At 54.1% G+C, this 108,918-nt stretch overlaps 26 protein-coding genes across 26 annotated transcripts; 10 read left to right on the top strand and 16 right to left on the bottom strand.

The window, feature by feature from the left end:
* Positions 1 to 4,617: 4,617 nt before the first annotated feature.
* CGCA056_v014821 (uncharacterized protein) lies at positions 4,618 to 5,347 on the bottom strand (the record flags this gene model as incomplete). Its single annotated transcript, XM_037330063.1, has 4 exons — positions 4,618 to 4,691; positions 5,030 to 5,046; positions 5,160 to 5,266; positions 5,330 to 5,347. 4 exons carry the CDS (start codon positions 5,345 to 5,347, stop codon positions 4,618 to 4,620), a joined length of 216 nt encoding a protein of 71 aa, XP_037171514.1.
* An 8,434-nt stretch (positions 5,348 to 13,781) lies between these two features.
* CGCA056_v014820 (AB hydrolase superfamily protein) lies at positions 13,782 to 14,946 on the bottom strand (the record flags this gene model as incomplete). The annotated part of the gene is made up of 3 exons (XM_037330062.1): positions 13,782 to 14,756; positions 14,819 to 14,834; positions 14,900 to 14,946. 3 exons carry the CDS (start codon positions 14,944 to 14,946, stop codon positions 13,782 to 13,784), a joined length of 1,038 nt encoding a protein of 345 aa, XP_037171706.1.
* Positions 14,947 to 15,664: 718 nt separating this feature from the next.
* On the bottom strand, positions 15,665 to 16,282 carry CGCA056_v014819 (uncharacterized protein; the record flags this gene model as incomplete). The annotated part of the gene is made up of 3 exons (XM_037330061.1): positions 15,665 to 15,738; positions 15,808 to 15,932; positions 16,002 to 16,282. 3 exons carry the CDS (start codon positions 16,280 to 16,282, stop codon positions 15,665 to 15,667), a joined length of 480 nt encoding a protein of 159 aa, XP_037172267.1.
* Positions 16,283 to 17,316: 1,034 nt separating this feature from the next.
* On the bottom strand, positions 17,317 to 18,219 carry CGCA056_v014818 (uncharacterized protein; the record flags this gene model as incomplete). The annotated part of the gene is made up of 2 exons (XM_037330060.1): positions 17,317 to 18,029; positions 18,123 to 18,219. 2 exons carry the CDS (start codon positions 18,217 to 18,219, stop codon positions 17,317 to 17,319), a joined length of 810 nt encoding a protein of 269 aa, XP_037172268.1.
* Positions 18,220 to 18,727: 508 nt separating this feature from the next.
* On the bottom strand, positions 18,728 to 23,611 carry PKS12 (Non-reducing polyketide synthase PKS12; the record flags this gene model as incomplete). The annotated part of the gene is made up of 1 exon (XM_037330059.1): positions 18,728 to 23,611. One exon carries the CDS (start codon positions 23,609 to 23,611, stop codon positions 18,728 to 18,730), a length of 4,884 nt encoding a protein of 1,627 aa, XP_037172274.1.
* Positions 23,612 to 26,074: 2,463 nt separating this feature from the next.
* ustYa-2 (Oxidase ustYa) lies at positions 26,075 to 27,173 on the top strand (the record flags this gene model as incomplete). Its single annotated transcript, XM_037330058.1, has 5 exons — positions 26,075 to 26,375; positions 26,430 to 26,519; positions 26,613 to 26,743; positions 26,808 to 26,912; positions 26,970 to 27,173. 5 exons carry the CDS (start codon positions 26,075 to 26,077, stop codon positions 27,171 to 27,173), a joined length of 831 nt encoding a protein of 276 aa, XP_037172275.1.
* A 942-nt stretch (positions 27,174 to 28,115) lies between these two features.
* ABCC1 (Multidrug resistance-associated protein 1) lies at positions 28,116 to 30,749 on the top strand (the record flags this gene model as incomplete). Its single annotated transcript, XM_037330057.1, has 1 exon — positions 28,116 to 30,749. The coding sequence occupies one exon, from the start codon at positions 28,116 to 28,118 to the stop codon at positions 30,747 to 30,749; it is 2,634 nt and encodes an 877-aa protein (XP_037172272.1).
* A 4,450-nt stretch (positions 30,750 to 35,199) lies between these two features.
* gnl-1 (Gluconolactonase) lies at positions 35,200 to 36,807 on the top strand (the record flags this gene model as incomplete). The annotated part of the gene is made up of 8 exons (XM_037330056.1): positions 35,200 to 35,358; positions 35,409 to 35,563; positions 35,613 to 35,806; positions 35,860 to 35,967; positions 36,033 to 36,242; positions 36,302 to 36,398; positions 36,460 to 36,539; positions 36,599 to 36,807. The coding sequence occupies 8 exons, from the start codon at positions 35,200 to 35,202 to the stop codon at positions 36,805 to 36,807; spliced, it is 1,212 nt and encodes a 403-aa protein (XP_037172273.1).
* A 1,914-nt stretch (positions 36,808 to 38,721) lies between these two features.
* On the bottom strand, positions 38,722 to 40,480 carry CGCA056_v014813 (uncharacterized protein; the record flags this gene model as incomplete). The annotated part of the gene is made up of 2 exons (XM_037330055.1): positions 38,722 to 38,859; positions 38,942 to 40,480. The coding sequence occupies 2 exons, from the start codon at positions 40,478 to 40,480 to the stop codon at positions 38,722 to 38,724; spliced, it is 1,677 nt and encodes a 558-aa protein (XP_037172270.1).
* Positions 40,481 to 40,900: 420 nt separating this feature from the next.
* On the bottom strand, positions 40,901 to 44,739 carry CHIT1-1 (Chitotriosidase-1; the record flags this gene model as incomplete). Its single annotated transcript, XM_037330054.1, has 6 exons — positions 40,901 to 42,348; positions 42,401 to 43,282; positions 43,344 to 43,670; positions 43,735 to 43,872; positions 43,929 to 44,197; positions 44,582 to 44,739. 6 exons carry the CDS (start codon positions 44,737 to 44,739, stop codon positions 40,901 to 40,903), a joined length of 3,222 nt encoding a protein of 1,073 aa, XP_037172271.1.
* A 957-nt stretch (positions 44,740 to 45,696) lies between these two features.
* Positions 45,697 to 47,866, top strand: CGCA056_v014811 (LysM domain-containing protein; the record flags this gene model as incomplete). The annotated part of the gene is made up of 3 exons (XM_037330053.1): positions 45,697 to 45,830; positions 45,892 to 46,818; positions 46,873 to 47,866. The coding sequence occupies 3 exons, from the start codon at positions 45,697 to 45,699 to the stop codon at positions 47,864 to 47,866; spliced, it is 2,055 nt and encodes a 684-aa protein (XP_037172269.1).
* A 4,288-nt stretch (positions 47,867 to 52,154) lies between these two features.
* CGCA056_v014810 (uncharacterized protein) lies at positions 52,155 to 56,358 on the bottom strand (the record flags this gene model as incomplete). The annotated part of the gene is made up of 3 exons (XM_037330052.1): positions 52,155 to 54,829; positions 54,881 to 55,257; positions 55,310 to 56,358. 3 exons carry the CDS (start codon positions 56,356 to 56,358, stop codon positions 52,155 to 52,157), a joined length of 4,101 nt encoding a protein of 1,366 aa, XP_037172111.1.
* A 1,032-nt stretch (positions 56,359 to 57,390) lies between these two features.
* On the top strand, positions 57,391 to 57,842 carry CGCA056_v014809 (37S ribosomal protein MRP10; the record flags this gene model as incomplete). The annotated part of the gene is made up of 2 exons (XM_037330051.1): positions 57,391 to 57,496; positions 57,655 to 57,842. The coding sequence occupies 2 exons, from the start codon at positions 57,391 to 57,393 to the stop codon at positions 57,840 to 57,842; spliced, it is 294 nt and encodes a 97-aa protein (XP_037172220.1).
* A 1,185-nt stretch (positions 57,843 to 59,027) lies between these two features.
* scd1 (Rho guanine nucleotide exchange factor scd1) lies at positions 59,028 to 62,182 on the bottom strand (the record flags this gene model as incomplete). The annotated part of the gene is made up of 3 exons (XM_037330050.1): positions 59,028 to 60,677; positions 60,736 to 61,521; positions 61,604 to 62,182. 3 exons carry the CDS (start codon positions 62,180 to 62,182, stop codon positions 59,028 to 59,030), a joined length of 3,015 nt encoding a protein of 1,004 aa, XP_037171734.1.
* An 8,186-nt stretch (positions 62,183 to 70,368) lies between these two features.
* On the top strand, positions 70,369 to 73,515 carry BTRC (F-box/WD repeat-containing protein 1A; the record flags this gene model as incomplete). Its single annotated transcript, XM_037330049.1, has 2 exons — positions 70,369 to 70,546; positions 70,604 to 73,515. 2 exons carry the CDS (start codon positions 70,369 to 70,371, stop codon positions 73,513 to 73,515), a joined length of 3,090 nt encoding a protein of 1,029 aa, XP_037171728.1.
* A 181-nt stretch (positions 73,516 to 73,696) lies between these two features.
* Positions 73,697 to 74,332, bottom strand: CHMP5 (Charged multivesicular body protein 5; the record flags this gene model as incomplete). Its single annotated transcript, XM_037330048.1, has 1 exon — positions 73,697 to 74,332. The coding sequence occupies one exon, from the start codon at positions 74,330 to 74,332 to the stop codon at positions 73,697 to 73,699; it is 636 nt and encodes a 211-aa protein (XP_037171727.1).
* Positions 74,333 to 75,209: 877 nt separating this feature from the next.
* CGCA056_v014805 (Calcium channel YVC1) lies at positions 75,210 to 77,298 on the top strand (the record flags this gene model as incomplete). Its single annotated transcript, XM_037330047.1, has 3 exons — positions 75,210 to 75,424; positions 75,479 to 75,609; positions 75,662 to 77,298. The coding sequence occupies 3 exons, from the start codon at positions 75,210 to 75,212 to the stop codon at positions 77,296 to 77,298; spliced, it is 1,983 nt and encodes a 660-aa protein (XP_037171645.1).
* A 1,036-nt stretch (positions 77,299 to 78,334) lies between these two features.
* On the top strand, positions 78,335 to 79,810 carry CGCA056_v014804 (uncharacterized protein; the record flags this gene model as incomplete). Its single annotated transcript, XM_037330046.1, has 3 exons — positions 78,335 to 78,428; positions 78,478 to 79,488; positions 79,536 to 79,810. The coding sequence occupies 3 exons, from the start codon at positions 78,335 to 78,337 to the stop codon at positions 79,808 to 79,810; spliced, it is 1,380 nt and encodes a 459-aa protein (XP_037171729.1).
* Positions 79,811 to 81,264: 1,454 nt separating this feature from the next.
* Positions 81,265 to 81,969, bottom strand: yesU (Uncharacterized protein; the record flags this gene model as incomplete). Its single annotated transcript, XM_037330045.1, has 1 exon — positions 81,265 to 81,969. One exon carries the CDS (start codon positions 81,967 to 81,969, stop codon positions 81,265 to 81,267), a length of 705 nt encoding a protein of 234 aa, XP_037171731.1.
* A 1,028-nt stretch (positions 81,970 to 82,997) lies between these two features.
* CGCA056_v014802 (putative peroxisomal-coenzyme A synthetase) lies at positions 82,998 to 88,145 on the bottom strand (the record flags this gene model as incomplete). Its single annotated transcript, XM_037330044.1, has 3 exons — positions 82,998 to 86,781; positions 86,833 to 87,132; positions 87,184 to 88,145. 3 exons carry the CDS (start codon positions 88,143 to 88,145, stop codon positions 82,998 to 83,000), a joined length of 5,046 nt encoding a protein of 1,681 aa, XP_037171730.1.
* Positions 88,146 to 90,147: 2,002 nt separating this feature from the next.
* On the top strand, positions 90,148 to 91,137 carry CGCA056_v014801 (uncharacterized protein; the record flags this gene model as incomplete). Its single annotated transcript, XM_037330043.1, has 3 exons — positions 90,148 to 90,369; positions 90,427 to 90,848; positions 90,900 to 91,137. The coding sequence occupies 3 exons, from the start codon at positions 90,148 to 90,150 to the stop codon at positions 91,135 to 91,137; spliced, it is 882 nt and encodes a 293-aa protein (XP_037171733.1).
* A 222-nt stretch (positions 91,138 to 91,359) lies between these two features.
* Positions 91,360 to 92,745, bottom strand: aofH (putative flavin-containing monoamine oxidase AofH; the record flags this gene model as incomplete). The annotated part of the gene is made up of 1 exon (XM_037330042.1): positions 91,360 to 92,745. The coding sequence occupies one exon, from the start codon at positions 92,743 to 92,745 to the stop codon at positions 91,360 to 91,362; it is 1,386 nt and encodes a 461-aa protein (XP_037171732.1).
* A 3,628-nt stretch (positions 92,746 to 96,373) lies between these two features.
* On the bottom strand, positions 96,374 to 97,567 carry ustQ-4 (Tyrosinase ustQ; the record flags this gene model as incomplete). Its single annotated transcript, XM_037330041.1, has 4 exons — positions 96,374 to 96,633; positions 96,692 to 97,211; positions 97,256 to 97,418; positions 97,476 to 97,567. 4 exons carry the CDS (start codon positions 97,565 to 97,567, stop codon positions 96,374 to 96,376), a joined length of 1,035 nt encoding a protein of 344 aa, XP_037171992.1.
* Positions 97,568 to 99,446: 1,879 nt separating this feature from the next.
* RTT106 (Histone chaperone RTT106) lies at positions 99,447 to 100,907 on the bottom strand (the record flags this gene model as incomplete). The annotated part of the gene is made up of 3 exons (XM_037330040.1): positions 99,447 to 100,348; positions 100,410 to 100,754; positions 100,826 to 100,907. The coding sequence occupies 3 exons, from the start codon at positions 100,905 to 100,907 to the stop codon at positions 99,447 to 99,449; spliced, it is 1,329 nt and encodes a 442-aa protein (XP_037171991.1).
* A 579-nt stretch (positions 100,908 to 101,486) lies between these two features.
* Positions 101,487 to 102,720, bottom strand: ARG4 (Argininosuccinate lyase; the record flags this gene model as incomplete). The annotated part of the gene is made up of 4 exons (XM_037330039.1): positions 101,487 to 101,969; positions 102,040 to 102,447; positions 102,486 to 102,580; positions 102,636 to 102,720. The coding sequence occupies 4 exons, from the start codon at positions 102,718 to 102,720 to the stop codon at positions 101,487 to 101,489; spliced, it is 1,071 nt and encodes a 356-aa protein (XP_037171837.1).
* A 952-nt stretch (positions 102,721 to 103,672) lies between these two features.
* Positions 103,673 to 104,447, top strand: CGCA056_v014796 (UPF0589 protein; the record flags this gene model as incomplete). Its single annotated transcript, XM_037330038.1, has 4 exons — positions 103,673 to 103,783; positions 103,840 to 104,121; positions 104,209 to 104,270; positions 104,327 to 104,447. 4 exons carry the CDS (start codon positions 103,673 to 103,675, stop codon positions 104,445 to 104,447), a joined length of 576 nt encoding a protein of 191 aa, XP_037171835.1.
* Positions 104,448 to 108,918: the final 4,471 nt, after the last annotated feature.

Here is a 108,918-nt window from a genome sequence, read left to right as displayed (position 1 = left end):
CATTATCTTCAGCAATCGCGCGCCTCCAGAGAAGCTCAATTCCCCCCTGGGGTTCACCCTTCGAGAAGGTGACAGGAATAATGGGAACGGCAGATAAGCAGGCAGTAGATCTGTTAGGGGATGTGAGATGTGACAAATAACGGGGAGATGGGGGGCCGATGCGACGCTTCAATTTCTGAGAAACTGAGGCCCTTCCCTCACGCCCATCTGAGCAGCGAGCGCAGCATTCGCGCCGGCCGAGGCTCATGGGCAACCGGACCAAAAGCTAGAAGCTCGTCTTCGATGTGAGGAGCAGACTTTCTGACCGCAGCTTGCGACATTGAAGCTTTGCGAGTTCTGACGAGGAGATGACAGGTTGACCACTGGCAGTGGTGGACAGGACCCCTGGTGTCTTCGTCTTACTTTACGCTGACTGTCGTTAATATGTGGGAGGCGGCATGCAACTGTCAGGCTCCGATGAATGGGCCATAGCTTCACGCAGCCGGAACAGGGACATGCTTTGGCAACTCGGGAGTTAACATTGGGCACTCAGTCTCACCCGGTGCAAGCCGAGCTTCAATCGACTTCAGACGTAACCTCGAAGCCTAGGCCATCTCGCGATGCTACCTGGAAGCGTATGCCTCGAAGCCAAATTTGCCAATGTTTCTGTGCAGCCTGGTCTAAGTTTACCTGCCGATGCACTGCAAATCCGGAGCAATACTCTGTACCGCCACGATGCAGCGTCAATTGCACCCCCAAAGCTGCCTAGCCCGCAGCCCTACAATGACGGTCGACTCTGCCCAGAGGGGGTGTGTCTTTTCCCTCCGAAGGGAAACGTTGGACACCCAAGACGGTTTCTTCAAAATCACTCAGTTCAACAGACGATAGCATATTGTTGCGCTCATTTCTGACGAACAGATTTATCCAGCAATGGCCGGCTTGGCGACGAATCCTCTTGAACAAAGAGCGTATCCACATCTTCACCGGTCACCCAAGTTAAGCATCTGGAATGTGATCTGCCCCCGACCCATGCCAGACCATGGTGCAGACCGCGCTGCGGGCCACGCCGCACCTGCACCGCCGTTGAACCATTCGGCTGAGCGAGATGCTGCTGCTGTCAGTTGTCATGGCCAGCAACCGCCTCGGCTCCGGCAAGAAAGCCACACCGGTCACCTCTCATCGAAGGTGTTGATGCCCATTCCACTGTAAAATCAAGTTCAGCGGTCGCTCAAATGCATCGACATGGCATCATACACGCATATGCCCACATGCTGACCGAGGCCACCTTGCATCTGATGTGGTCGTCCTCACACCCAGAGTCTTCCCCGACAGCCCCAGACTTTGGTCTCGTTGCGATGTCGCACAGCGCCCAAGACAACGCTTGCCAATGAGCGTTTCACCGTGCCTGACGCAGACACTCAGTTACCTGCGTATGTACGAATGACTACCGCAGCATCGCATCGCAACCTGGAACTATCCCTCACGTACAAATGACGTTGGAAAGATGCCCGACATTCTCGACTGCAATGTCAGCTGAGACGCACAACATCCCAATCGCCAGCAAGACATTGGATTCCCCATCCCTCTGATGCCCTTACCCGAAACCAAAGAGCCTGAAAGGCAATTACCCGCCCGAAGACACATCAAAGACACGGTCTCGGGCTATCGGAATCGGCGATTGCGACTTCTGGACACCCCACGGAAAAGCCAAGTGACACAGCATCCCATCTTGCTGTTCATCCTTCTTCACGTCCCTAGAAGACCTAACCCCGGGAGAGCAGCAGCAAGCATTTTTCAGATGACCATCCCATCGTGCGCACTACACTAGCCCCCCACACCCCTTCTGGCTCTCATCATTCCCACGTTGGGCAGGTCGTCGCACCAGAAGAGATACCGCGCGCCGTCGCGCTATTGTGCCTCCAACTCGTGGCGTGCGCGGGACGGTCCAGCTCTGTCACCAACGTGGCTCACTAACGGGCACCAAGAATCCTTACCGGCCTCTTCGCTCCTCGGCCTCAACCGCGAGAAACAAGAGCCAGAGAGGTTGTCACTGTCACCCACGGCTCATACCCCACGCCCAATTACCGTGGGTTTCAACGACCACACCCCCCGGAGGCCCATCCCAGTCACCTTCCCCTCTACACCAGATTGCTCACCGAGAACTTTCACCGTCCCCCTTCCTTTCTGTGGCAGATGCCCTCTCTCTGCCTCGAGACTCGAGATAATCCAGCGCTCGAAGAACGTGGGCGGCCCCGGCCCGCGTGGGATGTCCATCCACCTCGTCCCAAATCCCACGCCGTGCCTTCCACGCGAACTCTTACTCGACAACATTATCCATTGGCGAAACATCTCAGTAACAAACCAGGCCTGACGGCCGTATCCGTAGAACGCGCCCAAGTGAGACTCTTGACTAACACGCCAGCCAGCCCGGTGCCCAATCGGTACCAGAACGTCAGACGTCCAGATTCGCCCCCAAAGTCTGCCAACGCCTGCACTCACTCTCAGTCTCATGCACCGCCCCGTTTCCGTCCGGGAGCACGGAGCCCAACTCGCTGCACGTCAAAGAACGATTGCACAGCATCCCAAAGCACAGCATCTCCTCTCTTGACCGGTCAAGAACCACGACCAAAAAAACCTCCCCACATCCCTCCTCCTGCTTGCTCTGAAGGCCTCCACACCAAAAGACCAAGGCACTGACAGCTTGCCGTCTGGCAGCACTAAACAACCCTGTGACGTGTGGTAGCGCAGGAGCTAATTAGTCCTTCCTCCTCCTCCTCCTCCTCCTCCTGGCCCCCTCCCCTCTCCTCCTTCCCTGCAACCCTCAGCAATTTAGCCCAGTTAGTGAGCGGTATATGGGAGCAAGGGGAGAGAGAAAGGCACATGGGATGCAAGCTGGCACGCACACGCACACACCACACATTCATCCTGCCCCCTCTCATAGAATAGCAAAGACGTGGACGTTGCGCCTGTCATCTCAACTGGTGAGCGGAGGGTGTTGGAGTGAGAGGTGGTGGTGTGTGCGGTGCCCGATGCTTGAACCTTGGCTCGCTCCCCCTTCGCATACAAGTGCGAAAAGCAAAATGCAACATTGGCTCACTCAGCAGAAAAGGTTGATGTACTAGTAAACGAGTATCGGTAATCTTGAAGTTTTTTGGTTTAATCTCTGTCTTCTCTCTCGGTGGATGACGGACGCCCTGTTCTGTATCTGCCAAGCACATCTTGGTTTTGTGGTGTATGTACAATGTCGCTCCCCGAACCAAACCTCCCAATTGCCTGGTTGCCGTATCTGGGGCGGTGGCAGCGGACGAAGCTCTCCCTCCCCACGGCTACATAAAATATGCAAACACCCGAAACACATGCGCTGCGAAACACCCGCCGCCGGGGTGCATACACAGGAAATTCCCAAACTCCTGCCATCACCTTAAATTCCTCCAAAACAAGACCGTCATTCAACAAAAGCCCTGCCATAGCACTGGATAAAGACCGTCCCATGCGTGTGAGACTAGTAGCCTTCGTCCAAGATACACCACGCGGAAAAGACCGCAGCCCCAGTATCCAGAGCCGACAAGGCAAGAGGGCGGGCCAATGCAAAGCCACGGGAGGTGTGGTGGCTTTCGCTTCGCTTTCTCACATCCCCTCCCCATCACCCACCACGGTAGTGGAGGGTGCAGCAGAGTGTGGACAGAACCGGTCCCGTCGCGCGTGTCCGTTGACCGGGGGGGACCAGGACGGCCTTAGCCCCGGGACCAAAGTCGGCTAGGCGTAGGCGCCCGAATAAAGTTGGATAGTCTGCAACGCCGTCGTTCTTTCCCTGCGGTCCTTCCCGCCGTCTGGTATCGTAGTGCTGACTGACTGATGTTGCTTGCTGTGTGTTGTGTGTGTCTCTTCGTGTACCCAAAAAGCCATCTGTAACTTTCTGTTGTCCCATCTCTTGCGTGTAATCCAAAAACTCAAAGCCCGCTTGTCCCATTTGCAACGCCATTTGCAATGCTGTATCCATGAACACTCCTTCGAAACAAAACGCCGTAGACCGATAATGCAGGTTCGCACCTGCGGAGGTAATGTTTTCTTGTTCTTTTTTTCTTCTTTCTTTTGCCGAGCCGAAAGGGATCCTCCTCTAGTGGACTGGGCGAGACCACCGACGATCATCGCCCTCTCCACCTCACATCACCGATTGTGACTGCAGACGGGCAACCATGAAGTCGTCTCTGCCCAGGGCCATTTGCGTGTCGCGGAAATGCTGCTCTAGCGCGATGCAGCTCGTTGGCAGACTGGTGGGGATTCGTTGTTCTGCAGCAGTCGCGCAGTAGTCGGAGGTAATGTCGGCAAAAGCACCCCGACTAGCTGTCGAGCATGGTGTCCTGTGTGACCACCATGTCTTGGGTGCGTTTCCCGCCAAAATAAAAACAAAGGGATAAAAAAACCAATGGGTTTCTCAAGACAAACCCCGCATCTTCCTCATCCCATCATCGAGGAGAGCTTGACCCGGGAGGTCGGAGGAGGGAGCTGTCGGGAAATGCGAAATGTGATGAGCCGGAGGCGCTGCGTGCCGGATCTGCGCTCGCGCCTTTGCCCAGATGGACATAATTTGACGCGGTTGACCGTGATCGACAATAGAGCAAAAGATTCTGGACTCGATTACAAGCCGATGGGCGTGTTGTTACGCCTGATCATGTTTTCCCAGGGAATGGGCGCCGAAGGTTTGCATTCGCCTGCGAGTCGAGCTGTCAGTTTCACATCCTGCATGAGAAAAGAGAGAGCACATCTGAATGCAAGCACGCAAGGCATGCACTGTGCTGTGCTGGTGCCTCGTTCGACCCAAATTGTGCTGCCGGTGCTGCCCACTCTGTCACCCATGCCAGTCCCATTTCCGGCTGCTTGGTTGGACTTGGGTGGGGGCAGCCCAGAGGGCCCTTTTTGCAGCAGATGGAATGAACCCCTGCAAATCAAACGTGGGTGGGAGAGGCGCTGCCACGGCGGAGCGAGGCCCGCACGAGAGACACAGAGAGGGGGGAGGAGGGAGAGAGGCGGGAAAAGCGTCATGACATACTGCAAAGTTCATCGCCCCTGCCGATACACATTAGTTACCTGCCATTCGGAGGTCGGAAGGGGGAAAAGAGTTGGCTTGGGCCTGGAGGATCTACGGAGGCATAGGGGAAAAAGAAATGGTCGTGACGTACCTGTACTCAAAGTGCGTGACGCACGGTTGACAGCGCTGCTGCGTGCGGATGTAAACTATGCACCAGCGGGAAACGATATAGCGCTTGTGACTGCAGCGGAATTCTCTCTGCGGAGAAGGAAAGCGTGTTAGTCTCTTGACGAGCCTCTTTCCTCGGAGTCAGATGCGTACTTGAGTGTAGTCGCACATGTTTCGTTGGTGAAGTATTCGGTGAAACCGTGGACGAGGTGACGGTAAATCGGGCCCGGTGGTGGTAGTGGTGGTGGTGGTGGTGGTGGTGTAAGTCGATGTGAACGCGGGTGTTGACGAGAAGCCGGATTGCGGAGGAGAGGAGTGAGGCCGTAGGGGTATTAACAGTTTAAAAGAAGGAAACAACAAGGTTCAGTCGTATTCTCGCAACTAGGGCGTCGTGAAGGCTTCGCACAGAGGGAGGGTGGTGGGCACGATGTGATTTTAAACTCCAAGGACGATGGGATGTGAACAAAAGCGAGGTGGGAGGAGTGGTTCGTATGTATATAGCGCGGGTTGAGTGCTTCGGGGACAGAGAGGCGGAGGACGGACGAGAAGGATATGAGTTAGAGTGGGCAACGCTAAAAAGGAACCCACGCAAAAGAATGTTGCCGGGATCAGTCTTGCAAGGCTTGCCGGTCCATATATACGCAAGTGCCGCTACGTCGGAGGTATGTGAGTGAGGGAAGACATAAGACGGAGGAGCCAGCGCGAAGATGCCTGTGCAAAGACATCTCTGTCTGAGAGCCCGAAGGGAAGCCCAGTCAGCCCCCCCCCCCCCCTCCCCCCCCAGCGAGACTGGCGGGTGCACCAAGCATCTCGTTGGACCCAGTCCCAGGTCGTGATTGCCCATGCCGCTCTGCTGGACCCTCAGGCCTGCGAAGCCAACCTTGACAACCGACTGAGCGAGCGGATCGGGCAGGAAGAGGAGTGGACGAGTACGAACACTGGTCGTGGTAGGGGGCCGGGAGGGTGCGGTGCAACACGCCCTGGAGCCACTGGTTTTGACCTCTCAGAGCGCCGAAGCTCACCATCGCTCACTCGTTCGTTCCTCCAACCTTGGTATTCAGTTTCCTTCAGGCTCAGGCCGGGCCGAGGAGAGGGGGTGTGCGTAAGGTGAGTTTGTTTGGGCTTGGGAGCAAGCAGGTAAGGTCTGGTCTTGTCTTGGGGGAATGTGCCGTGTTCTCGCTCAGCACCCAGGTCACCAACGTCCATGTACCGTTCACCGTGCTTGCTGCGCAGCACCGGATTGCCCACGTACTTTACGGGGTAATAAGGCCAACCGAAGGCATGACATGCCCTGCTGCGAGACCCTTCTTCTGCTCTGGGTTCGCCCCCTGGTCCTCTCCGTCCAGATACGTGATTTGCCCAGCAGGTACTCCGTCGTCCGTCTCTAGTTGGTGGTCCGTTTCCTCACCGGTCGCGACCTTTATATCGGTCTGAGACTTCATCTGGTCTGGTCTGGTCTGCACCGGTGTGCTAGCAGAGTCGCCGCCAGCTAAATGAAGCAGCCAACGGGAGCATGTTTTTGCCCAACGGGCCCGTGTCTACCAGACGGCGGCACAGCCAAACAAAACAAAACAGCAGCAGTGGCATCAGCAGCAGGCGCAAATCGGTTTGGCCACCACAGCCACGCCAGCAAGTTCTGCTCGACCGTCTAGGCCTTGTCGTAGGGCAGTCTGCCCAATTTTGGCCGCTGGCACTAGTCGACGCCAGGGGAAATCCTCCCTCCGGACCGTCGCAGAGGAGCAACGAAACAGGCACCCGCCGGCTCATCCCCTAGAAGCTTGCGTCTTTACCAACTTTTATTCGACGGACGGCTGTGACGCGCAAAATTGAGGGAGGGGACGCAAAACGGGAGAGAGCGCGGGTTGCACTTGGGATGGCGGTGATCCTAGGCCTAAGGACTGACGCCTTGCCTGGAAAGGAACACTTGAGGAAACAGAGTTTCCTCACTGTGCGAAGCTAGCCCCCTTGGGAGATATTGTCGGGGAGCTCCTCGTTAGTGTGATCCCAGCTTTCATGGTCGTCTTGATGCTCTGTTGCCTCCCTCCCTCCTGCGACAGCTCCATCAACTCCTGTCCAATCGACAATGGGTCCCCAGACACATGACTTTCGACTTCTAGGCAGGGATTATGGAAGCAGTGAACGCACGTTCTCTGCGTGCCATCATGACCCAGACATTGCGCTGGGAGCTGCCGGGGTCCCTCGCTCAAGGGGTCTGGGCGATATTGCTGGCTGGAGCGTCCCGTTGAATGCTGGCAAACGAGACGGTGACGGCCCCAAGGAGAGAGGAAACAGTCCCGTCGAGAAGAAGACGACGGAACTGACACTGAGCTGCAGGGTGCATCAACCCTGTCGGTATCTTGACTCCCTCGACGGGTGGACGGGTGGGAGGGACACTGGATGCGCCTGAAGCCGGACAGGGATGACGACAAGAGCCGAAAGTTAAGGTACCTGCGTGTGGCTTCTGAGCGGACGGACGCGGTCCTCTGTGCTGTGCTGTGTACACAAATAGTAGCTCTTCGCAATCGCGTCAGAGAGACGTGAACGTAAAGGGAGAGAGCATCACACAGCTCAGCAAGGGTAGGTGCTGGCGCAGACGACTGGTGCCGATGTGGGCTTGGCTTAATGATTGAGCGGTACTCTGTACTAGCTGATGGACGACCAGTGGCCACGGGCAGTCCAAACAGTTCCCCTTGCTAGTCCCTAGCGCGCCCTTTTTTGGTGGTGATTCTGGCCCCGATTATGCGCCACCTGAGTCAAGCAGTATTTCCCATGTCTAATGAGACTCTGGAACCTCAAGAACGAGCATCATGGTTGTAGCGATGGTTCATGACGGTCCAAAAAAGCCTAGCAACTGATAGAAGCTAGTTGCCTCACTTCTGATGCGAGTTAGGAATGCGCATCACCCAAGACGACCATTGCAGGGCCTTGGCTGGTGATAAATCCTCCGTACAATGTAACAGGAGGAGAACGGGAGGTCGAACATGTCTGCGCCGTCTTGGACCTGCCTCGTCGTCGTCGCATGCAATTGGCCGCGCGGGCCGGGGTTGTCTTATGCATGTCTTGTGCATCGGTTTCTTGTAGAGCCCGGTATGGCGATAGTCATGCTTCGGCAGTCCAATTACTTGTCGCGTGTCAATCTCCTCCGTACCCAAGTCGGCGGACTGCAATCTGCATCGATGAGGAAACTGGAGAGAAGGTTTGCGGACAGCTAGCCACCGCACGTGGCGATGACCCTGCGCAACGAAGATCATCAACGAGTTTGTCAAAACCGAAACGACAGCCAGGCCACTTCACTGCCAGTTCGTGCCACTTTCTGGGCGGTTCATTGCAGATGAGCCAGCACGAGACCCTCTTCCTTTTTCCAATAGCCCTCAAGGTGCCGACGCTAACACAGCTTTTGCAGCCTTGAAACCTGGGCGTGGAAGCCCCCAACGCTGATACCATCATCTCCGAAGAAGAGATAAGGTCACCGCTTCTTCTGGCTGACGACATCTTCCATGAAGGACTTTGGGCATTAATCTTGCATCGTATTTGCCGGGATCGCCATCTCGAGTCCCACGAATGAGTAATTTGTCCACTTGCTGGCACCCTCAATCTTGCAGTCGTCTTCAAGCGATGATTGACAATCTCCACCATTAGCACATAGAAACCACCACTAGTCGCAGAACTTGTCCCGTTTTCGGGGGCGTTTCAAATTCGCCCTGTCTTCGCTCACCAGCTGCTCTGTGTTCTGTTTCTCCGACTGGGTCATCCCTTCACCACGTGGAACGTCATTTCGACCGGCGGCGGGATGTCATCAACCGTCAGCGGCGGTCCCATTGCTTTTCAACAGTCGTCCAGCCTTCCCGTCAGCCCCGGGTTCGTGCCGCCCGGCCCCGTAGCTGCTGTGTCGCTGATGGGTGTTCGTGCCTCGTGTTCAACAGGGAGATTGCCCGTCTTTGGAGATGGGGTAGTCCTCGTTAACAGACAAGAGCCGTCTGACCCACCGCGGCTAAGACCTCAAGCCCACCAGCACTCCAACGTTCTGGAGTGCTTCAACGGCAGAAGGCGTGACTTGGTTTGCAAAGTTGCATCTGCGATGTCGAGATGAAGTCTGGACTCTTGACTCAACAGGCCTGTGTCGGCATGTACCGGTCCTTTTGCAGATAGAATTCGACCATCTGTCTTGGCCCTTGTCCCATCCTGGGTCAGAGTCACCGTGCGCTGCCTGCCGCTGGCGGCTGCAATGGAAATCCTAACCATCACCCCGTCGCAAAGCTTCAGCCCCAACGGTTAACCTCATTATACTTTCTGTGTTATCCGGCGACGTTGCATAGAAAGTCAAGTCAAAATTTGACGTCCGTGGAGATGCTGCCAGAGTCGAAAAGGCGTCGCGAAATTCGGCACCCGCGGCTGTGCGGTTGTCCTCAAAACCGCTGAAGCGTTGCTATTCGTCGTTCATCCCGAAGATCTTCTGGTGACTCCGCCAGCGGTACCGCGACTCCTCCAAATGGAGCAACATGTTCCTCCAAGGCGCAGTGCGCTGGGTCCTGTCAGGATCAACAATTTGTTCTTCACGTGGTGCGCAGGTGCCAGTGTGACTTCGATGCATGTTACTCGGACCAGGGTGTGAACTTTGAACCTTGATGATGATGCCCCATGAAGGTCATTTCTGCATGTCAGTGCTTTGATGAGAAGTCAACTCTCGAAGCTCTGCACTTGTCCGGCGGGGTTTGAACTTGATGAAGACCCGAGCGTATTGCTGGAAATTGCCAGAATTGGCCAATGTGGTTATCGCATCAGTCAGGTGACGCGAATCTTCCCCCGGTGGTCGAGCAGGATGTGAGACCACTACACCGACATGTTCAACCGATGTGTCGCAATTAGAGAGAAGCGATGGCTCTTCAACGGGACAATATGCCAGTATTCAACACTGGTTGGTCAAGTGCCATGTGTGAGGAAACCAGCATTTTCCTTATGTCCGACCCAACCGGCGAAAGGCAAACCACTAAGCAATGCCTTCCAGCGGTTGAGCAGTACCTGGAGCCCTGCCCTGGCCATTTTAAACTTTCGAGGGGACCAATATGCGGGCGTCTTGAAAATCCTCTTGACCACAAAAAGCACTCGATGAGCATCCTGACCCACACCGGTCAAGCTGCCTCCAGGGGTGTAGTCCCGCTGCTTGTTGTCACGAGTGGCTGTCGGGGACGCAAGTGGTGAGATTGAACGCTGACGAGTCAGGTGAACCCCTGCGCTGAAGAACTTGTCATCCCGGCTGGAGATTCTAGCTCTGTTCTAGCGTCCGTGGAGATGGTGTTGAAGAACCAGAATTCGACACCACCACCATTTCCATCATGGAAGCGCGTGTGTGTATCAAAGATCCGTCCTGTGATGAGTCTTTTTCTTTCCTCCCTTTGCCGACGGCACTAGACAGGGCTCTGGTGATAGCAAACTGTCCATGAGACATTTACCAAACTTCTGATGAGTGTGAAACAGGCTACCTCGCGATCACCGTTGTGAAATGGCTTCATTGAAGGCCATTTCCGTCGATAGCGCGAAGACCCAGCGGCCATGTCGGGGTGGGACTTGTGACAGTTAGCTACCCATACCTCAACTTCTCAAGGCAGACGTAGTGGATGGAAAAAGGAGCTCTGGAGGCTGTTAGTGGCTCTTTACCCAATCCGTGTTGGGCCCTGCTCTTGCGTGGATGTTTCTTCAAGTAGCGCCGTGGATCATGACCGGCCGTTCCGTTCCTACGGTGCAAGATTTTATCGACGACCGATTGTAATGAGCAGCAATGCTTGACCTGCTTTCTTGCCCGTGGCAATCCTCTCGTCTAGAAGCCTCGAGGCCAGGGCTATGTGGTGATGCTGGCAACCCGGCTAACCAAGGGCAGTAAAACGTCCCAGCAGCCCGGCTCGTGAGCAACGGTGGCTGGCGCCAGTGCCGTTGAATCCTAGCCAAAATGGCAGCTAGGCCAATCAACAGCTGTCCCAGCTGGCTGTCTCAGCGTCCCAACGGCATGGATCCGGAATCAGATTCGTAAAAGGACTGCCGGCTGCATTTCCGATATGGGTATTTTCTCTGGGGCTTCATTTAACAAACAGAAGAATACCCCCTTCTTGCCCGTTCGCTGTAACGCGGATTGAATGAGCAGCGACATGCCCTCCGTTTGCGTCGTTCTGTGGGAGCTTTGGGGGGAGCCCTCGACACGAGACAGAGACAGCCTGGGACAATAATGCGGTCGATCGCGATGTGGATTTGCGTCCGACGCCTACTCAGACCCGCTAACGCCAGCTGGCTTCGGGGCATCAGATATTGCCCAGTTGTGAGGGCATGTGGCGCTGCGGCATGCGAAGACGCCGTCCTTCCAGGTGTCCTTACAGGTGTCCTGGACGATCACCTGAAGTCGTCATCGTTCTGTCGGCCTACTTGGTAGTCAAGACGTGGCCACTGATGTCGCTTCCAAAGTTCCAAAGATGGCTCGGTTCCGTTGACCGTCAACGCTCCGGACAACCCGACCACTTCCAAGAGCTGGCAACGCGCATCGGTCGGATTCCACCCGACGCCAGCTCAAAGTATTGTCAAATCGATTGCAACCTATCGCAAAGGCTGTGCGGCCCTTCGCAAATGTTCAATTACCGTGTGAAAGCCACTGAGTCAGGAACCCAGCAAGGAAAGCAACGCCAGCTGTGTGATTGCTGCGTTCGTCGTTTCTTCGCGCCGACGAGCTGGTAAGCCGGGCGGTTCGTCCCACCCGCTCCCGTTTGTGTTCTGCCCGCGTGTATGTATACATACGGCCAACATAGCTGTGGGGAAGATGGATAACACCGCCTAGCGGGAGGATTGCCCCAGCAGTGCCATTCCGCCGGGTGCATACGTTCCTCGACAGGCCGCTGAAACCTCGTCTCCCTACCGACCTTGAAGGGGGCGGAGCTGTCCGACTTCTCCCATGGTCGACTGCGATGGTTGGGCATCAACTATTGCGAATATCTGGATCGGATCTTTTTATGCCGAACCCTGGTCGCTGATTGGCTCAACGGACGATATACCCCGAGATCCAGCCAGCCCTCTTCGGCGAGCGACATGGCCTCGTCGGCGAAGGGTAAGCCACTGTCGGATTGCGCTCGGTTATCAGATTTGGTTGTGACTCAGGTGGATAAATAAAGAATCGTGAAGTTGTTGGAATCGTCGGCATATGTTTCACGAACTTGTCCGTCGGTTGGAGGCGGCCCAGGGGGTGCTGTACCCTGCGTGCGTTCGAAGCGGGCGGCGATGAGCTCGGCATGCAGACATGAAGCGCAGTTATTGGCGACGGTTCCACGTCTCCTGAAGAAAACACACTCACCGATCGGCTGACCGGTCAATCGATCATCGTTCCTAGTGGCCATCTCCACTGCGTAGTATCCCCCGTCCGCAGGATCGCCCCATGTTGCCGTTCATTTGGGTGCCGACCCCATCTCCAGCAGCGGCATCAAGCTGCAGGTCGAAGTGGTCCAGCCAGGTGCGGAGACGCCGAGTAATGAGTGCCTGTTGGCAAGGCTTCGGCCTCGGTGGCAGGGTATCGAGCCAAACTGCCGAGGCAGTGCCTTCCCGACTCGCGGTAGCCTTACGGCGTCGCGCCGGACGGCGAGATACTGCTGGGCATTAATACCAGCGACTCCATCGTGAAGGCGAAAGAACGAAAGCGAGTGGCAATACTGACCTCAGGCAAACGATGGCTGGTGCACAGCTTGGGTCGTGGCGGCAAGTGTCCGAAGTGTCGTTGAAATTTCGTCAAAAAGGGGCAGTCGGTTGGGACTGGAGCTCGTGGCGAGGAAGACGTTGGTTCGAATTGTGTGGATGCCCTTGTATAATTGACTGGAGGCAAGGACATTGATCAGCCGACTCGGTGTGTGTCAGTCTTGATGTCTTTATCCAGGATCGATCCTTCTGGGGAACATGACATGTATCGAGTGTAGTCTGTGACCGCCAACGCTGAGGACCGTCCAGGCCGAATCCGGCTCCTGAGTTCGTTCAAATTGACTTCTCGCGTACCATCTTTTCGTGATGTCGACGGTCTTGGCAGGTTGGCATTTTTTGTACAGGAGCGTCAGGGGTCGACTGACAGTCTCGCCTTGGTCGGAACGTGGCTGGAGGATGACATCCCGGAGTAGGTTCGCGCGCTGATATCAACCGTGAGATGTTTTGGAGTCAAATTGATTTTTACGACGTCTCTCGATCAGATCTTGTCGCTAGGCGGTAGTGATAAACCTGAATGTTGGAAGGAAGCTGCAGCCTTGCATCTTCCATTCCTACTGAATGTATAATCCAAGAACCTTTTGTAGAGGGAAGTCGTCCAACGGTCGATTTCCTTCCGTTTTGTCTTGTTCGCAAATCTGGCAGAAGCTTCTCAACTGACATACACAGACAGCCAAACCTAACGCGCCTACCTACAAGATAGGTTGGTTCTATTATCCGAGTAAACAGGTCATGCGGAGAGGAGTATTGTTTTGATGTCACTTATGCTATTATTCACAGTGAGTCGAATATATTGCACAACGTTCGATTACAGTCTCGAATCCCCCAGGCTATAAACATACGTCAATACGCAACGGTGAACTCGGCATCAGTTCCCGCCTACAAGCTAACTACTGGAAGCAAACGGGCTGTTGGCCAGCGCGTGCCTGATGTCCTCTGCTGCAACGCTCTTCTTGAATAGACTGACCCAGCTACTCAAAATATCGAAATGAAAGTCTTGAAATGCCTTGAGCTGGAAGAAGTCAGGAAACAAATGAGGAATGTTTGGGTACACCATCAACTTGGTCTCCACCCCCGCCTCCCTCAACGCCCTCTCATAGATGAGGCCATCATCTCTGAGGGGATCTGCACCGCTGACCTGTATGTATGTTGGCGGCATTCCATGATGCGGATTTTGGGCGTTGAACGGAGAAAAGTCCCGGGACTTGAGATCAGGCTCATAGGCGATGTTGAAAATGTCCATAGCCTGCTGATTCAATCCAGGAGCCTCGGCGCATTGTTCTCTGGAGAAGAAGACGTCTTTGTACTTCTCGGGGACCACCTCGGGTTCGAGAATCCATGGAACGCCAAGCCAGAGCCCGGTGACGGGAGGACTCAGTCCCTCGTCGAGTGCCTTCTGCGTCATGACCGTGGCCAAGTTTCCTCCTGCCGAGACGCCTCCTACCACGAATCCTGCCGCCAGGTCAACCTGAAGCGTCTCCGTGTTCTTCGTAATCCACTGAATCCCATCCCACACATCGTTCGGTGCAGTGGGAAACTTGTGTTCCGGGGCTCGGCGGTAAGACAAGTTGATCACAGTGACACCCAAAAGCTTCGTGGCCAGCCGGGCATGTGGGCTCAACTGGTCGCAGTCACCGAACATGAAGCCGCCGCCAAACAGCAGTACTAGAAGCGGATGTTTCCCTTCCGCAGATGGCTTGTGGACGCGAGCTTCAGAGGAGAAGCCATCTCGCATGGTGATCTTGACGGAGTACTCGGTACTCGTGTCTGGTTGCTGTGTCGCGATTCGCTGGGCTTCCATCGCGGATCGAAGTTCGGCACTTGGGGGCGCAAGAGGAGGAAAGGGGTGCGCCTTCATGTGCTGATCAAACGGTCAGAATGCTGTTACTGGCGATTAGGGTACTGAAGGGCCTGTATACGAACCTCTTCAAACTCGGTTCTATCCAATGGTTCAATTAGTTTCATGACTCAGAGGAGTAAGCCATTACAGGCACATGAACGTACGACAGGACGCCCAATGGCGCTATCTTTTGTCTAGTATCATACTCCATCTTGAATGTGGAGGATCGTCAAGCAATGAACGAAGTGAAGTGTAAATAATGCTCGCGCGATTACTTACGAAGCCAACAAATCCAACAGGCTGGAACGACATGACACATTGGGCGATTTCAGTAAATATAGCTCTTGATGCGGGGTAGCGATTCTTAGATCCGTTCATCACCCCAACGATTGTCCGTCTACACCGACTCGTGAACGAGTCTTATCGGCTCCCACATGCTCCGCCATACGGGCAAACACCGAAGTCCCGACAGCTGAACTTCACGGCCTACGATGCGATAATCCCTGGAATATCAACTCCACTATCCACGAATAGCGGCCTTTCGGAAACATCAAAGTCCGCGAAAGCCACACTCCGACATTATGCATAATTGGCACCCATGGATTGGGGCTTTTAGGAGCTGGATGTCCATGTCAGCCACATTTGAGGCTGCCAAGCGAATATTGGGTCACATATGACATAGTGATAACAGAAATGACGCCGTGAGATCAAATGAGGTTGATTACTACCCATCATCACGCCCAAAGGGTTTTACGTGCGCCTTGTGAAGCTGACATCAAAGCCGTAAACTATTGCATAGAAGACCAATTTCACGTCTGATGTGCGTTGGTGCTAGCATGAACCGGTTGTTCGCTGAAGCCATTGCCGCCATCGACGCTGCAAGCTTTCCTTTTCGTGCCAATTGATGCCTAGTCATCCATCTCTTTCCACTACGCAGGTGGCTGGTATTCGCTTGAGAGATAGCCGCACCAGAGGATACCGTCCTCGTTACGGATCTTGCCGTCTGATGAACGGTCAACGGATTTAGCAATGAACGGAACAATCACGGGTTAACAGAGCAAATGATACTGACTGAGATTGATGGTGCTCGTCGGGTCCTTAAACTGACTGACTGACTTGCAGAGGCATTTCATGTCGTACTGATCCTTCTCCTGGTCGACGATCTTGCAGTGTCCGCATTCGTCGTCGAAGAGGCCCCTGAAAACAATTTACCGCATTAGAGAGGTTGCAATTAATGGGTTGAAAATCAGAGAGAAGAAAACTTACAACTTTCGCCATCCCATTTGGCCATCGAAGTTGCCAATGCAGACCGCGAGATCGAGCGTGTTATCCTTGTAACCGCCATCTCTGGCTCGGCATGAAGCTTCAAGGGAAACAAGCTGTCCATTGCCATTGCCCTCACCCCCCTTTGGACGCAAAGTCAACTTATAATCCTTGCAACTCTTCTTGAACCAGCCGCCGGCGGGGTTGCCTGGCACAATGTCGGCGGCGGCGGAGCCAGCAATGGAGGCGAAGACGAGGGTGGTAACGGCTGAGGCGAACTTCATCTTGACTGATCCAGTGACGAGAGTGTATTGGTACGGTAAGGGGTGGGAAAGCAGAAGGTCTGCAGGGAGGTCCCGAGAGGATAAGCGGCGATCGTTGAAAGATATTTAAACTGACGTTTACCTTCGAAAGTGAAGTTTGTTTCGAAAGAAGCAGCAGCGAGCCATTTCACGCGCAAAGAAATGGTAAGAGCAGTCACGGCCGTACCTTCCTGGTATACAAGCAATCAGATCGAGGTCAGAAGTTCGGTTGTCAGTCAAGTGATCATTGGAGACTAAAATCTTAACATTCCTGACGGGAGAAGGCGCCACTTTGCAGGGCTCTTTCTTAATCAAACTACGAAACAGGAAGTGAGTGGCTTGGTTTACGGCCCCAATTTGCGAATATCTTTGTCTCGAGATAAATTCAAGGCAACCGTGCGTTGCTCGTACGACGACCATTCCATTATGGCTTTCATGACAATATGCAGTTTGTGTACTCATGTAGTACAGGACCTCTAGGATTTCCTCGGGTGTCATTTGGAGGCTGTTTGTTTCGTGCTACACAGAGACCTACTGATTTTCCTGAGGGCATTGCCACCCCCCAGCACTTTATTAGTTTCTGATGACAAGAGACCGGAGACGCAAAATGATAAGAAATTACCATGGTTCAAACCAAGTTTCTGTTTTGAACGAAGTCACAATGTCTCTGTTAGACTGCACTTTTTGAAGGAACTGCCGATGTGGTGAAAGTGGGTTCAAAATACTGATTTTAATACCTTCTCCGCTTGAAAGCTCAAATAAGCGTAAAAGATAGAAAAGTCAACCAGCAGGTGTCAAGAACGGGGTTCTCGGCGGTATATTTGATTCCAGCCACTCGGATCTGTTGAGTTCAATGGGTTGTCCACCTCAGTGCTTCGTCCTCTACCGGTGCGGAGGAGACTCATCAGTTCAGATCTGCGTTAAACGCATTAGTCTCAAAAATCTTGCAGAATGTTTAAAAACTCCTGCGATGATATATTTCCAGTTCTAGATGTATCATGCTGACATATGTCTACCTATGGTCGTTTCATGTACCAGTAGACTCCCATTCCAACACCTGCTACCACTGCTAGCCTCTCCACCAGCTTACGCAGCAACAATCGTTCGCCTGCTCGGTGTCCTTGCCTCTCAAAGAAATCTGCTCCTGAGTTTGTCCACGGATATGGCGTCTCGGGCACCGGCACGTCGAGAAACTTGCACAGCGGAACCCATCCATCCTTCGGACCTGAGAATACAAGCATCCTTTCCGGAGTCTCGCGCGTAATGGCTTCGATGCGGACATGATGCTCGTCGTATGGTTTCCGTCCCGGCTCTGCCTCGGCCCAGCCTCCGTAAGCCGTGTCCATAATGAGGCGCAGAAACGGCCACCATGCGGCGCGAAACGGGTCCAAAGGATGAAGTAGGCGGAAGACAAGGGACCGGCGCAGCTTGAATACGGTCTTTTCCATTGACGCACGCCACGGCTCATAGTCGCGTTTTGATACGATGATCCGTGCTTCTGGGTAAGCAGCGGCGAGATCTTCGGCAAAGAGCAAGGCGTGAGGGCACTTCACGACGTCGTAATCCCCGAGCAGCTTGTCAAACTCTTCACGACCGTAAGGCTTACAGCGGCCGTGGTACTTGGCTTCGATGGCTTCGGTCCAGAGAGGAATTGTCTCTTTCCAATTTGGCCACATGGCCTGGAATGAGAAGACTTTGTAGCCAAGCTCTTCAAGGGCGCTGTTGAGGGCTGTTCATCGAGGTCAGCATCCGAAAATCAGTAGAGTTGAAAGTCAAAATTGAGGCAAGGTTTGGGATGAACTTCGCCAATTGGAGCACTCACATTCGGTTGCAGTCCGAGGGAGCCCAAGAAGAAGCAGCCGCATGGGGCGCGTCCTCTTCTTTTGGACGGAATCAATGAGGCGCGTATTTTGTGCCATCTTTGCGTCTCTTGACGTCAATCTTGCTGTTGAAATTGATGAGTTGAATTGATTCGTGGCTCTTTGGTCTTTATTTCATCCACTACCCTGTCATTCGTCGTCCACTTCTTCAGCTGAAGCCCACCGGCGCGTGCCGGATAGTGCGGACAAGCTTTCCACTACAACAGGAGCATGTCCTAGCACTATTGTCACACATATAGCTGACTCGTATTCGTCCCGAGGCAGTACGGAAAGTCTAAAACGTCGGAACCTGGAGCTGAACTCAATTTGAAGCTGATCCATCAGCTCGGGTGCGGGCGTGTCTCCAGCAGAAGAGTCTACACCCCCCTTCTATTGTGGAAGAGAAGTCGAGGAGCAGTTTTATTGTCACTATCCTGAGATATGCTTTAGATCTTGAAGATCATGACGATCTCAGTGGAAAAGGACGGAGAAGCAGCGGCATTCATTTGGACCTCTTGGAAACCGACATATTTGCAGTAAGCACGCATATTCTCTGACTCTTTCTTGTCTAAGTCATCTGCTGCGGGTCCCCATGAAACCATTTCAAAGCCTGTAACACCACAGTTCCCAAATCCTCACGTGTACTGGGGATCATAATGTCAAAATGGTCTCCCTCGACAGTACTTTGTCGCAAAACAGGTCCTGTCAGTAGTCGCCACTTTTCAGTCAGGCTGGACGTCACATCTACTGATCGTGATTCCTTCAACCAGAGATCTTGATCAGATCTGTTCGTCTTTCTCATGGTGCCGTCTTCTATCTCGTATCGAAACTGCAAGACCTTCATTGGAAAGAGATCGAAATTTCCATAGGCGGACCATACCAGCTGCACGGGTACCGAGTTGTTGTTCGCGTCCATGCCCAAAGTCGGGAGGTTGTAAGCGCTATTCATGAGTATGAGATGCAGCATGTGGTTTCTTTGCCACTCTGGCATGGCATTCGTTCGGCCTCCAGACCATTCGAAGAAGCCTGTTGCCTCAAGATGATCCAATGAGATCGCGTTGGGGCTGCAAGAGAGCTCTGACGTGAGTTCCGCGTATGACTCAATGAGAAGCAGTCCGGCAACCGTTTCTCCCTGTTGCATGAGTTGCCTCGCACACTCGTAAGCGAGGCGGCCACCAATTGACCATCCCCCGACCAAATAAGGTCCCAAGGGTTGGAAGCGACGAATTGTTTCGACCATAATGGAGCAATACCTCTCCATAGAAATGCGAGGAAAGCTGCTCATACCATAAAATGGAGACTCCAGAGCATAGATGCCAGTGTTGGTCTGGGCGGACAGGTGCGGTGGAAGGCCTGCGTACACAGAACTGCTCCCGGAGGCATCCGGAAGCAGAAATAAGGAGCGTGTGCAGCGACTTGAGCCCTGCAACAGCACAATTCTGCTTGAAAGGTCGGTGCTGCTGGCGGAGACCGTTGCGGCTGCATCTCGGTGAGCGCCGTGTGTATCACTTTGCCCGGCAACAATCGCTCCGAGATGACTTCCTGGCTTGGTCCTCCCGTCCACATCTGTTGACATTAGATTGCAGCATATTGCCGAGAGATCATTGACCGTTTGCGCCTCAAGCAACGATATCAACGGCACTTCGATCCCTAGCTGGATTCTAATGGCATCTGCCACAGTGGGCGCCACCAAAGAGTCCACACCCAGGTCTGCCAGTGAAGTTTCTTCTTCAATCTCTGCGGGGTCGGCATAAGTCTCTTTGGCAAGAATTGAAATGAGCTTGCAAACCTGTCCATTCCGGTTGTTTGAATTTGTCTGCTTGGAGCTGTTGTTCGACCCGTTGTGTGACAAAGTTCTGTTCAAGGCCGCCGTTGCCGAGGGCGCAGTGACCTGGGTCGAATTTGACAGCTTTTCAGTTCTCTCGGTCGTGTTGATAGAACTTGTGAATAAGTCTGGCTTTGGTTCACTCTTGTCTTTGAGCCTGTGAAACAGCATGCCAGTTATAGTAGCTACTGGGCGCAGATCGTGCTCCTCGTCGAAAACTGTAACGCTAATGATAACGTCACCTGAGCTGTCCGACTCTCCCTTTACATAGCAGGTGTAGACGTTGTTGTTTACCGGAGCTTCCCAGAAGCGGATGCTTGCACACTCATTCAGAACATACACCGCTCCAGGAGTAGCGCTGACGCTCATGTTCACTGTGAAGCCAGCAGCTTGCATCGCACCATCCAGCCAGAACGGATCCAACATAAATGCCTGCTTGCCTGGCTCCCTCGCTGTTGTCATGAGCTTCGCGGAAGCTTCGTAGCCAACAGGCGACAGTACGATATCATGAAGGACATGATACTCCGGAGCGTAATGCATCACTGGTGCCCACATCTTGTAAATCATTGTCCGTGTGAGACGGTTCGCGTCCGTGTTATTTCGCAGGCGGGTCATACGCGATACTGCTCGGAGGAGAGACGTTGCTGTAGTCTCGACACCAAGAACGTTAAGATTTCCTGTCGTCCGCACAAAGCAACTTGCATGGTGTACTCCACGTTCGCCCGAGAAGGTCACGGCGTATCCTGGAACTCCTCTGACCTTCTCCACACTAGTATGAAGAATATGAACTGGATTGACACGCACGTCGTCGTGTATTGTGACAGCTGCCTTCAGACACAATGACCTCAATTCAACAGTGTCAATTCTGGAGAGTTCGCCTATGAGCTGTGTCGCGGCGTCGAAAGCCATGTCAATCAGCACGCCTGCAGGACAGATGGCCTTGCTTCGTATCACATGGCCAAGTATGAGACTCCTGAAGGGTTGTTCCTGAAGATTCGTCTTGCGCATTACCCTGAGGCAGTGGTCTTCATCATCCTCATCCTCATCTGTGGTAGGGGTGTTGATGGTGATTAGTGACGATGATCGTGAAGTCGACATCGGCGATGAAGAGATAGGCCGCTTTTGATGAAGGGGAATCCAGAAATCTTTGAGGTCGAATGCGTAAGATGGCAACTTCAGCAGCCTTCCGGCTTGTTTCATTGATTTGTGATAGGCGCTCCAGTTGATGTCAATCCCGGCATTGTAAATATTCGCCAAGCCGAAAGCGATATTGTCAATACACCCATGAGTACTAGTACCCATCGCATCAAGTACTTCTGCCAGATATCCTCCAGTTGGACTGATGTTAGCAGCGGTCATGTCTTTGCATATCCGCGTCGGTGAGATAGTCACAAAAATCGTCTTCCGGCCCGGGTTCAAGTCGATTGCAGATTGGATAGCTTTGGCAAAAAGGACTGGCTGGCGAGTGTGCTTTACCAAATGCTCTGACCAGGACGGGCAGGAGTCCACACGTGATCCAGTCATGGTCGACACAAGGTTGATCTCTGGATGGTCTTTGAACAGGACCTGTTTGGCGCTGCATCGCAAACTCTCCAGGATGTTGTTCATTTGACCGGTATGGAAGGCATACGGTGTTCCCACCAGGGCACTCTTGATATTCTGGTTCTGAAGACGGCTTTTCAGCTCCAGGACGTCGTCAAAAGACCCGCCAACAACCGTCTGTGAAGGCGAGTTCTTGCAAGATATTTCCACGGGACAGTCTTTTATGAAGGGAATAAGACGTTCCTCCTCGGCAAAGACAGCAAGCATGCGTTTCGTATCGGCCTTGCAAAGCTCTTGCACCAGACCAGCACGAGTCCCTACGAGCCAGATCGTATCTGAAGCAGATAGAATGCCAGCCAGGTGAAGCGCGGCATATTCTCCGAGGCTATGGCCAAGTACGACTGAGGGCTGGATGCCCCAAGCCTGCCACATTTTGCAGAGAGCAAGCTCGAACACGAGGAGTGCAACCTGCTCCAATACTGCATTCAACGAGGCCTCTTCTGATTCTGGGGAAGTAAGGTGATCGAGTACGCCAGAAAAGCCCAGCGAGTCGCACAATTGGCTGTAATCGCATATGGCTTGCCTGAAGATGTCGTTATGGCCGAACAATTGCTGGGCAGCACCAGCCACCTTTCCACCCTGTCCAGAAAACACAAAAACAACGTTTGGAGGCTGTGATGGCCGAGATGACTGAGCTGATGATTTATCAGTTGCTTCCGTGCCATCTCGAAGCTGCCTGGCAACGTCCATGGTGTCTTTAGCTGTGTATGCAGTCCGGTATGGATAATGGCCCCGCCTCTCACATGCAGTGTAAGAGAGGTCATTGATGGGTGTGGTGGGGTTCTCCTCCAGAAACTCGAGTAGCCTCAGCCTATTGGCCTGGAGAGCAGAAGGGGTCTTGCCCGAAACTGTCACGACTCGGTGATGTTGTTCGGTCGTTTTGGCCTGTCGTTGGTTGGGGTGCTCTTCAGCCAGGCTTTTGTTATTCGTAAAGCTTCCGACCAACATGCTGGTGTTTCCACCGGCTGCCCCAAAACAGTTAATAATGATGTTTGCGGGGGCTTCATAATTCTCCACTTCCTCTTCTGCTATCAAAGACTCCTGTCTCAAATTGATAGAAATGTCCAGCTTGTCCAGATCAGGGAAATGATGGTTTGCAGTGGTTCTGACCCCAATGTGTGGAGGTATTTGACCATGACGAATCATCAGCAGCGCCTTGATGAGTGCTGAAATGCCAGCCGCACCTTCACTATGTCCGATATTGGCCTTGACACTGCCAATCCGTAGTTTTCGAGACGAGTCGTTGAGCACACTACTGCGACGGCGCTGGTGGCCGCCAAGGACAGCTGCCACCGCCTCAACTTCAGCACGATCGCCAGCTTGAGTGCCCGACCCGTGCACCTCGACATACGACACGTCTGCAGGATACCTTAAAGACTGTCGGAGAACCTGACGCAACAAAGACTTTTGGGCCTCTGTAGAAGGACGCGTGATGGGATTGGTGTCAGTTGAGTGATTTGTGGCAATACCCCTGACAACACCGTGTATCACGTCGCCGTCTCTGCGAGCGTCACTCAAGCGCTTGAGAACCACAACAGCGACCGCTTCGGCTCGAGTGTAGCCGTCTGCCGCGGCATCAAAAGTCTTGCAGGCTGTAATTGAGGCACCCAGGAAGCCACCGCAACCAAGCCCGGCGTACATGCCTACATCTGCAGCACCTGAGATGATACTAGCGCCGCCAGCAATTGCCATATCGCACTTGCCTCCTCGGAGAGACTGAATGGCGAGATCCAGAGCCATGGCGCTCGAAGAGCATGCAGTATCAACAGACACTGATGGGCCATCCCATCCAAAGAAGTGATTCAGACGCCCCGGACCGAATGCACGCATGCCTCCAGTCACGTAATAGGGGTCATCCTGTGTCATGTTGTGTTCACGCCAGTCGTCTGTAGCTTGTCCAACGAAAGTACCCACGTGCTTTGTATGAATAGATGGATTGTATCCTGACATATCCAAGGCCTCCTGGGTCGTTAGTAGTAGAAGGCGCTGCGACGGGTCTGTCTGCAGAGCAGCTCTACCGGACATATTGAAGAATTGCCGGTCGAAGTGGCCTGCTCTATCAATGAAGCATCCAGTTGGCATTGCCGAACTGTATGCTCCAGAGACTCTTTCCTGTGGCATCTTCAGGTTTCGTCAGCATGCTGAACGAGGCAGTCTTTGTTGCTTACATGTATACATACCTGACTTGATGTGTCGCGGCCTCCACAAAGAATTTGCCACAACTCGTCGACACTCTCAGCCCCGGGAAATCTACCGGAGTAGCCCGTGATAGCAATCAGGTTGTTTTCATCATCGTCCCCGCAATCTTCTCGGCTCTGTTGATGACTGTCTTTCACTTTGTAATTTCGGTCCTCTATCTTGTGTTGACGACGGTCGAGGCTAAGTCCAGAGATCGTTTGGACTTGGCGACCATTGGCTGTCAGACGATGATGAAATGCATTCCACTGAGATGCCGGTCCAAAAGTGTAAAGTTTTGGGATAGAAGTATCTGGTTTCAAGAAATCCGTCAACGCCCCAAGAACTGCTGATGGACGCGACGGGCGCTGCAGGATGTCACGGATTGCCTGTCGCAATACGTCCCGCAATGAGCCGCCTTGCAACACCTCGCCGGTGCTTGATGACAGAATTCTCACTCTGGGTGGAATTGGCGCGTCCAAGAGAGGAGAACACCCAAGAATATCGTCGTAACTAGAATCAGGTGATGACGCGCTTAGCTACCGCTCTCCATACGCCTATTTCAGCTTGAAAGGTGTGCTCTTACGGTGGTTCTCTAAGATGTTCTGCGTGGTACGCAGCAAAGATTGGCAAGTCTTTCTTTGTTACATTACCAAAGACACTTGAACGGAGAAGACGCAGAGTCGAGGGTGGCCCAGAAATGACCGACCATTCATCCAGCTCATAGCTCAGATACCCGCGCTTATAAACAGGTGTCTCCTGGGTGAACATGTTAGCAGTACATCCCATCGTAATTATTGTCGACACAATGAAGATATGGGTAACTTTAAGCACGCATGACAACACAGGAAGCAGAAAGGTGTCTTACTGTATAATCTTTGCAATATGTCAGGGCATCCACACAGTCATGTCTTGGTAGCTGAACTGCAACAGCCCATGACAAGCCCGGACGATCCTCAATTTCTCGTGATCGTTGGGTGGCAAAGTCAGTCAAACGCCGCACAATACTCAGTGTCTCTAAACTGAGTTGAACGAGGTGTCTCTCATCTTTGGCTGATGCAACAGCGCACGCCAGGATGAGTCCAACGCATTCGCCAACAAATACCCTTTGCTGGTTGTGACGAAGAATGTTCGGATCGATCTGACATTTCCTGCATACATGTGAGAATAGACTCGTCTATCAGTGACAATGAACCGACTAGAAGTGTCTTCATCCTTCCGAAATTTGGTACCAACTCACAATATCACAGAGCCAAGCTGCGAGATGCAGGGAACAAGAGCAGATGCTATGGGATCTGTTTGTAAACCCAGATCAGACGCAACCGTTTCCGCCCAATCAAGAACATGGTTTAGTTCGTCCATAGTGTCATTCAGTCTGAGCTTTGAGTAGGCATGCAGAGAAGCTGACGATCCTGTGGCTCGTTTGCGCAGATGCCTCAGCGCCTGGACGTACGTCCTCGGTGCCAGGGATTGGTCCCCAAAGAAGAGAACGGAGGATGAGGTTTCGCACATAGCTGAATGAGCTCAGCAAACATGAGCTAGCCTGCATCAACTACGATAAAGGTGAGTAACTTGCAGCGACAGCAGGCTTTGGAATGGAGTGCTCCAGGTGAGTCGCAAATTCCAGTAGACTGCGTGTTCGACGAGTGCATTCGCTTTCGACGAACAAGCTTCCCAGACAGAAGATGGCACTTGAACGTCTGTCTGGTTGTAACCCACCGGGAGGGTGTCCCTATAATTCCAGCCTCCCCGCGACATGTTCCTCTGTCACGATGACTGAGCGGAAATCGGGTCTGATGGTTCGTCCTACCCATACCCCCTTGCAAGCTTCTTACGGCCGGCCAGGTATCGTGGTCACTTTTGCACAAGTTCCTCGGTTTCGTATGGTCGCTTGCTCAGGGCAAAACTCAAAAGTTGGTCTTCGCGAGTACGCGCGAACAGCATTGATCGTCCCGCCAAAATGACTCGTCACAGCGGTCAATGAACTTTAATCCTGAGCTGACCGACCGGACTTTTCGGACACGGCGATATTTACGACGACACCCGAGTCCCGAGGGCAACCGGCATCGCGTAAAACACCGCCAGTTTCTTCCACTTGCAAGGAAGACGGCGCAAAGCAAAACTCTATGGAAGACGCGAGGGGCAGACTCCACTTAGGAACTTGGCATAACCAAGCACGGCAGGAGACAATGGGATGATTTGTGTGTTAGGGTGAATTTCCAGAGTCCTATTAAAAAGGATGGGCATACGTCAGCCTTAGTGAGTGGCCCATGAGCTTTTCTGTCCAATCTTTCGTGAAATGATCTGAAAAAAATGGTATTCAACACCAAGACTGAGTATTCGGAGGTGCATCAGAGCGAAGAGGGCTCGGATGGGGAAGGTAGCCCCAGGATGCCACCGCCATCCAATAGACTTACTCACTCTGGGTACCGCATGCTCATGGTATCTACTTTCCTGTGCTGCATTGTTTCGGTGGCGGTAGGCTTCTTTCTGGGCACATACAGCTTCTCTCTGGGTGTTCGACAGACAGCATGCGTTCCGGAGCCAAAGAAGGCTGATCCGGCCACCGGACTTGGCATGGCGACAATCGATGAGGCGCCTTTCATCACCGATGGTATGTTCGAAGTCTGTTGCTGGACATAGCATACCACTGACACCAAATTTGTAGTGCCCCTGGTCCGTAAGAAATTTGAACATGACTCTTCGTACAACTTCACAGCTCCGGGTGCCAACCAGAAATGGCTTGATCTCATCTCATGTGAGTCTCATTGCAAGCCGATCATCTTTTTGCGTTCCACCCTTGAGAGGCCAAGTTCATCTTCCTAACAATTGCTGACCGCAAATTCGATAGTTGGCAAACCATTTGTTGCGCTGAACGACCCAGCCAAGTATGGATTGCCCGACTATTTCCATAAAGATGCACTTCAACCTGAAGGATTGCAGCCTGTTGCTTGGAATGTCTTCCACCAGCTTCATTGTTTGGTACGAGATCTTGTTTGACAATTCGCGATGCCTTGCGGGCATTCACTAATAAGTCGGCGACCAGGTATGCATTCGCACAACGTATATGAAGCTGGCTTTGGACTTGGACGGCGGCTACGATGTCTGTACGCGCCAGCACATTGAACACTGCTTGGAGAGTCTTCGTCAAGTAAGAATAATTCATGTGATCGAAGTCTTGAGTGTAATGCTAATTAAGGCATCGCAGGCCACGATGTGCGCAGGAAATATGAACATGGAGCGATTTGAATTCATCCATTATCCTGGCCACGATGACTTCGTCCCTAAGCTGGTCGGTCAGCACGAAATGCACACATGTCGTGACTGGGAAGCAATCAAGGGCGTCATCAAAAGAGTGAGGGCTGAGAACATTCCCGTCGACAAGTATGGCAAGCGTGTTTCTCAACCTTAATTTGTTGTTGCAAAAGTACGCAGCGCTGTGTTTGGGCAGTTATCATAGCTTGGTTGCAAACGCTCCTATCAGATATTACAGAGGGAGATAGATCGCTGTTAGAAATTTAGATTCCCGGCCGGCGGAGGAATGTGTGGGCATCGTGATGATTCAGCAACCCTGTATTCAACATTGAACTATACGTGAAATATGGCGTTTGCTGGCTCCAATATCCAGGAAAAGGCACGGGATGCAACGGGACCATCTTTTCGTTGACACAGCGCTTTTGCGACATTGCCATCTCCAATCTAGAGCCACATGTTGATGGCCTTGGGACATCTAGTGCGTTACTTGGTAAACCTTGTTCTCGAAGCAATGCTTTCTCCGTTTTCTAACAATCTCGCTGATCCTTACTCGTGGGCTGTCAGTTGAAGTTTGCTCAAGAAAACGGGATGAAATTGTACGCCGCCGGAGCTTGTCACAGATCCTTACACGGTTCAGGGACTTGCCTGTTCCCGTTGCCTTGAGGCTCGCCTCACAATGGTGAAATTTGCTAAGGTTTGGACAAGCAACGGTTCGGCCGGTGGGATGGGACGGACTCCACCAGAACCGAAATCTACGGTGAGCATCGTCATAGTCTGGGAAAGTCTCTTAGATTACCGGGACAGTCGGCAGAAACATTCATGTCGAGTCAGACCCGAGACCAATAGACCCCAGCTTGGCTGCTGCGCCCCGCGCTCCGACCTTCTGGCTCCGCGATATCCTCGCGTTCCCGCCGGAGTTCGGGCAGATGGGTCCGTGACAGACGACGCCAGTGAGCTCCATTGGGCTGAGACCGACACATTTGGGTACCGCTTCACACAGTAATATGGGCTGTTTTTTCCATTGCCCGTGTTGAAGAGTACCCGTGAACAGTCCTTGACATACCTATTTTCCATTTGCGACACGTCTCTCAATTTCAAGATGTGGTCCCGGGCGAAATGGGTGTTCAGCATGATGCTCTTTTCTTGGGCACCACCGACACCTGACGCCATCAAAAAGGATGAGGAACACGAAGCTGAATATGCCGACACGGAAGAATATCAGAAGGAGGATACCAGTAGTTTCAAGGGCATGCTTTCCGATTGGCAGAAGGCAGAACCCCTGGGACTGCAACTTTCACAGTGTTGGCATGAAAGTTCAGGACATTCAGGAAAGGCTCAACTGAGAGGGCATCGACTTGCTCTTAGCCTTCTCCGATGTCTTCGCAGCGGACTGGTTCTAGGGGGTTTGATCGAGCTCGCAGCCATGTTGACGGCCGCAATCCCGCCAACTATTCTACGCTGGCTTCTCGTGGCTTTAGCTGACCCAACAACGAATCCCGATCCCGCCACGTCGAGTAGTACACAAGACGCTCACAAACCACACATTATACGCACCTCGCACAGCTATACTCTGGTGGCCACTATGGCAGCCACGCAAATGGCCGCCGGGATACTCATCAACGCCTCAAGATATAGGCTGGAAGGTGTTGGAGCCCAAGCTAAAGCTGCTCTCACATACATGATAATGAACAAGGCCTTCTTGGCCCCGCCATCCTCATCAGCCACCAATTTGGTTCGAAGTCCACATGATCGCAACAAGGATGGCCCAGAACAAACATGGAACTCTGGCACCGTTTTCAACCTCGCATCGGTGGAGGCCTCTCGTATAGAAGACTGTATCAGCGGCATCAACGCCATATGGACTGTGCCAGCTAGCTTTCTTCTCGCAATTCCAATGCTGGCCACCAATGTGGACGCATCGTCGCTAGGCGGCATGGTCGTATTGCTCCTGGGTCTACCTATCTTCACGCGCGTGTCCCTCCGTATCTGGGATGAACAGAAGGCCCTCAGTGGATTCTGTCGACATCGTGCTGCGTATACTTTACAGGTTATTCAAGGCATTCGAGGCATCAAGCTTGCGGGATGGTCGTCTCAAACAATGGTTTTGAACAAGTTGTGTGGGATGAGAGTTGTTGAGTTGGTAACGGCAAGCCGTTTGTGGCACAACCGAGCCCTGCTAGAAGCGGCGTGTGCTTTGTTGCCAACTTTAGCCTCTATGGCAAGTCTCATTCTGTATGATACCCTCCACGAGGGTGTGCCAGATCCAGCGAAAGCTTTCTCATCCTTGGCTCTCTTCTTGGCCCTCAAGCCTCACGTCAACCGAGCGGCACAGGCAGCAGTCCAGTTGCAAGATCTCCTTGTCGGATGCCGCGCGATCGAGATGTGGTTGGAGACGGAAGAACCGCACGAAATGAGAACAACCTCTGCGGAGTGGGCGGTTGATGTTGCCCAAAACACTGTTCTCAGTTGGCCAGCCATATCGTCAGCTGACGACTTCCACCTCTCTTTCAACACCAAGTTTCAGATTATGAACGGGGAGCTTGTAGCTGTTTGCGGCCGCCCTGGGTCTGGCAAGTCCTCTCTGATGCACGCTATTGCAAGCCAGATGTGTCTCGAAACAGGAAGCTTTGAGCTGGGTATCGGCTCAAAAGCGGCTTTGGCTAGCCAGACGCCATGGATCAGACAAGGCACAATTCGGAGCAACATCATTTTCGATCAGAAGTTTGATGAGGTCAGATATTGGAAGGTCATCAACGCTTGTGCTCTTATCGCCGATCTCGAACGCATGCCCCGACGAGATCTCACCGTTGTCGGAGCAGGTGGCCAAGGTCTCTCAAGTGGACAGGCACAGCGCGTGAATATCGCCCGAGCGATGTACTCGAATGCCGATATTGTCCTTATTGACGATTGCCTTCGAAACCTTGACCCTTCAACGAGCAAGACGGTATTTGAATATGGTCTCTGTGGCCTAGCAAAAGATCGCACACGATTTGTCGCGACTAACCAGGCTTGGGTGGCCGGCCAATGTGACCGAATACTGTGGCTCGAAGATGGAAAGGCTACCTGGCTCACTTCTTCAGGCAAACTTGATGACTATTTCCCATCCCTCATGGGAGAAGAACCTGTGGAAAACTCCTCAACCCAACAACAGGAAGCTCAGTCTTCCCCCCGCCAGGCTGCAACGAAAGCCTCTAATGCAGATTCCAGGAGCACGCCGGAGTCATTGCCATCTCATGAAGACACAAAACGACGTGACTCCTTTCAATCTTATCTAAGACTCAGCGGTGGGCCCAAGGCAGCCCTCATAGCGGGTGGTATTGTCTTTTCATGGCAAATCACTGCTGCAGCTGTCGTTTTATGGCTTTCTTTATGGACATCTGACCGATTTGGTCTTTCCGGCTTTGCGTCAGTGACATTGTTTGCTATTTTTGGTTTTGGCGAGGCGCTACTAGCGTATGTCCTGTGCCTCAATATCACCACGAAGATGTTACATGCAAGCCATAGCTTGTGGGAACGATCTGTGAGACGAGTCGTTGCTGCGCCCATGGGTTTCTTCCAAGACTCTCTACTTGGTAGCATCATGGACCGTCTCTCAAAAGATGCGGACACAACGGATAGGGAGTTGATAGAGGCGACTCGAAATGCTACGCTTCATCTCGCACGATTGCTTGGTGGCGTTGCCTTGATGCTCGCGATGGAATTCAAGGTATGTCTTGCGGCAACCACAACATGAGTAACAAACACTTACGAGCTTTGACGTAGCTTTTAGTTGTCGTCTTGCCGGGTCTATCTGCAGTCGTTGCTATGATGCGCAGATATGCTCCACGCCTCAAGACTGTCTGCTGTCGGGAGGCTGAACTACGTGCTCGTGTAAACGCTGCATTTAGTGAGAGCGTTGACGGCTCCAGCTCTATTTCAGTCTATCATATCGAATCGTCGGCTCGCTTAACTTTGGTCCAGCGACTTAATAGATGGAGCAACGTTCGACTTCTGGCCGCCGCAAATTTACGCTGGCTTGAAGTCAGACTTGACGCTATTGTGGCTACTACCATTGGACTGACCGGTGCTCTTGTTGTCGCTTCATCCGTTTCGCTATCACCATCTACTGTCGGTCTCATCATGAGTCAGGCTCTCGTTCTTCCGGCTTCTTTGAGACAAGGCATGAGATTTTCCACTAGCGCCTTCCAGTCTATGGTTGCAGTGGAACGTCTGTCGTCTTATGCTACCAGTATACCTCGCGAGGGGGAGACAGAAAGCGGTTCAAGGTATCGCACTGCGTATGACGCATCATGGCCAGCCTCTGGAGACTTGGCCTTCCGGAATGTCAGTGTTTCGCATCGTCAGGAGCCCGGCAAAGAAACCCCGACAGCGTTGCGTGATTTATCTTTCAGCATACCGAGCGGTATGCATGTTGCGGTCGTAGGCCCAACTGGTGCAGGGAAATCGACACTCGTTTCTCTCCTGTTGCGCTTGCTTGACCCGTCGACTGGCACGATCAATCTGGACAGCGTCTCCATGATTGGCGTACCACTTCAAACGCTACGCTCCCACATTGCAGCTGTCCCCCATGACGCTGTACTGCTTCCCAACAGCACCGTCCGCGAGATGATTGATCCTAACCACAGCCACTCTCCGTCTGCGATATCTCGACTGCTATCGGACTTGAATATGCTGGCTGGGCTAGAGAATGAGCCACCTATGGAGCTTGACACGATAGCTGGTGAGCAGGTAGCCCAAGGAACAGGGAGAGCCCAGCTGTTGGCTTTGGCGGCTGTGTTACTCAGTAAACCGCGAGTTTGTGTACTCGACGAGACACTTGGGTGTTTGAACGTTCAGGCAGATGCCAATGTGACGGAGATGGCGAGGGATGTGTTGAAGGGCCGCACGATGGTAGCAGTCACACATCGTATGAGAGTGGCGATGTTGTTTGACCGAGTGCTTGTGCTCGACGAGGGTGGAGTACAGGCATACGGCACGCATTCGGATGTATGGAAAAGTAGTCAGTTTTTCAGAGAGGCTTGCAGTCGGGATGGTATCACTGTTGAAGGAGTTCATCAAGCTAGAGTCTAGCATATCTTGTTGGAAAACATTTGGTTTGAAAGAAAACAACTCATTGCAAGAGTCGTAGCGGCAGAGATGGATGTTCAGTGTGTGAAGTTTCAACTCCGGGTCACAACGGGAGGACATTGCTATACTACGTGAGTGACCTCCCGCTACAAAGTCCTTGGAGGTAACCCTACGCTATCGTACCTTTTCCAAGTTAGCTGAAGCGAGTTTCGTAATACCGTAATGACTCTAAATGTAAAGTTTACCATCCAACTACGCTGATCGCCAGCACAGTCTTACGAGCCGGGAATACTATAACAAAATCAGGATAGCTCAAGGTATTATACATATGTGGCAACAAAAGCTACGATTGCGCTCCCGTAACCGTGGTTCCACTTTTGCGACAAAGAACTAGCCATTCTATTAGATCTTTCCGAAATACTTCCAGACTTTTAAGCTTATAATTTAAAAGGGCTTGTATAGAGTTAGGCAGTGCTGCTCCTACTATAGGTTGCAAGTAGCTACCTTAGGAACAACAGGTAGCAAGGTTTGTTTATATGCTTAATAATTCAGATATATGCCGTGATATAGGATTTCAATCTGACAAGAAGAAACTCTCAATAGATCTTAAGCTCAAGGCCTCAAAAGACTTTTGCACTCTAACTATTTGGTGATCTGCTGATATGGTTTGTGGAATCGCCTTTGTTAATAGGCTATTGCTACATAATGTGTAACGGCTGAGAATCTTGGGTATTTTCATTGCGAGACAAAGTGTACCCCAGGATTATGATCATGCTCATCATAGCCATAGATAACGTGACTTGCGCCATCTGCAGGATCTCTGCAAGAGCAGACTGTTGCGTGTGGAACCCCTGGAAGTCTTCCAGGCCCTTCGTCATGGATACGATTGCACCACCCGCGGTGAAGTAAAGCAAACAATCCCTCAACAGAGAGACATGTCTTGATAGACGGGAAACCCTCTTACTAGTCACCTGCTGCATTTCTTTTCAGGCCATGTTCCAGATTGATACCTAGTAATGAGCAGTCAGACCCTCATCAAAACCACGTCTGCCAATCTCTAACAGAGAGTACACAGACTGGAAGGCTCAAAGAGCATTATCTAAACTAGACTTCTTTGGCTTCGCTACCTTGAGGAGGGAGGCGGACTCTTGAGTAATGAAGAACATTCAATCAGACTATGAGGTGCTCCCGTTGCAGGGAAGCGACCGTCTGAGAGGTCGTGATAGGACAAACAAAGTATACATGGCTAATATCTTAACGAGGTTGCTGACACTCGGATTTATTAAAACTGGTCCCAATCCTAAAGCTATGTATCATCAGCTGGATAGTAAGATACCTATGAATACAATGCCGACTGCCTTCTGTCAGAGGGGGTTGAAAGGAAGTGGCGAAACTGGCTGGCTCACGTTTTTAAGATAAAGACATTCTGTTGCTCATTGGCGATAGCATCACTCCTGAAGGCATTTTCTACTTCATCATGATATCTGGCAACTATCTACCCCATTGCATGATTGAATCCTCAATACGAGCTGGGAGAACTGTTGGCATGTGCGTCCCTATCCCCGGATTCAAATAATTGCGAGTGTTCTCGCCTGAATTACCCGTCTACGCCGGAACTGGGCCCTTCCTTTAGTTCAGGTGCGGATACTGCAGTGATCCATTCCCCAACGTAATTGATATAGCCGTGGCTCCGACATCGGGACGATGTGCCCCGGAGCCTTCCATGAGCCTACTTGCAACATCTGTTTGCCAAAGGCTGAATACCTAGGCTGATGTTTGCAATGTGTCTGCTGATTCGGCCTTGTAGTCTGGAGCGAGTGCTGTTTCTACTGCTCGTGCCTACCCAGAGAAATCTGGCTTGAAGAATATGCAGCTGGTAATCCTCTTTGTCTCTCTTTTTCCTTCTTTACGACGTCCAAGTTGCGCATGCCGACGATCTACTCCAACTACGTTGCGTGGGTCATTCGAAAATGGGGAAAAAAAAAAAAAAAAAAAAAAAAAAAAAAAAAACCCAAAGCAAAGCTCGCGAGGACAATGGCGGTAGCTCGGACCTCCGAAAGCCCGTCTGCTGGTCGACGACCTCTTCCGAAATACGCGGGAGTACTTAGAAAAAGGTGCCGAATTGTTCTCCAATTTACCTAACAAAAAGATACCATACTGGCTGATTTTCATCAGAAATGAAAAGATAAAGATTGGGGCAGTAAGTTCCTCGTTATTGAGAACAACTCAGTGGCCACCGGAGAGCCGAAGAGCCAGAAGCCCACAGCCTCAACTGCTGGCACGTCCCGATTTCGTGGAAATCTTTCTTGGCCCGCACCATCCTCCGTGGGGTTGCATGGCCTGTCTCAGGGGCGGAACCTCTGATTTCCTAAGTAGGTAGGGCTGGAGTAGTGGTTAAACGATTAGTGGAGAAACATATCTCAACCAGACGAACGACTGGAAGATAAGATTAGGTCGGCGGTAGTTTGACTCGGATTTAAGACAAACAAATGAGAGCTTTTTGCGTAGATCGTTAAGCTTGGCATCATGCAACAGCCCGTTGATTTGGTGCTACGATTCATGGCTGGGTGTACTGGATCCGCAGCCCGGTATTAGCACATATTGCCAAGAAACAGTTACTACGAGATTTTGGCAGTCTCCACTAGGGATAGGGGGGATTTAGAGAATTGTAACCCGTCAGCCAAGCATGGACACGGTAGGGAAGTCTATGCAGAATGGACAAAATCCACGAGTACGATAAATTCGTCTGATGTCGATGGCGAAGTTCATCGGTTTTTGGCAGATCGAGCTTCCAGCATCGCTGTGTCCGGTCCATAATAACCCGTGCCCAACCCTTGTGTCCTCATCAGATCCCACCGGTCACCTTGTGCAACGTGAGGCAATTTCCCGAACTTCTACTTCGGCTCTCTAGTGTGTCGCGACCCAAGAAACGGAGTGGCCAATATATCATGCCCGGTCTGGCCGTTGGGCCAGTGGAGTACTACCCATTTACTCGTGGCTGAGACAACGCGTTTGCTTGGCACCAGTGACCCGGCATATAAGAACATGACGCATCTCTATGATCAACTTTTCAAGCTCTGCAGGTCGTACCACATCCCAGGATGGCATCCTTCAACATGGCTGGCGGCGTGATCGCCCTTCTTCTCACAGGAGCTGTTGCACAGGCCCTTCCGGACGGCGCACTCACGTTGCCGCAACAGGCTCAGATCATCGACCAATTGAGCCAGAATGTGCTGGAAGAAGTCTTACCTCCTTATGAGGCCAATGCATCGACGGTTCGTACGCACATAAGTCGTGAAAAGGCTACAACTCACAACAATCGCAGGAATTCTTGTGGCGTGGCGTCAATTCTTCGTCGCTCAAGGAGAGACCATTTCACATCTACAGCACGGAGTTCTATGAGGTGATTGGCAATGATCCGTCGCTCACCCTCATTGCGACCTCGGAGTCCGACCCCATCTTTCACGAGGCAGTCACTTGGTATGTATCGCCTAATCTGGGTGTCTCAGATTTGCGCTGACCAGAGAAGGAACCCAACGACTGATGAAATGTTCTTCGTCCAAAATGCTGGAGACCCAGACGCAGGGACCGGCTTGACTAAGTCTTCTATCATTCAGAAGATCTCCCTTCTGGATGCCGAAGAACTGAGGAACGGGACTTTCGGTGCTACAGCGGTGCCAGTGCATACAGTGTCATCGACCCCACAAGTGATCAACCCGAATGGTAAGTCTCCCACGTGAAAGGGCCGATATCGTATGTATGCTGAGATTAAGAAGGCGGCACCAACTACAAGGGTAACCTTGTCTTCGCGGGTTCAGGCCAAGGAGACCGTCTTGCATCTGCGCTCTATCTGATGAATCCTGTCGAGCCATACAACACTACAGGTGAGTGGTATCCAAAACTGATTACAGCATTTGATGAATGGCTGCGCCTAACGTTCCATGTGCAGTCCTGGTCAACAACTTCTTTGGCAGAGCTTTCAACTCACTCAATGACGTCGCTGTCAATCCCCGTAATCTGAACGTTTACTTCACCGACACCCTTTACGGATACCTCCAGAATTTCCGGCCGGCGCCCGGCTTGAGGAATCAAGTTTATCGACTCGATCCTTCCACGGGTTCACTGTCAGTTGTGGCTGATGGGTTTACTTTGCCAAACGGTTAGTGTCCATGTCCATGCACTCATTGTTTGTTCATAACTGACTTGGGTCTAATGCAGGGATCACGTTCTCTCCCAACGGCGAATACGCCTACGTCACAGACACCGGCATGGCTCATGCATTCTATGGCGAGAATCTGACGGATCCTTCGACAATGTGAGTTACGATTGGCAGTCATCCGATACTGTGAAAGAATAATGTCGCTAACCTTCCCAAGCTATCGGTACAATGTACAAGAGGATGGCACCTGGGAGAACCGCAAGACGTTCGCCTACGTTAGTCCTGGGATTCCGGACGGTAAGTGCATCTCAGAATATGACTCATGTGGGACTGTTTCTGACATCGACTATTTGCAGGAATTCACTGCGACTCAAAGGGCAATGTGTACGCCGGCTGTGGGGATGGCATTCATGTGTGGAATCCGTCCGGAAAGTTGATTGGGAAGATCTACTTTGGCTCCGGCGTCTCCAATTTTCAATTCGCCGGAGATGGGCGGATGGTCATCATGGGACGGACGAAGTTGTTTTACGCAACTCTTGGTGCTTCGGGAGCTTCCATCTCGTAAATTAAAAGACCATAGGTATCGACTGGAATAATGGTTAGGATATTGCCGGCAAGATACCCCGGACAGCTCAGTTCAATTAACTACGCAAGATGTGTATTTAGTGCGCTGGACGATGCATGCTATTCTATCTGGTCTCGCAATTCTAGGTTCCAAGGCTGTGGGCCTCCCATATCTTCTTGTACAGGGGACCCTTTGCCAAAAGTTCCTCATGGGTACCTTTTTCAACGATTCTACTGCCGTGGAAAACACAAATTACATCGGCGTGTCTAATGATTGACAGCCGATGCGCCACAGCGATGGTTATCCGCTCACCAGACGAAGCTGCCTGATTTAACGCTTCTTGCACAATTCGCTCTGATTGTGTGTCCAATGCGCTTATTGCTTCATCGAGAAGTAGTACACGAGGCTGCGGATCATGGCACGTGCGATGACGATTCGCTAGCGCTGGCCACCAGAAAGCTGAGTGCCGTTGGCTCCGCATTGAGTATAGAGACCTTCGGGCAGGGAACTAATGAGCTCCCATGCATTCGCCATACGGCAGGCTTCGATAATGCTTCCATCGAATATGGTAGACGGGTCTTCTGTCGGAATACCCATGGAGATATTGTGCCTTATGGTGCCTGGATAAAGGACAGGTTCTTGCTGTACGAGTGCGATGTCTTTTCGGAAAAGCCACGGGTTCATCCGGTCAACATCAACACAATCAACCTTCAGATGACCGCTGACCGGATCATAGAACCTCTCGAGTATGGCAATCATAGTGCTCTTTCCGCACCCAGATGCTCCGGCAAAGGTCACGAATTGTCCTTTCTTGATCCATGAGATCTCGTCAGTTTGAGCATTTCTTCCGGGAAGTGCCCATTGAAGCTTGCCGATTGAAATTCAAATAGAGTGAGTAAAGAGTTTGACAGTATCGGAGAAAGATGAGGTGAAACAAAACAAGATGCGATACATTTGGGCAGTATTACCAGCCTTCAAGTGGCATGAGAGCTTTTAGCTCGACAAGCTGAACTTGTCCACCGAGACTCAACGAGATGAAGGTCTGCGCTCGCGGACATGGGACATGCCGCCTCCGATAATTTCAATGCTACCACTAAATTGCGTCCCCATTAGCAACAATCATTCAAAGCTGTCAAAAAGCCGACGTCGATTGCTTTGCCTTGGAATGAGTCCCGCAGGTCCAATACTGCGGAAAGGAGGAAGCGGCGTATCGGAGGGAGTCCAGCTTGCGAAACCCCGTTTGCCAAGCTCACGTTTCCGCGGACACTAGATCGCCTCGCTCATGGGACCCACGGAGCCCGAGTTACGACGATGACATGGCCGGGGTATCGCGCATGAGGTACCTTTCGAGAGGTCTGATCGTCATTTAGAAATATTCTCACCTTGCTCGCTGTCGAGAGCGTCATGAATGAACCGCAGATTCCTTTTATTGCAATGCACGGGTGGCAGTTGAGGACACTGGCAAGGCATCCATCTATTTCAAAAGGGCCGTAGACTTCATGCACTCTTTCAGTTGTTCTAGTTACGTTCGAACATCCAAGTGCCATGAAATAAATTATTTTCTCTGTTACAAAAAGCGTGCATCCCTTTTCTCTTCCAACTTCCCATCGCTACTCCCATACCCTTCATGCCGTTGATCAAACTAAAGAGTAGTATTTGGCAAGTTCTGACACCTGGAATGAATTTGGCTTAGGCTTTTCTGATTGATACTATTTACGAGAGTATTTCTAGCAACGATGCCTAGTATGTAATTAGCTTTATTTCCCGCCGAAGCAAACAGGCCGCTGAATGAATCTTCTTTACGCCCATCCGTAGCCCACTTCCATTCGTACTTGGTGAGGAGATAAACCAGAATGACCTTGATCTCGTTGGAAGCGAAGAATCGCCCAGGGCAAGAGTGCAGACCATGACCAATCAAGCAGGCCCATAATCTTCTTCTTCGTCCTCCTCCACCAGGTTCGTTCGGAATTCGACTAAGGCGTCATAGCACTCCTGTCGTCGGAATCTAGCATGGTTCGGCCACCCATGCGCTCGGTAGATGTCGCGAGCGTCCTACAGCCAGTCGTGATGCTGTCAGTATGGCATGCCACCAGAGAACATGCGAGATACTGAAGCTAAGAAGAAAGACACGTACCTGAATCCCGGGTTCTGCTAAGTCGTCTTCCTCTTCCTCCCCTTCTCGAATCGTACCCCAAATTTCGGGATAATACTCTGCGTCCTCCGTGTCAGGACGAGGCAAAGGCACCAAGTCAAGAGAATACAAGCTGTCAACGAGCGCATCAAAGAACGGTCCGGCAGGTCGCGGCGGTGTCCACAGCCAGGGCTGGTCACTCGGGGCATCCTGGACTTGCTTGTTGCCAGCATCGTAGACAATGACGGTGCCAGCATTGGTATCGATGATCCACCACTCGCCGCTATCGCTGCCCTCGCCGCCGCCGCCCGCGATGGGAACCAGACCATCAGGCATTTTCTCGGCGAAAGGGAAGAGACCGTGGGCGCACAGGCGCTCGGGGGTAGCCTTGTCCGCCGTGAAGTTCTCGTTCAATTCGGGGTTGTCCTCAAGGTAACGCTGCGGTTCGCTGCGACCTATAACGGGCCAGCGGTTATCTTCGTGGGTCTCATCGACGTCAAGATATGGCAGGTGTCGTAGCAGGTCAATGACACAGTCGTTGAAGCCCAAAAGGCGCGTCTTATCGGCCGGCAGGAAGGTTTCGTCACCCCAGCGCCCGCCTGGCGGGTACTGTATTAGCGATGCAGGAAAGAAGGCCATCTGAGCCAGCGTTTCGTAGTACTTCGTCAGGCCGGCAACGATGACGTCCCTATCATAGCCAGCGGGGCACGTCGCAGGATCTCTTCTCTCTCGTGGCGGCGGTCGAGATTCGTGCCGGGAGGCCTCTGCCTTTCGCTTTCTTGACTCGCGTTCTTGTCGATCCTTCAAAAAGTCTTCCAAGTCTTTCCGGCATTTCTCACGATCAAAGGCTGGTCCAGGTCCGCGGCCGTGCTGCCATCCCGCCAGCATGTAGGTCTGGTACATGGAGGAGGCAATCTCTCGGCGATCAGGGGTGGAGAAGTCAGGCTCGATGCCGTCAATCAGGCCGGGAATGGGGTAGTAGTCTTTGCCAAGCATCGTGGTGACCTCTGCGAAAAACTCGCTTGGGCTGTAAGATGGTGCCTTTTTCCACTCGGTCTCGAACTCCTCCGTCAACGCCTCGCCACGTGGTGGTCCCGCGTACTTGACAATGCGACCACTCTTACAGTCCACAAGCCACCATTGCGGACCGTAAAGCGTGTATTCACCGGCAGGGTGCGTTAAGCTGATCATGTCTGGAGGAAGGTGGATTAGCTCAAACAGGCCCTCCAAGTGCTCCTCCAGCAGCGAGCTGCGGTCTCGCAAGTATCGCATGGCCTTAGTCTTTGGGAAGATGAGCCATTGCCTCGTATGAGGGCCTGCGTCGACGGGCCGCAAGTAGGGAAGGTGGCGTAGGAGGTCCACGGCAGTATCAGAACGGCCTAGTGTATTTCGCAGGCCATCTACGTCCAGCTCAGTGTCGCTCCATCCCTCGGGCGGGGGTTGTTGGATATTGTCGGGCGACAGGTAGGGCGCTGTTGCCAACTTGGTGTAAAATTGCGTGAGGCCTTGGGCCACGTCGCGATGGAAAGATAGGCTCTCCATACGGAGGGTTGAGATGTGAATATCAAAGTTTCAGGAGGTCTGTAGCCTGTAGAAAAGGGTCTTGAAATCCTACTTCTCACACTTTGGTGCACAAACAAAATGTTGCGGGCTGACAAAGATTTATGTTGGCTATCTGCAGCTGGCCGACAATCACTTCATACGTGGTCTGAGAAACGCGAAAGGTGAAGATGAAAGGCTATGGGAGGGGTCATCGGGGCTTTATATGGAAGAAGCTAGCATGTCTTGGCTTGCATCCCTCTTGCATGCATGATGCACCCCTGGCAGTAAGCACATTGATTAAGTCCGAGGCCCTGCAGGAAAACAAGACCAACCATGACACCAATCTTCTTGACTGCCTATTGGAAAAGGAGCTGATTGCGACAAATGAAACTCATACATTGTATAACTTTCTACATCACCTCACATCAGTTTGTCTACAACAGCGGGGCCGGGCGCAGGAGTGATAAGCGCCGCCGCTTCGGCCGCCACCTCCGTCGCCGTCGCCAGCGCGTCGGCGACCCACTCCGTCTCGCGCGGGTCCCCGCTGCCGAACGCGGTCTGTCGCGGCGATTCGGCATCATCATCGGCGGTCGCCGTGGCCGCGGCCTCCACCTGTTCGGCAGCCCGAGCTGTGACCTGCGCATATGGCAGAGACGCATAACCCAGCTCCTCCATTTCGTGACTACACGACTTGTCTTTGCAAGCGAGATAGCCAAAGTGCTCAAGGAGCTCCTCCTCGGTCGGCCGCCGCGTGCTATTTCCCTCATCAACGCGAAGGTCGTCAGGGCCCGGCTCATTACCGCGGGCCAGCGCATTCTCGTCGATGACGAAGTTGAGGTCGCCGGTCTCACTGTTGCGCTTCCTGACGCGCTTGCGCTTGCGCGATGTGTAGCCCCAGCTGGCCTGGCTCACCTTACCGGCGATGACGTTGGGTTCCGGCGCTTTGGCATAAGCTTTCCGGAGCGCCCCGTTCGTGTCACGGCCGGTCACACGGTCGTACCATGGATCGTCAGTCAGCAGGGCAAAACCGGGATCGTTCACCAGGGTCTTGGGCCAGCACGGGTTCTCCGTGACACCGTAGTCACCTGGCATGCCCCCCATGTTGGTGAAGTCCATCTCGAAGACGGTCTGCGTGGCATCAGCCGTAACCTCATAGACGGTCGTCGTGCGACAGCCGATGACCTCTTCTGATATGGACCGCGCTCCGTGTTCCTTCTTCACCATATCTGGTGGACACACGCCCTTCCAGATCTGACCCGCTCCTCCGTTCTCGGTGTTGCGAATGAGACGAATCCAGGTCCGACTGTCACGAGCCTGCCAGATGTCTGCGGGCGGGTACTCATCCCGCTGGCACTGAAGATCAAACTCTTGCATCCAGCCGGAACTCCAACTTGTGTGGTGTTGGTTGTTATAGCTGCGCACAAGAGGCCGCGGCGCCTCTTTATTCTTGATACTCTTTCCATTGCTGTCGTAGTTCTTTTTGCTGACGCAGGGTATCTGCTTGAGGGCAGGATTGTAGCGAAGAACAGAGCTGTAGTGGTAGCAAGCCTGGGTGTATAGGCTGCCGTCACACGTGCGGGTGACGGTCTCGGTGTCAAGCTTGCCATCTTTCGTGATCGTCTTCTTATCCCCGCCGGCTGGGGCGCGCTGGAATTTCTTCTTCTTGCAGTTGTTGGGCTTCTTCGGCACTTGAGTTGGCTCATTGCGTTTGGGTCGGTCTACTTTAGTTTCCAGCGGCTTGTCCAGCTTCACATCATAGTTCTTGCCGTTGAACTTGAACGCTGTTTTGCCCGCTTTCGCAATGCCCTTGGCACAAACTTGTACCAGTGCTGGCATAGCCGCTTGCAGGGCAATGGAGATGAATATGCCTAGGGAGAGGTTAGCCAAGTAGATGCACGGAGGGCCGGATAGGTAGCTTACCAACGATGGGAATGAACCTCAATGGTGCTGTTGCTGCTGCAATTGCAATGCGGCAGAAGGCTTTTGCAGCCACTTCGATAGCTAAGGCTTCAGCGGCCTCTCGGGCCAGGTCCGCCGCCGAGTCTTCCAACTTTTCTTGGACCTGTTGCTTCGACACCGGGCCCTTGAAACCCTTGCAACAAAAGCTCTGAGTGCCTCCAGAACAGCTCTGATCTTCCTTGTCGGTCTTGTGATTGGTATTTTGTGTGATGTCCACCTCATCATCGGCGCAGCCCCCGAAACAGGATAGACCAAGGCCACGATAACCTCTCCAGCGACATGTCCCCATAGTAACACCTTTGTTGCAGCAGATGCTCCGCACCTGATCTTTCGGGCATCGCACTTCGGTAGAGTACTGTCCCGGTTGACCATTTGCTTGCGCCGCTAAGTGGTCGCCGTCCCGGCATTTGTCTCCGCACTTCGTCGTATAGCACAGTCCCCGGGCGGCTTCGTCTTGGTAGATTATTTCCGCCTCAAGAACTTCCTCTTCCGTCAGACCATCTGGATTGAGAAGGCTGTTGGCATTCTGGTCAACTTGATCGAGCGCCCAGACCATCACACCGCCGAGACATCTTGAGTTGGCAAAGTCTACCTTCTGCTGAAGAGTCTCGCCATCATCGTATGAGACCCACTGGTCCTTATCCCAGTGAATCCATTTGACTCCAGCCTTCTTGTCGTGGACAGGGGTGAGACTTTTGTCTTTGATGATATCCATGATCTCTTGCAGGGTCAGGATCCCAGAAGCCCTCGAGCAGGGCCCCTCCTTGGCGCCATCGGAGAATTTGCATACGCCGTTAGGCTTGTTGCAGTCAGGATCTTCAAGCGTAAACGAACGACCGTAGACTAAAACGCATCAGAAAATTTGCCTACAAATTCTGAACACACGAAAAGGGGAATCACTTACAGCCCTGTCCCAAAACGAGGTTCTCGGGCTTCAATCCACCACGCCACAGCAAATCGAGGGCCATGTCGATCTCCGTGAGATTAGTGTGAGGCGCAATGTAGGGGCCGATCTCTTTCGACGCCTTGTCCCAGACGCCATGAAGATCGTAAGACATTAAGTTGAACCAATCAACGTATGGCTGAATGCCCTCAATGTCGAAATGTTGCAAATACCAATACGATGCGGGCAGCGTGATAGAGAAGCCGTACGAGCCTGAAAATGCGTCGTATATGTCTTGGCAGAGCAGCACCAGATTGGCGCGGTCCTCAGCGCGTCCTCCGCGATCATCTAAGAGTGATGTCAGTAAATCGCTTCATTGACGTTATTACGTTATGAGATGAAAACCACCTACCAGCTGTCGGGTACTCCCAGTCCATGTCCATCCCGTCAAAGCCATACTCATCCATGAAGGCCAGAAGGCCGTCAATGAATATTTTCCGATTCTCCGGCGTACTCGCCATGTCGCTGAAAGCCTTTTGGTATGGCCCGGCTATTTAAATCCTTCGTCAGCGCGACCACGATTGGTACATGTACAGAAACACTCACGGTCATTGAAAGACCATCCACCAACACTAACCCAGGCCTCCAAACCAGGCTTCTTTTCCTTCAGCTTTGTGAAGCGACTAAGCAGCGACCCTGCATTCTTATCCATGGGTACAATCTGGAATGTATTCGGGTCAAAAAACACAAATGCAAAGTTGATGTGCGTTAGACCGTCGAGATTCAGGTCCTCGGGGGAGACCTTGCTGCAGGGACGAGTGTTGGCCCACGACTCATAGTAGCCAATGGAGCGAGCCTCAACACTGTTGCCCTTGCTGCAGGAAGGTCTCTTTACATCGCCACAGGTCCCGTAGCCCTCCTGACAGCCTTTTTTGACATCGCAAAAGTCTGTAGTTGAACCGCAAAAGCTCCCGTGGCCATTAGCGGAGGTACTGGATCCAGATAGAGGACAACTACTCACCCAAACTCGGAACAGCAAACGTTCAGCGGGCAATTTTGCTTTCCAGGTCTACCATACTGACCGCATTCCGCTTTCGCGTCACAGTTTGATGTACAGTTCGCCGCACCGCATTCAGCTGGAGAGTAACCACAAAGACCAGACCCATTCTGAGATTAGGCTTTTGTATCAGCTGGTGTGTACAAATAGCACTTACGAAGCTTCAAAACTTACTCCAGAACAACAGGCGCCATTCACACACGGTGTATCAGCATTGCATGTCCCTACGGGCAAGTCGAGAGTTTCAGCGGGCAGGTCGGTGCCGAGGAGAGCGAAGGCCGAGTTGAGGTTGAAGAATGTAGAGTTACCCGCTACTACGAGTGCAGAGAAGTAAAGAATGGAAAAGATGAAAGTAGACATGGCTGGAGAGTCCAGAGCAAACAACGGACGACGCATGTTGGCAGACATGCAAGAGACAGGACCAAAATGAACGGCGGTGGTTTCCAAAGAATGAGAAAGCATTCCGCGCCGTGGGCACCAGCGATTGAAATATCGGTGATGAAAGACATATGGAGAGCTCCTGTGAAGAGTCCACTATCTTTTCAGTCTCGACGCCGGAGCCTTCAGGCCATATCCATTGATGCCGAGGTTGCGAACGGTGAACCCGGACTTCCTCCGCGACTCGGACTCGAGGCACAGAAATCTCACTATGTTCTAATCAAAAATGCAACCCTCATTTCGGATATATCATGTCTCGGTGCAGTCAGCAAATAGTCTATCTGCACAGGTTAGGCTATGACCTGATCACGTAGGAGGGTTTCAATGCAGCCAAGCAATGACTAGCAAAGACAGGCTGCTACACTGTTTTAACAGCATTCGATGTGAGAGGCTCCAGACCATCATCTGGCCCCTCAGTCTCAAAATCAAGTCAGCGAATATTACTCTGACTGCAGCGCGGTCCTTTTTTCCCCTGCGTTGGTGAGCCAAGAGGTTGGTCCCCGTGAGCGGCCAACATGCCTTTTCGAGCAGGTCACAAAATCTTGGCGCTAGGGATCGGGCCGTATGACCCTGGAACCGGTGTCGATAAGCATAATTACACATCCCATCACGCCGTACCTGCATATTAACAGCGGGTGGCGCGGCCAAATCGCTCGTTTACCCAATTGGGTAAAAGCATGTTTCTATTGCTGTGGCCATCGCGCTTGATGCTGGATGAAACTAGTAAATGGATGCGCTTCTCAGACTCTCTAATTCAGAGCATCCCGATATCAGGGCACTCTGCTCCCCACCAAACATACGTTGCAGCTCAAGCAAAGCCTCTTTCTCACTCGCCTTCTATCGTTTCCAACTAGCGAAGTCGGCTAAACAATTGTTGTCATGTTGCTTGGTCACGTCTCCGTCGCCTTCGTCGGGCTTTTACCTCTTTCCTATGCCTTCAACCTATGGCCTTTGGTCGATGCTGAAGGGCTGTCTAATGTTCTCCAGATTCCCACTGGCTGTCTTACTGCCTTGTAAGTCGAAGCCTGAAGATTGAGCAACTCCGTCGAGAAAAGATTACTGACTCGGGACAAGGAACGCCACCGTGACATGCGATCAGGACTTGTTCCAGCGCACCGTCAACGTAGATGGTCTCTGGTGGACGCAAGAGGATGTCAGCACACTTTGCACTTCTTCATGTCTGAACTCTGCGCAAAATTGGAAGGATAATGTAGACGAAGTGTGCGTCGGCGAGTTTATGGTTCAGGGTGATCGAATGGTTGAGGTTGAAACACTCGCAGCGCGGTTCGTCGAAGGCCTTGGGCTTTCATGCCTTCGCTCATCGTCAGGGCAGTGGTGCTTTGTTGAGCAGCAAGAGTGGACGGGCTCAGACATCATCACACCTGACTGCGCTGCTAATCCTTCAGATCCCTGGTGTGCCAACCCAGCGAATGTGAGCGCCGAGAACCAGCGTATGGCTAGCCTGTACGATGACGAGTTGCTCTGCTCTGAGTGCTTTCTCAACCTCATGTATAAGCGGGTAACGTCCGACTTTCTCGCTGACACTGACCATTCGGATTACCTCGTGAACGAGTTTCAAGATATCCAAGACATATGCCAGACGACTGTCGGAGAGCTGGCTACGAGAGTGCCGCCTCAGTACCCATCAGCAACAAATGGCATCGGTTGGGAGCCTACCGAGCCTGGCAGTCCAAGCACAACACAAGCTACGGCTACTGCCACCGCCACCGCCGTACCGAATCCGGATCCCGACTGTGAGCTGGGTCAATGGGTTGACATCTTCGCTACGCGTGAATCAACGCTCGCTGAGACTGATTTGGAGAGGTGCAATGAGCTAGCTGAGCTGCATGGCATCGCTACCGGCGACTTGATGGTGACTACGCGTAGTTCATCCTGCACCGTGGAGCCAGAAGGCCCATTGGACGATGAGGACTCGGATGAAGGCTGGTTCTGCGGATCACCCGCGTGTCAGCTTCTTCGGGTAAATGAAGGGGACACTTGGTGAGTGCACAAAACGGCTAAGTCTATCACACTACTGACGTTCACCAAACGCAGTGACTCCATTGCAGCGGCAGTTTCCAATGATACAAATCCCATCACTGCCGTACGGCTCGCCACCTGGAACCCAAACGTCCTTGGGGCATGTGACTTCCTGGTCCCAAACCAGTATGTCTGCATCACTCGTCGCGGTGGCTCGTGGGTAGGTCCTCCGGAGTCGGAAATTCCCGACGATGGCGAAGGGCCGGTTCGTGGGGGACCGGGAAGCACTCCCAGTCTCCCCATTCTGGAAAACCCAACCTCGCCACCCGCAAATGTGCAAGAAGGCATCGCGCCTGGCTGCAACCGCTACGTCCAGGCCAACAGCACGATTGCCTCGTGCTGGAAGATCGCCAATGATGGCGGTATCTCGCAAGCGCGCCTGTTCGAGCTCAACCCCGTTCTCGGCGAGTCGGGCGAGCGCTGCGATACGCAAGTGTGGCTTGGCTACTACTACTGCGTCCGCACCACCGGCGAAGGACCGACCACAACGGCCCCGCCGGCGACGACGTCGGTGCCCACTTCGGAGCCGACGGCCGTTCCCACGCCGTCGCCAATCCACGAAGGCACAACGCCCAACTGCAATAAATGGGCTGAGGCTCAAGACGGCGATTATTGCTGGAAGATGGCCAACGACGCCGGCATCGAGCTCAGCTCCTTCTACGAGTGGAACACGGTGCTGGCCAACGGCGACAGCTGCGACATGATCTGGCCCGGGTACTTCTACTGTATCGGGGTGAGATCAGATCCACCAACTACTACCACACAAGCGCCCCCCACGAGTACTACGGCGACGGCGCCGAAACCTTCGCAGACGCAGGCGGGGATTCCGGCAAGCTGCAATAAATTTGCTCAGGCCCTATCCGGCGCCTCGTGTTGGCAGCTGGCCACCGATAGCGGCATTACGTTGGAGCAGTTTTGCAGCTGGAATCCTGTTGTTGGGTCGGCGGGCGAGAACTGTGGGGCCCAGATCTGGCCTGAGTATTATTACTGCGTCGGAGTCAGCGGGTGAAGTGGTTTATATGAAACCCCTGGCTTCTCGCTGTTCTGTTCAAAAGAGATTTCTGGCACCAAACGCAAAATTGGTATTACGACTTTCTTATAGAATGTCTTGAGTCAAAGAATGAACATCAATATTTCATCCTGGCCCTTCGTCTACCGGAGAAATGTATCCAGAATATTGGTGTAGCCTGTGCGTGTCGTGTTGAAGGACGGCATGGAGCCACCACTGATATCATGAACTATATTGGGCTTCTGTAGGATCGGAAAGATTCAGCCCGTGATAACAGATATAGCTGCGCGTCTGACAGCTTGTATCCCCTCCACGACCTTATTCGACCCACCCGAATGACACCTGTCGGCCTCTCTTTCAACCACTGGTCGTACTGAGGACTTGGTCGGCGTACCCCTGACCATAGCATTTCAGGAGAATGTGTATACGTCCGTTCTACTAGACGAATCAGTCCTACTCTGGACCAAGTGATGTTATTTTCGGACTGCAGGACTATAACAACGTCGCACCCATGCCATTCGCCCCAGTATATGCATTGCCTCTTCTCTCCTTCTAGACTTCTTTTGAAACCTTCTGGATCCCAGGGCCCGGCCGACAAATGCAACACTGCCTCTGCTCGGCCCAGCTTCAAAACCGGGGGAGATGACAATCTGTCGTATGAAAACAGAGAAGAAGGGATTAACGGTCCCCGAAACTCGATATAGAGAGGGCTGTAATCGAGGGTTTCTCCGACTCTCGGGTTCTGAGGGTACTGGGAAAGCTCGGTCATCGTGCCAGATCGAGTGATCACCGACATCAACGTGACCTCGAAACGTTTGAGTAGAAATCTTCGCTCTGATCCTACATTTACCAAATGAGCTTTGCCGGCCCAGCCAGCCCACGACCATGATTGAAAGCCCTTTCTGCGACGTGGTTTAGGTCGATTCTGGCCCTCTTCAGACCGGGAATTATGAAACCACATCATCGAGTCCAGGAAAGACTTCAGGGCCTTATCTGGCACGCTTGACAAGTACGGGATTCCTTGAATATGGAAGATTCGACTCTGAGACGTTTCAAATTCTCGAACGATTCCGCACAAAGCCCTAAGGGAGTCTTCGTCTTCCGTTAAGTCTCTGGCGGTGTAACGACGAACTATCTCGGTAAAACGATAGAGACTACGCGCTGGTGAAAGTTTTGCTTCGTCGAACATGCCATACTTTTCATCCAGGTTTCCGCGACCCAAGATTCCCGCTCGCATTACGCCCTTGAACTCCGACTTGTTCTTCACGTGGAATCTCTCCAACGGCGCTGACAGACTCTCTTGACAGTTCATGGCGTTGCATTCGAAATAGACCTGGTCATCCGTGAAAACAAGTCGACGACGACTGAGAACAGCCTCTTGGAGTGTCCAGCCTCTTGTATACCATTTCGATGATTGAATCGCTGGATGTCTAAGCGTGGAGGCTATGTTGATGTCTTTAATGACGAGTGTATGATGTGGCTGGCGGTGCCTGTTGCCTATTCCAGGTAGGCCATACGTCGGATCAGACCCAGCAACCGCAATGATCGTCAATTCTGCATTGTGATAGATCGAGTCCATCTGGCTGATTTGGTCATCCTTTTCTTTTTCGTTTTCCTGGTCGATACAGAACTTATCTATCCAGAGGTAATTGAATCCCATGTCGATGGTCACACCCATAGCATCTCGAATGAAGGCTGGAAGATTTTCTCGTGGCGGCATGTGGCCAAAGGAATATTGATCTGTCGATAATTCTCCCCATACGTAACTTTGGGCTACGTATCTTGCTTTTGACGGTGCTGGTCTCACGACTGATGAATGGCAGTCAATGAGCCAGAGACCTTGGGTTTTGCGTGTGATTCGCGAACAGAGCCTTGTGTGATGATCCGTGCAGAACTTGAGCCAGGTCTTCCCGAGGGAAACGTCGAAGTTTGGTTCGACAGTCCGCGGTGCAAATACATTGGGTGGGGGAGATCCGCGTCGTCGGAAAATAACAAAGCCTTGTTCAAACCCCCGTCTGATCATGATACGGCTGTCGAGATAATCTGTCCTAATTACAGAACCGGATGGAACAATGACCAAATACCGAGCATCGTCTCCCTCGAGAAGACACCATGTTTCTTCGTAGTCGAGCTCGGAATTCACCCATGGATTGTGCCGAGAAACCGAAAAGGCACGCAGCTCATCAGTGTTCTGCGCGTCTTCTGGCCTGTTGACGAGCACTTTGGTTTCAAGCCGTGAGTCGCGGAGCAAACGACATAAGTGGCAGCTCTGAACCGATGGCCGGCGATAGTATGTTCCAACATCGGCGATCTTGATGTCGAGTGTCGACCAGCTTTCCCAACTATTGAATCAGGTGGCCGAATCGTCGAATGCTTTCTTTAGATCAAGTTCCAAGCACTTGGCGCAAAAATTGCTCGGGTGGTTAGGATTTGCAGGGCGGTCTCGAACGGGCGGTCTCGAACAGGCGTCTCAAATGTCGGTCGTCTGCGCCTCGAGTCTGTCGTATCAGGGCTCGCAGCCATATTTTCGTGCAGAAATTAACGGGGCTTTGGCTTCGATAATCCAACGAAAAGAAGCAGGTCGTGTAGGCGTTCAGTCTGAATCTCTGACAGCAGAGCACCTGAGAGCATATGGGGCTGACCGTAGGGGGGATCATCAGATCTACCTTAAGTAAGGGGATGTGCAACACTTCGCAGCCTTCACTATGCAATTGCGGTTTAAAACAACGTGTTTGAGCACCATTGGTCAAACCTCACATGCGTGACGCCGTTCGCCTTGGAATGAACCCCGCGATAAGCCTATGTGACCATGGAACTCCGTCCTCCAATGGAAGCTGGTAATATCCGAGCCAAGCCACAACTTCATGCGCGGTACTTTCTGCCCTCAAGGTGTAGTCTAAAATATGATGAGAACTTGCCTTGTTTGATGTATACCGCAAGACTGACCAATACCGACATATGCTATGAGTACGCATCTATCAATACCTAAGGATACGACCTCTAGCAATGCAGCCAAAAATGCCCATTTGAATAGTTGCCAGGTGTAATATCAAAGCCTGGAACAAATGCTTTCGTTTCTGAGATCCGGAACTAGAATTTTCGTTGTGCGAGAAGACAAAAGGTTCCTGTAGTTCACGAGGATTAGAAACACCCGGGATGATGTTGTGGTGTTACAGGTGACGCTTTGAATGGGGACGTAGCAAACATGCAATTACTCATAAGCTCATGATTGAGACAGACAATTACACTCGTTAGCACATGATACCAAAGAAGTTTTGCCCGGAGAATCGACCTTGTGTAATAAGCGCGAAAGCCGAACTAAACATCTAGAATAGTCACGACGAAACACTATCTCTCGTTCACATTACTACCTAGAGCCATGTGGCCTTATTCACCAGGATAAATCAACTTTTTCCTTCTATGGTTCACGACAGGTTAACCGGGCAGCATGTTTCGCAAAACTTCCTCACAACTTCAAATATTTTAAGTAGAGGATGTTTAAAACATCCACATTACTATGTATTCTCTGAACAGCTTACCAACTAAGATTTCTCTCTTGTTGGGAATGGACACTAACTGAAATTCGTTTCCTTACAAGTTGCTCCCATACTTTTGAGAGAAGCCTGGTCGACCTGACTGGGAAAAAAGCCCGCCAAGAAGACTTCAAATGGTCAGCACCACCCTTCCAGCATCCATCATCATTGCCAACGATCCCCGCCCCGTATTCCTCATTTTGTAGGACATGGCTTTAAGAGTTGCCAATAAGATGGCGGGCGTATCCTTAGGTTCAGAGTTACAAGAGAAGCCAGATATCTAGGACTGGATCTTATACACGACATTCAAGCTTTGAAAAAGAGAGACTATGAGCGTGCCAACAAATAGAAGACGATACTACTATAAAGCATCCCGATCAAGGTCAAAAAGCAAAGCTTTTGACAGCAGACGCCAATCGAACCTTCCTTCCAAGATCTCTGCGGTTTATCCGCGCCCCCCAAACACGGCGTCATGTACCCAATAGTCACGTCACGAGAAGCAGGATTGAAAGTGCATAAATAGTTGTGCACTCGTCGTCAGTCATTGATTTGGGTATACGAAAAGTATAAAAACTAGACGGCCACGCCGAGCGGCGGCGGGCAAAGAAGCCAACGGAAAAGATTCAAACAAGCAAAAACAAAATCAAAACTCAGAACTCCCACAGCTATGCATGCACGTCTTTTTGAAGCGAACGCCTGATGCGGTGTCCTCCACTTCCATCCTTGTCCTCATCCTCTGTCGTCCGTCCTCGTCCTTACTTCTTCTCCGCGATTCTTCTGCTTCTCTTCGCGGGGGTTCCGTTCACAGCCCCGACAACCTCCTTCTTGGCCGCCGCAGTCACCTTCTTCGTCGTCTTGGTGACCTTGGCCCCCTCCGTCTTGGGGCCCGCAGCAGCCGCCGGGGTGCCAGGTTGACGGAGCTTTGATGGCGCCGCCGCCTTGGCGATCTTCGTAGTTGCTGCGGGCTTCTTAGCCGCGGCAGCCGGGGTAGCAGGGGCGACAGGGGCAGTCTTCGTCGTACTCTTCGCTGGCTTCTTCGGCGTAGCCGCCCTCTTCACCCGCGTAGTCTTGCCCACCTCCTTCTCCTCCTCCTGGCTGAGCTCCGGCGACGGGGAGAGCAGGGGGGGTTCCTCGCTCTGGCTCCTAGCCAGCTGCTCAGCCCACGAAACATTCTTCCCGTCCTTCTTGGCAGCGGCAGCGGCGCGGGTCTCGACGGTCGGGGCAGCGTTCTTAAGCTTCTCGAGCATCTCGTCCGCCGGGATCGCGCCTCCCTTGTTGTTCTTCGTATTCTGGCGGGTGAGGGTCGCGAGGTCCTTCTCACCATTCCTGACCTTGGCGACCTGGTGGCGCATGGGGATTCTCGTCGCAGCGGGCGTCTCACCGCGGGCGGCAGCACGCTGGGCGCGAGTACGAACACCGGGAAGGGGACCGTTAGCGGGAGGGGCACCGTCGGGGTCTGCTTCCAGGACTGGTGTCACGTTCACAATCCCCTTATCGTCCTCACGGTCGTCCTTTTCGGGCCTGCCGGGCGTATTCTTGTCGGCCTTGGCCTTGCGCGGCTTCTTGGAAGCGGGCTTCTCAGGCGACGGCTCCCGTTCCTCGACGTTGTCAGCCTTTCGCTTGACCTTCTTGGGGCTCGGGCTGTTAGCGTCGAGCACGCCAAGAGGCTGACGGGTCGAGGAGGGGGCAGGCGAGGCGATGGTGCGCGGGCGCTCAACGGAGAATGAGGGGGTGTCGGCCCAAATACCCTGGGGACGGCGCTCGGGAGTGGCGGACAGCAGAATCGGGGCGCTCGGCATGGGCGACACAACAACGGGAGCAGTGGCAGCTGGGGCGGTGGCTTCGGCGGCACGGGCAGCGCGAGAGGCAGCGTGCCGAGAGACGAAGCTCCTAAGCAACGCCAATTCGGAATCGTCCTCCACCTCTACCTCAGCGGTCTCTGCGACAAGAGTCTCTTCGGCCTCGGTGGGCACTTGCAATACGTCGTCGTCTTCCTCCTCTTCTTCAAGGTCCTTCTCTTCACCGTTCTTCTCCGGGGTATTCTGCTGGATGGAGATAATGGGGACTGGCGAGGGTGAAGCCGGCAAAACGTTGGGGGAGATTGGTGCAGCAGACTCGTCGATGGGCGAATCGGCGGCGACGGGAGAAGGCGAAGGGGCAGCGGCAACCTCCTCCGTGAACAAGGCAGCATGCTCATCCGGTACCTTAAATCGAACAATCAACCGTCCACCCAACCTCTCAACAACAACCTTGGCGTCCTTCACTTCCTTGTTCTCTTCGAACACACGGGCAAGGGAAGCCAGGGCGTGAATGGGTGAGCCAGTTCTCTCCTGCGACGATCCGAAGATGTCCATGTTCTCTCTCACGTCAACCACGACTGAAGCGGGGGACGAGCTTCCAGCTTTGGGTGACTCCTCAACAGCGGGTGCGGGCGAAGCCTCCGGCTCCGAGCGAGAAGATGCTGAATCAACCGTAACGGGATTCTGCACCTGTGACTCACTGAGCTCAACGACCGAAGTGGGAGCAACCACCTGCGAGTCGGATGCTGGATCCTGGGAAAGATCCTGCACCGACGAGTGCAGGTCGGAACCGGCGACAAATTGGAGAGATGCGCGGCGGGCGGGCGAGGAGAAGGAGAGGGGTGCGATAGCGAAGGCTGGAAGAGAGCGGCGCTTGTTCTTGAAGGCCGTCTTGGCGGGCGTGCGATCCTTAAACACAACGACCGGGCTAGCGACGGCGGGGCTTGCGGCGACTTCGGGCTCGGCTGCCGGCTCAGGCTGCTGTTCTTCCTCGACCTCCTCGGCAAATTCGGCCTCGTCCTTCTCGCTGGTCTTAGAAGCGCTAGGGGAAGACATGAATGAGGGGCATTGGAAAGTGAAACCGGGACCAATGGGCGAAGAAAGCGGCTCTGCAGGAGCGGGAGAGGGCGAGGGAGGCTCGGGAATAGAGGCAAGGCTTTGGATTCTAGCGCGTAGGTTGTCGGCGCCTTGGACCAGCCTCAGCTTGCGACTGGCGCTCGAATGGTGCGTAGCCGTCGAAGGGAAGTGAGGCAACTTCGGCGTCGGGCTCTGAGGCTCCTCATCCTCCTCAATGATCGAGACTTCGGGTTCGCCGTAGGCGGCAATAAGCTGTCGAACGTTTCGTGCGCGTCGTGTTCTCCGGCCCTGGGCCTTGTCTGATTCCGCGATAAGATGCTCGAGAACAAATTCATAGGAGAGCTCGGGCTGGGGGAACTCGAGCAGTTGCTGGATCACCATATGCGTGAGTAGATCATTACTGTACGCGCGCTTGGGCGTCCCCTTGTAGCTGCGCTTCGAACAAACGGGTACCATAGGCTCGCCGTGCCTCTTCATATCCGCGAGGTACTGTTTGCGAATTTCACCAACGGTTGGGCCCATTGGGAGGTGGAAAAGCTGGTTGCGAACCTCGCCTACATGCCTGTTAGATAGAGCCACCTTCACAAATTGCTGGTGAAACTTACGCTGAGCGTCGATGATGAGTCCCAGGCCAAGACCTTCCTCGATGTCATACCACGAGGCGACGTCGTTGCCCAGGTCCTCCTCATTTCTCTGTCTCTTGCGAGAGCCGATCACATACGACTTTTTGCCAATCTGAGCAATAACCCGGAATTCAGGCGCAGCGTCGAGTTCGTCCAGAGTGAGAGACTCTGCGACCTGTTCGAGAATCGACTTCTCCACCATCAACATCTTGGCCTCCTGCTTCGTGCGGCGCTGGCGCTTCTTCCTGTTGACGGCGCGAGCCTGCTTCTGCTGGAGACGCGACGACGGGAATGACCAGGGTCGTGAGAGGGTGGTGTTGTAGTCAGTCTTCTCGAACAGCTCGGGCTGGAAGGGTCCACTACGGAAAAGGGTTAGCGAGGCCAGCATAAACACCATCGAGACGAGCATACCTGAGCGCGCGAGCAGCGTCGGTAAGATCGACAGTCGCGAAGGTATACGTCTGGAAACCAGTCGTGGGCGCGTAGTCGGACATCCACGTAACGTCATGCATTGAGATATCGATCTTGGAGGGCGACTGGAAAATGCTGCCAGCGTCGGAGGCCTTGGAGGGCGTGAATGCGCTTATCTCGGAAACCTTCGCAGGTGTGTCTTCCACTTGCAGCTTGAAAATCGGCGCTCTTGAGGGAGTTTCCACCAGCGAAACCGTCTGCTCGTCGTCGTACTCCTCCTCGTCAAGTCTGCTCGCGATCGACGCGGGCGACGGGTCCTGTGAAGCCTGTAACGCGGCAGGGGATGTGGTCGACATGAGCGAGAACTCTGAAGTCTCTAACATCGAGGGCGAGGCCTGGGGTGAAGGGTCGCGTGACAGCTTCGGTGTCGACGCGGTAGCGAATTGGAAGGATGCTTCGTCGGCGAAAGACACCTTCTTCGGTGAGGGCGTCTTGCTCGTTCGAAAACACGACTTGGTCGGGCTGAGCTTGCTCGGTGACAGGTCGCATGCAGACTTTGGTGTCGAGTCGTTAACCGACATGAAGCTTGCGTCCTCGAGTTGGAGCTTCTTGGGCGAGGGCGTCTTCTTGGGCGAGGGCGTCTTCTTGGGCGAGGCCCTATCCCGGGCGAGAGACATGACGGAGAATCCACCAGATAGGTTGACGCGCTTCTTAGGCGACGTCGTCTTCGCCCTCTTTGGCGTCGTAGGTGTGCTTTTTGAGGGCTCGTTGTCACCGAGGGACATGGCCGCGAACTTTGGTGCGTTCTTCTTGGAAGTCGACTTTGACCTGGGAGAGGGAGCGCCACGCTTCGTTGGCGTGGTGAACCCGAGGTTCAAGGAGTCGAGGTTGGCGGTCATGGCGCCGTTGGGGTTAGGCGTGACCTCCAAGTCTGCGAAACCGGCCAGAGCCACCTTAGGGTTTTCGCTGGAGGCGAACTTGGAGCGCGAAGGGGAATTCGACGGCGCGTCGTGCTGACGCGCCGAGAAAGAGAGGCCAGAGAAGTTCATCGTATGCGATGAAAAGACATTGGCTTGGTGCAGTTTGGGGTGGAAGTGATGTGAGGCTCAGTGTCCGTAGATTGGAAAATGAGGTAATCGAGGAACAAGTTGTGTGGTGGTGTGTCGAGCTAATTGGAAAGCTATAGCCAATGCAATGCGACTGTGGGTTGTCTGGTTGGGATCCGGGAAGAGGTTGCGCGCGGTTGGGGTAGGTAGCGCAGAGAAAAGGGACACGGGCTCCGGGGGGCCGCAACTCGAGAGTAAACAATACTTTTTAGCGAGGCAGACCCGACGCGACCAACAAAAAAGAGACCGTGACGCGCTTCGACTTTGAATAGCCGAAAAGAATCAAAGACTACGACAGCCGTCTCGGAAGATCAAGTCCAATTCCAGTATACAATTGCAATGACGAGTATCTCTGCAAGCGCATGTATGTATAGCCTCGAGAAATGCTTCAACGAAGGGTTCAAGGTACCTGCCGGTTTGCTCAAGACGAAACCGGGACCAAGTCACTTTTTGTATTGGAGGGCATAACAGACGGGAAATAATTGACCTAGGGTCCCTCCCAAAAGTGCGGCTCATTCTGTTCCTAGCAACGCCTCTTTTCCCTCCCCTCCTGTTGTTCTTGGTTCTTCTTTTGTTTACATTCCATTGCGTGCAGCCAATCGGCAGCTCCCGACGGCAGGCGCTAAATTGAATTTCTCAAAAACCCCTCCACCGCCTTTTTTCTGCTGCGCGGCTTGAGGGTCTGCAGCGGTGATCCGTGCGCCTGGCTCTGGCACCCCACATCGCGTTTCTGGCCAATCATGAATTTCCCGTGGCGTCAAGCAAGGCTGAAGGCACGTGATTGGCGAAAAAAGATGGGAGTGGCGCTTTGGAGATTTTCGTGATGGACGGAGCTTGGATATGGGGCCGGTGAGAGCTTTCGGAACGACGACGACGACGATACGATACTATACGTGAAAGCCCCCGACGGCTGAGTTGACACGAAGAATTATTGATTCAGTGATAAAGACTCAGAGTTGAGCATAACCGCCCAACATGCCGCAAAAGCCGATGCGCCTGCCGCCTGTGAGCGTCCTCCGTGTCAAGCAGCCCAACAAGAAGCCCGAGAACCCGTGTATCGCCGTCATGACCTCTGTCCTTGGTGAGTCAAACTCCGTATCCGCCCTGCGATTGCAAACTTGAACCAGCTTGGGGTTCGAGAGTTGCGGCACGATCACGCACTGGACCAACCCGCAGTACACACCTCAGAATCACCACTCAAGCTTCCATCAGAATACCAGCTAACACCTCCATCCACAGCCTGCTGGGCCTCCGCCGGCTACCACACCCAAGGCTGCGCCGCCCTCGAGAACAGCCTCCGCGCCTGCATGGACAAGCCCAAGGAGTCCAAGAAGCCCTCCTCCCCGATCAACTACCACCTCGGCCGCATGAAGGACCGCGTCGTCCCCCACTCCAAGGACGTCAAGCCGACAAAACGCAACTTGTAAACCCGGGGCAGTCGAAGACACTGAGGAGGAGGAGGCTAGCACGATGGGGCGTGTTGGTGACGGTGCGCGGATGAGTAAGACGAACATGGTACCAGCCATCGTTTTCGTAGGATTGGGCCAACTGTTGCCCACGCATGGCCCAGTTGCCCAGCGGCCGTGGGATGAAGAACGAATTGAGATTTTCTTACACCGGAAGAGGCGTTTTAGAGCATGGCTGTTGTACACTATGTATCATATCTGGCAAGATACTTTGCCGCATTCCACCACAAAATATGGAGAGTTTTATGAACAGCAATATTCACAAATTAGCCTTGGTTGTGATTTATTGACGCAAGGCAAGTTGTAGGCATAATAGACATTTCTTTGACATGCTCGACATAGGCTGCACACGAGGATGACTGATCCCAAAGCGGCTTTGCGCCAAGACGAAGCAATTTCACAACACCATCACAAGCACAGTGCATATTGTAGGACCAGAGTCAACTTGAAGGATCAGCAACGCCTGTCCATTCTTCAATAACCTTTAGCTAGCGCCAGTCAAGAGCCATTCCCAAACTGTAGCGAACGACAAGGCCAAGCATCTCACTTCCGGCCGGTACTGTCCACCAGCCATCAACCCTTCAACACCCGAATCAAAATTCTCCGTCATCATCAAAGTCGTAACGATCGAAAGAGGGTCAGTCATTCCAAGAGTAAACAACCAACGTAAGAAGTGAAAAATAAAAAGTAGAAAGAGTGCCTGGATTCGTTTGCCAATGGCCCTCAGTCTGGTGTCTCGTTGGCCCGATGGGCATATGCAAAGTCCGCCCAGAGCTGCGGGTCGGGAAACAGTCGTAAATATTTCCAAGAAAGAGTCCGGTTGAAGCGCGACTCCACGCCTAAAGTGGTACTTGTGTGTCGTGGGGCGGGAGGGGAAAAAAGTGATCATGATGATGGTGCCGTCTAAATCTCGCAGGTCCGAATGCTTCCTGGTTGCAGAATGATTACCGCTACAAGCCCGCCTTGTAGACTGGCAGCCACCTGCTCCGATGATGATGCGATGCTGAGAGGTATAAAAATAAGGTGAAACAATCTGCTCCGGACGCCTTGTATGCAAAGAAATGCCCCCCGATGGGTATATGGTATGATGCGCCTGGGAAAGTCCTACTCTCCCAAAAGACCTACTTCGACATAGAAATGGGGCGTTTAGGCCGTGTCTCCAACGCAGAAGAGTTCGATCTCGCCAACTCCACCTTCACGCCATTCGATAAAGGCGATCTGGATATCATCGTCACTGGCGATGGTGACGAAATCACCGTCCTCGTCCTGGTAACGCAGCTTGAGCATTCCCTTGCTGATGCTGCTGTTCGTGAACCGTGCCAACTTGGCGTCGATTCGGTCAATCAGTGACTGGTAGGTAATATTGAAGGCAACGACCAGGGTAACGTAGTTTCCGCTGTCGACAAAGTTCACCTTGACCTTGAGCTGGGTAGGAATCGGGAGGTCCGGGCTGGCGAGCGGGTTTGACTGAGTTGCGCTAACACCGGTGCCAAGTGGAGGAGACAGCACGGCATTCATTGACGCAGCAGCGTCGATGCTGAGCTGCCGGTCATGGGCAATAGAGTTGGGTGTTCCCTGGCGGGGGTAAATCGGTTGCGCGGGGAACTGTGACATGCTGCCGCCGTAACTTCCAGACTGCTGGTGGCCATATTGGCGCTCTCGCTGCGCACCAGGGCTCTGCGTGTTTGCGCGCATGGGGAGGTCGTTCATTCTGGGGGAGCCGGTCTGAGATCGGGGAATGTTGTTATCATGAGCAGGATGCAGGTGTGCTGGGATACTGGGCACCGTAGGAACGGGCGTGCCTCCTTGCGTGCGGCGTATGCCACCTGGGCCGTTGATGTCGGGTGTGCTGTACGACCTGCTGCGCTGCTGTTGGGCGGCGCTCTGGCTGTTGGATGCCATAGCAGGCAGAGAAGGTCCACGCGGGTTTCTCTGGGGAGCGCCATCCCTGGACGGCGCGCGAGGCATAGCCGGCGCAGTGTATCTCTGGTTGGGATCTTCCCATCCAGGCTGGGGCGTCAGGGACTTGGGGAACTGGTAGTTAGGGTTAGGGAACATGCCACTCGCGGTACTCGTACGCGATGACACTGGCGATTCGGCCACGGGCGAGAAGTATGAATCGCCGCCGCGGGCTCCCGGGGATGATGCACCTGGAGGAGGCATCTGTGTTTGCACATTCAAGGGCGCGGGAGGTTGCGGGAGCGGGAATCGGGGTGGTGGCGCCCTCACCATGCCGGCAAGGCTCTCGCCCGTAGCAGCACGTTGCCGAAGGCTGGTGCTAGACGCGTTTCGAGGGAGCATGGTGCCTCCGGTAGACTGTGTCGGCATCGGGAACTGGGCTGGTGCGGACGCAGGTGGCCACATTTCGTCCTCGTCGTCATCGTCTTGCTGGTTGAGATACGGGTTCTCGAGCTTGCCGCCATGCTCGCGAGTCCAGGCGAAATCGGGTGCGGCCGAATCAGGGCTCGTTGATGCCTTCGGGGCGTTGTCCTTCCGCTGCAACTCGAGGGCGTTGGCCCATTTCTTCATCTGTTCCTCGTTTGTGTACTTGATCATAAAGTTCTCGACACCGGGGTCGCCCTTCCACCAAATCTGAACGCTGTACGATCCAGGCTTGGACAGAGAGACGACGTCGGTAACATTCGTCATGAAAATCCGGCCCTTGAGTTGCAATCTTGCGTTCTTGTTTCTGATCTTGGGTCCAGTCGACCGCGTCTTGTCCTTCTTGTCCTTGCTCTTGTTGGCTGAGATTTCCTTACAGCAGAGTAAGATGCACTCGAAAAGGTAAATCTCGTACTAAGTCAGTTAGTACACTTATCCCGAAATATCGAGGGGAAGTGCAAAATCAACTTACGTCTTTCTCTTGCTCGCTCTTTCCAGTGACGACCGTGTAGACGCCGTGCATTAGCAACCTACCGAACTGTTCTACGCGGTGGTTCTTCCAGTCATCCACGCGGTTCCGGAGATCGTCGAGGGCTTCGTCCAGAAGATCGCGATTAACCTCTTCGTTGGCCCGAGAGAGCACTCTTTCGGCCGCCTCAATACCTCCCGCCAAGTCGGCCTTAATCGACTCGTCTTCACTCTTCTTCAACAAGTCCTTCAGCAGGAGAGGGTATTTCACCAGACGCTGCATTGGCTTGAGCAAGAAGCCATCTAGGGTGTTGAAATCGGCTGCGACCGGGTGTCCAGACGCTTTAATCTGGTCAAACACCTGCCCAGCGACCTGGGCAGCCTTTCGTTGGTTGGCGATGAACGGTCGGTAAATGTCAAAGGACTCCTCGTAGGTGACGAAGGGAGCACCCCATTGCTGAACGGTTTGCGGCATGGAGTTTGTCGTTTCCACTCGAATGAGGAACCTACGCTGGAAGTCGAGAATGGCGTTGATGTTGAGGAAAATCTGATGGATCGTGTCGCCAGTAATGATACCCTTCGTCTCCAAGCTGCTCTTCAAATCGTAAAGGTTCTCCAAGTCCTGCACATACTTGCGCTCCGTGTCAACCAGTTCCTTAATAATATGGTCTCTGTAGCTCAACTTGGAGCCGGGCTCCTTGGGCATGTCATCTTCAGGGTAAGGCTGCAACTGTAGCAGTAGTCCTCTTTGTTCGGCGAGATCGAGAACGAGGTTGACCACTTGGGTTGTCTGCGATACGGTCAGATTCAATTCTGTCGTCAAAGCCGGAGTCATTCCGAGGCGCGAATGCGAAGAGACGACTTTCACATACCTTGACAAATCCAGTCGTGTCGTTTCCGAGGACGTCGCTGATGACGAAGCATTCGGCGGACGGGATGCCGAGCTCTTTGAGACATGCCTGGATAAACTTGAAAATGGCGATCTTGGACTTCTTGCTCTCTGACGCCGCAGCGTTCGGACCGTCGATTTCGAGGGGCTTTTCGGGCTGCAGGGCATTGTAGATATCCAAGAACGGGTAGCCGGTGCGGAAAAGGCTCCACAGTGACTCGACGGGGTCGGTTGGGTCCAACTCTTGCAGATAGGGGTCGAAGCCTGGGACCTGTGCTAAACGCTGCTTCAACGACATGCAAATCTGGTAAAGGGATCGGGAAGCATCGGCCTTTTGGTTGATGATGTTCGCCGTCGCGATAACAGGGCCGCCATTCTGCGCGGGGGTTATGGTCGAGGTGCTCGCAAACGAGTTGATTGAACCGGCCGATGTGAACGCTGTCGAGCCGGAAAGCTGGCTGGCGCGGGGCGCATTACTCATGGTATTGGGTAGACCACCAATTCCGTTCTGGTTCTGGAATACGGGAGCGGTGTTGTTTCTGAGGAGAGGAGCATGAGCCATGACGTCCTAACCCATCCGAATGTAGGAGGGGAGAGGAAGCGAGAGGGCGATTTGTGGGCGAGGGCGGTCGGGGGAGGCTGCAGTCGGCTGGGTATCGTGGGAGGAAATCGGGGGGTCGAGGCGGTGGAAAATTGATGAAGCGCTTTCTTGTCCAGAGGTAGGAACAAGGTTCACGTCATCCAGCGCAAGGGTTTCTCTCAGCGTCGGTCAAGTCGGGAAGGCTCCGGGGTTTAGAAGTGTCGGTGGTTGGGGCGAGGGACGATCTAGCGGTCACGGTCGGTTCGCAAGAGTCGGGAGTCGTCGCAAAAGGGGCGCCGTTCTTTCTGGTCAGGCGGAAAGCGAGAACAAGGGCCTTTGTTGTTGGGCGGTCGTCGTTGGGTTGGCGCTTTTGTTCGGGTGTCGGAACCCCCTCTGCTGCGATCTGCAAATGGACAGCAGGTTCGAAGGAAGAGTGCAATCGTGTCGAGAGTGAGAATGAGTGTGACAGAACTGCCGGCGCCGAGTGTCGGTGGAGGAGGAGGAGGGAGAGGTTGGGCAGGTCGGGCGGGTCTGATTTCGAGTCGACGAGTCGAAGTTGCGGAGCGGTGCGGAGCGATGCGGGCTACCGGGGCGAAACGAATGCCTCTGTTACCCCTGTTGGAGTCCTAGTGCCTGTCCTCTTTTCCCTTTCCCTAGCGCTGTATTGTCTGCTGGATCCCCAGGCGAGTTTTGGGCGAGACAGGTATCTGTTCAAACGGACGGGTTTGGCTGCAAGTTTGCAGAACAGGTCGAGTCGGTGATGTCGCTCAGTTTGGGGAATGGTATTGTTGTTGCAGGACGCAGAGAGCTGCAGACGGGGTGCATGAGCGAGTCTTGATTCGACCCAACCTGTGACCTGAGGGGAAGCGATCCGGGATTGGGGCTGGGACTGGGACCTGGGTTGGGTGCGCAAACGGGACGAGGTTCTTCTTGGGAGGTGGGAGAAGAGAACGAGTAGGAAGAGGGTCAGGGTAAGGCAAGGAAGGGGAAGCCTTGACAGTTGAGGGACGGGTTAGTTCGAGGAGGGTATCGTGCTGTACCTTAAGGCAAGGTAGGCTGTGTGCATGTGCGTTTGTGTGGTGTGTGTGTGTTGGTGTGTGTGTGTGTGTCTCCGGCGTCTCCTAGCCCATGGTGGTGGACTGGAAAGGCAACCCAAGTGAAGAAGGTCAGGCCAGGCCAGCCAAGTCTGATTCCAGCATGCAGTTTCTCGTTGGATGCGGTGTCGGTCTTTGCGCTGTTGCGAGAGGAGGGAATCTGGTAAGGTAGGGAAATGGGGGGAGGGGGAGGGGAGGCCTGGGAGTACCGGGTACATCTGGCGTGGGTGTGAAGACGTGGACCGACCAGACAGATGGACAGACTCCCGCGGCTGGGAAGACACAGAGAGCCTGAGGTGGTGAATGACTGCTGGACTGGAAGAGCAAGCACCCTCAGGGCACGTCGCAGTACCGTAGGTACGCACCGGATGTTCCTTCCTGGCAGTGACGCTCCCCTCCGCCTCAGGTGCAGCATGTACGCAACAGCAGCAGGTAAGGTAAGGTAGGTACGCTGTACCTCTCGGGCAGGGAAGGAGCGACCTGGGAAGCCGGGCAAGGCCTTTGGGCCTCTCAGGGCCTCAGGCTGCGCGCATTGATTCCGATGGAGGTTTTGGGCGTTTCAAATTAGCGGGTTGCCGCGCTAGTCTTGATCGAGACTGGCCTCCCGTCGCAGTGGACAGATTCACGTCTCCCATTGATTGGAATGGTGCCCGCGTGGCATCCTTACCCTGGGTACCTACGGAGCACCTCACCTGGCGCCCTGCTTGCTCTGGGTGGCTCGCTGTGTCCTTTCAGAGTTGCTTCAACACCACAACTAAGAGCATATCCATACCCATCTATGAACACACATGCAGTCGGGTCTACATCATTGGCATAGTTCACTGGCCAGAGAGAGGCTCCGACGTTCGACACCTGATGGTGTCGAGAGAGGGCAACGTACTGCGTGGTGGTGGTGGGCAGCAGGCACACCAAACCCTCGACCCCGGTCCTGCAGCTGCGAGGGAGAACAATTCTAGCCGGGTTGAAGAAGGGCAGCAAAAGAGCAGGGAGGGCGACACGGCGTGCACTGCATTGTTCGAGAAGGTCCATGGAACGAGAGATAACACAGGCACGTAAAAATAGGGGTGGTGGTGAGGGGCATCTATCCAGTCTGGCTCTGTCTGCAGATGCAAAGCAAGAGTCTGTCCCAGTGACAGAGAGAGAGGGAACCAGGGACAGACACAAATAATGGGAAATATCGCGAGAATATTCTCGTGCGATCCATATCAGCAAAACGGAATTCTGCCCGTGTTCCGTTCTGCTTCCTTTTGACGTGAGCCATCATCATGCCCTGAATGACGAGCATATCGCCAACGGGCATCTCCCGGCATAGCAGCCGTGATATTGCTGCCAGTATTACCGTGCCATCCCACGTAAGGTAAATGAAGTACACGCAAGACGTCAACGACAGCCGCTGCCCGCAGTTCCTCCTCGGATCTAGGTTGGCCGCCGTTGGTCCCAGATTGATTGAGCAGGCCGTTGATAATCGTCAACCTTTGATTCACTATCGTGCCGGAGTAGGCCGTACTATGCAGTAAACCTTCTCGCCTGGATCCCCCGCTACAAATTTGGATTGATCCGTCGTTGTCGTTGCGAAGGGCAATGAGCCGACTGCCCACTTTCCTCCAGCATCTCTCAGACCACAGCTGGCTGCAAAAGTTCTCATCGAGTCGACCAAAGAGTATCAGACCCAACAACTGCACTGCAAGATGAAGCGTCTTGATGAGGTGATTGCTTGATAAGACATGGCGTTCCCACTAAGGAGGTAGGGTAGATCCCGTGCAGTCCTTCCTTCCTTCCTGCGCAGGTACCTCATGCGTGCAAAGTACCCCGTACCTGCCTGCCTTCTCCTAACACCAGAAAGAAGGTGCCTTCGAGTCTCCATGTCTCTTGCTCCGACCGGTGCCCCCCTTCCCGATAAGGCAAGCAAGACAGGTGCGATGAGACACCCGAGGGAAAGCACCGAATGTCACGATCACGAGTCTCGTCCATTGTCCTTTCTTGCGACTTCAACTTCAGCAACAACGTTTAAAATTTACCCACAGCTGTATTTTCTCTTTAACCCCAGCCAGTCGCAGCGTCGTCGGACGTTGGCCACCACTGCGCAACTGCCATGGTGCTGTCGGGTTCGGCCGCCTCATGCTCGAAGCTAGCAGCGCGCCACACTGCGTCCGCCGCCCAGCACAGCCCTCTCGCCGTGTCGTGTCTGCAGTCTTCGGGCCTCCCCCATCATCTCGCCGTCTCTTCCCCGGTTCAGATCACATCGCTCTCCGTCCCTTCTAGCAACCAACGCCGGCTGTTGCCCTGCCGCTTGCTAAGGTAACGACAACGAGGGCCAATGCTTTCGATGGAATCCCTGTGCTGGACTGCCCGTCAGCACTCAACTAAAGCCGCCCGACCGACACCTGCGAGCTTGACTACCTACCGCCCGCGGGCTCTCAGACAGGCGCATGAGCGTCTCTCATCCGTCTGTTGTTTCGATGCCTCAATGCACGGAGCTACCCTGCCAGATTTCCAACAAAACAGCCCATCCTGGCCTTTTCTGACTCTGCTCTCTTGTCCCTTCAGGGTCCCTTGAAGCCTTCCTTTCGAGCGCCTTCTGCAGAGTCGCTGTCAGTCTGCTCGACACACGGCCTTTCCGTCGCCCGTCGGCAGAAATCGTCATTCGCCCAGCACGACCCATCAAAAAACCTAAATCGTCTACCGGATGATGTCTGTAGGTCCAGGACTGAGGGACAGCAGCCCATCTTTACGAGAACCGCGGGTTCAGCCCGGCCAGACCCTCCATCGCGGCTAACCAAAACACGTCAAGACAGTTGAAACACCCAGTTCATGCACTCTGGGAGGGTTTGGAAGAAGGCCGCTCCACCACGGCGAGAGAAACGGTTGGAGCCTCACATGACAATTATTTTGGGATCAGGAACGAATCGACACCATACCACCCATACCACCCCAATCAGCCCTTCCCTGCAACAAGGGCAAGGCCGCACCGTAGGGCGACCGCGGAACCCACTCCGAATGAAGGGCTCTCCAAGGAACGACTGCTGCAACCGCCGCTGCTTTGCAACGCCGTGCCTTGTTTGCGATGCCTTGCAGTTCCATCTGCAACCCTCAGGTTACTTCCTACTTGGCCGTGGGTGGCTATTGACACTAGGCCCAACGCTCGCGCCTTCTGTTCCCCCTTCGCGTGGCTCTGAAAAGCAAAGTGCGAGCCTGTGTCACCCCTTTCACCTCAGCCCCGGACGTGAGCGGCCTTTGAGGCTTCAACGGTGCGTCTCACTCTCGGCCTGGGCTGTCCGGGATGCTGCCCGGATGGGCGGTTTTCTGCAGGAGGGTGGACAGAGGCGTCGACGGTGGCTGATCATGGACGCCGGAGCCCTACTGAGGCGGCATAGTTGAGACTCAGCGCCCGCTTGAGGGAACGGGGAAATGGACTGTGCTTGCGACCGGCTCACCGGTACGCGGGCTCATTCGATCATGCCTTTCGGCGACGCAGCAGCCGCCGAAGCCTGCATTGCAAGTTGCCGCGACGTCTGCCCCTCACCTCGTCTTGGTCTGCAACAACCGTTTGATCAGGCATTGAGACCCAATAGTATCCAGACGATAACATGGCACGAGGCCTTCAGAAAGAAGCAGCAGTTCAAGTGACCAGACGGCGGCGTCTAAGGTCTGGCCAAGATATCGCTATTGGCCATTGGGCTGAGGCTCTCGAGCCAGTCACCGACTCGGCATAGTCTATCGGGACAAATCTCCCGTCCCGCCCATGCACCACATCGGCTTAACCCTCGTTGGTGGGAGTCGCAGTGGATCCGACCAAGAGCCGAAGCACCCCGGAAAATCCTTTTAGGGTGGTCCGCTGTGTCTCTGAAATTCCTTCCGAAGCGGCAGCCCGCCCGACCGGAAGATGTCACCAATAATGGCGAATGCTTCGCACGTGAGTGAGGTGAAGATTGAGTCTTGCGAATGCGATCAAAGTTTCTTGGCCGCAGTTGCTGCTATTATTGCGCAACGGCCCGGAATCCTGAGTTGCTTGGGCGGATAGCATGGAGGGTGGTGGGCACGACGGGTTGGTTGCCAAGAACCATGATGCCATCAAGCAGATTCTGCGCAGCTGGGGAGCGAGGGAGACCCGGGCGAGGCATGGAAAAACGAACACCCAAGAACTCAGTTTGGGTTTGACACTGCTCTGCGGGCAACATATTGTGCTAACTGATTGCGACGGAACCTTCCCTTGACTATGTGCCGAGTTAAATCGCGCGTCTCGGTCGCCTCATTGAGCGGGTCGTACAGTATGGTTGCTCTGCGCAACATCTGGACTTGCGGTGCAACGACGGGTTTGAGACGGGTTCCTCGTGTTCAAGAGGGGGCAGAGAAAAGACGCAAGCATGTGGGTACCCGGAGCGGGCGACCATCGGGGGAGGGGTAAGAGAGCGGTCGGTGCGGCGGCCGAACGAGTCGACATGCTGGTGGAAAGCCCCGACATTTACTGCTTGCTTTTGCTGCTCAATTGTCCGGCTCGGCGATGGCGAAAAGAAGACAGCCCTGGAGAAACGCATGTCTGTTGCTTTGGGGCTAACGATATTCGCAGATGCAGTTCAGCTCTGTCAGCCTGCCGAGCAACGAATTCTAGCAAGCTGGGGCTGTCATATCTACGCTCGCGAGTGAGGGGGGTAACTATTGACCAGGGCAGATGTTGCCGCTCGCTGATCTGCACGTGTCATTGACAGGTGGCTAGAAGGTTTTTCGAGAGAGCAAGGCAACCTTGGGCAAGATTTGCAGCAAACAGGACTGAATGTTCCGCGTTGATCGATGCGGCTGAGGGGTTAGATGCAGATCATGGCATCTGGCATCTGCACTTGTGGTGTCTAAAATGCCTCGCATCGGCCCCGTGTGCAGGGCTTGCAACCGTTGATGTCAGCCGCAGTATGTCATTGATATGAAGAAGCAATGAAGCTAACTCTGCGCCTGAACAGGTAAGAGTTTACAGGGGAGGTCAAGACTGGCGTCGAGGTGACGATTTAGAAGGAAAGAAGCTTCGGGAGAGGTCTCAGAAGAATGTTGTCGAAATGTGATGAACCAGTGTCGGAGGACCGAGAGGCTTAGCAAAGTGAGTCTAACAATAAGAGACATGGCAATTAGGTAAGGATCATCGGTGACTTTGGGAATCGCATTTTGACCAGAGGCTCGGTGCTCGGGATGTGTCTCCTGCAAGGTTGGAATGGAATAGATTGAGTTTTGGTCTTTTAGAGACGGCAACACCTGCGAGGGGAAAGGCTATCTTGAGGCGTAAATAAGGCGTTGTTGGTTCATTATACAGACACTAGTACACATGAAGATGAGAGAGTGTGGGTGAGGCACCAGGAGAGGGTTTGGATTCCACACTGTGGAAAGGCTCGCATTGGACGGCGTTTGAGTTGGATGATGACAGACTTCACACAGTACATGAGGCATGCGGCTGGTGGTGGAGGGGGATGGAAATGGCTTTGCTGGGGCTGCCGCCTGGCTGACCGCTGTCCAATTCCGCCCTTGATCATGCGCAGCGGTGCGATCCACCGGCAGACTCCACCTGTGTGAGGTCATGGTCATGGTCTTCCCGCGATGACCTCTGGATCTGCAGCCCGCGACTCTGACGTGATGACATGCAGCGACTTAAAGCAAGATGATGAAGTTAGCTAATGGTGTTGTTGATACTGTCGACGGGACAGGCTGTAGGTTAGCATAAGCTATCGTGAGTTTTCTTTCTCGGGAGAAGAAGCATTAAAGGTGATGGTGCCGCATACCGACGACCACCACCGACATTGCCGCCGATTCGCCTCCCGGCCCCGTCGCCTCCGTTCCTAGTGGCCGCCCGCGCAGCGCAGCGGCGGCGGGACTCCGCACGACTGAAAATCGGCTCAGGGTTCAACGCCACGGATGGAATGCTGTGGAGGGGGAGGTTCAGGGACGCTGGACCCCTGGACGGGGGGCTTGCCTCTGCCTTGTTTTCTCTGCTCTGGTGCCCCTCTTGCCGGCTGAGGTGCCGCTCATTGCCGTTGACAGTTTGATGAACTGCTGGTGGTGAATGTGAAGGAGGTTTGGTCTGTCAGTCTGTGTCGCTGTGCATCCTTCCCATGTGCGGCGGGCTGCCTTTTCTTGTCCTCCCCCAAGCCGGCCAATCCGCGACGCCACAGTCGTGCGGCTTGCAGGTTTGGCAGGCGTCGCATTGTTTCCAGCGGGAGTGTCCTCTTCTCCTTCCCCTCCTCCCTCCTCCCACTTACTGAGTAGCCAGAACAGAAACAGGCTCCAGGCTGCAACTGCTGCGACCCCAAAAGCCGCCCACTGCGAGAGGTACGGGATACCAACCAGCTGCTCCAAAGCCCCAACTCCCAAGACCAAGGCCCCCCTCCCCCTCCCCAGCCAGTTAAGGCGGGACGACCTTCCATCCTTCGGGAACTTGCGCCCCAAAAAAGGAACCTCCTCCAGCCACACCTCACCCTCCCGCTCTCACCCACCGACTGACTGACTGCAGCTTGGAGGCAGGCAAGGCAAATATTGCAACCAACCGACCAACAACAAGCAAACCTGACATCCCATTTCGTCCCATCTCATCTCCTCCTTTTTGTTCCTTTCTCCCCCTTCCATCCATCTTCTCGACCCATCCATCAACCAACAAACCATCAAGCATCGTTTCCCTGCTTTTTTTCTTTGGATGCAACGATAGACGGTACCGTGCCATTGCATCGCGGTCGACATCACCACCGCACCAAACATCATCCGCCCCATTTACGTCACCCGCACCGCTGACCCCGGCATCAATTCGCAACCCAACCACCAGTGTTGCCTCGCCAGTATTGCCCTGCCTGAGGCTCTGAAGACTTTGCTTCGAACTCGCTCCGTGCGGCTGCCTCCCCCGTCCGTCAGCCACCGTTGTTGCCGCTGCAAACCAAAACCCAGTCTGATCCCCCGTCGTTCTGCGCAGCTTCCGCCGCCGAGCACGAGCCCTTCAGCCTTCTTCCGCCAGCCCGCATGGCCCGCGACGACACGTCCCATCACTAGAGTTGCAGCGACCACAGCCCGCGCTGCATCTCACCACCCCGACGACCCCCGCCGCCCACAATGGCCGCCTTCATCACTCAGCCCGACGAGGGGTACTCAGAGGACCCCCTCAACCCCAGCTTCAGCGGCGCCCAGGATGCCTCGAGCTCTGGCACCAGCGGCAGGACGCCTGCCCACGAGGAATTGACGGCCATCCTCCAGAGGCGCGTCCCCAGCTTGACCAACGACGAGAAGATGGGTAAGTATCGCGGCGAGGAGTTGCTGATGCATATGAGCTGACTGTGTGTTCCTGCAGAACTCGCCATGACAATCATCAACAACATGCCCACCTCCGGCGTCGTCGAGCTCGTCAAGCGAATGCACCCCCGCCTCTACATCGACTTCATCCAGTACCTGCCTCCGGAAGTCTGTCTTAAGATTTTAGGCTACCTCGACCCAGTTGCTCTAATCCGCGTCGCCGGCTCGTGCCGCGCGTGGCATGAGCTGGCTCTCGACAGGAAGCTGTGGGAGCAGCTGTACCACCTTGAAGGCTGGAAGGCCGACTATGAGGCGATCCAGAGACACGAGGACAGCCTCAACGAGCGGCACAAGAACTACACCCTCCACCGGGTTCGATCATCCGAGGACGGCCACACGTATAAGAAGCGGGCCATCTCCGAAGATAACGATTTGGAAATGACCGACGTCGACCGACCCCTAAAGACGGAGGAGTCCGTGACCGGGAACAGCATTTTCGGCAGCCCCGCGTCGTCCTTCACCGGCTTCGGCAGAAATTCCGCCACGCCCACACCTGTAGATGTCGACATGGACCGCTCCTCAGGGTCCAAGAGCCGTAGTGCGGACAGAGTTGACTCCAAGGGCAAGGGCATAGCATCCCCGCTCCACCAGAGTACGCTTGTTGGGGAATATTCGCTGCCGTCCATGGTCCCGACGAACGCTTGTGATGGGCGCCCCCCCGGTGTTCCAGAGTCCAAGCTGTGGTCCTGGGACGCCTCAAGCTCCAAGTATCGTCTCAACTGGAGGTACCTTTACACGATGCGTCGGCGTCTCGAGAGGAACTGGGAGCTCGGCAGGTATTCCAACTTCCAGCTTCCTCGTCCTGACCGCCCCCAAGATGGCCACACAGAGTGCATCTATACTTTGCAATATGACAAGGAATACCTCGTCAGCGGTAGTCGGGACCGCACGATCCGCATTTGGAGCTTGATCAACTACAAGCTGTTGAGAAAACCGCTTGAGGGCCACAACGGCTCCGTTTTGTGCTTGCAGTTCGACGCGGATAAAGACGAGGACTTGATTGTGTCCGGCAGCAGTGACTCTGATGTCATTCTCTGGCGGTTCTCGACAGGGCAAATGATCCAGCGATTGTCACACGCGCACACAGAATCTGTGCTCAATGTCAAGTTCGACAAGCGCATCTTGGTGACTTGCTCAAAGGATAAGTCGATCAAGATCTTTAACCGTAGGCCGCTCAAGTACGGCGACCCCGGATACGGGGATTCTGACATCATCTATGCCGTCCCAACCCACGTGCGAGACTACGGATACTCCAACCCGATGGACGACCTGCCGGTCAAGCCCCCTTACACCATGATCGGTGTCTTGGACGGCCACGGCGCCGCTGTCAACGCTGTTCAGATTTGCGACAATGAAATCGTGTCCGCCAGCGGAGATCGCAATATCAAGGTATGGGACTGGGCGAAGCAGGTTTGCATCCGAACCGTCGTTGGCCATAGCAAGGGCATTGCGTGCGTGCAGTACGATGGCCGAAGAATTGTTAGTGGCAGCAGCGACAACGAGGTCAAGGTGTTTGATAGGTTCACTGGTCTCGAGGTAGCCAGCCTGCGCGCTCACAATAACCTTGTCCGAACCGTTCAGGCTGGGTTCGGCGATCTCCCGTACAGCGCCGAGGAGGATAAGCTGGAGGCGAAGAGAGTCGATCAGAAATACTTCGAGGCGGTTCAGAAGGGAGAAGTCAGTCCGTACGGGGAACAGGGCAGTAGCAGTCGCCGCAGCAGACCTAGGAACGCCGGCAGCAGCAAGCCCGAGGACATCACAGCCTACGGCGCCAACATTCCTCCTGGAGGTGGCGGCGGCAAGTATGCCCGCATCGTGTCCGGCTCGTACGATCAGACTATCATCATCTGGCGCCGCGACAAGGAGGGTGTTTGGAAGGACGTTCATCGTTTGCGTCAAGAAGAAGGTGCGGCGGCGGCGCAGCTCGCCTGGAGAGCGGCATCTGAGGCAAAGGCGCAGGCTCAAGCCAGAACATCCATCGACCAAGTCAGAACATCCATCGACCAGCCCATCATTGCGACCATCACCCCGGAGTCCGCTCAATCATTCATGCACATGATTGAAATCACGGTACCTCAAGGACCTCAGCACTTGCGAAGCGCCCTGATGGAGTACCCTACGATGCTTGCCTACACTTCTCACATCCAGGCCACCATTGCCAGAGAACCTAACCCGCGCACGAGGACCGAGCTGAGGCAGATTCTGCAGGCTGCGTCGTTGGAAATCCAGTTTACCCAAGCTCGTGCTCGAGCCGCTGCGACTGCCGCTGCCACTCGCGAGGCTCAGCCGCTTGCTCCGGCCACGCTCCCTTCGCTTGAGCTAGACGACAGTTCGCCCGGCGGGTTTGACTTGACGCAGATCGACTTCTCTGCGCCCCCGTTCCGCCCATCTGAGGCTCCTGCTGTTGATGTTGAAAGACCTGCGAGACGGCACTACATTGCCCACACGACAACTGCCAACCTCGAGTCGATGCGCACTACTTCAGCGCCTACGAATATCCCTCAACGATCGGCTACGCCCGGAGCAACGCAGACGCCATCACCGGCGGTGCAAGGGCACTTGATGATTCAGGGTCAGAACCAGAACCAGGGCCAGGCTCGCTCATCGTCGCAGCCCCCAGCCAATGCGCAGCCCACACAGCCCGGCGCCCCTGTGCAAACGCAGGCTACGCCCGTCCCGGTGCAGGGAGCTCAAAACCCGGTGCCGGACGCTGATGGAGGCGCGGCGGCGCACCACCCGCACATTGCCAACGCCGACAACGGGCCGGCGCGGGTGTTCAAGCTGCAGTACGACGCCCACAGAATCATTTGTTGTAGTCAGACAACTGTCATTGTTGGGTGGGACTTTACGAATGGCGACGAGGAGCTGCGCGAAGTGGCGCGCCTCTGCCTCTTTGGATCAGTAGATTAGATGTTGGACAGCAGTCACAGACATAGCATAATTGTATCAGGAGGGGAAGTTGACAGGTTTATCATGGCATAGTGGCGTTTGGACGGTAGATGTATAAATTCAAAGAGTAATGGACGACACGTGCTCGCAAACTGGCCCAACGCCCTCAACGCCGTGTTTTCCGTGCAAGCAATCATCACTTCTAACCCGCAGCCTCTTTGACCTTGGCACCCTCCTTCGCCGGCTCCTCGTCCACAAAGTCGGGCAGCTCGTCCTGCAAGAAACTCGGCACGGTGCCCATCTCCGGCTCCAGCTCCGCCTCCATACCCAGCGCCTCCAACTCGGCATCCAGCTCCGCCTCGTCCACATCCTCAGGCACATCGTAGCTCCTCGCCAAACTCTCCTGGATATCATTCCCGATGTCCATCAAATCCGCCATCTCGTCCTGCAGCCGCTCGATCTTGTCAATGTCCACCTTGCCGTACTGCTTCTTGAGCTCCTTGTTGGTCGTCTTCAGCGCGTCGACGGTGGCCATTGTGTTCTTGAGGTTGTCCTGCATCGTCTGGGCCTGCTCCATGTTCCAGACCTGGGACTGCAGCTGGTCGCGCTGCCCTTCGTACATTTTGCGGCGCTGCAGGACCTTGAGGGCTTTTTGCTTGATGGCGTTCTTGCCCGGGCCGTCGCGCATTTTGGAGAGCTTGGACTGGTAGGTTTGCAGCTCGGCGGTCAGGGCGGAGAGCTTGACGTCGATTGAGGAGATGCGGTCGTCGATGTTGGTTATGGCGGAGTTGAGGGTCGGTTTGGGCCCTTTGGGGGCGGCGCCGAAGAGGCGGTTCATTGTGAGGTTGTGGGTGCCGCGGGCACGGTATGGGAGGGGGTTGGCGATGTGCGGTTCTGGTGGTGCCGGGAGGTGGAGGGTGGTGAGTAAGGTGCTGGTTGCCTGGATGACGTTGCGTGGACGGCGGGTGAGGATGGCCGGGAGCTTGGGTGCGTCCATATCGATAGACCCCGCGGTGAGATCGGAGCCGAGTTTATCCGATGTGCCATGTTGCTGGCCTGTGGTGAGGCTTGGCCGACCAATCCCGGTCTTTCAGCTTCATTCCGGACCAGGAACCGAGATCAAATACGATGTCGACTGCCGAATTCCGAGCATCGCAATTTGTGCGATTCTCAAATTTCCTGTTCACACTTTCAACCTATGCTACTCCTCCGATTTTGGATAACTCGAATAGCCGGACAAGTGTCTGCTATGGCCAAACTTCTTCCACCGAACCGCCCCCAATCGAATGACATACCACAATCCCCTGGCTGACCTAGCATGCATTCATACCTGGTCTTCTCATCACAGGTCTGCATTCGCAAACTGAACATTTCGATATGCCGCTGCCCTGCAAATGTCCATTTTCAGGGGTAAGCCATCCGCGTACGTGCCACGAGTCGCCCGTTTACCCGTTACCTAATGGGTTCTCCCCCGTGCCGGGCATCGCAGCAAATGAAGCATGCCAAGATTACCATGACTAAAAGGATACCTGTCGCCGTTTTCCGCGTCCCTTTTATGTGAGCAACCCTGCGAGGCTATCGTAAACTCACAAACCCTCCCTTCTTCTCCCATCTACGTTTTTAGACTGTCCCTAAGAGACCGGCCCCCAAGGAAGAGAAAAGACCTCCCACATGTGACTGTGAAGACGTGAATGTACTTGCGACGCAGACGTACAATGAGACGGTCGGAGCAGGAGCTGGCGCAGATGGAGGAGGAGAAGCTGTGGACGGGCCACGAGCCGATACTCAGCCCGCGGTTTGGGGATGATGACGAGGATGAAGAGCCCGCGGCCGCTGGCGGCTCCGAGACGGAGGCGTGTCTCGGCGACGACGAGGTGAGAGGGCCCGTCGAGGAGGGGGAGGCGTTGCCTGTATACGTATCGATGCATCGGTAAATGCTTTCCGTGGATGTGAGAGGTGCAGAGCATGTGCTGACCGAGGCCAGAGTCCGCCGCCTCATTGTCGCGAGCATAGACGACCCGTACACCGTCGACCAGCTCAGCGACGCACGGCTCAATGTGCGCATTGTCCGGCCGCTCGTGGACAGACTCTACAACCCAAAGGACGTCACGATAGGTACGCCTACACCCTCACACCTGCCACCACCAGACACTGACACCCGGCACAGTCTACTGCCTCCTCGCAAACCGCCTGTACTTCCTCCGCCAGCACGCCTCAACAATCCACCGACCCCTCGCCAAAGCCCGCGCCGCCCTCGCCGAACTCGTCGCCACGCGCCTCTTCCGCCGCTTCCACGAAGACAACCCCGGCGCGCAGGGCCTGCTCGCGCTCTCGCGCATGCTCGTCGGTGGCTTCGACCCCTTCGAGGGCGCCCCCTCGGCCGTCGAGTTCGAGGGCCGCAGCCGCCGGCAGTGGGCCGTGCAGCCGCGCCCCGGCGGCCACGAGCGCAAGCTCACGGCGCTCGAGCTCGCCATCCTCTCCGAGAGCAAAGGCTTCATCGCCTCCGCGGGCTGCCAGCGCGTCGTCACCGCCGTGTACGAGGGGCGCGTGGTGTACACGCCGCTGAGCTTCGTGGACATCCTGCCCGACCACTTCGAGTACCGGCCCATCTCGCTGTACGACCCGCGCAAGGCGCCGATTCTGAACCACTACCGCCTCATCGTGCCGCGCGCGCGGAATCTGATCGAGCTGGGGCAGTTTTTGTTGTTGATGGTGCTGTACTTCATGGCGATGCTGTACCGCCGCAGCAGCAACGAGGTGTACGAGTTTCTGTTCTGTATCTATGCGGCGGGGTGGGTGCTCGACGAGGTGGCGGCGATCGTGGAGCACGGCTGGGCGGTGCACGCGCAGAACCTCTGGTCCTGGCTCGACGTGACCTTCTCCTGCATCTACGGGGTCTACATCCTCGCGCGCGTGTACGACGTCGCGGCGGGCAGCTTCCCGGACGGCCACGGCCCGCACGTGCTCCCGCTCGCGGCGCCGATCCTGCTCACGCGCGTGGCGTTCAACATCGCGCCGGACAACATCGTGCTGATCTCGCTGCACGCGATGATGGCGGACTTTCTGCTGGTGTCGCTGCTTGCGTGCTGGTGCTTCATGGGGTTCCTGCTGGCGCTGCAGTGGCTGATCGACTCGAACGACAACCTCAACGAGACACCCTCCTGGTTCACGATCGGGAAATGGATGCTCTGGATCTGGTTCGGGCTCGACGGCACGGGGATCGAGGAGAGCGTGCAGTTCCACGTGCTGCTGGGCCCGGCGCTGATGATCGGGTTCGCGTTTTTGGGGAACACGCTGTTCCTCACGATCCTGGTGGCGATGCTGACGAACACGTTTTCCAAGATTGTCAAGGGCGAGGAGGCGGAGGTGCAGTTCCGGAGGGCGGTGCTGACGTTCGAGGGGGTGAGGTCGGACGCGCTGTTCATGTACCCGCCGCCGTTTAATGTGTTTGCGCTGGTGGTGCTGGCGCCGGTGCGGTTCTTCGTGGAGGCGGAGACGTTTCATCGGGTGAATGTGGCGCTGATACGCGTGGTGAACCTGCCGACGCTGCTGCTGATCAGCCTGTGGGAGCGGCGGCTGTTCTCGCGGCGGGCGCGGAGGGGCATGGCGGGCGGAGGGGGGAGGAGGCGGCGGTGGAGGTTTTCGGGGCTGAGTCCGCACGGGGATATACAGGCCGTGTTCGAGACGCGGCCGCCGCCTGATGTGGCGGATCTGATTGAGGGGCTGGATGCGCTGGAGGAGAAGGAGGAGGGGGTGAGGTTGCGGGCGGGGGTTCGGACGGCGGTGTTGGAGCATGATGAGTGAGGTGGTTTACGGGTTGTAGGATTATGTTGGGTAGGTCATGGGTCTTGGTAGAAGAATGGGCGTTTGGGGGTTGGGTAGACTTGTGAGTAGCATTTGCTGGCGTTCATCGGTCCAGTATGATGAATGGAGTCTTCTGTTTGTTTCGAAGCGTTCATTACCTACCCCTGGGATGTTTACCCCTGTGAAGAATTTTGACTATCCTATGGCACTTATGTGTTTGCTTAATGTCTGCTATCACCTCTGTTTTTTCATCGTCTACACTATTTTCTTTATTTCCTGTTTTACCAAGTCTAAGGGATATTCTTAGCAAAGGATATCGAGTGGTTTAGGCTCTTCCTGACCTTGATGTCGAGGAATGCCTGGATAGATACAAAATAGGCCGAAAGAGAGATACATAGCAGGAATACTTCAGAAGACAGTCAGGAATGCAAAGACGTTCCCATCTTGATTCAGCCCTATCAGATGTGCGGGTCGTCCCGCGGCGGACTTCAGACGATGGCAGCAGAACGTGGGGGTCCCTGCCACGCGAATGTCACTGTTGATTTTCTGCTATCATGCAGTAAAATTGGGTGTTGATAGCCCCTCCACCGCTGCAACACCAAAACAACGCCCAGCTGCCACGCTTCCGAGGTGCCGAGAAACACGTGGAGGTGCGTCCCATCGTCGCCAAACAAAACCAAACAGAGCCAATCTGACGTGCAGCAGCCTGCAGCACCAAGAAACCACATTACGAATCCTCCGTCACGCAGGCACTAGCCCTTCCAGTCGACCACGGGAGGGTCCGCCGGTTAGTGTTGGTTGGCCTCTCTGTTGTGTACTTTTGTGCTCGCATCTGATTTTTCTGGCGGCCCCTCGTGGCCCAACCAACCTCAAAAAGTCACACCCCGCCATCGCGTCGTCACTTGACCCCGCGACGCACTCAGGTCACAACCACCTCACCACAGTCGCGCGACGACACCCACGGTTTTTTCACCTGGTGCTCATCCCAACTTCTCGACAGTCACTACCGCACAGCAACACATCAACCACGAAAAAAATGTCGCTATTCGGAAACTTCGACGTCGCGAAGCTGGCCTCCCAGCTAGGCGGCTTCACCATCCCCGACGATCCCGAGATCCAGCACGAATACGGTGAGCCTCTTCACATCACTCCCGCAGGCTCCTTCTGACCCGCCCCCAGGATCAAAGGACTTTGGCTACAGCAACCACGGCTCCCACCCCGGCGGCTACGACGGCCAGCCCCCCTCAGGCTACGCCGGCGGCCCCCAGAACGGCGCCGACGAGTACAAGCGCGAGCACCCCGACGCCTTCGGCACCGCCGACCCAGAGCGCTCCGCCGCCGCCTCCTACGGTGCGGGCGCGTTCTCTGCCGCCGCAGCCGGGACCTACGGCGCCCAGGCCCCTTATCCCACGGACTCGCCCCGCCCGGAGCACCGCTACGGCGACCAGCAGAGCCCCTACCCCTCAGAGTCCCCGCGCCCCGAGCACCGCCCGTACGGGGAGAGCGCGAGCTCGTACCGCCCGCCGCCGCCCGAGCACGGCTATGAACGCCCGCCCTCGCCGCGTCTGCCGGACGGCTGGGCCAAGAGGTTCGATGAGCGGAGCGGGCGGTGGTACTACGTCAGTCCGAACAACTCGACGCAGTGGGAGCCGCCTGCGCCGGAGCCGAGGTACGAGGATCGGTATGCGGGAGGAGGGCACTCGCCTCAGCCGGGGTATGGCGGTCACTCACCGGCGGAGTACGCTGCTGGCGCGGTGGCGGCGGGAGCGGTTGCGGGCGCTGCTGCGGGGTACTACGCGGGACATGGCTACGAGCAGAGCCAGCCTCATCAGCAGCAGCCGCAGTATCATGACCCGAACCGCTCGTATGGTCAGCCTGGATACGGCCAGCCTCAGGGATCGCCTTATGGACATCCTCAGGGATCTCCGTACGGACAGCCTCACGCATCTCCACATGGCCAGCCTTCAGGATCCCCGTACAGTGGCGGATCGCCATATGGACAGCCGCAAGCTTCGCCGTACGGTCAGCCCCAGCAGCAGGCGTATGGACACCCGTACGGCCAGCAATATGAGCAGGCTAGCGAGGAGAAAAAGAAGAAGAAGAGCAGCAGCAGCAGTAACATGCTGCTCGGCGTGGCGGGTGGTCTTGCTGTCGGCGCTATAGGAGGAGCCCTCATTGCGAACGCTCTGGGTATGCTGCTTGTCTCTTGTCAAGCCAGATTACTAACAGTTCTGCAGACTCCGACTCCGATGAAGAGCGCCACCAGGAGCGATACGAACGAGGCAGCGACTCCGGATCCGAGCACCGCTACCGCGAGTACGAGCGCGACGAGAGCGACCGGGAGTCGTTGCGGGAGGCCAGGAGGGAGTACGAGGAGGAGCTGGCCAGCGCGCGGGGGTCGAGCTGCAGCAGCAGCGACCGCGAGTCGAGCTGCAGCAGCAGCGACCGCGAGTCGTTGCGTGAGGCGAGGGAGGAGTATGAGGAGGAGTTGCATGATTACTATGATGACTGAGACAGCTGATGGTTAAGTCGATCATCGGTTCTTAATGCATAGAGATACCTGTCAGCAAACTTCAAAACAAGTGATTCCCGATGCCAGCATCATTTTGAGTTGATTTATCAAGAACCCCTTATCTTGCCAGATAGCGATGGTTCGCCTCACTGCAGACATCCTGGGCGTCTTCCTCCGTCTCTGTGAAAGTGCATGCTCCCCACCAGCCAAGCAGATCTATTGGATATGATACATATAGAACGAAGATGAGGAGAATGGGCGTGGTTCACAACAAGATTAAGCGTTCCACTGTTCCGTTTTCTAATGCATAGCTGCGGCGGTTCCTCTCCAAGGCTCTGTCTGGTCTTGATACTTGCTTTTCTGCTTGTTTGGACTTCGCGTTGGATTCTTTGCCCGCCGCTCAGCGTTGCCGTCTAGTTCTTATCCCTTTCGTATACCCAATGGATGAATGAAGACAAGTGCACAACCACCCTTCTAACTGCTTCTGCCCTTTTGTGATGGAGTGTGTATGAAAGTCATCCATTGGCTGTGATGGCCTGTTTCAGGTTGGATGGGTACGGCGCCAGGCAGGGATATCCTGTTACATAACAGCGACCACTGCCTACGATTGTTCTTTTTTTGGTTTTTAGACTATGCTGTTTAAGAGTGATTTATAAGAGGAGCTTTCTCACCTTGGTGCTGTGGTGGTGGTCCTAGTCCTTTTCCTAATGCCGCAATGCTTCCGATTATAAAAGGAGGGATGTCACTGAAGTTGGCTTTTCCCCAGCAATTCGATTGCTCTTGGGTCCATTATTGTGGAATGGATTGGTCAAATAGCAAGGTAATGATTACTCCCGCGGGCTCCGAAAGTATCGGCCATCTTCGCCTCTAAAGGGTATGTGGGCTGTTTGGTTGCGTACTCTCATAGTTGGATAGGCCTCGTTAGTTGTGCAATACTCCAGAGACTCTGGCGGTGACGATGGACGACGAACCGAAGAGGGGTTTGAAACGCTTTTCGAGATGCTGTCGGGTCGGTTATTTAGAACTGACCACTGCAGTAGAAGCAAATACACATCCGATACGAAGCTTTCGCAAATGCCAAGAATTGCGAGGCCCAAAAGGTCAAGAAAATCACAAAAAAGGGTGAAGAAATGAGATGCTCTATTACTGCTATGGTTAAGTCATTGACTATCTGCGGGAATGTTTTAACCATCCATCCGCCGGCTATTGGGCCATGTGACGGTGAACAGAATCGCCAATTTGGCGCGAGAGATGTAAGAACAGCCCTGACGGCAGAAATTGTTTTGGTGGATCTTGAGCCAACTACCAATAGGCAAGCATTCATATTAAACACTATTTCCTGGAAAGTATCTGGCAGTCATGCAAGTTGCGATTGAGATATCCCCTCTCCTGGAAGCCCTCAAAAAACGTCTGTTTCATTACATTACCATCTTCCAGCCAGATCTCACCCAATCTCATAGCTTCCAAACCTGCAAGTTGCGGTACCGAGCTACCAGAGGCTGCATCTGCCTGAACCCGATCCTCCCATCCCGAATCACCGGCCCAGTCGACTTGTCATCATTGAACTCAAAGATGGGAAGGTCGTTAATACTAAACTTGACCTTCCTCTTGTCCTTGACAACCTCGATCTTGTAAAACGCCCCCGCGGCATCAGGGACAGGGGGCAGCGGATCAGCTCCCTGCGCAACCAAATGAAACCCAGGCGACTTCCTCAAGTTGGCCAGGTGGAACGCCCGCTCCTCAGGCCACCGCCTCCGAAAGTACGACGCGTGCAGCGTCCGGATGTCGCTGGAGTGGTACTGCGGGTAGCTCCCGTTGCGGGGCTTGAGACTGGGGTCGAAGGTGCTGAGCTTGCCGTCGTCGGCGGCGGAGGCGGCGCCGAAGAAGAACATGGCGAGCCCGGGCTCGGCGCGCGGGGAGAACTCCCAGGTGATGCGGATGCCGTCGGGGAAGACCTCGGGCACCCAGTAGACGAAGTAGTCGTCCGGGCCGCCGGCGCCGGCGAGCTCGATGGTGCCGTTGACGGCGGTCACGTTGAGAGGCCCCTCGGGGATCCAGGTGGCGACGTCGGCGGTGGAGTTGAGCGGGTTGGAGTAGAGGAGCTGTTCGGCGGCCATGACGGGCAGGGCGAGGGAGAGGAGGGGGGCGAGAGGGCGCATCTTGGGAGAGAGGAGGATGTTGGGGAGGGAGGTGATTTTGATGGAGGGGTGCAGGGCCCGGTGGAGGTTCGGCGCGGGTGCGGAGCGGGGTGGGCGGCGTGTAGTCGGATCGTCCCCGGTGCGCGGGTTGCCTTTGGAGATTGAGGACGAAGACGATGGAGAAGGGTTACATTCTCAGACTGGGTGGATGACGGTGCTTTTTGAATGTTTTTCTGTTCAGTAAATGTTTCCTCATTTCAAGCTCCCCCTCTTCTCTCATCTTGGCGCGCGGTCGAAAGAAGCGCATCGGAAAACTTTCGTCTTGCGCCAACGGTGTGATGCTGCACCGAGATGAACCGAGTCCGGGGTCCCCCGGCGGTGGAGACGGGGGAGGTTGACGGATGCATGAGCTAAACTCAGGAGGGGCAGCTACTGCAACGTCTGCGATGTTGTGATTATGATTGCGAAAGGTGTGATTAATCAAAGAAAATGTGATTATTTCTCAATAACACTGAGTGCTGCTGGGGTTTCTTTTCAACATTGCGTATCTTGATTGCTCGTCCGTCAAGCACGCGATTGGAAACGTCGGATGAGGTGTGAGCGATGAGTTCGTCGGATTCCTGCGCATGATGACCCAGGTCCGCAGTCAATCGAGGTCCGGATGGCTGGTTCAAGTTCCACCAATTGAAGGGTGGAGATCGGCGTTGCATCCGGCAATGAGCCTAAATCTGACTTGAAGATGAATGGAAGTCTGTTGTGACCCTATAAAGCTTGCCAAGATGCGAGCATCCTTGGATATGTCCTCATCAATGGGACGAACGCGACGCCGAAGGATCCGGTAAACTTCAGTCCTTGAAGAGAGCGGGGCTGTCCGTTCGGCCGGAACAATGAATTCCACTTTAATCCCGCCGGAACGGAGGCAGCACGGAGCAACGATCCATGAGAAGCGGTATTTGTATTTGACGAAGCGGTGATCAATATTGCGATCCAATCCGCCACGTTGCTGAGATGCATAATATATACAAGAAACATTACTTATTAATCCCACATCACCACGTGTTATACGAGTCGATGATGTTATCAACATCACTCTCGTCGTCGTCCTTGTTCACCGTGACCCCGACTCGGGAACCAGAGAACCTCTCGGCCGGCCACCCCTGCATCGTCCACTTCGCCTCGACCACATCCCCTCCCATAATGAGAGTGTGCTCCAAAAGACAGCTATCGTTCTTCATCATGGCACCGCTCAACAACCTGCTGCCCGTCCGCAACACACACCTGTCCCCGATCTCGAGGCGGTTCAAGTCAAACTTGCCGCGGGTATTGATATGTGCCACAACACTCGCATCATCCACCACAACCCTGTCTCCGAGCGTAATCAAATCCGGCTCGGTGAACATCAGGCTCGGCTCCCCGTTGGCGAATAGTGCGCAGTCCTTGCCGATCTTGGCGCCCAACGCGCGGAAGTACAGCACCATCCAGTGCGTGCCCGTCAGCATGCCCAGCACCCCGTGCCCGCGGTAGCAGTGCCGTCGCAGCCGCTCGATCGCGAGGAAGAGCTGCCACCGCTGGCAGTACGGCGACTTGTCCCAGTCGTAGTTGCCCGGCTGCCGGCGCCCGAGGAGGAGCCACTTGGCACCGACAACGAGCGCCAGCGCGACGACCGCGTGGAGGGTCATGAGGACGGAGATGCCCGCGAAGGAGAGCACGTAGAGCAGGATGACGGCGTACCAGTCGTTCTTGCTCTCGGCGTGGAAGATGTCGTAGACGCTGTTGATGAGCTGGATCGAGGAGATGGTGGGCACGTTCCAGTAGAAGGCGGTGAAGACGGTGATGAAGGTGGAGTAGAGAAAGATGGTGCCGGGCCCGAGGACGCGGTAGGATGCCTGGTTGAGGTAGAAGGCCCTTCCGAACGGGGACGCGTCGTTTGCGTCTGGCTGGGCTGCGGGTGCTGTTGGTTTCGGCGCGGGAGTTGGGAGGGGTTTGCGCGGCACGATGAGCCTGTCGGCGGCCATGGCCTTCTCATTGGGGAAGTACCGGCTCGCTCGCTTCTCCTGCTTGAAGCTCTCGCGGCAGGTGGTCAAACAGACGGCGTCTCCGCCCTTAGAGCCGACGAAGGTGCCGCCTTTGGCGTACAGCTTGTTCCGTCTCGTCAACGCGCCGGAGCCCATGGTGGTCCGCTCGCCGACTTCCACTCCCGGCAGGAGACAGACGCGGTCGGCGATCATGGCGCGGTCCTGGATGATGATCTTCTCTGAACCGATGCTGTCTGAGGTGATCAAGTGAGAACGCGATCCGAAGACCACGTCGTTGCCGATGTCGAGGAGGTGGTAGTCGGTGATCACGGGGCCGGTGCCGGGCCAGTACACCCGTTTGCCGATTTTCCCTCCCATCATGCGGACGGCGACTGAGGTGGCCTCGTAGTGCGAGCCAAAGAGCCCGGTGACGTCGTGGAGACGGGCACCTGGGAGAAGCTTTCGGATGAGATCCGTCCGCCAGGTTTCGATATTGCCTCGGGTTTTGTTGGGGCCGCCCCTGAGCGGACCGAACATGGCGTCCAAGAGGAATTTCACCAAGACGGCGAAGCCAAATACGAAGAAGGGCGTGAAGATGGATCGCAGGATTAAAGCGAGGTAGTGGTATCCCACGCGGTGGCTGTGAGTAAACCACTCGAGGATGTCCCTCATCGGCGAGTGACTGCTGAGAGGCTGGTTGAGGACCATGCCGACGAGGCCGCTGAGCCACGGGGTCAGCGACAGGAGCCAGCCGATGGCTAATAGAGGCATGGTCCCGAGAATTGTGAGCAGCCAGTGCGGCTTCGGAGCCTTTGTTGGAAGTGTGTCCCTGTTCGATTCATCCGCATCATCCAGCTCCCAGCTGGACGAGTTGGGTCCTATGCAGGTGTTGGGCGGGATGACGGCCCCCGGCGCAACGATTGAAGAGAAGCCCACGGAGGCCTTCTCACCGATGATGATGCGTCCGAGGTACATCGAAGTGTTGGCCTCCGCCGCGAACGGGCGGCAGATACACTTGGCGAGGACGACGCCGTCGCGGATGTCCAGGAGATCCCATTCCCCAAACGAGACGCCGGAAAGCTTGACGTCTTTCCCAATCTTTGCTCCGAGCATGCGCAGGTATATGCACATCGTGTAGTCGGAGAATCCAAAGATGCCCTCGCCGCAGAGGCTGACGATCTTCTGTACCATCCACCAGCGGGTGTGATAGAGACCCCACATGGGATAGACACCTTCGCGGTAGCGTCCAATGATTGCCCATTTGGCGATGATGCCTGCGAACGGCATGGTCATTCTCATGATGATCTGCGCGAAGACAATGGAGGCTGTGAGGTTGAAGAGGCGCCCGGGAACGGATTCGTTGGTGGGCCAGAACTGGGTTTGCGCGAGGGCGACAAGGAAGACGGTCCACTGGAGAGCTCTGCGCATGGGGTAGAAGACGACGAGTGGAAGGAGCTGGACGGCCATCAGCCATGGGTTTGTCGAGCTTTTCGGTTCGGTCGTGACGAGGTGGTCGTCGTTCGCTTTGGCGTCTTCGTCGTGGAAGGTCGAGGCGGAGATCTTGTCGATGTGCGCTGAGATCTCGGTGACCGTTCCGTTGTTGAAGATGAGACTTATTGGAATGCTGGTGTTTAGCTCTGACCGGAGTGCGGACATGAGCTTTCCGGCGCTGAGGGAGTCTCCTCCCAAGCTGAAGAAGTCGGTTCCCGTCGGGATGTCTGAGGGGCTGCATGAGAGCACCTCTGCGAATATCTTGGTCACCTTGCCCTCGGTCGTGCTTGATAGGCCCTGAAGCTGGTCGGCGAGAAGCTGATTCAGGTCTTCTTGGAGTCTCGTCTCGTCGATGATTCCCTTCTCGGACTGAGGAAGCGGCAGCCTCATGGCATGGAACTTGCTGGGTATCATGTAGTTGTGGACTTGAGTCGCCATCTCCTGCCGGACATGGTCCAAGAACTCAACACTAAGGGGCTCTAACCCGGGAGTCTTGGGTGCGAGGAAGGCCTCAGCCATGCCGAGTCTCGAGTCGAAGCGGAGATAGCCCTCAAAGCTCGCTGGCGTGATGGAGCACAGGCAAGCGGCTAGCTCGTCGGGATCTATGATGCACAGGCGAGAGGATATTGGCACGTCGAGAGAGGTATCTGGCGGAGGGCAGTCGGCTTCCCAGTGTCTCTCGATGTAAGGCGTTGCGTCTGTCAGCTCTGGCAGTTTCAGCCTTTCAGCCAACTTGATTCGCAAGATCTTGTTGTTCTTCTTCGGAAGATCTTCCATGTAAACGATGCAAACGGGCCACTTCGCCTGCTGCAGCGATTGCTTGAGTGCGTTCTGGATTGTCTTCAAGTCGACTCGGGGCCTACCCACGGCGGGGACGATGGCGACTCCTACAACCTCCTGAAGGACATCATGAGTTGCAGAGAACGCGAGCACCTGCGAGATGCGTCCTGAAATCGGCGTTCCGAAAGCCATCGATGCGGCCATGATGGCATTCTCAACCTCAAAAGGCGAGATTAGCTCCCCGCCACGGTTGATGACCTCTTTGCTCCTACCCGTGATGTATAGATACCCGCCATCATCCATATATCCCAGGTCGCCAGTATCGAACCAACCATCTTCGTTGAAAGGCGATTTGTCGAAAGATCCGTCCGGCTTGAGGTATCCCGAAAACACCGGCTCTCCTCGGACGCAAATCCTTCCCACTTCGCCGGGTGCTACACGTTCGTCGGAGTAGTCGAGGATGGCCAGGTCCGGCCCCGTGCTGATTCCTGATGTTCCTGGGCGGTCTAACTTGTAGTCTAGCGGAGGCGTCGAGATCGGCATGCACCTAGCGTTGCGTCAGTCGCGATAGCTTGACGCGAGAAGGAGCTAGACTTACTCAGTCATTCCGTAGCTCGGCAACACGACGCAGTTGAACGTGTCCCTCAGCTGGCAGGCGAGCGATGGGAGCAAACCACCCGCCGCGTTGCATGCAAGTCGGATCTTGCTATTCCGCAAGGCCGTAGGTCGTGACTCTGCCCCCGCCAGAATGACCGAATGCATGGACGGCGACGCGTAGTACCACGTCGGCTGGATCTCCTCGTTCATGTCCCAGAAGAGACTTGGGTCAAAGGCGGGGCAGCATATCGTCGAGCCTCCAGAGAAAATGGGCGCGAAGATGTTTCTCACCAAGCCGCCGCTGTACACCATTAGCTGGAATCAAAAGCCTGCGCTTTGCAGCTTCACTTACACGTGGAACAACGGCATCATGTTGAGACAGATGTCTGCGGACGTCAGACCCCACGAATCCACCACGAAAGAAATGCCTGCAACCATGGAGTGTGTCGTCAAAGGCACGACCTTCTTCGTCCCCGATGTCCCGCTGGTGAAGAGGATCAACGCGACCTCGTCGGCCTTGTTGGGCCGAGGGGTGTCTGAGATCGGCAGAGGGGAGCCCGCCATTGTCTGGAGAGTGATGTCGTCGCCCTGATTCCACTCGGCAAAGACGACCTGGATGCCGGACTTGGAGACCCAAGCACTGTTCAAATCCAGCTTCTTGTAGTCCTCTGGCGTGGTGATGATGCACCGCGCGCCGGCCTGAAGAACATCGGCCTGGAACTGCTCCGGGCCTACCGCGGGGTTGATGGGCGCAGCGGTGTAGTACGTTGCAACGGCCATGACCGCCGCAGCCAAGAGCGGCCCGTTCGGAAGCGCGATGGCGACAATCGGGTTCCGTGTCCCGTGTTCGAGGGGCAATCGGAAGCATTCGACAAAGTTCCTGAGACCGCGGTGGGTGATGTAGTTGCTGGGACTCGTCGACCGCAGCGCTGGCCTGTCGTCCCGTCCGATGAACTGCCCGAAGGAGTGGTACGACTCCTTCACCAATCTCCTCGTCTTTTCAATGAGCCATTTTGAGTCCTCGTCGGGGTTTGTTTTGGTTACTTCGGGAAGGCATCTGGTGAGTCTGGTGTGGCAATCGATGAGAGGCAGTGGGGGCCAGGAGCCGGGTATCTCGGTCAAGAGTGTGTACAAGAGGTGGAGGGGCCTCAGCGAGGGCTCTTTGGGTTCGTAGAGAGATCGGAGGATTTCCTCGTGATCGAAATTCGAAGATTGTAAGGAAAGAAATCGTTCATCGGTCTTGATAAGGTCGGGGGTCAACTGGTAAAGAGCGTCGACTAGACCCCTCAGATCTTTGTGGTTCGTGAGCGTCATCATGAAAGATCGTCGCGTTGAAACCAGCTATTTTGGGAAAGAGCCCTCTAAAATTGGGAGAAGGCAGTCAACAAAAACGATTGAAAGCCTCGAAGAACCTAATCTGAGGCGACTTGGTGAAAGCTGGTGATCTCGATAGAACCACTTGACTGCAAGCAAATGCGATGCGCAAGAAACGAATGTGGACGCACACAACAACCTGGTAAGGACTGTGATGATGTGCTCGAAGAGCGCACCGTTGAAGGAAAGCCCCCGAGACGAATGTGCAAGAGGAAGAAGGACAGAAATCATCAACTCTGGCGAGACACCCGACGGATTCATTGCAGGACTTACACACAAGACGAACCGCATGGGCGCCATGCATCTGCCGTCCAGACGCCGAGCCTGGAACAGCCCATAGTGCAGCCATCGAGACCCGATAGAGGCAAGGAGAAAAGGTCTAGCGAGTGTCTCTTATTCCCTAATCGCGAAATCTCTCCCGGAGCTTGCAGCTTCGAAAAGCAAGCTTAACATGAATAAAGCCGCGCCATGTTTGCTGCCGTTCCTGACCCTTGGGATAGACTATCGTCGACGGGAGGAAGCTTGGCTGCATCGGGTGGCTCTAGCGTCCAGGTCTTGCGTGTTAAGGGATGGGGCTGCAGACGGGAGATGAGTGGTCTTGCTGTTGGTTGCCATGTGGCTTGGTAGCTGAAAGAGTCTGCAAAGACGAATCAGAGCGTTAGATCGGTACTATCCGACGTGCTAAGAGACAAGATGGCTAGTTGTGTTGCTAAGGTAGCATGGTTCTGGTCTCCCTGCTCCTTATCTCCCCACGCCAAGGGTTTGGCATTTCTTCTCGAACGTGTGTGTGTATGCCATGCAATGAGGGCAAGGGATAGCGTATTGAAACCAACAGAGCCGATCAATCAGTTGCGTACACTTTTCCTGAGCTCTGGTCATGATGCATCGTTCGAGTACGACATGCACTTCGGACTTAATCTTGCCCTTCGACCGTCAGCGGAAAGCCGTTCCCGAGAAAAGCAAGTATTCGGGCCCACCATGGCATGATCTGTATCGATTGCGGGTGTTCGTCAACGATCCCTTACGTCTGGTGTTTAATTTCACAATTGTGTCTGATTGCGATGTTATATGCTCAGCGTATCGATGACAATTGACCAACAACATTTCGACTTCATGAAGATTTATAGATATGGCATGCGGCTGTAGCAACAACAACCTCTGTTAGATGCAAGTTCGTTCCCACTGGTCCGGCTCTCTCGGGTAGTTTGGCATGCCGAAATCCATCTTCAGGGTTCGTTCCGTACAATCATCCTATGACCACATCCTCATCCTGCGATACCCATAGACGTGGTCCCGGGAATGTGGAATGTGGTATCCCACCGGCAACGCTACCGCGTCGTCATATGTAACTGAAGACGTCCCCTGTAAAGCTCTGTTCAACAACAGACGAACAGGCCTTCTACGCCCCTGACATGAATCGTCTGCTGCGAGCCTACAGAGGAATCCGCTCCGGGACTGTAGCTAAACTCTATTCCAGTCTCAGACAAATTAGAAACCCATCCCACCGGCCACCGGCGGACTCGAATAGAGAGAGAATATGGGACTGTGCCCCCAAATGATTGGACAGTACACATTTGAACGGCCAGTTCGCGATACCGAACGGACCGCTGCGATACCCTTTCAATACCGTCCGTCATCTCGAATGAATCGTGATAGCAGCATCCCGGAAGCTTCGTCGCAACTGTCAGCAGGGTGCAGATGGCCCGACCGAATGAGAAACCAGGAGCGATAAATCTACAATTTAGACTAAGCCGATGGGATATCGCGTCGATGCCTTTATAAAACCAAGAATGATCTGCAAGTTGTTGGTTAGGACGATTCTTGGTCCCTCGTGAACAATTGCCCAGCAGGTCTCTTCCGTCTTCATTCGTTCAGATCATCCGATCTATTCGCTCTTTTCCCATTCAATTCGGTGTGACATATCAGAAAGAATTTTTTCAAAATGTCGCCCTCTTTCGTTTCCACCTTGTCCCTCCTTCTATCTGCGGCTGGTGCCGCTAACGCTGCCAAGCAGTGTCCCATCCAATTCGAGGGCCGAGTGCCGACCAACTTCACTCCTACCGACTTCGATACGTCAGCCAGTCCCTTCAACAACGGCTTTGTCTTCGGCAAGGGCCTCAAGGCTAGCGATGTCGTGACCATCCCGACTGGCCTCAACTCTCTCGTGGGTCGCTGCTTAAGCTTGACGATAGAAAACCCCCGTTGCTGATGCCCTGTACAGTTCGATGCGAACTTCAGCAAGCCCTTCGAAGTCAACATCGATGACCGCTCCATCTTTGCACCGACCGAGACCAACGTGCAAACAGGTTTCCGCCGTGCGGAGATGCTGCCCATGAGCAACAACGGCACAGACCCGTCCACCGCCGGAATCAAGACAGTTCATTGGAGTATGATGAAGGACCCGAAGAAGCCCCTTAACCTCACGCACGAGTATCAAATGGTCTTCCTTGAAAGCTCCATCTTCAGCTCGAACCAGTACGCGCTCAAGTACGGAGACCTCATAGGCATCCACCCCGCGGACCCTGATGTCTTGGTTCTCTTCGGCAACTCGAACACCAAGCCCTTCCAGCCCGAGCTCTTCAGGACTAAGTTCACGGACGGCGTCTTTCACAACTTTGCGCTGACATTGGATTTCACCAAGAAGTAAGCAGAGAGAATCTCACTCTAGAAGCCACTGCTAACAATGTCTCGAAGCATGACCCAGATCTACTACTCCCAGGGCAGCGCCCCCCTCGTTGCCCAGGGCAAGCCGGTTGAGAACGACATTTCTGGCCAGGGACAGTTCCACTTTGGCGTCCTGAAGAAGTCGATCAACGGCACTGGCGACACTACAAAGACTGGTTTCCACGAGTCTGGCATCAACGAGGGTATCATCTTCGGAGGCATCTTCGAGGAGGACAGCGCTGACGGCTGCATGTCTCTTTCTCCTTAATTTGACGACGCGTTGCAGCAATGTTTACAAGGACCTAGACTCTTCTCCAGCCGGATCGTGAGAGATATAGACCCCCATAGAACAGAGCATGGCAAAAACCACCCCCAGAAATAGAATATCGATGGTCAATAATTGAGGTATCTAAATGTGATGTACGCTGATATAGGAAAGTACGACTAATTCGACATGACTCCTGTGTCCCTTTCCTCCACATAACAAGTCTCAAATCTTCCACTTCAACTCTTCCAGCACCTCCTTCGCAGCTCTCTGCCCCGCGAAAACCGCTCCCTCCATGTAGCCATAGTGCTTTGTCGACGTCTCCGTGCCAGCCCAGTGAATAGCACCAACGGGTTTCCGAACCCAGTCGCCTAGCAACGTCCACATTCCCGGGGCAGGAGTCGCCATCGGACATCCTGTAGCCCACTCATCCTCCATCATTGTGTGAAAAAAGAAATCCTCAGGATCCAAGGCCTCCTGTCCAAACGCAGAAGCAAACCCCGCTAGGGCCACTTGTCGTCTTTGCTCTTTGCTGAAGCTGATAAACTCCCTCGCCTTGCTGCCGACGATAAATCCGGTGAGCTTGGGAGGGTATCCTGACTCCGGCGTTGCATCGTATGTAACACTCAGAAACCCTGTCGGATTCGTGCTCTCTCCTGTCAACCCCTTGTCTCTCCAGAAGGCCGTTTTGTAAGTCGCAAAGACCTTCATGTAGGCCCCCATTGGCGTGTGCTGAAGCAATGTAATCTTTTCGACCGGCAGTCTCGGTTCAAAGTCAATCTTCAGGATGTGTGGGGGCGGAATCGCCGAGATGATCCTCCTGGTCTGATACTCCCCTTTCGATGTCTGCACTGTTGCACCGCTCTCCGTGTAAGAAACGGACCGAACCGGCTCCTGCAGTCGGACCAGATCATCACCAAGATACCCCCTTAGCTTCTCCGCAATCAGCTGACCACCGCCCTTAACGAAATGCTCCTGTGCTCCCCCTTCTACACCGCACGCCGAGGTAAAGTTTACAAGCCCCTTGAAGAAGAACATGGCATGAAGCATGGAGATGCAGGATGTGTTTGCCGCAATGGTTGATTCGAACGCCATGTTGCCCATGTCAATCGTCGCCTGCATCCAGGCCTTCTTCTTCATCCACTCATGCACAGTCATCCGGTCCAGAGCCTCCGCATTCGGCGTCCTCCACGGCTCCTCCATGTTGACGGTGTCGCAGAGCTTTTCAAACTTCCTGACAAACATTCCAATATCGAGAACCTCCCACGGCCGCATGGGAGGAATCAAGCCGCTGTAGCTGCGTGCCTTCCCCCGGTACGCCAGCACGATCTTGCCCTCGGTCGGGTGTTTGAAAACGGGCACGTCGAATTCCTTGGCAAGCCCGTACATCAAGTCCTGTTTGTGCCCGAGAAACGTCGCCCCGACGTCCCAGTAGTCGCCATTCTCGAGGTGCACCGTCTTTGCGCGTCCGCCGACGCGGTCGCGCGCTTCGAGGACAAGGACCTTCTTCCCCGAGTCCTTCAGGAGCCGTGCGGCTGCGAGGCCAGAGTATCCCGCACCAATGACAATGCAGTCATACGTCGTGGCACCGTCCGTCGATGGGCCGTCCATGATGTTGAGGTCGCGGTCTTATGTCTGGTCTTGTAAGAGAGTAGGGCGGGGTGCAGACGACGGGAAACGTCTGATAGAGTTCAAGTCGGGCGTTCCCGTCTTGAATAAAAGGAGTTCGCGGGATGCCCTTTCGCTTGGACCTGTCAACGGGAACGAGTCTAGTGCTGACGGGAAGTTTGGAGGGAAGTGAGCCACGTCTCGGTCGGGGCCAATCACCAACGCCTCGCAATCTTAGATGGGCCAAAGCGACAGTGTCTGGCTCGCGTTGAGACTAGCGTATTTTGTTGTCGGCTTGGGCGGTCCGTGGTCTTAGTCGCTACGAGACGCCAAGGTGCGATGTCATTGAGCTCTTTCATATTTTCAGTGCCACTGAGAAAGGAGAACGAAACCTGCAGTAGCTTAGAGTATCCTTGGGTGATGTGGGAGGAAATGTACTAACGTTCAAAGGATTTGTTGGATGTAAGGGACGCTTGCGCACAAAAGGAGTTACTGCCTGTATGATATACTCTCTCGATAGATTGATGGTAACTACACAAACCTAACGGCAGCCAGATATTATGCAGCTGTCGCCGCCACGGGCAACATATTCACTGCGGCAAACCGGAGCTCTGTCCGTCCACAGGCTCCACTCCCGGCCCCAAATCGGCCGCAGGTGCGGCCGGAGGTGCGGCCGGAGGTGGGTCTCCACATGTCGCCTGTGTCTCCGAAAAAAGGCTTGGTGACTGCACGGGGAAATGCACCGTTCGTTCTTACCGTTCTGCACGTCAGACGGCGGGCCAAGATTTTGGTCTTTGGCAAGCCGAAATCCGCAACATCTACCATGTCGACATCGAAAAGTCTCTGAAGCTGTTAAATAACCGCGAAACAGGTGGATCAGGTTCGGAAAAGTTGGCGGAATGTCTCATCGCACAGGCTGCCCTTCGCTGCCCAACCAAACTGTGCAGCATTTGCGGGGAAATTTTGCTACTGGTATATTCATCGAGAGAGCTTTCTTAGATGAGATAGAAGCATGTGAGCCCATTCTCGAACGTCTCAATTCGGGCGAAGCTCAGTCTTGGACGAAGCCTCCCCGCTTGTATCGTTCAACGCTAAAGTGAATGGGGAACGGTTTGACACTTTCAAAAATAATCTCAAGCCAGGTTGTAGTTGAAAACATTTTCGAGGTTTTATAAGAAATTTGGCAGGATGCAAAAGATAATTTTGAGTCAGAATGGCAAGCAATAGGCTCGGCCAGGTTTGCTCGCTGTTCGCCCCTTTGGGCAATCTTTTTCCGAGGACGGGGAGGTTGTTGACTCCGTGACCGGCCCGCTTTTGTATCCCCTACCTTAGTCCTTGTCACCACCCCATAGCGACACGCAATATGCCTCTCCGAACTCGTATTCACGACCGTGACATGAGATCCACGATTCAATCAAATAAGGGCGAAGCTGGCTTGGCAGTCTTGACCAGTTTTGTGTGATGCAGGCGAGGCCCATGTAGAGTTCCCTCGTGAGGTTGCAGATTCAACTGCTGAGCTCCGTCAATTTCACGAGAACAGCGTTGTTCTCCTAAAGATCGCAGAGATAATTCCCAACATAATCAGTAGAAGAATAGTTTGAGCCTCACTTCGCTAAATTCATCCTTTCAAAGTCTTCTTTACTGACCTCTTTTGGGTCTTGTCTGGATCCGGCCAGATTTGGTAAAAGCCTGGGAAGTTGACTTTGCAGCCCAAGTAGAGCCTTGCATGCCCGCGAGACCGCAGGCAGAACCTGTCAAACTTAATGCACCTATCAATATCGCCGGTCCGGTGACTTATGTGAGAAAACTTAGACTGGACGATCCGGATCCAGAGGGACACCATATTGCCAAACGACTGATTGTGAACCCTCGCATCGGCCCTGTATTTCTACAATATATGAGAGCCGTTTCAAGCCCAACTCCACGCAGTAGCTTTCCTCTACTGGCGCATCTTCGGATTCTGACACATTAAATCACTTCAAGTCTCGTTATCGCGGAACTAGTAGCAAAGTGAGGCCCTCTGTCATTGCCGTGTCTTTTTCTGTACTTCTTGGAACTGCTCATGCGCTACACGTAAGTTGAAACAAATGCTTTGAACTTTGCTCGTCCCGTCACTTTACTTTCTGTAGCTTGCTGTCGTTTACTCAAGAATTTCTTTTCCTCTTTCTTTTTCTTCCATGACGCCTTTCTTACGGAACTCTATTACAGAGGTGTACTTGCACGTTCCAGGGATCATCGTGCCTCGGCTTCTCTCAAGTTGAAGACACTCAAAGCTGCAGCGACTTTTGCAAATCAAACTTCAAAGACGGCAAGACATATTAAGTGCGCCTGGTCTGCTCCTGAATCACTGTACTTCCAGTGTTCATTTTCCTCCTCTGTCGAGTGAACCTGAGATGCGGGTTACAAGCACGGCAACTTGGGAGTTCGTGAGGTTCCATGATGTCAGACTCCGGACGAGATGGAGTCTTTGTTCAATTTCAACCGTTGTCAATGGTTCATGAAGGAAGGATACTCACCTGGAATTATGAAAGTATTTCATCTATGGCACATGTATTGAGGCTGCTTGCGCTAGAGCTGGCTAGCAAATGGTTCGAGTATTGATAGCCCTGGAACGGGTACCATGGTTCTCCTGTGAAGTATGCCATGCCTCCGGCTGCCTGTGGACATGTATCTACCCTGCAAAGTGATGCCTGCTTCACGAGGCAAACAATGTCAAACTTTCTGCTAATCAAAGTGATTATGATCGATTAGCTCAATAAGGCTTTTGATACCGCTGGCCGAGCTGTCTTGTCGATGTTAAGCGCTATTCGTTGAAGGTCACCCAGGCCTTGCTAAGTCACTTACTTTAGTGCAAAGCCTACAAGTACTGAGTTGCAACGGTTGGCCAAGTATTGACAATTGGCGTAAGCGGCGTTTGGCGGGGTCGTCAAGGCAGACTCAGATGAAATTAGAATGACGCGCCATTCATATGTCGAGTCTAACTCATCCCCTAGAAGAAGCTCGTTGAAAGATGGATTAGGGGCAATGATGCTCCAGTGTGCGAATCTGATCGACATGGTGGGAGTTAGCTGTTGCGCTGAACGATCACAAGAAAATGTCTCGATTGCAATGAAACATGACAAATCACTCATTTCAAGCATTTGGGTACTTGAAGTACGAACTGGATTTCCTACTGCATGATGAAATATTTGCAAGACTGCTATCGGTTAACAGCCATATGAACGTCCCCAGTGATGATGTTCTCTGACGCAGACATGGGTTTTCCGATACGGTCATTAAAGAAAGACCTTGAGACGTGGTTGTCCCCATGAATCAGGATTGCACGTCAATGGCATTGACTCTTCTGACTATTGCTGTCACCATGGATTCAAATTTTACAGCAAAGAGCGGTGACAAATACATTGTCGTTTATGTGCTCAGTGAAAATTTCTTTTCCTGAGGTTAGCGGCAGTCAGCAATGTGAAACCACAAGATGCTGTATTTTACACGGCTTTTATCTTCAACTAAGTCCCTGCGTAACTACAACATGATTCCGACTAAGCTTAGATGATTATGCTATAACACCGGAGATGTTTAAGCGCCTGTTGGCAGAATCCTTAAGACGATACTTCTTCAAGTTAGGGCCTCGTGTTCAGTACAAATCTTCATAAGTATAACACAACAACTCCTCCCGAACATCCATGAGTTGTTTGACTGTGCGTGTGGTTATGTTGGAAGTGCCGACGTAGACCGTATCGTCCAACGTGACGTTGCGGTCCACCTCGTTTGTCCAATCATTAGCGACGATAGGACCAGAGATATCGCTCAGCCGTGAGGACAGATCCCTTGACTGCCATGACCACCAAAGTCGGTCCAGGTTGGTATGATGAAGATAGAATAGAGGATCTCCGGCTTGATTGCTTGTCAGCAGCACTTCGCAGATTGATCAGCAACAAGATATGGGACTTACGACTGGAGTAAGTGTCAGTCAATGTTCCATATAAACCACCAACGCCCGGATGTCCGGCGCCATGGACGCTGATCTCGGCTTGACGGGTCAGCTGCCCAAAATCGGGCAAGAGCATCAGCCCAGCAATCACGGTGGAATGCGCCGATTCATTGAAGAATTGCGGCATGAAGTCCCGTCTGACACACCACTCGTAGTACGCCGTGCTGGCGCCCGGCCCCATGTGAATCGTCATGTTTGCGAAAGGTCCGTTTGGGATGCAGCCACCGCCTGTTCGGCCATCGAAAGAAACAGGCACGCCTTCTGCAGTGACGGGAATGCCTTCTTCGGGGTCTTCGAAGGTACCTGGAACCCACTCGCCATTTCCCCCAAAACCGGACTCTGGATCAAATACTTCCGATGCCCCAAGATCTTCAGCGTCGAGAGACCAGTCCCAGTATGGCTGGGCGCCTTCGAAGCCACATTCTCGTATGGCTTGTTCGTATTCAGACAGAAAGAGTCGATGCCAAGCAAGAAATGTGCCCTGAGTTTGGTTAGCGCTCGCCACTAAATGACTTGGGTACTTACGGTGAAGTGCTGCGTCACGGTTTGGAGTATGTGGTCTCCCACAAAGTCCTCAAATCGGTTGGTTGCGCCCGGGAGGGTGTCTTTGGACGAAGTCGGTTCCTTGGCTTGTAAACACTTTACGGCTGCGATGTAGTTTGAACGTTCCTCAATCGATAATGAACGCCTAACGGTTGAGATCGTCAGTAAACGAACAATCATATTCAGGTTCTGCCCGAAATACCATTCTTTGCGCACGAGTGGTTCTGCACATTGGAGCGATTGGACCAAAGCACCGAAGAGTGCGTACGGCCAAAGACACGCCAGAAATCTCATGATGTGTGGTATCTGTTGCGAATTGTATTGATGAGCTGCTTGTTGCAATGTTAAGAGCTTTCTATTGAGCAGTGGGCAACCTGGAGTCTCTTATATTCTACGATCTGAACGAGAGGCATTCAGCTAGGCTGAGACGAGATAGCGCTTGAGTCCCCGATATTCCCGCCAATTTCCCACTGAACTCGGCCAAGTCGCTAGTTGACTGTCAAAGGCATCCTTTCTGCTCGACGGGGGAAAACGTCGGCGTGTCTCGTTCTGCCGGGCCGTGTGTAGCCCCCGGTGGCCGACCTGATGCCGCGCAAGTGTTCAGCGTGGACGAAGCGTGTGATATGTCACATGCAGTTTAATCCTCGGACGTCTGGGTCAAATAGGGCTAGACTTTGCGGACGACATTGAAAGAAGGCTCAAGCAATCGCGGTGTATGGCTAACATCCCCAATTTTGCAATATGCAGCTACTTGGCGCTCAGGTGAGCCGCCATCGTGGTGTGGGCCAACGGACCCTAGCTTCAGTAAGCGAATTGCCATGTCGCGATGATGGCTTTCAGCTATTTTGGTGCAACGTCGGCCTGACTCAAGATGGTTTTCAAGGGAGGGCAGCAAGGCGGCGCGCACTTATCGGTAGCGGGAAGAAGTAGTTACATGACAAACACTTGGAACATCCTGATGAGACTCCGGAGATTGCTATCGATTTGAAGGCCTCCAATGCTGGAGAGGAGCTAGGAGAAATCAGACCGCCTAAGCCAACACATTATGGGAATCGTGATGGTTGCTGAGCACTTAGTCCCGGAACTGACTTCTTGTTCAAGTCTCATCAAGACTGTCTACATATTACACTATTTGCGTTGTATAGAAACTTTAAGGCATTCATATCGCTGATGGTAGGCATAGTATTTAAGGTCCTTCAATCCCAAGCTGTCAACGGATACAAGACTCTTTCTAGCAGACTTCCGGGTGGCAGCAAATGTTCTGCTCGTATTTGCGCCACTTATCAGAACCCCAGATAATTTTGAGAGACAAGGAGCAGCACGTCTATTCAACTCGCCAGGCTGAGGGAGGTCTTAGCATAACTCAACGCCCTTGGGGGATACCAAATAGACCAATTCTATTTGGCCACATTTGTGTTAGTCATGGGGAAACTCCATCAACGGCCGTCCGGACTCCGAATGCCTCTCCTACAAGCCGAAAAGACCCTGGTCTCGGGCCGGTTATTCAGATGACGCCGAGTGTAACAGACAACAACCTGACCCATCATCAATAGATGATGAATACTGCTTTGTATGTTTTCTACACGACCGAAAATTACACTGACAAGGCCCCATCATGTCCGACAGTACCTTGAAGACATGCTAAGAGCCAGTAATGGCAAATTCTACCGAGTCTCGGATATTGCGCGATGAAAAATCGGCGTCTTGGGAGTGGCAGATGGCTCTATGGAACGAGATTTGGCATCGCCACCCCCACCACACTTCCCCGAGAAAAAGAAAACGGGGCAGGAGAGGGAGAGCGCAACATTCATCTCTCACCGCCCTGAGATAGACGCTTACATGGCCATAGAGGGTGCTCTTGCTGATTGGTTTCTCATAGAGTGCTGTCGTCATGAGTAGTAGACCTAGAGTAGCCAGGGCATCGGGTCCTTCACACAAATGGCGGCGGCAGCCATGGCGGAACCCATCCATAACGGAAGTGTGTCCTAGATGCGTAATGTTGCTCCGTGAGCAACGTCTGTATTCATACCGGGCTACGTCGATGCGCCTTTCTCTCTATATGCCAGTTTGCAGAGACGTCGGTGTCCGTCACTGTTCGACGGCGTGATATCGTACACTTCGCCAATCTCGCGGCAGTCTACCGCAACCGAATCCATCGCAAGTACCAAGCATCTTACTCCTCGCCCTCACCATCATCCATCTCCTCATCGTCATCATCGCCCTCATCATCATCGTCATCGTCATCGTCACTGTCGGACCCAGAACCTTCACTCTCTCCCTCGCTGCCAGGGTCGTAATCCTCTTCATCCTCGTCCTCGTCATCTTGGGGATTCTGTTCCGCCTCCAGGTGCGCCTTCGCCAGCTCGGACAGACCCGTCCCAGCGTCCCCATTCGCCTCTGCCTCCTCGCCCTTCTTCGCCTTCAGATTCTCCGTGAGCTCCATCTTGGCTTTCCTCTGCTCCGCCATACTGCGATCCTGCAGCCGGTGACGCTTGACGTAGGACTCGTCGATGCCCGCGTAGTCCTCCTGGTCCAACATCCCGAACTCAATCTCCTCCGTCGCGTCGCCTTCGCCAAACACCTCAACCACCATGTTGAACGTCCGCTGCAGCACGTTGGTGTAGCTCACCGCCACGATGCGGTCCGTGGGCAGGAAGACCAGCGGCTTCTTGAACCCGTACAGGATGCCGTTGGGCAGGAAGAAGAGGTATCCGTCCTTGGACCCGCGGAAGGCCTTGACGTGCACGGCCTTCTCGTTGGGACGGTGCGGCTGGCGGACGAGGCTGTGGAACTTCGACGGGTCCGCGGCGACGATCTCGGCTTTGTTGCCTGCAGAGCTGAGATGTGTGGTCAGGGCCCAGTCGAAGAGGGTGCGGTAGGTGTCCGAGACGGCGGCGGCAGCGTTGGCCTTCGGTCCTGCGATGGTGCCTTGCTTCGGGGGCGTCGAGGGGACGGTGAAGACGAGGGCCTCCTTCTCGGGCGCCGTTTTCGTTGGCAGGCAGGTTCCCCTTGGGAAGAGGACGTAGTTGTGTTGAACCTGGGTCTTTTCGGGCACGGGGAGGTAGAAGGCGTACTCTGTGCAGTTGGTTAGCTTTGGATTGCGGTGCCTATCTCTCCGAGTAAAAGAGCGACGCACCGATGTCCTCCCAGGCGTAGACGATGCCCTCCACGGGCGCAGTGGTGCCCGGAGCGCGCGAGTAGAGGTAGTTTGCGGTGAAGCAGAGCTCGTATTTCTTGCGCTGGGGTACTGAGACGGAAATCTCCTTGATTTCGAGGAGAACATCTTCGTCTGCGGCGTTGCCTGGACTGGATGCAGCCTTGGGCGCGCTTGCTGCAGCTTTGCCGTTCGCATTTGTGGACTTGAAGCCATTTGCCGGGCCCTCGTCTACCCGCCTGCGCTTCGAGGCGGGCTCTGGTCCGTGAATTTGCTCATGTACGAAGCTGGCGATGTTGTTGAAGAGGGCTACTCGGTCGGGGGTATCTGGTTGTAGCGAAGGTCAGTTTGAGTGCCTCGAAAACCAGAAGATGGGCAATTGGGACTGTCAAACGTACCAGCTGCCTTCGCAATCCCTTTCAGAATATCTGGCCGGGAGTGGAAGACGGCTCCCAGCCGTTGGCTGTCAAGGCCGGACATGTTAAGGAAATTTCGAAATGTTTGCCGTCCAAGGTGCGGGTCGGGAATTGTTCTGACGATTTAAATGGAATCTCGGGTGAGTGGACGACAGTGGGAAATTCGGTGGTGTTTTTGCTGGGCGGATTTGAAGATGTTTTTTCGACGCGACGTCGATCTGAATTTTTGGGTTGTGACGTGTTGGAGCTGCTGCATGGGCGGCGCACTACCTTACACTGAGCTGTGCTGCAAACTGCCTGCCGTTGGCGGATTTAACTCGGTTAAAGTGCCTCTCCAGCTTGGCGCACCTGGCGCCCCCTTTTTTCTCTCCAAGCTGCTGGCTCATTTGGTACTGAATCGTTACGTCGAACATCCAATGGAACAATGGGCATTGTTCATCGATACTCGGAAAATGTCTTGGAGGTTCTTCTATCGACACACGTACATCGTTTCCGGCTTTTCATCTCAAGTTTATTGGGTTCTTGATTGCCGTTCGCTTTTTGTCGTAGGCTATTCCCACACGTCCAAACCATGACCTACGTATGACTCGCTGCCAGTGAACCTCGGACGCCCTACATCATTTTGATGGGGGAAAAAAACCGCTCATCTACTGCAGAGAGGCACGGAGAACAGCAATCTGCTCGAGGACGCTGGACCTGCTGGTTCCGCCCTTGGAAGCCCTCGCCTCCCGTAGTTGAAGGTCTCTGCAATGTCCTCGAAGCGGGCGTCGACGCCCTTGAGCTGCTCGTAGGAGAGCTCATTCATCGGGATGCCCGTCTTCTCCGGCAGAGCAACGCAGCGGCCGGAAATGCGGTGGGTTTCGTGGAAGGGCACGCCCTTACGGACAAGGTAGTCGACCAGATCGGTGGCGAGCATGAAGGGGTCGAGGGCCGCTTTCATCTTCTGGGGTTGGGTGTCGAGGGTGGTAAGGACGCCCTCGGCGATCTGGATGCTGTCGCTGACGGTCTTGATGTGACCGAGCACCGGCTCCCAGGACTCCTGGAGGTCTTTATTATAGATGCTGGGGAGATCCTTCTGGGTCATCATGAGGCCGGCCGTCTGGCCAAAGACACGGCCACTCGGACCCTAAATTGTCAGGGTTCTTCCTCTGCGGCATGAGGATTCTACCCGTTGAATAGGCGTCGGCGAGGCGAACGAAGTCAAACTCGCCAGAGGAGTAAATAATCAGATCTTCAGACCAGCGAGAGACATGCTGCATCAAGATAGAGCCCCATGTAAGGAACTCAGTGACGAAGCCACGGTCGGCAACACCGGCCATAGAGTTCCATAGCAGGCGCTCGAAGCCGAGCTCCTTGGAGATGGCCTCGCGGTCGACGTTGAAGGGGTTGCCAGCCAGTGCACCACAGCCCAATGGGTTCCTGTTCACACGCTTAATGATCTCGTGGAGGCGCTCGAGGTCGTCGGCAAAAACCACGGCGTGGGAAAGCATCCAGTGGCTCCAGCGGACGGGCTGGACGCGCTGCAGGTGGATGTAACCGGGCATGATGTAGTCGATCTCCTTCTCTGCTCGGTCGGCGGTGACCGTAAAGAAGTTGATGAGGTGCTTCTCGAGTCGCGGAGCCACAGGCGCATTTCGCAGACGACCTGCTCGTTGCGGCTTTGTCTGGTGTGAAGCTTTCCGGCAATGTACTTGCCAATGATCTCGCCAAGCCTGCGCTCGTTGGCAGTGTGAGTGTCTTTCCAGCGTCAGCATCTGAATTGACTTTCTTGTAGTAGCGGCAGCATGCATACCCTCATCACCCTGGACGATCTTGAAGTTGTCAGCCTCCCATTCCTTCTCGACTTCCAGCAGGCCCTCCTCGATCTCCTCGAACATGTGTTGAGTTAGAATGCCGTTGTTGAAGTTTGCGCGGGCGAAGGCAATGCTGCCTTAGATAGCCTGCTGTGAAAGTGCTTGTCGAAGTGAATACTTTCGTTACATTGCTCCATGGAGGGGTCCCAGGTGTCGTCAGTTTCATGTCGGTATCGAGCAGTTGTCAATACGATGAGCGGTGAATGCCCTCGCTTGCAGCCAGTGCAAAGACAACAGCAATAAAGAACCAGTAAAGCGACCTCCGCACAGCTTGTTCTCAGCCGGTTTTGAGCCTGAAGCCATCGTGACGGTTGTGTTGAGGGGTATTCGGCCGAGGGGGGTCCAATTAGTATTCGAGTCAAGAAAATAAGAAACTGGCAGCAACTTGTGCAAGAGAAACTCAAAGCCAGTGACTTAATTGACTTTTCGATCAAGTGCAGTCTTTCAATTGTCCGGAGAGGGAGCGGAGAGTGTTGCAAGGTTCTTGAGTCGTTTGTACCCGCAAACCCTATGAATTCTTAATTATCGGCAGAGACGCAGAAGCTCAGCCTTGTCTTATCTTTGACCTTATCGCGAGCTAAGGGGAGCTTTGACCATCCGAAGGGCTCAGCTTTCCCCTGAAAGCCCGACGTCACAGTGGAGGATGCGCCAGCCGAAGCCCCTACAGCCGGTGCTGATTTGACAGCAGCAGCCACCCCGCGGTTGGCTTTTCCATTTCCAGCGGCAACACCGCCGGCTGCTTCCTTGCCCCCACCGGCACAAGAACCTAACCTCCTGCCATCGTCACCTCCTGCCATCGTCACCTCCCACATCACGCCTCGACGTTCACCTCTACCTTCTCGACGCGACCACTACGCGCCAGCCACTCTTCGGTTGACACACTCAGACGCCTGCCTGGACACAGTGCGATATCTCTCGGCGCTCATCCACGCCTCCTACGACCGATTCCCCAGCCGCACTCGCAGCGCCCGCCATTATGTCGTTCGCTAACGTCTACACCCACCGAAAGGTAGCTGAGAACGCCGCCAAGGGATGCGACGTCTGCTATCGAGCTACGAGTAGTGTTCTTGTTGCCGACGAGAAGAAGGTGGGCGATACGCTTGCTGCGACGCCCAACGCTGACCACATCTGACTCTGTCTTAGGACTTCTTCTACGTCTGCCCGAGCCATTTGAAGGACAAGAACTTCTGCTCCCCGATCATTGACAAAGAGGCGGTCGAAGCAAAGAAGAAGAAGCAGATGGAAGAAGAAATTGAGCGGGTCAAGAAAGAATACGAAGAGAAACAGAAGAAGAAGAAGGAGAAGGACGAGAAGGACAAGAACGCGGACAAGGAGAAAGACAAGGAGAAGGAGAAAGAGAAAGACAAGGACGAAAAGAAGGCTGACGACGAGAAGAAGGATGACGACAGCAAGGCCGCTGAAAAGGTAAAAGCCCCAGCCTTGCCATGGATATCGGACTAGACTCCGAGGCATCGTACATGTTTCCCCGAGCTTCGGCTGACAGCTGTCTAGGACGGTGCCGACACCGAAACTCCATCCACGGAAGAAGAGCCCCGAGTATTCACGCTCCACAAGTAGATGATCTCTTGGTCCTGCATATGCCCATGCGACGCTAACCATCTGCCGTCAGAAACTTCTATGGAATGAGGCTCGAAAAAAAGCGCCAGATGGAGATTGCCAAGAGGAACCGGGAGCGTCTCCAACAGCCCAACTTCTTTCCCTCGGTCCCCAAAGGCGCCCCAGGTAGTTAAATGCCTCCATCACATTACATCAAGGCTGGCGGCTTGTACGCTCCACCATAAGCGTCTCGCGATGTCACATCAATCAACGTCAGCCTGCCTGGTCATCGACTTCAACCGCCGCATCCCAGTTCCCAGCAAGTTGTCACGGCTGCTGTGATCCACCCCCCTCACATCATATGCTCTTGATATCTGGATCACACCTGCGCCAAGCCATGTACAGGGAATTTGCATCCTAATCAGGCCGGCTGCATCGTGTGCCTCCAACTTGAACCGCGCCGGCTATCATCCGTCTGCTCGAGCAACGCTTTGACCTCGGGTTCGACAACCGTGGGATCCGCTGTCCGAAGGAGCCCTTGTGGTTGGCTCACTTACGAGTGTCTACGGTGTGCTGGCTTTTTGCTGGTATTGCTTCCATGCAGCGTAAGACGACCTGCAGTAGCCCTAGTGGGCTGTTGGAGCGGCGCGGGAGCACGAGCTGCCGTTCAAGGTGCAGTTCCGTTATCATCCCTGCGAAGATCACTGGGGGGTGTAGCTATGGCATCCGGGCAACTTGGAAGTCTAGCGGGAAATTCTTCGACAGACCCAGGACTCGATCTCATGCAGATAATTGTGACGTTCACAGAATTCGAAGCAATACCCCGGATACCTACCGTCAACAGCGGCTCGCACTAATGAGGGGTTTTTCAACCTCCGTTGCAGAGATTACCTTGTCCCGTTGCCGCCTTGCATTCAGTCTTGGAAGCATCTTTCAATAAGTCTCCCTGCATTATCTCATTGCCTCTTCTCGGAGTGCTTCCCTGGCTTTTACGGACCGAACACGTCCAAGATTCAAGACTACACCACGGCCCGAGTTGCCTCTCAATATCAGTCTTCTGCTGTATGACTCCAACGGAGTGGCCTGTCCAGGCCTTGGTCTCGGTTATCGACGCCTCCTAGCCGTTCCGTACGCCCTTGTTCGACTCATCTATCAAGCACACAATTGATCCACAACTGTTAGATTTGCAGGGAATTGGAGAAACCTGTCCCTCCATCTGTGCCTCCCAACGATCTCCAGCCGTCATGCTTCATGTCACCCAAGTCCCGCGTCGGGCCTAGTGCTGACGATGCTTACGCTGCCGGGCAACATCTGCATGTGCCCCCTGTCCCACAAATCAGAAACATTTCGACTCGCGGAGTGCACTACATTGAGAGATTGCCAAGAGCGAACCACGGAAGAACATCATGAAGCGGGGTGCTCGCACTCTGAAAGTCCCCCAGTAACTTACATGAGGCCGTTACGTTTTGCGTGAGGTTTGCAGCGGATGCCACCCTGTATCCTGCCACCTCACGCGGACATGACCTGAGCGGCATCGTCGGCTTTTAGATCACCTGAAAAGGTCCTATCACCGGCCCGCGCCAAGGTCCCTTGGAGCCAACCAACAGGTTCACGTACGCAACCAACTGAGTCGTTTTCAGCGAGACGATGATGTTGGTGCCACGCAGAGTGAACATTGCCAGGTCGGTTTCAAGTGGCCCCTGGGACTTCGGTAAACGCACTCACGCCACAGGGTTGCGACAGGGCCAACATGCTGCGACCGTCACCCAGAGAAGCTTAGGGCTGACACCAGCTGCTGGATCCGCGTGTTATCTTGCGTTAATCGGATGGCGATCAATCGACACGCCTCAAGAATCACGGCACCGAAACAATCCATTATTAGCAGCCGGTCTGGAACCTGTGGCTTGCGGCCGTATCGGGTCCTTCAGTGCAGAGACTCAGGTATGGCAACAACATTGTTCCACAGTTGCTAGAGTATCACTTCCGAGGCACAAAGGAGCTCTTGGTAGTACAAGACCAGATTCAACTTGCAGTTTGACGCAAATCATCAGCCTTCCTAGGCGTGATTGAAGATGAACACTACGCTAGAAAGTCCACTGGATCTGCACCCAGCTTGATTACCAGCCGCGCCACCCGTCCAACCGGTTAATTCAACAACAAGAAAGCGAATACGACTATCTCGTTGCATCCTCGACTCAGTCCCACGCCAGTAAGACTGGCAGGGCTCACTTGTCAGACAAGGTCTTTGGGCATCAGGTGACTCATGTTGGTGCAAGCCAAGGGTCTTTCTGACCCCACAGCAGATCGCATGCCGTTTTCGAGGACAACTCCGTCAAGAATTTGACCGTCGCAGAGCCTCCATCACGGCAAATACCGCATCTTACAAACCACTTGAGAATCTCTTCTCGACCAGGCACTCCATTCGGACGAACCCCACTAGAAACGAGGTTGTGCCTTAATTCTGAGCCCGGTTACAGTGCCTCGGGCGGCCGCCGCAGAGCTGCGGCGCATGCTTACGCCCCAGCTACCCTTGCAATGGAGAAAAAGAAACTTCCGTCGGCAAAGAAGACTGATTTTTGGGGTTCTGCCTATTTCTAGGCTCTAGGCGCTAGCCGAGTTACTGTCTCTTTTCAGCAGCCCCTCCGAAACGGTGGCTGGCTGAGCCACGAGGCAAGTAGGTGTGGTCAGGTTCAGCAGGCACTGCATATCAACGTCGTACCTGGAGGCATTTGGACAGCGGACACTACGTCGATTAGCCTCACGCTAACCACCGTACTTTGGGCCTTTGGTATCACTACCATTATCACGTCAGAATTACGCGGTGCCACATTCGGCACGAGGCTCTCATCAGCGCGCCCGACTGAAGGCTACATGACAACAGTGTGAGAGCAGCTGCCTGTCTTCGACGTCAGTAATACCGTACTTCCTTGAAAGCGTTGACGGCCGAGGCATGTGTCCCCAAATATACGTGATCATAATGGAGAACTTTGACGTTCCGACGTTCGAGGCCAATAAGACATTGACAGCCTTACGGTTTGATGGTGGTCCAGATATGGTTTCGATTCGAGGATGGTGTTTGCTGTGGCTTGTGTCACCATCTTGAGCACCGGACTGTTGGATGGGTAAGCTTGGAAAGCTCAACAAGATGCCTTCTTTACACTCCAATGACATACTTGCTCTCGCATACAGCACCGCCAAGTTTCCAACAGGAGTCTGCCACGGCGAAGCGAAGAGGTGATCGGGGCGCCACACGCACACATCTCACCATATGGTCCCCTCTCCGGTCCCCACTCTCTGCCCCAGACGACGATCATCGATCAAAGAGCAGAGCTCGATTCCGCTCCTAGGGTCTTATTCATGATGGGGGGAGAACCGTGCCCGCCTACTCCCCTCCCCGTACCCAGAAGACCACTTGGAGGGGGGGCCAAAATGCCAAAGTATCTTCGGAAAGAGGTACTTGTCCAGCTCCTGATGAAAGTACCCAAAGCAAACGGGGGTAAATGGGGGGAGGGGGGTTGTCAGCATCTTAGCGGCATCTCTGCCTCACGCCACTGGGGTATTGTCAACTTGAGCGAGTTCGCGCCGTGGGCGTGAGGGTATCGTCATGGCGGCATGGCATGGGTGGAGGGGGCGTGGCATGCGCGCGGCTTGACGTAGCTCAATCTCACCGATCTTCTTGGACTGCCGCTGCACATTGAAAATTCTTCTTCTTATCCCGCCCTCCATCCTTGCCTGCCGGCCCACGTTCGCACATCCCCCAGGAACTTAAAGATGACTAGGGGTTGTTAGACTTCCAAGGCACATACGCAGAATCGTGGGCAAATCGACGCGATGGAGCACTTTCAACTACCGTGTCGAACAAGGGAACTCCTCGCTTGGGCCTCCTCATGGCGCTCTTTCATCCGAACTGCCCTCGACGTCACAGCCAGGGCTGAGTAGTTTCCTGATCGGCCCTGCTATGAAGGCGTCCGTTGATGGCACGGCGCTCGGTGGCACGGACCCGTCTTAATGCTGAGAGCCTGAGAAGCGTGATGACAGCTTCTGCGGTGCGGACGTTTTACAATGCCGTCTGTTGTTTCTTCTTTCTTTTTTCTCCGAACAACAGACGATCTTGAGAAGAGACTGGGCTCAAAATCATGCAAACATGAAGATGAGAAGGTTCTTTCTCCTCGGCATGGAGCAGACGTCATTGCGTCGTCGATGCTTTATGATGCCGTGTATGAGTCAGGCTTCTTCTTCCCGGTTTTTTGTTCCCTTCATGTGAGGTGCTGACGGAGCGGAGTGAAGTGCCGGGGGCGCACGCATGCACGGGTGAGAAGGTGGAGATTGGATGCCTCGGACCTTGGCGGGGGGTATTTAGGAAGCCGGGACGCAAGGCGGGTCCCCGGCTTGGGGACTAGGGCTAGCTGGCTGAGGCGGACTCTTTTATCAGATGCTTACTGAGCCGTCTGTGTTTGGTTCCGTCTGTGTTTGGTTCCGTCTGTGTTTGGTTCCGTCTGTGGGGGTGTTGAGGGCTGGTGAGAATGTCGGTGTAAGCAGACCGGCGGTGATCATTTTTTTGGCAAAGGATGAAACAAGGCAGTTTTGGGGGCAGGGCCTATGGGGACTGGGATTTCCTGCCAGATTTGATGAGTGTCAGCACCATTTAAGCACTTGAGATTTGAT

Source organism: Colletotrichum aenigma (genome assembly GCF_013390185.1).
Source record: "Colletotrichum aenigma strain Cg56 chromosome Unknown KSG_Cg56_contig10, whole genome shotgun sequence".
Lineage (NCBI taxonomy): Eukaryota > Fungi > Ascomycota > Sordariomycetes > Glomerellales > Glomerellaceae > Colletotrichum > Colletotrichum aenigma.
Note: the sequence above shows the minus strand (reverse complement) of the source record. Positions and strands in the feature narration are given on the sequence as shown.